Source organism: Siphateles boraxobius, unplaced genomic scaffold (assembly GCF_051911475.1).
Source record: "Siphateles boraxobius isolate OS27281-9 unplaced genomic scaffold, OSU_SipBor_1 25, whole genome shotgun sequence".
NCBI classification, from domain to species: domain Eukaryota; kingdom Metazoa; phylum Chordata; class Actinopteri; order Cypriniformes; family Leuciscidae; genus Siphateles; species Siphateles boraxobius.
In genome coordinates this window covers 31832359-31976537 of record NW_027508866.1, presented here as the reverse complement: position 1 = coordinate 31976537, position 144179 = coordinate 31832359, and the positions used below count along the sequence as shown (strand labels likewise).

Genomic DNA, 144179 nt, shown 5'->3' with positions numbered 1-144179 from the left:
ACACCCTGTTGCTGCCCAGAGTGAAACACGGATGGATCAGTGATGGTTTGGGCTGCAATATCATGGCATTGTGACTGTGTTTGATGGGCACGTCACTGCCAAGGACTAACGAACCAATCTGGAGACCATGTGCACCTAATGCTTCAAACATTGAACTCTGAAGGGGGTAAAGAGTTTTAGCATGATAATGCAAGCAAGACTTGTGACAGAGTGGTTTGATTCATGTGAAAGTGAACTTGAACATCTCTCATGGCTTGCACAGTCCCCAGATCTGAATATTATTGAGCCACTTTGTGGTGTTTTGGTGGAGCAAGTCTGGAAACACGTTCCTCCATCAGCATCACATCGTGACCTGCATGGGCACAGTTCTGCAAGAGGAATGACTCAAAATCCCGCTGGCTACTTTCCAGGACTTTCCCAAGAAGAATTCAACTTCTGTAGTCCACTTGAGGAGGGGAATGAAAACGAGTGAGGGAATCGAACACTGAGTGCACCGGAAGAGCTGCTGCTTCTGCATAGTTTGTGCCTGCCGTTTAATAATCATTTGAAACTTAGCAAACTGGCAGCTCCAGTAGTAATGCAAAGATTTATCTTGAACTCTGTCATGGCAACTATGTATAAACCTTTATTAAACAATGTTATAATCAATTAAATAGGAATTTATACCTGTATGATATTAATCTGTAGCCACATTAGACCAGCGGTTTGGAAACTGGATGGATGGATGATTCAGCTGCGGGCGCCATCCTCTGGTCAGACGCAGAAATTGCAAATAGGGGAGGGGGGGTGGTGTAGAGTAGGGGTCACAAAACTTTTGCGAGTAAATGCAAAGTTTCTCGGGAACATAACAAAAGCAATGAAATATAATTTTTTTCCACTTAGTTGCCCGGACAACAATTTTCGGTTTTCAATTTTTTGTCTAATATTAATGAAAGCAATTTTTAATAGTTTTAGTTTTAGTTAACATAGCACCACTGATTTTAATACACCCAGTTTGAATATGCACAAATGTGTATGACAAACAGATTTGTAATGACATGAGTGTGTGATTAAATGACGACAGGATTTTTGGTAACACTTTACAATACGGGTGCACTAATATGCATTAATTCATACTTAACTAATGCACAGATAATCATGAGTTAATGTATGACTCATGAAGAACTAAACCATTAATTAATTATTACTGCATCAGCAACTAATAAAGCAACTAACCATAATGACATATTACTTAACAATTAGTTAATAGTCATGTGCCTCAACAAGTAAAGTCATAACATAATGATAGATTTGCAAATCATTAGCTAATGATTAATTAAAGCAGACAACTGGAAGTTGAAGTGCATTGCGTTGACTAATTGTGGTAATTAACACATTAATTTACACTATTAGTTAATAAAATATGTTATTAAGGAATTAATACATGATGACACGTTTAATTAATAGCAATTCATTTATTACTTAATCTATTAATCATATAGACTCTTTATTAGTTTCTGATGCAGTAATAATTAATTAATGGTTTAGTTCTTCATGAGTCATACATTAACTAATGATTATCTGTGCATTAGTTAAGTATGAATTTAAGCTTATTAGTGTACCCGTATTGTAAAGTGTTACCGGATTTTTTTTAGTGGGGTACTGTCCCTTTAAGGTGTTGAACTTCAGGCAATAACATTGTCATTTCATTCCTGACATCCTCGGAAACTACGTCAAAATCTTTGCTGCTGTCTTGGAAAGGCATAATAAAAAAACTTTAATCTCTCTTTTTTAATATCCTTCTCTGTCTGTCTCTCTTTGTCATCTTCTGTCTCTTTTTTCCCCTTTGTGTCTGAAAACTGGATTTATTTCCAGCAGTCACTCTCAGTGCAGATTTGTGTGAATGTTTGAGTTCTTTTATCCATGTTGTGATTATAAACAGAGTCCCTGCATAGTTAAAGCGAGGCGATGTAGATCATGCTGTGACCAGCTGCACGAGTCTCTTGTTTCCATAGCACTCATTTACCAGCGGTTCTCTCACTGTGCTGCATGAGCTAGATCACCCAAAAATTAAAATTCTGTCAGTATTTACTCACCCTCATGTTGTTCCAACCCCGCAAGACCTTCGTTCATCTTCGGAACACGAATTAAGATATTTTTGATTAAATCTGAGAGCTGGATCACTCCTCCATAGGCTTCTTGAGGGATTGAACTTGCAGGCCCCGAAAAGTTATTAAAGGCATCGTTAAAATAGTCCAAGTGACTACAGTGGCTCAATCTTAAGTTTATCAAGCGACGAGAATACTTTTTGTGCGCAAAAACAAACAAAAATAACCACTTTATTTCAACTATTCATTACCTTCTCTGTTGGCCTCTAGTCCATAGACATCATATAGATAGACGCCCTATCGACCGCTACTGCCTATTTGCGCGGACGAGCCGTGGGGCCGCCATCTTAAACCGGTCACCCGCTCCGCTCAGTGTAATCTGTTTGGCAGGTGCAATGAGCTGTCAGCGCATTTAATTAATCATATTTTACTGAATACCGAACTGATTTTCACGTGGTTTTTTTTGCTGCAAAGGTCATACACGTAGCTACAATACAGGACACATTGAATATTTTGTTCACAAAATACAACTAATAGTATTGTAATGTTAAATGTTAAATCTTACTTGTGAAAAGTAATCCACGAGTGATGGTCCGCCGATTTGAGCAGGAATATGCTGCACAGTGCTCTGGCATCTACTGCTGCTATGCAACGCAAATAGGAGTATGACCGGTTTAAGATGGCGGCTGCATTTCTTGCGCCACAGCGGCCAATAGGGCATTTAGTCTCTATATGATGTCTATGCTCTAGTCAGTTAACTTAGTGTAATAGCGTAGAGCTACGTCACACGTAGGCTCACTATTGGCCGACGCTGGTCATGTGTGTGATGCGTGTGACGTACAACAACAGAAGCTTACGCTATTACACTAGTGAACTGACTAGAGGCCCACAGAGAAGGAAATGAATAGTTGAAATAAAGTCGTTATTTGTGTTTTTTTGCGCACAAAAAGTATTCTCGTCGCTTGATAAACTTAAGTTTGAGCCACTGTAGTCACTTGGACTATACTCGGCCTGCAAATTCAATCCCTTAAGAAGCCTATGGAGGAGTATGGAGGAGTGATCCAGCTCTCAGATTTCATCAAAATATCTAAATATTCGAAGATGAACGAAGGTCTTACGGGGTTGGACCAACTGAGGGTGAGTAAATACTGACAGAATTTTCATTTTTGGGTGAACTAACCCTTTAATTTCAGTTTGGCAGTTGTGGAGAAGCTACTTTTGAAGTAACGTTAGTTGAGTTAAATACAGTTAAGTAGCCATTTTGAAAAACAAGTCTCTACACTACAAATTACTACCAAACAAGGCTAACTGCATTTTGAAGTTAATAAGGCGATATTTAATAAATCCTTATACACGTAAAATTCAAATAATATATGACTGTACTGTACATAATTCTGTATTCAGAGGATATATCTGACACAAGATTTAAACTATTGCATTGAATTTAGCATACTTTTACATTAAATACAACTAACAGAATTAGAAAATTATTTTGCCTAATTATATTACAAATTTTTCAATATTTGATTAAGATGACACGGACTTAAATGGATCAGTAGCCCACATTTGTTTACATGATGTGTGAATGAACTGATACAGATAATAAACATAAGCATTTAACTAGTTATTTAAAAATGTTTCAGATTTAAGTAATTATTAAGAAGACACCTTGACTTAAAGGGTAAGTTCGGTGTTTTACAATTAAAGCCCTGTTTTAAGATAGTTTCTGATGAAATCGAACGGTTAAGATTAAAATTTGGACACATGCTGCTGTCCCGAGAATTTTAGGTTTCTTTGGTAGCAAGAACTTTTGATAAATTTTTCATTTATTTAAATGAACAGTGAATTATTTGAATCAGTGAACAGAACGAACCGATTCAGATGAACAGATGTATTTAACTCATTATTTCACGAATTTTAAATATTCAAATAATTATAAAGGTGACACAGGGACTTCAAATGAGGTGATGATTTGATCAGTGAATCATTTATTTACATGAGCAGTCATAGGCGCCGATACCGTGGGTGCTCCGGGGCTCGAGCACTCACGGAAAATACCGAGCACCCACCTGTGTGCCAGACTGCCAGTAGGCTACATTCATTTAAAATTAAACATTGCAGTTGGTGCTATGTGAAGCGTCTGTCACACTGTGATTGGTTATGTCGCTGTCAGTCGCCTGCTCCATATCCTATCCACCAATCACAGCGTTTCTCGGATGAAAACGCCTCTGATCGCGGTTACGTGTCAGTTAAACTTTTGATCTCCAATCCTTTCTGTATTTGTGAGAAGTGGCGCTGTCCTGACGTATGGTCCTGAGTTGAAAGATAGTCTACTTTACGGCTTTATTATCAAGTAAATGGGTGTGTGCGTTCGTGTCGGCGGCTGTCCATTTCCTAAAAGGGGTCGCACAGGAGAAACGCAGCCAGCGCCGCGTAATGCCATGTCTTTTAAAAGTCGAACACATTATTCTCTAGGAGTGTAACTTACACACACCGGCGGCGCCCAGCTACGGCTATACTATATGACCTTGTTCAAAATCCTGCCGTGCCACAGAGCGCGATTTACATAGTTTTATATTATATTTACATTTATTTGTCTCAAATCGTCGTTAATGTACTGAATTCAACCTGTGCTGCAATATACATTTATTTTAGATTCATTTACTGAAATCAGCTGCTTGAATGAAAATTGCTGATGTTATCGGATTTTCAGGTGATATTCTCAATTCATTCAGTTAACGGACCCCCGGTTGTACTTAATTGTACAGTACAATCGTAACATAGTAGCCTACAGACATTATCTTAATTCAATAATGTCCTTAAACATAACATTACAATATTGCTGGCCATAAACTGACAAAGTGCGCGTCCGGTGTGCGATAGGCTACCTCGAGTTGTCATAGACGCAGCGCTGCGCTTCTCGTTCGGTTCTGAAATGCAAACATTTTTTGACTAGCCCATGAGCACCCACGGAGTGAGCAGTGTAAATTAACTGACTCAGATGAACAGAGGCATTAAACTAATTTCACGAATTGTCCATATTTGATTAATTATTAAGGAGATCATGATTTAAATGAATCAGTTAATCATTTGATCATCAATTCATTATTTACATTAACAGTGTGAATTAATTGAGTCAGATTAACAGAAGCATTTAACTCATTTCACGAATTGTCAATATTTAACTGATTATTCAGAAGACAGTAATTAAAAGAATCAATGAGTCATTTGATCAAAGAATAATTAATTTACGCTAACAGTGTGTGATGAACTGATTCAGATAAATAGAAGCTGTTAACTAATTATTTCAAAGATTTTCAGTATTTAACTAATTAGATGCAGGGGCTTAAATGAATCAGTGAATCATTTGATCAATGAGTCATTATTTACATGAACAGTTTGTATTAACTGATATACTAAAATGAACCACTTCCCATTGCTACTGAACATCAGAGAGCATGTTTGAATTTTTTCTATTTTAAATTTACAAAAATAGAGCAAATAGGCCAAGATGTGTGTACATCGGGGGTCTGCTAACTGTCACAACTTTAGGCCCCGTTTACACCTGGTATTAAAGGTGCTCTAAGCGATGTCGGGTGACGCCACTTCTTGTTGACGTTTAAAGTATTGTCAAACAAAACAGAGGCTAGCTAGACCCTCCCTCCTCCTCATCCGCGCACTAACCCCCCAAACCCCACCCCCAAACCCTTCTTGTCGGTTATTGGCTGGAACAGTTTGTTATGTTTCGTGGTGCGGGTTAGCCCAGTTTGTTTTTGTTGCTGTTTGTGGAGACTGGGGTGTTTGTAGAGACTGCGTTTTTTTACAGTGTGTTCAGGGGACAGGCAGCTAGCGTATAGTGAGGGGATGTTTGCTGTATGTGACAAAAAAATGTTTGGCCTCAAAAATGTGTGACATCGCTTAGAGCACCTTTAAGATGCGTTTTGGTCGATCGGATCACAAGTAGACGAGGGAGACACATTCCCGTTTACACCTGGTGTTTTAATCCCTCTCTTCTGTCTGCTTTCAACCACTTCTGTCCTGATTTCTTTGAGGGGAGGGTATATGGGTGGGTAAATGTATGGGGGGGGGGGGGGGGGTGCAGATCTTTCGATCTAATGGACAAAATAAGCCAGCATAATTGTATGAACGCAGCCGGAGACAACGGAAAAACACACGGAGAGCATCAGCTTTCATTTCTGCTCTGACAGCCGCAAGACCAGCCGAACGCTGTGAGTGTGTGTTAAATCAGGAATGGTGAAAAAAACAATGTGCTTGGTAAGTTTTTCCTCTTGAAATCTTCAGCCAACAAAATTCAAATTCCTGTCAGGCTTGCGCGCTTCCCATAATGTTTATACGAGATCAGTAGGCGAAGAGAAATGGGGTCTTTTATAGCTGTTTGAACATTCAAATGCGTTTTTGTCTTTCAATTTACTGAAATTTTTTTGACCAATAGTTTTACGAAAATAACCTTGCCTGGATCAACATATTTTGTTGATCTTGGAATAACATTCCTGTCCCAAAATTTAGTCCTTACCCTATCCCTACCCCTAAACCTAACCCCACCCATAACTTTCCCCTAAAATCAGAGAGAAATGATAGGTGAATAACACTGATGTTGAAGCCTAAATTTGACATAAACTGTAAACTTGTCCCTCAAATCTGATTGGTTGATCTGAAAGTTGTTCCAGGATCAACAAAAATGTTGATCCAGGAACATGTGGTACTTGGTGAAATCACGTTCACCCCGTTTCTACCTGTATTAAGCGTCGCCCACTTGTGATCCGATAGACTAAAACGCATATTAATACCAAGTGTAAACAGGGTCTTAGTACGGTCGGGGAAGCTGTAATCTGTGATTGCTCAGTTTAAATGTCTCTCATTTGGGTTTTAGTCCCATGGTCAAGGAAGGGATAAAAGAAGATTATAACAGTTGCCGTGTATTCTATTTCTCGGTTCTCTTTCCTTGGGGCGCTCTATTTGGCTGTCTTCTCTTTCTATAGCTCATCTTTGGACTCTGTTTCTAGACTCGCTGTCTCTCTTCTCTTTTCTAAAGTTTCTCTTCTCTCTCTCTCTCTCTCTCTCTCTCTCTCTCTCTCTCTCTCTCTCTCTCTCAGGATACAGTTTGGGTACTGGTACTGTATGTTTCAACATCTTATACATGTATTTTGTAACTAATTCAAGTGTAACCCGTAACCAAATACTGTTAAGTAATTTCAGTTATAAATGATGTGCCAACTAGTTTTGATTCGGTATTAACTTTAAGTGTTACCTATTGCAATACAATATAGTCACATTATAGCAATACTCTCCCACGTTTTGCTATTCTTATGTGCTTATTTCTGTTGTTTGTATAAGAAGCAGTGGGTGGTAGTAGATAAGAAATGTACAGTTTTACACCATCATGCTGATAACGTTTCTTTATTCATTTGGCAATCCAGTGTCTGAACCACTGTAGGGACACCACCCTTACAAGTTAATTGAGTAACATTGGTACTTTTAGTAAGTCACTCTCCAACTAATCCTTTGCGTTAAATTGTTGTGGCATTTGTCAATGTCATATCTGCCCACGTCAGCATTGCGTATTGCGTATAGCCAAATGTGGTTAGCGAACCGCTGTATGACTCTCTCAAAAGCACCAACCTTGATGTTTGCTGCATTTTATTCATGTATTCAGACAGCACCGCTGGGGTCTCAACTCGGCCTCCTCTCACACCGGAGACGACCCGCTAAGGTTAACACCTGTCCCCGAACCGGTAATCTGCTCCATAATAAACATCTCAGTTAGACTGTGACCTGCATAATATTAAGCAATTATTATTTCACAGCAAGTCTTCGTGATGGCCTAGTGGGATTTTGGCAAGTTTTTCATTGCAAGGCTAGCACCTATCACGGACGTAGCAGGAACGTAAAAGAATAATCTCAGCGCTAATCACTAGTAACACCAACTAATAAGTCCTTAAATAGAAGGTACACAACAGTATGAGTGGGTTAGTGTTTAGAGGTTAGCACTCACATTAAGAAGATCAATAAGAAGCTGCAAATTACGAAAAATGAAAGGCACATAAGGATTGGCTCTCTTGACAGGTCACCAAACTACATGATTTGTTGTTTTATATTTTATGATCCTATTGAAAAGTCCATCAGATGTTATTAAATATTAAATGTCTAATAAATGAATATATACCAAATGGAGAGGTGGTCAGCTCAGCAGCAGCGGTGAATGCTAAAACAGACAAAACATACTACAACACATCTTCACAGATAGATGAGAGAGAGTTCAGCACCTCCATCTTTCTGTTTACACGCTGGCTCTGAAAGAGCGATAATTGTTGAGAGGGAGATGGGTGAGACGCTTTTCCCACCTGCTTCAGACATGTCCTTCTGTACGAAGCTAGAACAAAACCAAGAGAAAAATGCATTTGAGTCTAAAATGAAAGCCGTGCGTGGGAGAGAGTTATTTTGACATTTTGAAACTATTTTACATGCACAAAGGTTCGTTGTGTCAACAATATCCAATAATAACAGGTACATACTTGAGTTTTGAGAGAAATCCTGTAATTTGACTAGTTTTTGGCCTTCTGGCTGTTATATGTACCAGCAAAAGCAATATCTCCTTAAAAGCCCACTGAAGTGCCTTGAAATGCACATCATTATTCAATGTGTTGAGGTAATTTCCACTGAAACAGGAAGACAGGGCGGGACATATCGAACAACTCCACCCCTTTTTTAAATGGCCAATAATGTTTTGTTTATATCACGGCTCGGCCAGAGCCGTTGAGCTCAGTAAAACTGCACTTTTCTCCTAATTTACAAAACCATTTATCCTCCTAATCTCCTCCATATCACTTTAAAATATAGCATTCTGTGCAGAATTCAAATGGATCGGATACGTTTTCTGCTATGCGTCTACTCACGCATATGATCGGCTCTGTGTTATCGTGTCTCTAGACCGGAGCAGACTGTGTGTTCACGTGACACTGACGTGGAACCAGACTTCATTTGTCCCAATGGAAAGCATATTTACACTGTATGAATCGTTCCCTATCCCCTATAAAATGTGCCATTCACCATGTATAAAATAGTAAATGTGTCAACAAATGACTGATTTCAGCCACAGCTATAGCATCTATTTATAATGTACGGGGCGGGACGCTTTAGATTCTAGAGAGCATTTGATTGGACAGAAAATCTGATGAGAAGTTAAAGTGCAGAGTGATTATGTCATCAAAATCATTGATCCTTATTGGCGGAAGTGAGAGACTGAATGTTTAGATGTTCTTAATGCAATTTTTGTTTTTGTTTTAGAGCACACAACATTATAGATAACAAGGCTAACATTTTCATACTAAAAGCCAAAAAACGTCCATTTTATTTCATGGGGACTTTAAGTGTTTTTGGGATAGACTAAAATGTCTTGTCATCCCTGTTTTACGGATCAAAGTACTATAAAAAAAAAAATCTATAGAAATGAGCTATTATTCAATTCCTTTAAAGCCGATAAGCCCGCTTGAGAGTATCACAGTATATATCAAATGAGGGGGAAATCGTTCTCATTTAATTAAAACTCTGTGCTAAACGGGCATCCAGGGAGCATGACTCATGTTATTGTGATCACAAAGCATCGCTTTAACTACTGTGTTGGATAATAACTTTACATCCAGGATATATTGAAGAGGTGCGCTTTAACAATTGGCTACCAGCATTAGCTGTTTAAAGTTGGTCCTGCTTGTATAATGATGTGACTCATCTGGTTTAAAATAACCTGAAACTGATTCATCCAAGAGTTTGAACCCTTGAAACGGTACTTGACAAAGCATAGTTGTCGGATTTTGATGTACAACTCTACTTGAAAGCTGATTTCAATAATTATGCGACCTGGACGAGACATTCAAATAGTTTTTCCAAAGAAACAAAAGGTATGAAATTTCATCAGTGTGGTGCACTGGACATAAATCCAAGACTGTTGCTTTCTCTGTTTGCATTTTTAGTCCAATAAATTCATGTTCCATTTCAATTCGATTGTTTCCACAGTTTCCAGGTTCAGTGTTAATTGAACAGCGTTTACCATTGTGGGATTAAAAGTCTAAGAATCTGTTTAAGATCTGCTGATCCTATATCCTGACATAACATTACATGAATAACTGAGGTAAAGTACATTGTATTTAGCATTTTAAGGTAAAGATGACATCTGATGAATGATTCTGTTAAGTTTCCTGGAAGTGGTGGAAAGTGGACAAGCTCAAAACGTTTTAGACCCCATTTACACCTGCATTTAGTGTCATCCACTTGTGATCCGATCAACCAAAACGCATCTTGAAGTCCCCCTATAGTCAATTTAATCCCTTAAAACTCATCTTTGATCACCAAAATGACACCAAAATTAAACCTTTTTTTTCTTGAAAAAAATTATTCATGCCTTAAATCAACACCAGAGATTATTTTGTACCTTAAAATAATGTTTTCAAAATCATTTCAGGGGTTCACTCGTAACTCGTAACAGGTTGAATGGCACTTCTACTTTCACTTTGCGGCCCTCTATTGGCTATAACCGCACTATGCAAGTTTGCACTACGCACTATGCAAGATCGGGTAGCGGATCTGCAGTTCGAATGAGAAGAATCTACAAACTTGACTTGCTTTACAATAGCCAATAGTTGGACTAAGGCTCTGGGTGGAGCGTACTCGGCAGGTACATATAAATGGAAGATACCTAGCAGCCAAACTTATTATGGTAACTGTATGAAGGTCAAACACTTGTAGGCATGAATCGTAATTTAGAACTTTAGTCGCTCAAAAAGCAAGAAGTAGCAACATAGAAGCTAACGGGACAGTAAGGAGATTTTGCCAACTATTCCAATAATAATGTAGCAATGCAGCCACTAAAACGGTGTCACCGGTCTCTGCAACTTTTTTCTAATAAAATGCTGTGAATGTCTGTGAAAATCTATGCAAATGGCTATTACATGCTAAACTGTTAGGCAATAAGTTTTTATTTTTCATCCTTGTGTAAACCTATGTTGCGATTGCTAGACCGTTTCAAATTTACCGTTTCACACGTTCTAAAAAAAAAATAGCAAACTGTCTGTCACGTGATGGGTTGTAGAAAAGGAGCACGGACTCAAGTGCGAAGAAATGAACTTTTATTAAAGATAGGAAAATAAATAAAGACTACAAACGAAAACTCCCCGTGGGGGAAAACAAGGCAGGTAACAGGATAAACAGGTCTTGCAGGAAACACGAGGGAACATGGACAACGAACCAGCACAGGACTGCAAACACAGGGAGACTAAATAGGGAAGCAAACAAAAGAGAGTAACGAGGAAGGCAGGTGGGGCAAATAAACCAATAATCAGATAACAAGATGGGAGGGACTAGACAATTGACAGGAGAGCACATGGCGCAAGGAAATGCAACATACTCCACCTTGTCTGTGGACATCATTATTTCCAAAGCCTGTGCTGGATAAACAAATAGCGTGCGTGCAACGGTAGGTTGCGGTAGGCTAAATTATTTATGACAGCGGTAATGGACAATTCCGCTTCCAACCTGTAGGGGGACCGAAGAGGAAAGTGCATTGGTGTTGCTTTAAAATTGCTTGAATGTAACTCAGTGTTCTCAAACTCAATTCCTGGAGGGCCACAGCTCTGCACAGTTTAGCTCCAACCAGCTCAAACTCACACCTGCAAGGAAGTTTCTAGCAATCCTGAAGACCTTGATTAGCTGGATCAGGTGTGTTTGATTAGGGTTGGAGCAAAACTGTGCAGAGCTCTGGCCCTCCAGGAATTGAGTTTGAGACTAGACCCTTGCCTCATTTAGTATACGCCGTTCTATGAATATGCAAATTAGCTCCACCTCCACTCGCTCACTCCAGCTCAGAGATCCACTCGTTGACGATCACATGTTGATCTGATTGGTTACAAGGTAGTTTGTGACGTCAGAAACACCAGCAATTTCAAACTGTGTTTTTGAGACTGTCTTTGGTTCACTGCAGTTTTAAGGAGAAAATACCCAGCAATGGTGTTGACTTATGAATTTACACCTGGTTTGTTTTAAAGCATTGTAAAAACACAAGACATATAAAAAACATTTAAATTTGTATGAAACTGATTTTCATACAGGGGGACTTTAATACCAGGTGTAAACATGGCCTTAGTGCCAAATCAAGCTATGATACAAAAAGAAAACACTGATTCAATAAAAGCCTCATGAAATAAAATCATCATTTTGAAGCACATTAAATGCTTTTATCTCCTTTTAAAAAAGTTCCTTTTTTGCAAATTGTACATCATGTTTGCACTTACATACGTTATACTTGAAGCCTCGGGACACATTCATTATAACTTAATGAAAACAAGCGACCATTTTGTTGCACTAAAGGAAGTCAAACAGGTTTGGGACGACATTAGTGAGTAAAATGATGACAAAACTTGTATTTTGACTATTTCTGTAAAACAATCAAGCTTTTAATGTTGTTTATATGCCTATGTGGTGTTTTTAATATGCTTTAAGACAAAGCATGTGCAAATTCATAAGTCAACACCATTGCTGATTATTTTCTCCTTAAAACTGCAGTGAACCAGTGACGTGGTGTTTCTGACGTCACAAACTACCTTGTAACCAATCACGTCAACGAGTGGATCTCTGAGCTGGTGTGAGTAAATGGAGGCGGGACTAATTTGCATATTCATAGAACCACATATGAGGCAAGGGTGTAGAGTTACATTCAAGCTACATTTGAGTTATTTTAAGGCATGAAAACCTTTAAATATTTTGTTTTGGTGATCAAAGATGAGTTTTTAAGGGATAACATTATTGACTACAGGGGGACTTTAAAACAAGCATGCTTGCTTGCTTCTTAGCAGTGGGTCCACTGATATTTATGTAAGTTTGTTACGGCTCGGTCCAAGCGTCTCACTCCTCTCTCAGCATGGCCCGTGTCAGGCTCCGTCACATTAACAGCTAATTAAGATCTGAGTGATTTCCTGTGGGGAGTCTGTTCTACTTATCCATTCCCACATTAATCTTCAGCCTCCCGAGAACACTTCTATCGATTTGCAGTTCCCTGGGAGGCCGTCTCATCTTGGAAGTGATGAACAGGATTAGACTGAAAGGAGCAGTCAGGGGAAGGAGGTGTTAATGCTGATGGAGAGGGAGAGATGGAGGGAGTGTTCAGTCATAGAGCCAATTGCTTGTCTTTGTTTTTTCTTTTAAGTGCTTTGCTCTACTTGATCTTATTGAGTGTACTGGTATGATGGTTTCTAATCTGAAGTAATCGAGTGAATAAAAGTTTGTTGCACAGAGAAACGCAATTCTACTGACAATTAGCTAGATCATAATCATCAGAGATACTCATGTGGACATGCATCTCCCTCAGTATTCAGATGGTGTGATCAATATGAGGTATTCAATTACCAGTTTGGAAAAAATCATTTACATTTTGAATAACCTTGATTTTTTGATTGCTTTCTTAAATATTACATATTCAGATATTGGATATTCCAATCTTTATCTACTGTATATCTCATGAATTCAGGGCTGTGTGTCATTACAAAATTAATGTGAGAGTTAATTTTAGAATTTATTATTTTTAATCAGTCACATGATCCTTCAGAAATCATTCTAATATGCTGATTTTATGCTCAAGAAAAATTTCTTCTTATTATTAATGTTGAAAACAGTGCTGCTTAGTATTTTTTTGTGGAAAATGTGATACATTTTTTAAGGATTCCTTGATGAATAGAAATAATTTTTTGTAACTTTCAGTTTTCATCAATTGAATGCATCCTTGCTAAATAAAAGTATCAAATTCTGTTAAAAAGATTTAATCTTACTGACCCCAAACGTTTGAACGGTAGTGTAAATATCAAAGTACCATGGTATTATCATCTGATCTAATCACAGTACCACTGCAGTATGTTTATGTAAGAGTAGAATAATGTTTCTGTGTGTGTGTGAGTTGTTGCCTAGTAGCAATGCTCATAAGACTTCTGATTCAGGTGGAGTTGGCATTATGGGGAATATGTTGTTGTTTTGACAGTGTTTCATGAAGTGGATGTTTACTCCCATAGGGTAAAAACTTTAAGGCTACGTTTTCATGCTTCTCAGCTCAAAACTATGTATCTCCTCATCTGACAGGCCTGAATGAACTCACTGAGGACTTCAACTTTATCAATATAACATCACGTTCTAGATTAAACTAATTTATTTCATATTGAAACAGGAGGTTGGAGCATGGCTAATGCAAAAGAAATGGGCGAAGAGGGATGTTTTCAATCTAGAAAGCATTTGATTGGACAAAAATTCATACACCCATCCAAACAAGAGTCTCCGTTTCCTTAACAGATAAATTATTTAAAATTTAAGCGCATTTATCTGCTAAAATTTACTTTACACTTTAGCCTCAACGCTAACAAACATTGGCTAAAAGCCACGCTCACAAAACTCCAATTTTAAGTTCATAGCATAAGGTTAAAACTATTTTTCTAAATTTAAAATCTAAATTTTTCTAAAATTATTGGAGTATGTTTGATGAAAACACTATTTCAGTTTTTGGACTTAAAAATGTCACATATAAATCAATGTTACTTGCTGTTCCTTTGTAATTATTTGTGAAATTTACTAGTAATTTGAGTGAAAATTGTTTAATTTTTTTCAGTGTAGTTAACTAAAACTTAAACTTAAAAACTAAAAAAAAAAAACATGTATGTGACTTGAAATAAAATAAATTTTAATTGAAATAAAATATAACAAAACCAAACAATATAACTTAATAAATAAACTTTATAATAAAAACTAATAAAATGGCAAAATCACATGACAAAGTTTCTAAAACTTAAAACAATATTAAAATGAAAACAAAGTAAAAATAAAAACCAACCAAAATATTACTAAAAAACGTCTCGGTTACTGATGTAACCCTCGTTCCCTGAAGGAGGGAACGGGAGACGTGACGTCGACGTGACGACGTTAGGGGATCACTTCAGGAATCTATTCAGGAATCAGGAATTCAGTATCTAAAGAACAAGCCAAGCGTCACGCGCCCCCGCCCCGCAGCGCGGGTATAAAACAGGAAGCGGGCGCACGCACACACTGTTTTTCACCTTCAGGGAACGAGGGTTACATCAGTAACCGAGACGTTCCCTTTCAGTCGCTCACGTTCGACGTGACGTCGACGTGACGACGTTAGGGGATCCCATGGAAAACGCCATCGGTTGCTGCCACATCCAGCGCCCTACGCCAGACTCTCAGACCCCCAACTGCTGGGGCAGAAGATCTGCGTAGAGGGAGTCAACTGCTGTTCTATATACCCATACAGTGAACTCTTATAACACTGGGAAAGCGTACCCTGAACATGGAAGGAAGGGACGCTGCGGAAGCCACATCCTGCCCGAAGGGAGGTAACCTGTGGAGAGTACGAATATGGACTGGCCGGAGGGCAGTGCAACATATGGAATGTCACTGGGGTGGCTCCAACCTAAGAAGGGGGAGGCTACACCAGACAGTGACGGCAGAGCGAGCTCTGCCAAGGGAAAGACACGGGCTCACCGCAGGGAGCTGTTCGTGGAAGAATACTCATATGGGATCGCTGCAGGGAAGGGGTGCGGAGGAACTCACAGGGTTCGCCTGAGTGGGGAACTCGACTGGAGCAAAAAAGCGCACGTATCCGCTCCGTGGAGGGGAATGGCGCAGCAAGCCGACACTAGAGCGGGAACTTCGGTGTTACCGGCTGGTTGAAGCGAGCACACAGGAAGAAACCGGCTCAACACGTAGGCTATAAAACCTAGCGAACGTGTTAGGTGTCGCCCCAGCCCGCAGCTTTACAGATGTCTGTCAGCGAGACGCCGTGTGCCAGCGCCCAAGAAGAAGCGACACCCCTAGTGGAGTGGGCTCCTTTCCCTTCTGCTGGCCTCCGTAACAGACGAAGAGCTGATCTGAGGTCCTGAGGCTTTGCGTTCTGTCCACGTACAGGCGCAGAGCGCGGACGGGACAGAGAAAAGCCAGGGCTGGGTCTGCCTCCTCCAAAGCGCTTGCAGGTTCACCACCTGGTCCCGGAAGGGAGTGGTAGGAACCTTGGGCACGTATCCGGGCCGGAGTCTCAGGATCACGTGAGAGTTATCCGGGCCGAATTCCAGGCACGATTCGTCGACGGAAAATGCATGCAGGTCCCCTACCCTCTTAATAGAGGCCAATGCAACCAGGAGAACTGTACGTGGCCCCCCAGCCGGTGATAGAGGCATCCGTGGAGACCACAGAGTGCCTGGACACTTGTTCTAGGGAAACACCTGCCCGCAGGAACGAAGGGTCCGACCACAAGCTTAGAGTTTGGCGACAGTGCGGGGTCACTGGAACCTGGCACGAGCCGCTCTGCCACGCCCATCTCGGGACTCGATCGTGGAGCCAGTGTTGGAGCGGTCTCATATGAAGCAATCCGAGCGGCGTAACCGCGGCTGCAGATGCCATATGCCCCAGGAGCCTCTGAAATAGTTTCAGTGGTGCCGCTGTCCTGCGTCTGAGCGTGCTTCAACACTGACTGGACGCGGGCCTCGGTGAGGCGAGCTGTCATGTTGATCGAGTCCAACTCCATACCGAGAAAAGAGATCCTCACGGGGCGACAGGGCCAGCCCGAAGGGTAAGACTTTGTACTGATATGCCCGTCCCTCGAACGCAAAGCGAAGAAGAAGTCTGTGTCGAGGGAGAATCGAGACATGAAAGTACGCATCCTTCAGGTCGATCGCTGCAAACCAATCTTAGGGACGGATGCATTTGAAAATGCGTTTCTGCGTAAGCATCTTGAAGGGTAGCCTGTGAAGGAACCGATTCAGGACGCGCAGGTCCAAGATTGGCCGCAACCCACCTCCTTTCTTGGGTACAATGAAGTACGGGCTGTAGAAGCCGGTCTTCATATCGGCTGGAGGGACTGGCTCGACCGCGTCCTTCGCCAGTAGGACTGCAATCTACCCCCTAAGAACAGGGGCACCGTCCGCCTGAACACGGGTGAACAGGATGTCCCTGGAAACAGGGGGGCGCCGGGCGAACTGCCCGGAGTGGGGTCTGAACGTGTGGTGCAAAACGTACCTGCTTCCGTCGGAGGGCAGAGTGAGTGTGCGGAGGCGACACTGCATCCAGAACACAGCCACTGCTGCCCGCTGGCGAAGAAAAAGGGGTTCGGGAGTGACAAGGCATAGCGTCGTCGACTGGCAAGCACACCCTCTTGGGGCCCAGAGGTTTCAGAAATTGCTCTTTCTTTGAAAAGGTGGGAACAAAAAGAAAAGGAAACAAAGGATTCTCCACCCGGCCCTCCACCGGGGGAAGGAGTGGCACGTTCACCATCTCCTGAAGAGCAACTTGATCCACCTCTGGGCCGCCCGTCTCAGGGTCGTTTGCACCGACGCTTGCCTCCTGGATTGGCAGCGGCCTGGACGGGCGGGGTCGGCTTCCTGCGGCTTGCTCCACGCCGAGGCCTGGGTGGTGGCTGCTGCTGGGGCTTAGCGGGAGCGGAGGATGCTGCAGGAGGCCGACCTCGGCGACGAGTAGACGGAGGGGCTGCGGCCGGCGGACGGGTGGGAGCAGCAGCGGTCCGCCGGGGCAGGATGTGTTGAATGGCCTCCGTCTGCTTCTGTGCGGCCGAGAACTGTTGGGCAAAGCTCTCGACCGCGTCGCCGAACAACCCAACCTGGGAGAGAGGGGCATCCAGGAACCGATATTTATCGGTGTCCCTCATGTCCGCCAGGTTGAGCCAAAGGTGGCGCTCCTGGACCACCAAGGTGGACATCGCCTGACCAACTGAACGTGAGGTTTCCTTCGTCGCCCGGAGGGCGAGGTCAGTTGCCACATGGAGCTCCCGGAGGAGCTTACAGGTCTTGGACGGTAGGCGCGGATTACCCGCCAGGAGGAGGCGGACGCCGGACACAACTGCATCGCAACAGCCCGCTCCACTGGGGGGATATCCACATACCCCTTAGCTGGCCAGCCGTCGAGGGTGGCGAGGGGGGAGGAGCCACTAGAACGGCTTCGGGCACTATACGGTGCCTTCCAGGTCCTAGAAAGCTCCTCATAGACCTCCGGAAAGAAAGGTACCGGGGCGGCGCGCTGAGAACCAGCACGGCCCGCCCCGAGGAACCAATCGTCCAACCGAGAAGGTTCGGGACGTGGTGGAGGATTCCACGCAAGCCCAACCCTCTCAGCGGCCCGGGAAAGCATAGCCGCCCATTCTGGATCCGGCTCGGGCAACGCCACACGCCCCCAAGGGGGTAACGCAGCCGAGTCGTCATCTCCAGAGGACTGAAGCTCCCCCTTCGATGCTGCGATCGACATCTAATCGTCAGCTGGCGCCCCAAAGGAAACGACCGGTCGTTCTGGAGAAGGACCGAGGCGTTCGCAAAGGGGCGCCGATGGCAACAGCACATGAGAGGCGTGAGGGGCCCGCGGAGATTGCCTCGACGGGGAAGCCCTCACGGTGATCCTCAGATCACCCTGGCCATGCGCTGAAGTAGGCTTATTCTGTGGGGCAGAATAAGCACTAGATCGGGGCATAGGCGAGGGGACTGCACCTCCCTTGAGGTAAGCGAGTCTCGATCTAAGTGCTGCGATAGTCAAATTCCCGCAATGGGAACATGAACTATCCACAAAAGCTGCCTCAGCGTGTTCAACGCCCAAACACGAGAGGCAACTATTGTGGCCATCTGCTGGCGCCAGGTAACGAAGCCATCCAGAAACGCACAAGCGGAATGACATCTTGAAAAAGACGCAGGGTCCGCTTGTGTTGCTCTTTTAGTAAAAATAAAAAAGGTGGGAAAATTGCTCTCACAGTGCTGAGGCGCCCAGGGGTAGCCACAGTGTGAATACACACACACAGGAACGATACACACAGACACAAACAATAGTGCTGTGAAAACAGCAGTTGAGAGCTGGACTGCTCGCGGCCACCGCTGATCGCACTGTCACACCAACACAGTAGCAGAGAGATCTCCTTTGAAGTCTTCAAAGCGCTGAATTCTTTTAGACAGAAGTCTCACAGAAACTCGGCTACGAAGTGAAAGACAGTGTGTGCGTGCGCCCGCTTCCTGTTTTATACCCGCGCTGCGGGGCGGGGGCGCGTGACGCGTTCACGCATGCCAACGTTCATTGGCTTGTTCTTTAGATACTCGAAGTTGATAGGGCTCCCTGAAGTTATCCCCTAACGTCGTCACGTCGATGTTTACTTAAATATACGTATACTTAAGTATACGAAATAACACTTTCATGGGACATTGACTTTGTCAACCTTGTGTATCAAGCGCTTATATTTAAAAGACAAAACCTCTTTTAAAGCAATTACATCTTTTTATTAATTAAAAAATAAAAATATTTTTTCATAGTGTGTACATGTCATATTCTGGTTTGCAGTCCAGTCATTATTGAAGACACCTGATGTTAACAAGCAGAATCACAAAAGGAGAAAATCTAATTTTAAGCCACCATTATGGTGATCAGTGTTTGCTTTAGATGGGCTCGTGACCCTTAAACTGTTAACATTAGATTTTGTTTGGCTGTCGTTTCTGAATTTTAACTGCCAGATGATCAAAAGAGAAAAGGTGATCCGATGGTGTTAGCTATGTTTTGGCATAATCATCACTTGACCTGCATCACAAAACTCATTTAGAGCCTAATCTCTGACTTAAAATGTATATTGTTGATTACAACATCACAGTGATTCTACAGCACAATATCTAGAATTTTCTAAATAATCCAAAGGATTTCTTAAAAATTGTTCTGATTAAAAAAAATCTTTCTTTTAGGCACACACAGACATCAAGAATCAGTGTATGAATCTCAACAATGGTGACAAACAGAATATTCAATTAGGAAAAGGAAATTACTAAGACATTTTAGATCATAATTTATTGATACCGCAATGCATGAGAGGCTTGAATGAGTTTTGATTGGTGGCACCCAGAATGCACAGCAACATGCTTTATTATTGTCACCATTGTTGAGATTCACAGGCTGATTATTGATGTCAGTGTGTCTAAATAAAATAATTTCTCAAAGTCTTTTGATCAGAACAACTTAAGAAATATTTTTGGATTATATTGAAAATGCTGAAAATCGTTTGCTATAGAATCACAGGTCTGCTGTAATCAACAATGTAAAAACTCTCTAAATTAGTTTTGTGATGCAAGTGAAGTGATGATTATGTCAAAACATAACCAACACCATAGGATAACTTTTATCATCTGACAGTTATAACTCAGATACAACAGCTAAATAAAATCTAATGTTAACAGTTTAAGGGTCACAAGTCCAACTAAATCAAACACTGATCATCATAATGGTGGCTTAAAAAATAGATTTTCTCCTTTGGTGATTCTGCTTGTTAACATCAGGTGTCTTCAATAATGCTCAATCATCACTCAATGAATCACTTAATTAGCTCATTAACTTTAACACTCTTGAGTGTTAATTTAACACTCATATGTTAACACTTTAACACTCTTGAGTTCGGAGCCATATAAACTCCCAGCAGAGTTAATTTAACACTGGAGTTTTTGCTGTGTATTCCCTAAAGTTAATATCAACTAGCAGTTCTCTTATGAGCTGTGTTCACTGTTCAGTGCAAATGACAAACAATCTGTTAACATGGTCTTTAAAAGACCTTTATCTTACTAATGATGAGTTAATTGTAAATACAACCATCTACGAGAGGAAACGAGCTCCTCGCCAGGGCATGTCATCAATATTTACGCTGAACTGTGCTTTACACTCAGTCAAATAAATGAATAATTTGTGAGGGTTTGTTATACTAAACATTATTCTAATCTCAGCGGAGCGAGCGAGCCGCAGCGCCTCTCAGGCCTGGATTCATGCCCAACAAACTGATTAGCATTGCATTCCCCATCCTGCCAGCAGTAATTATTCATTTCAAAGGGAAACAATTGATTTTCAGAACGTGCTTATTAGAAACCTTCATATTTCTTTGTATCAAAAATTCCCCTTGAAATCAAAAATCTAGATTTTTAGTCCATATCTGTTTGCTGGGAGACCATATGCATATTAGTGTACTAAATTGATTTTTAAAGAGGCCATATTATGTCTTGATTTTGTTTTTGGTCAACTAGAATAGGTTTTCATGCTTGAATATTCAAAAAGAACAACATTATTTTCACATATTTTTTATTGTTTTAGCTCTTCTTTTTCCAGTCTGTCAGTATAGAACTCGATATAGCCTACCTTAAGCAAAATCGAAGAACGAAACTGATGTGACATCATTTCGAACAAAATCAGGCCAAAACGAAGTTTGTTTTGTGTTGGTTTCAGAAGTTCGAGACGGCTTGCCAAAGCAAACTTTCTGGAAAAGTTCTCTTTGGGATGCATTTTCCTGAAAGCATCGTTATGGTCCCAAATTCTGTCGTTATCAGCATAAATGGTAAAAATGGTAAATGGACTGCATTTATATAGCGCTTTCACAGACCGAATGGCCACCAAAGCGCTTTACATAGTTGCCTCACATTCACCCATTCATACACACATTCATACACCGACGGCGGTGTCAGCCATGCAAGGCGCCACCCAGCTCGTCGGGAGCAGTTGGGGTTAGGTGTCTTACTCATGGACACCTCGACACTTGGTCAGGTGGAACCGGGGATTGAACCACCAACCTTTCGGTTTGTAGATAACCTACATGAACCACTGAGCCACTGCCGCCCGCCAGCATAGGTCAAATGAGTCGGTGTTTCCCGAAACCATAGTTTCAACGAATGTTCAACTTTTGACCTGTGGTTAGAAGCTTAGTTTCTTGTTTGCATGATATGTCGACTTAATAAATCCTTATCTTGATCAAAATAAGCAAGTTCTATATCTTTTATTTTGAAAATATACAAATGTCATTTACATCTTTTAGTTTGTCAAGAGATTTAAAGTGCCGTTTTTGAAAAGTGCACATGTGCGAAAAAGTGCTCTAGTACAAAAGAACAAGCCTACGATTGAATCTGGAAATAAAGCAAAATACGAGAAAAATTTGAATTTGTACTCAGATACCATGTCTTTAATTTATAGCAAAAAATCAAGCATGAATTCGATCTCAAACGGATTCATTAAAAAAAGTTATTACTCAATAGAGGGTTTGCACCTAGGTCACGATTTGGTTAGATACTCGGATGTAAACAGCAGCCTGAATTGCACTGTTTATGTTCTACTGAACACGTTTTTACACTAATTTATGATGTCTAAACTACGGAAAAAAACACATGGAAGCTGCGAAACCATATAGAGAAGGACTTAGTAAGCAAGAAAGAGCGTGGAATTTTGACGAACTAAAGTTAATATGTGGTAAAGATCCGAACGAGCTAGCTTCTCTGGCCCTTACCGCTATTCTTCCTAATATTTATTATCCCGACATAGGCTACGTTCAGATTTTCAGTACAAAAAAAGCACATGAAATCCGTTTCAAGCTACATCCATATGTGGTTTGAAATCCTATTCAAATCCCATATCAGGAAATCCGCTTCAGTCTGAACGACTTTCAAACGCCACGTAAAACGTAAACGTCAGACGTTGTTATAGGGAACATGCTGAAAGTCGTTGCCGAAACAAGGCATGGTTGCAAAGTGCCGGACAAGCAGAAAATTATTATTTTTTAAACATATTTTGAAACCGGCGCAGATAATAGCACGGAGAAAAAGCTGTGCATACCAGCCTCCTACAGTTCTGCAGCTCAAGATGCAGGAGTCCAGCGCAGCAGCTTCACATTTCCATGTTGTAAAATTTAAATAAGACAACATCTCTATTGCAAATGCAAACCCCTCCACCCCCTGCATGAATACACAAATCGGATCTGAACAGTTGTGATACACAGTGTGGACATCATTTTAGATCAGATTCCAATCGGATACAAAGATAATTGGATTTGGACTGACAGTGTGAATGTAGCCATAGTTAACTACTTTACGTCAACATTTTAGCCATAGTCAACCCTTAATTTACACATGTGGCTGATGCTGTGCCTCTCTCAACCACAAACGCCTTCTTTCATTCGTTTTTTTGCACTCTTCTCTTTAACTTTTGGCTGTCTATAGAACTCTAAATGTTTTTTCCCGGTGCGACCGATTAGTACAGACCAAAACACGACCATTTTTCAGCAGCAATTATCAGCCAAATATGCAAGTCCGTTCAGTTCAGTGGCATTGTTTACGTTCAGTGCCTCCAAAATGGCCGACTTCCGGATTGTAGTGAAAACCCTCTATATGTTTTTCGGGAAACAGTATTGACGAGCTAGTTGATTCCTTCAATTATGCATTGTTCTATGGTAGTGAAGCAGCAAGTTCCATCGTTGTATGGAAAACACACCCCATGGTAAACACCTTTGGCGATGATGAAATAGGTAGGTGTGGCTCTGAGACTCCGCCTTCTTTGATGTGGAAATTTCATTTCCTCTGTTCAGTTCATCATGGTCAGACGTCCGCAAGTAAAAACATGAATTCACAGCAGAGTCACTTAATAGAATATTGTAGAAGTTTGAAAAACACTGACAAAAAAGCTGCTTGATTTAAAGCATCTATTGTATAACATGTTATACAAATAAACGTGACTGTACTGAATTGCAGAGCTGGTGCAAACAGATACACATCGCTATTAACAGATGTTTACTTCACTGCTGTTTTCTTTTTGCATATTAATCTAAACGCCATTCTTAGCAGGATGGGCAGCATCATGGAGGTTTGCTAACTGTTCACTTATTTTGAACTTCTTTTTACCCGTACAAGTTTACGATATCAGGGCCTTAACACTCTCTTTAGTTCCTTTCACTATGAAGTCCTTACTTCTTATAAGCGCAATATGCTCTGATTGGTTAGCCGGACCAGTGTGTTGTGATTTCAGAAATGTCACGCCTCTTACCATAAGTTTCAAGTTTAACGCACTACTAACGCAACTCAACCAGGCCTCAGACCCTTTTTTGCGTTTGCCTTGGTTAGGAATTATTTAAATGAGGAATACTATTATGTGTTCGTTCACTGAAGAAAACTTAAGTCTACAATGGAGGCGTTTCAGGGAGTTCAGAAACAGTGCGCATTGATAGAGAATAACTCCTTTTGGAGTGACTTTGCCGATCTTTTATGCTCAAATATAGCAACATTACACACTAAAGAAAGTGAGAAAGCATAATAGGTCCTCTTTATCAGAGTCTTTAACATGGGGTGTGTGAACTACAAAAGAGTCTGGCTCCTCATAATTCACCCTTATTTCTATGTATGGTCATTTCACAGATTTCCAGTCTCTTTTTGATAACAACAGGAGCCTGTGGAGTCGAGCGATCTTAAGGAGCTTCTTTCAGTTCAGTTGGAGTGTAACATTTGATGAAGCACATATTCATGGACCATTGTGCACGAGGTTCTGTTATAAATCACCTTTTATTTCGAATCATGCGCTGCTTCATTTGTTTTAATTAAGTTGTTTACAATTTGTGTGCCAGAATTTCCTGCTGCATGAATCTGAATGCAAAACAGCTGTTGCCCGTCGTAATGTGACGACATGATAATAATTATTTTGTTGAATTATGCATTAAAACGGTCTGCATTATGGTCATCAAACCCAGTTTTGTGTGAAAACGTATGAACTCTTCTTTGGTCTGAAAAAAAAACATTAGTTCACACTGGAATTGGAAAATCTTAACAGTACAAAGCCAGCATAGTGTGCTACAGGTAATTTATGAATAGAAAATGTGTATAGGCTAGTACAGACCGTATATAGCCTAGCGTAGGCTACTGCAGAAATAGTGAGAGATGAAGATTAGTATGGTATTTTGAACAGTACTTTTGAGTATGATTATAAACCATTTGAATGTATCCACCTTATTGTGCAATGCGTAAGCTATTTTGCTATTTTTCATTAGCTGCTATATATTCTTATGCTAAATAACCAGAAGAATAACAAATGCAGTATGGTAAAAGCATTCACAAACCAGTGTGTTTATGATTCCGAATACGATAATAAATAAAATATAACAAATAGGTCTAACAGTTTGCAATATCACGCCGCACAAAGTCTCAGCTTTCAAATTAAAATTTATTACGAAATTCAAACAATAAATACCGTTTTGGCGCTCTTAAATGTCATGTGACAGATCGCTGTGGCGCACCAGTTCAATCGGGGCGTGGAGTGAACCGGTCATCTCTTCCGCTTTACTGGTAACCCTGTAAGACCCAAATATAGAAAAAAAAGATGTTAGATGTTGTTGTAGGAGGCCTCTGATGCAAATAATGAAGGATTTTTTTTTAAAAGTATGTTTTAGTAAGTTTTTAAGGAAATGTTGTAATATTGCAACGTTGGGCCTATTTGGGAGAAGAATTTCAGCATTTGCACTCACACTGTTAGAACAAATATACAGAACTACTAAGGGCTCATTTGAAGTGTGGATTGCTTACATAGCACCATAACAGTAAATATATGAATAATAATAATAAGAATCACCCAACAGTCATATTTTTATGAATTAGAATTTATTAAAAATAAACATGAAATATAAATATTAAATACAAAACAGATTGAAAACTGTCAAAGAAACAGTGTCCAGTGTTCACTTGCAATGGTAGTCCCAAACACAGTTCCTTTCCTATAAAAAGCAGAGACGGAGATTTCACTTCCTGCAGAGCGTAGGCTATTCGAATATCCTTTTTTTGTAGTGTCTGCAGCGTCCTCTCATTCTGAAATGAAAATAATAGTTGTAAGAGTTAGAGTATGTTCAATAAATAATTTAAATGTAAATGAATCCTATTTATGTGATACATTCCACTGGAGTCTAGGGTTGGGACGGTTACCGCATTACCGCAATTCCGTGGTCACGGGACGTCTACCGCAGGTACCGCAGCTCGTCACCATCTTCACCGCAAAAAAAAACATTAGCCTGCCCATGTGTGCACGGTTTGTCTAATAAAATGGATTCATTGACTCTAATGACATGGATTATGTCTAATTACATGTCTTACGTGGATTCAAGGTCTTCTAAACAAAACTTATCATCAAAAGATAGAGCAGATATCCGACCTTTCGCAAGTTGGGGAGGGCAATGTTCCATGATACATAATAACATTACATTTGTATTAGAGATGCGTGGATGGGCTATTATTTCATCGGAAACCGCATCACAAAACTTATCATCCGTACGCCATCCATCCGCACCAACGTTTTTGGACCAATTTTCAAAACTGCCATCCGCTGATTGTTTTATGATCTATGGACTATGCAAGGCGCTGCTGCCGCGAGGCTAGAAAGTTCTTGGCTGTTCTATTCATACTTTGCAGTCACGTGACTACCATGGATACCTGGCGGGCAACAAACGCTGACAAAATGGCAAATTTCCAATACTAGCCTACAATCAATTATACAGTGTGGCTGTTTTGTTTCCATAGCACATTAACAAAACGTTTAATGACACTAATAACACTAAAAACAATACAATTACTAAATATCAATAATATCACTAAAATGAAGAAACTATCCCGAGCTCTATATCATTTTAGTGATATTATGAATATTTAGTAATTGTATTGTTTTTAGTGTTATTAGTGTCATTAAACGTTTTGTTAATGTGCTATGGAAACAAAATAGCAGTCTTTAGTTCACGAACAGCACAACTCTGCCATCTGTGAAAATCAAAAGCAGCTTAAAAAACTTGTTTAAAAAGAAATATTCTTCTAATTTTTTACTGTCATTAATGTAGGTCCACAAGAGAAATATTAAGCCAGTAAATCAAGATAGTTGCTATACTGTTATATCCATTGTCGTCTCTGAGAGAATGCGGCGTAAATGTAGATGCTGGAAGCTCAGTCCGTTTCTACTTTCACTTTCGGGGAATGAGCGCGTTTACATGCACGTTCTTAACCCGATTATGCTGAATAGTGGTGCATCCAATCGCACAACAACTATCTGGCATGTCATTTACACTTCAAAACACCAACTTTTGTATATTAAAACTGGCGACGTCCTGGCAAGATCCTTGATTAGTTTACTGGGTTTCGTTGCTAGAGAACGACGTTCTTGCCCGCCAGCTAGTGCAATTTTATCATTTTGTTTTGAATTTTGTTAGTAGACATTTCAAGCTTTCTATTTTCTCATGTCTGTGAGGCAAGTAGCCTATTGTCAGGGTGCAGTGCGGGTTGAAGAAGGTCTAAAGCTCCAATTTAGACAGTTTACTTCAAAGTAACACTCACAGGTTCAGACAGGTAGGAAGACAGGCAGGATCACTCACATTTAACACCACTAAACAAGACTAACAACCGACAAGGACTAACTGAACAGAAGGCAACCAAATACAAGTACAAATGAACACTAACGAGGTGAGGACAGGTGACACAGATGATGACGACGAAGAACAGGTGGATAATGAGGGAGTGAGTTCAGGTGTGGAGACAAGGAGGATACTGGGAAGTGTAGTGAAGATGAAGACAGACTGGTGCAGACGAGGACTGTGACATAACGCCCCCCTTCAAAAAGGCGCGACCTCGCGCCGTAGAACATCAACAAGGGTGGGGGATTGGGCGCCCTTGAGGCTGACCAGGGCGTGGCTTAACAGGGGCAGGAAGCCTCCAGGGCGGAGCAGGATGAACAGGCGGCAGTGGCGGAGCAGGACGAGCAGCCGGCCAGGGCGGAGCAGGACGTGCAGGCGGCCAGGGCGGAGCAGGATGCGCAGGCGGCCAGGGCGGAGCAGGACATGCAGGTGGCCAGGGCGGAGCAGGACGTGACGGCGGCCAGGGCAGACCAGGACGTGAAGGCGACCAGGGCGGAGCAGGACGTGAAAGCGGCCAGGGCGGAGCAGGACGTGCAGGCGGCCAGGGCAGTGAAGAGCCCTTGGTCGGCCGTGGCGGTGAAGAGCCCTCGGGCGGCCGTGGCAGTGAGGATCCTTCGGGTGGCCGTGGCAGGGAAGACCCTTCGGGCGGCCGTGGCAGTGAAGACCCTTCGGGCAGCCGTGGCGGAGAATACCCCTCGGACGGCCATGGCGGAGAAGCCACTTTGGGTGGCCATGGCGGAGAGGATTCTTTGGATGACCGTGGGCCCTTGGGCACCCACGGCGAGGGCCTACTATACCGCGGGAATTTCTTGCTTTTCAATGGCAAATCCATACCGTCCCAGTCCTACTGAAGTCACACAATTTTAAAATTAATATACAAACCCCCAGACCTCTTACATCCCCACATTCCAGAACATTAACACCTGTCCCTGAACAATGGACCATGCAACCCCCTATATGTCTGAACATCCACACCTGTCCTTCAATAACCATCCTCCAAAGCATTCCACAAAGAGTGTCTGCCTTGCAACAAGCAGATATTTGGGCAAACAAACAAAGCCCAGATAAAAAATAAAAAAAACAGTTAACTCTTCTGCTAACATACAGGAACAATTTCAAATACTGGTACTGAAAGGACTTAAAACACTGCAACCAGAAATGTGTCATGATTCTGCCCTCTTGCCCTTGATTTTCCCTAGTCGTGAGGCAGGATCATGACAGAATCATGTTTTGTGTGCAAGCACATGGCTTAGTGTTCGGCCATGTGCTTGTGTTGTCTTGTTACGTAACCCCGCCCCCTTGTTATCCTTGTCTTTTCATTATTGTCTAGTCGGCTTCACCTGTCCTCGTCATTAGTGTTCCCCTAATTAATCCCCTTGTGTTTTCTGTCCTGTGCGGTTCATTGTTTCTCATTGTGTCACACTTTGTGAGATTCTACCTGTGAGTATCTTGTCTAAGAAGAACGTCTTGTATAAGTCTTGATCTTGTATTTACTGTTTGTTAATAGTCTAGTTTTTGTCAAGTGTAATCTAGTTTAGTTATCCCTCGTACGTATTGCCTTTGTTTTGCCCCCTCGTGGGTTTTGTTTTCCCCTGTTTTCTGTTATAATAAACGTTGTGTGATTGTCTACCGTCTGCGCTTGGGTTCATCTGCTATCCTCATAACAGAATGAACCGGCCATTACAGAACCCAGCAGACAGTTTGCCTGTTCCTGCAATACTACAACCGACTGGCCCGGAACTATGGTGGCAGTCGGCTATCGCCGACAGTTGGAATGGCAAGCTTTCAATTCCTCCCCAGGTTGAGAGGACTCTGAGGGAGTATGTGCGGGTTGCAGAAGAGAGGAGGTTTTTCTTGCCTGACATCCTCTTTAACCGTTACCTCATCGCTGGCCTCAAGGAACTTCCACCTCTGGACGAACGGGAAAGGCTGGTTCGTCGCCCCTTCCAGGATATGGTGGCTGGTTTGTCACGGAAGGAATCGCGGGCTCCCACCATATCGTCATCATCTGGCATGCTGGCCGTGATCCTGGAGGGTCGCGTCCTCGCCGTGGCTACTATGGGGAACCAGACTCGTCCCAGCTCGACTCCGGAGGCATCATCTGCACCCGTTGAGCTCTGTGGCAAACGAGAGAGACGGCTCTCGTGGGAGTCGACTTCGGAGTCCTCTTCCACTGAGACCACAGTTCCTTCTGTGCTTCCCCAACCGGTCACAAGCCCGGCTACGGCCTCTGCTCCGCGACCCAGGAAGAAGAAGAGGAAGAAGGGAGCCTCTTGTCCTCCGTCTCTGTCTCCCCCTGAGTCTGCGATGACTGTCCCAGAGCCCGCTCCAGCAAGCGCCGTCCCAGAGCCCGCTCCAGCAAGCGCCGTCCCAGAGCCCGCTCCAGCAAGCGCCGTCCCAGAGCCCGCTCCAGCAAGCGCCGTCCCAGAGCCCGCTCCAGCAAGCGCCGTCCCAGAATCTGCTGAGAGAGTTGTGGCCGATCTAGCCGCAAAGGAGGTTCTGCAATCGGTTTCGGCCCGTCAGGAGATGCCCATCATCCTTGCTGCCAAGACCCTGTCTGATTATTTGTCTTGTCTAGCCAAGAATCTTGAAGTCCCTGCCTGTCCTGTCCTGTCTTGTCCCCAATCCCTGTACCTGCCACAGAGAGTGCTACACCTAAACCTGCCACAGAGAGTGCTACACCTAAACCTGCCGCAGAGGGCGCTGCACCCAGGCCTGCTGCTGAGGGTGCTGTTCCAGAGTCAACAACTTTCAACGCCTCTTCTGAATCAGAGGTCATGAGTGTCGGTTCAACCTGGGGAAGCGGTGACTCTGGGTCTGCCTCTGAGAGCTCTGTTCCTGTTCCCGCTCCCTTACCGCCTGTCAATCCCCATGTCTCCGTTCCACTGCCTGCTGCTGCAGTCCCCACTGTCCCCGGACTTCCATTTGTTTCCCCTGTCATGGCTCAACCCCGGAGTGTTTTTCCCTTGTCCCACACCACTCCACCCAAGCCCGCTCGGACCGCTCATCCTAAGCCCACTCCCCGTGGTCCCAGGACCCCTGTGACCCCCACCCACCCTGGACAGTCGCCCAAAGACTTTGTTTTTCCTCCTCCTCCTCTGCCATGTTTGTTGTTTTTATTGTTCCATCCCAACCCTGTTATTGTTTTCTCTTGTATTCCTTTGTTAGTTTTTGTCATGTATTGGTTTGTGTCTTTGTCACAGTCTGTCATGTCCCGTGTTTAATGTCCCCTTGAGGAGCGTCTGGAAGCCGCTCCTTAAGGTGGGGGTTCTGTCATGATTCTGCCCTCTTGCCCTTGATTTTCCCTAGTCGTGATGCAGGATCATGACAGAATCATGTTTTGTGTGCAAGCACATGGCTTAGTGTTCGGCCATGTGCTTGTGTTGTCTTGTTACGTAACCCCGCCCCCTTGTTATCCTTGTCTTGTCATTATTTTCTAGTCGGCTTCACCTGTCCTCGTCATTAGTGTTCCCCTATTTAATCCCCTTGTGTTTGCTGTCCTGTGCGGTTCATTGTTTCTCATTGTGTGTCACACTTTGTGAGATTCTACCCGTGAGTATCTTGTCTAAGAAGAACGTCTTGTATAAGTCTTGATCTTGTATTTGCTGTTTGTTAATAGTCTAGTTTTTGTCAAGTGTAATCTAGTTTAGTTATCCCTCGTACGTATTGCCTTTGTTTTGACCCCTCGTGGGTTTTGTTTTCCCCTGTTTTCTGTTATAATAAACGTTGTGTGATTGTCTACCATCTGCGCTTAGGTTCATCTGCTATCCTTATAACAGAAATGATTTATTCATTTAAAATGATTCAAATCTGATCTAAACTGAAAATGATAACAAATAACACATTCAAGATATTGTGAATCATCAAATTAATTGTATTTCTCCTATATGTGAACATTTGAGAAGTGCAATGCCTCCATGTAATGTGCAAGGTGCAAATGCAATTTTGACTACCATTCTCTCCCAACGTTGTAAAATTACAACAAAGACATAACAAAGACATTTGATGCATGCATTTCACAATAACCAAGTATTTACATGAACTAGACATTCTAACAATCACACAAAAAAATATTTATGGGGTTACTTACTTCAGTGTTGAGATATCCAGTCCAATGAAACAAGGAGATGCGCTTCCAGGAAATTTTGCAGGTTGTATGAGTTCATGACCTTATGGCAAGACCTATATACACATTAACTATCCAAATGCATCGTGAGGCTAAACAATAGGACCGATTGGCTATGTAAATGTGGTCTTTCAATTAAAAACTAAAAGGGATGTTGTAATTTTACAGGGTTAATAGTAAATAAACATGAATGAACATAAGTTGAAAGATACAGTAGCCTACAACTTACCGAAATGAATCATGTCTCATGTAATCGCCCAATCAGTGTTTCAACCGCAGAAAGACGTCAATAATACAGCTTGTATTATTGACAAAATACAAGATCAGAAATTAAGATCAGAATCAAATCACAAGCTTGTGAATTGAAATCGTGAAATTTGTGTCAAGCACTAATAAAAACAGTAACTGTTTCGTTACCAAATGTTTTGACAGTTACACTTAGACTTACACAAATACACTTATTGAAATGCAAGGTGTTTTTTGGGACAGTGGGGAGTTACAATTTGTTAGCATCTAGCTAAATTTATTAGCCTATATTAATGTTTAGGTTCATACAATTAAAATCTCGATTAAAAGCCCTGATTTGATCCTTTTTATTTTACACTCTATTTAGTTAATACGATATGAATGTTTTGTGAAGGGAATAAGTGCACTAAAGTCAGTTTTGTTTTCTCTCAGCAGTTGGTAATAGAAATGAGCCTGTGGTTGCATTTAAATCACCGTTTTCAGTGTCTTTTAATGTTCAAAATGATATAAACACAAGGGCGAAATTACAGCGATTTCAGTCAAATCTGGGAAAATGTCTTAGTTTATGGCTGGCCAGATTTCCTCTTGTCTCTTCAGACTTTATATAGAAGCGCATTATCATTATCAGTGCAATAGCTCCTTCTGGCAACATCTCTGCTTGTCTATTCCACTCTGGGATTCATCCAGAAATCAGTCTAGACGGGATAAACGACAAACAAAGTAGACAGAAAAGCATAATGGAAATAAATCTGATCATTTGTTGCAGCGCAGAATAAACTGCCTGTACTTTGAGAGGGTTTGTAAAGGGCAGATGCTTGTAAACCCACCTGCGTCATGAACTTTTCTCTTTGATTCGAGTAGCTACTTTACTTAGCAGAAATGTACCAGAATGCTAATTTAAGTGTATGGATTAAGCCATTTAATCATTAAATAACAACACAAAGTATCTTTACAGCGACCCACCTGCTGGCCTCATTTATCACATCTTCAGTTTGAATGTAATTTGTGCTAGAAAGTACTGTCTCCAGTGTTTACAGATATCGTTAACACCTTACTGTGCCAGCCTGCTTCAAGACCTCCACCATCACAAGTCTTAATGACTACAAGTCTGTCCCTCTGACATCTGGTAATGAAGTCCTTTAAGAGTTCAAATCCACCACAGACCCTCTCCTGGACCCCCTGCAGTTTGCCTACAGGTCTGTAGATGACTCAGTTAACATGGTCTTCCACTTCATCCCACAGCGCCTGGATTCACCTGGAACCTACGCCAGGATCCTGTTTGTGGATTTCAGCTCTGCTTTTAACACAATCATTCCGGCTCTTCTACTGAGAGTGCCTGATTCTACACGTGGTTCACAGACTTTCAGACTGACATGAGGCCGCACATCATGATACTGGGAAAAAATGTCTCTGACACCCTAACTATAAGTACTGGTTCCCCCCAAGCCGGTGTTCTTTCTCCTTTACTCTTCTCCCTGTACACCAACAGCTGCTCCTCCAGTCACCAGTCCATCAAACTACTGGTGTTTGCGGATGACACCACCTTCATTGGGCTCATCTCTGAGGCCCTGTTTACACCTGGTATTAAGATGCGTTTTTTTGGGCGAAGTAGACAAGGCTAAATACAGCGTTCGGCTGGTCTTGCTGCTGTCAGAGCTGAAACGAAAGCTGATTCTCTCCGTATGTTTTTCCGTCGTCTCCGGGCGCTCTCATGTGTAATTTGCCACAAGCTTATTTTGTCTGTTAGATCGAAAGATCTGAAAAAGTCTACATTTACCAACCCATAGACCCTCCCCTCGAAGAAATAAGGACATGGTTAAAAGCGGACAAAAGAGAATAATTAAAACACCAGGTGTAAACGTGTACGTGTCTCCCTCGTCTACCAAAACGCATCTTAATACCGGGTGTAAACCAGCCCCAGCCGCCCCATCATCCTGTGACTCCCTAGTTGATATCATGGACTCCTTCCTCTTCCTCTGAACATCAACTCTCTGATTTAAAAAGAGCACCAGCGGATGTACTTCATGCAGCAGCTGAAGTTCACCATACCAAAGACAATGATGGTGGACTATACTTCTATCATCAAGTCCATACTCACCTCCTCCATCACCATCCGATACGCTGCTGCCACTGCCAAAGACAAAAGCAGACTGCAGCATGTCATTCGCTCTGCTGAGAAGGTCTTCTGAGAATCTGCCATCTCTTGAGGACCTGTACACTATCAGGACTCTGAAAATCGGGCAGTTAAGACTGTGGCTAACCCTTCTCACCCTGGACAGAAACTCTCTGAGACACTTTCCTCTGGCAGGAGGTTGCGGTCCATCAAGACTATAAAACTACATGCCACAAAAACAGATTCTTTCTATACGTAATTGGCCTCATCAGCAATAGTGCAAGACCCATGTTCTCTTATCTACCTCCATGGACATTAACACATAAAAATAAAAAAAAAACTCATTGTTGTTTCATATGTATAACAGTAATACACTCAACTCAAACACATTAATGAACACATAAAGTGCACTTTCTGCACTAATGTACAGCTAATGTGTCAATTTTTATTCTTCCTGTTTATGTTTACTTTATATTTATACTCCTATTTTTTCCATTTCTTTATAGTTTCTTTATATTTATGCTTCTCTTCCATAACTTTCTTTTTAACTTACAGATGTCTATCTTATTAATATTATTTTATTCCTTGTTTTGTTTTTTACTATTTTTAAACACCAGTACACCAAGACAAATTCCTTATACATGTAAACCCACGGTACTTTGTAATAAAGGTGATACTGATTCTGAAATTCTGAATTAAAATTTTATATGGCAGAAAAGTCATAATTTCGTTTTGTCACAATTATGTCATCAAAAGTGTGTAATCATAACTTATTAATCTCATTATTAGAATGTCACAATTTAAACTTTATCTCAATTTCAACTTTTGTGCCATGATTATGATGATATGAAAATTAATTATGACTAAGAATGTAATTTATGATGTCATAACTTTGACTTTTATGTCATATGTTTAGACTGTCATGGCAAAAAGTCAAAATTATGATGGTGTCATAATTGACTTTTTAATCTCATAATTATGATTTAGTATATTATAATTATGACTGTCACAATTTCGACTTTATTGTGTAATTTTGACTCTCTTAATTCTGGAAAAAAATTCAATATTATGACGTAGTACGTCAATAACGATTTAGTATGTTATAATTTTGACTTTTTAAATTAAGACAGCATTATTTTCAGTTTATGTGGCAGAAATTGCCTTCCATATAAATCAGATCTTTTTAAACTACAAATACCATAAACATTGGGGGGCGACCACAGGGGATGTGTCGAAAAATATGGGTTTCAAATGGCCAATTCTTAAAATATTACCCCAATCCATAGTAAATATGTGGTTAAAGCCTTGGAAAGAACCAATGGCTGTTGTTTCTAACCTTAACCCCATTTGCATTATTAACCCATGTTACAGTAATGCTTCAAACTTGAAATGATAACTGAGAAAATGCTTGTAGTATCAATCAGTTTTGATAGCTTGTAGTAAATTACACATAATTTTTTTTGGGGGGGGGGGGGGGATCACTTTTCACATTCAAAACTTTTGTTAATTCAAAATGTTTTAGTGTTGAATCTTACATCCAACATACATTTATGATGTTATACTGATTTTAAGGGAACTCTCTCAGTTTCAAACAGATTGGTTTTCTTCTCAAAAAAATACCATCAGGCGTCTTCACAAAACCTAATTTGTTCTCAAAATCAATTAACAAATTCGCCAGCTGGACTGAGAACGTCTCAGGTTACTACTGTAACCATAGTTCCCTGAGAAAGGGAACGAGACGATGCGTCACTTGACGCTTTGGGAACGCCCCCAGCGTGCATGCGTCTGAGCATCAATGTCAACTAGTCCAATGGAAAGAATGAGCGTCACGGGCGGGTGACGTCATGACCAGGAAGGGATAAAGGCTCACCCGGTGAAACGCGGCATTAGCTTCAAAAAGTCGAAGCAAGCCGATCACAGGGAAGCAGGAAGTATGGCAGGGTGACGCATCGTCTCGTTCCCTTTCTCAGGGAACTATGGTTACAGTAGTAACCTGAGACGTTCCCTTTCGAGGGAACTCGCGATGCGTCACTTGACGCTTTGGGAACGAGAATACCCAAAACGCCAGAATTCCAAGTACCTGAGTGTCAGTCTGTTGGAACTAAGCACTAAGCACCTGAGAACCTGGGGCATAATCCAGGTCCAAACTGTAAAACCTGACGAATGTGAGCGGTGAGGACCAGCCTGCCGCATCACAAACGTCTTGGAGGGAAACCCCAAATAACAAGGCTTTAGAGGCCGCCATACACCTCGTTGAGTGAGCTCTGACCACCAAGGGACACGGATGGTCAGAGAACTCGTATGCAAGTGAAATAGCCTCGACTATCCACTTGCTAACCGTCTGTTTAGAAGCAGGAAGACCCTTCTTAGGTGATCCAAAGCAAATAAATAACTGGTCGGACTTCCTCATAGAAGATGTCCGATGAACATAAGTATCCAGTGCTCGCACTGGACACAAGAGGTTCAGCCTTTCCTGGTCCGCAGATGTAAAAGGAGGAGGACAGAAAGCCTGCAGCACGATAGGCCTCGGAATCAAGGTCGGCACCTTAGGGACGTATCCCTGTTTTGGATATAAGAATGCCTTGACCATCCCCGGTGCAAACTCAAGGCAAGTGGGGGAAACCGAAAGGGCCTGAAGGTCTCCAACTCTCTTAAGGGACGAAATAGCTAGCAGAAAGATAGTCTTAAGGGTAAGAAATTTCTCTGAAACCGAATCTAAGGGCTCGAATGGAGCCCTAGACAGGCCTTCTAGTACTAATGCCAAATCCCAAGCTGGCACCCTAGTGCGAGTTGCAGGCCTCAGCCTCAATGTGCCACGAAGGAAACGTGTAATCAGGGGGTCTCGACCCAACGATGTACCCCCAACCAGGGCGTGGTAAGCCGCAATGGCCGCCACGTAAACCTTAAGTGTGGAAGGACATAAACCTGACGTAAAGCGCTCCTGCAAGAACTCGAGTACTGTGTTCACAGAACAGTTAACCGGATCCCACTGATGTCGGTGACACCATACAGAAAAAACTTTCCATTTCAGCGCATATAGTTTCCTAGTAGCTGGAGCTCTGGAGCTTAGGATGGTCTCAGCAGCCTCAGCTGAGAGACCACTCTCTATGAGTTGGGCCCCCTCAGAGGCCAAACCCACAGGTTCCAAATCTCTGGTCGAGGGTGAAATATTGTGCCCCCGGCCTGAGACAGAAGGTCTCTCCTGATCGGGATCTCCAAGGGAGGACCGTCTAAGAGATGGATCAGGTCCGCAAACCAGATCCGACTCGGCCAGCGTGGTGCTACAAGCAGTAGGCTTATTCCGTACTGGCGGACTCGTTCCAGAACTCCTGGGAGCAGAGCAACAGGGGGAAATGCGTACAGACGTAGCCTCGGCCACGTCTGCACCATAGCATCCAGCCCCAGGGGGGCTGGGTGAGTAAGGGAGAACCAAAGTGGACAGTGCGTCGTGTGCTGAGACGCAAACAGATCCACCTCTGCTTGGCCGTAAAACTCCCAAATTTTCTCCACCGCCTCGGGGTGGAGTCTCCAGTCCTCTGGCCTCAGCTCCTGCCTCGACAGGATGTCTGCCCCCACATTCTGGTCCCCAGGAATATACACTGCCCTCAGGGAGAGTACCTTCCCCAGAGACCACAGGAGGATCTGGTGCGCCAGTTTGCAGAGCGGACGCGACCGCAGACCCCCCTGACGGTTCAGATAAGAGACCACTGATGTGTTGTCTGTTCGTACAAGCACATGATGGCCCCTCAGGTCTGGGAGAAACTGTCTCAACGCATTGAAGACAGCCATCATCTCCAGGCAATTGATGTGCCACGAAAGATGATGACTTTTCCACAGACCCTGAACCGAGCGGCCTTCCATTACCGCTCCCCAGCCGGTGAGGGAAGCATCTGTCGAGATCGTAACACGATGGCAAAGAGCTCCCAATACCGGACCCTGGGTTAAGAACCAATGTTTCCTCCATATAATTAAGGCACGAAGGCACCGCCGCGTGACCTTGATCATACGAAGTGGGTTTCCCCTCGGGGAGAACCCTCTGGTCCTTAGCCACCACTGTAAAGGTCTCATGTACAGCAGGCCAAAAGGAATCACGTTGGACGCTGCCGCCAAGAGACCCAACAGTCTCTCGAACTGTTTCACAGTGCGTGACTGGCCTAGCTTTAGCTCTTTGGTGGCTGTCAGGATAGCAGCTACACGAACGGGCGTTAGAGTGGCCCGCATCGTCACTGAATCCCATACCACACCAAGGAAAGTGGTTCTCTGTACTGGAGAAAGAACACTCTTCTTGGCGTTGAGCCTCAACCCCAACATCTGCATATGAGCGAGAACGACACCTCGGTGCCGAACCGCCGACTGCTCTGATTCCGCCAGAATCAGCCAGTCGTCGATGTAGTTCAGAATACGTATGCCCTGAAGCCTGAGAGGGGCTAGAGCTGCATCCACGCATTTCGTGAACGTGCGGGGTGATAAAGCTAGACCGAAAGGAAGAACCCGATATTGGTATTCTTTGCCCCCGAAAGAAAACCTTAGGAACTTCCTGTGCTGAGGGAGGATGGAGATATGGAAGTAGGCGTCCTTCAGATCTATCGTGACAAACCAGTCCTCGGATCTGATTTGAGTCGCGATCTGTTTGAGTGTCAGCATCTTGAACTTGAGTTTCTGTACTGAACGATTCAACAGACGAAGATCTAAAATGGGACGCAACCCCCCATCCTTTTTTGGAACAATGAAATAACGGCTGTAAAAACCCGACTCTCTGTCGGGTGAGTACACCTGTTCTATAGCTTCCTTTGCTAACAGGGCCTTTACCTCTTGCTCCATTACCAGAGCCTGCTCGGGATGCACCACTGTGGGCAGCACCCCGTTGTAACGAGGAGGACGAGAACCAAACTGGATTCTGTATCCTTTCTCTACAATCTGCAGGACCCAATGAGAAATATTCGGCAGAAGCTTCCACGCTGCCAGAAAATTTACTAAGGGATCCAGCCTCTCGAGGCTGGTCTCTGGTGTTATCGAGACAGCCAATTCCGGAGCCTGAAACATAATGGCAGGAACTACCTGAACTGGCCGCTCTAAGGCCCCCCTCAGAGGGCGCGAAACCGATGCTGTGCCGCAGCATAGCATCAGCGACTCGCTGGAGACCTCTGCGCCCTGAAGCACCGAGGGTGGCAGGGTTGGCAGAACGGTCTCGTGAGGACCCCGAAATGGAACGGGCACCGTAAAATGAGGTGTACGCCGCTCCACTTCGGTCGGGGCTGTCCTCACAGGCCTGATGCATGAACATCAGGACCTTTTTTTTTTTTTTGAACCGAAGTCTTCTTCGCCTGAAGAACGGTCCTCAGATCCGGCTTCGACTTAGAAGACTTCGGTTGAGAGGGTTGCGTCTGTCTCCAGTCTCTACGTGGAGGTGCACGAGATGCAACACTCTCTTTCTGATGCACACGATATGATGAGCTCGACGGCTGGGGCTGCTCACGCCCAGCAGCCCCAGGGGGCTGGACCCGGCGAGGGATAAACTTTTTAAAAACGTCCGCTTGTTTTTTTGACTCCTGAAATCTCTCGACGACCGCGTGGACTGCGTCGCCGAAGAGACCAGAAGGTTCAAGCGGAGCATCTAATAAAAAAGCTTGATCTTTTTCTTTAATTTCAGACAGATTTAACCATAAATGTCTCTCAGTAGCTACCAAGGCTGCCATAGACCGCCCAATTGCTCTGGCGGTCTCCTTAGTAGCCCTGAGAGAAAGATCGGTAGCCCGACGAAGTTCACGAATATCGTCATGACTGACTCCCTCACTACTATCCAGATCCCCCAGCAGGTCAGCTTGATAAGCCTGGAGCACTGCCATAGTATGCAGACATGCTCCAGCTTGACCTGCTGCCGTATAAGCTTTGCCCACTAACACCGAAGTGGCTTTAAGCGGTCTAGTGGGCAAAGCCGAGGCTTTCAGAGACGATGCGGGACCAGGGGAAAGATAACTGGCTAAATTCTCTTCCGCCTGGGGCATCGCCTCATAACCATACTCTTTCAGCCCTCTTATTCTCGAATAAGTGTTAACATGAGGGCTGAAAAGACGTGATGAGTATGGTTTATTCCACGATTTAGAAATCTCATTGTGCAAATCGGGAAAAAATGGAAGCCCTCGTGGTGGAGATAATGTGGTGGAAGATAAAAAGCGCTCATCTAATTTGCTTTTAGGACGAGCGCCCTTATTCTCAGATGGCCATTCAATATTTAATTTCTCTACAGCCCGCGACATAACATCCACCAGCTCATCATATGCTGGGGAAATAAATTGTGAATCTCTTTCCCCCATGTGTGTGCTTACACTCTCCACACTCATCACATCAACCTCCTCGGAGGAAGAGCAATAAAGTAATGGAGGGCTCTCTCCCCGGGCGAAAGAAACCGCAGAGCGTGCTTCCGACACCGGGGAGAGAGCACTGGATCTCTCGGGTAAGGAAGGAGAAAGAGCCCTCGGACCCGTCTCCAACCCCTCCGAAAGATCCTTTTGCGATCCCCAGGAATGCATTCTCCGCGCCGCCTCAGCAGACGCGGGTCCTAATCCGTGTGGATCGCGAGCCTGCCCACTCACTTTATCAAAGAGTGACAGGCGAGAGCGGAGCATGCGAAGCGGTAACATCTCACAATGCTGGCACTCAGCCCCCTCGAAGGCTGAGACCGCATGCTCCACTCCCAAACAAACGACACAAAGCTCGTGTGTGTCCCCACCCGTTAAATAACGCGGGCAGGGAGAAGCACACTGTTTGTACACTTGTTTAGTTTCCATCCTTTTCCGCAACAGACAACAGTAAATAGACAGAGACAAAATGACACAGATCGCTTGCTGAGACACAGAAGCTAATGCCGCGTTTCACCGGGTGAGCCTTTATCCCTTCCTGGTCATGACGTCACCCGCCCGTGACGCTCATTCTTTCCATTGGACTAGTTGATATTGATGCTCAGACGCATGCACGCTGGGGGCGTTCCCAAAGCGTCAAGTGACGCATCGCGAGTTCCCTCGAAAGGGAACATGTGTTTTTTTTTGTTGAGTATATAAATATCAGTTGTTACACTGTCTCATAATATTAACTTGGATTCAATTTAAATGCTTAGTTTTATGATCAAAGCTCTAGTTTTTATTGAGGGGGGAAAACATAAAATTAATGCAATAAAATGATGATGATGGTCAAATACATTTTCCTCAAAACCCTGATGTAAATGAAATAATGCATTGATAATAAAGTAAATCTAAGTTGCCTCAGTCCAGTAAGTGTTCATCTTGAAATATCATTAACAATTTAAAAGTTAATCTTACATTTCAGAAGGCATGCAGTATATTGTGTATAACAGGTTTTTACAGCAAAGTTTTGTTTATCATGTTGATAATTTAGAGGCCTTATATATTTGTGTATCAAATATGATGCAGTCTTTAGGGTTAAGACTTGTGATTATGTGTTTTCATATGTCCATGCACCAATAGTCGCCCTTGCACCATTATTAAAATGCATATGCTAAACATCCTGTACTTACTTTCCAAAGGGATCTATCTATATAGTGCCCTTGTCTTGAGGTCAACCACGGTTTAACTTGAAATGCATCATGTAGTGCCTGTCATATCTCAACACTCTCATTCACATGCTTAGAATACCTCATCCGGTTTTGTAATTCAGTACATCTTCCTTTCTGAGGAAGCATTTATCAGTCTGACAGTGTGAAGCAACTCACCCAATATGTTTGTGTACAAAATATCAGAAATCGTAAAGGCCATTACCTTTGTATTATTTTACTAATTACAGTTTTGCTTGATTGCAAACACATAACTGATTCAAGTGCATGGCCCAATTTCCCAAACCATTCATTCAGTTCTCGAAACAACGACACGTTTTGAGAAACACTTCTCTTTTTTCAATTTTCACATGTTCCAGTTTTCTGCAATGTCCTCATTTTGCACAGGTTTAACCATGTTCTCATTCAGATAACACAAGTACACAATATAATTAACTCAAGTGTCACACTGTGAACTCATAGCACACATTTATGTGTAGCCTAAACATTAAGTAGCAAAACTGACGACACTATCAGAATCTTAGGATAATATAAATATTGTGTTGTACACCCTAACTCGTAATTGTCAAACTGATTTGTAGCAAGTACTTCTTACATGAGGTATTTTCACTCGGTATTTTTGCAGCACTGAGAGACAACTGCCTGGGGAGGGAAAGAAAATTGTGTCAGAAGACTAAAAAACCGCTTTAGTAATTTCATTTGTAATTGACAGTAGCCTATACTGTATTGCATTACATACCAAGATCATGTTAAATTCTTTGGTATTTAACGTTTTCTTTTAATCCACTGCAAGATCTCTTTACAGAAGAAATTTCTTAAAGCTTATTGTTGAATTTCACTGTATCTACACCCCTCTATACATATTGTATAGCATACTGCAATAGACACTGAGCTGTAAAATGATTCCTGGTTGCCAAAGGGAGGTTTTGTTACATTTTGAACTGATCTCACTAGTGTTCTCTAGGCAGTGGTGAAGCTATTTGTATAGGTTTTGTGTGCCATGAGGCCAATGTTTGATTCTGACTAAAGAGAATAAGCTAAGTGGAAGTTTGAGGTTCGTAAAAAGCTCTTGTGTAGTTTTGTATGGAGATTATGTTTAGAGTGGTGAGAAAATGGTGACTTGTTTCATTAAATGTGTGTTAGCAATCAAGATAAACTGTAAACGAATGAGTGTTATTTTTGAAGAGACCGTCTTTAGTTACTTGCTGACATCTGTTGGACAGAAAAGTGAATTACATGAATGCGTTTCAGTGCTTTTTAGACTGTTCACATTTGTCAATAAATTACTTTGGTATATTCAATATTATGATGCCATGCGATTTATTTATGTCTAAATTATCCTCATTTATTATTGTTATTATTAGCCTCTTAGGGTAATTGGATTTTCTTTAAATTAAAATTAAAATTAAAATTTTAATATTTCTCATTTTGTCATGTTTAACTGTAATTGCAGTGTGTACACTAGTTAAATATATATATATATATATATATATATATATATATATATTTATATTTATATGTGTGTGTGTGTGTGTGTGTGTGTGTGTGTGTGTGTGTGTGTGTGTGTGTGTGTGTGTGTGTGTGTGTGTGTGTGTGTGTGTGTGTGTGTGTGTGTGTGTGTTAAAGAAATCCATACATAGTATCCAGTTGTATTAATCACTTGGGTTTGTTACACGGAAATAAAAGTAGTAATTCTCCGTTGATGCCCAATCAAGTGTAAGGACGGATTTTTTTTTTAACTAAAATTTTTCACTTAAAAAAGTGTCTTTTAGAACTATTAATTACAATGATTTGTATCTGACATACAACTGCTACATCAGAGAATGTCTAATAAGTAGACGGCTTTGGCTACATGGAATGATTTGTTGGCCTGCGAACTGAGAAAGGTTACAGGAACCAGAAGAAAAATGAAAACGGGCCAAGAGATGACGGCCATTTAAGTCCCGGTTTTCGTTTCTGTGGAAAATACTTTCTCCATACACAAGTGACTTGTGCCATCCTCCAGTCCAAAAGGTGGCAGCAATATTCCGTTAACAGTCCCGTATCATCATAGAGGAAGACAGCAGCGACAAAACAACAACAGCGTCTGGCAGCTGTGTAGTTATTGCCTAATGTGCGGTATCAAATTAGCATCAAACATTATAAACTCACTTCGATTTATTTGTCTACCCCCTCGTTGTGTCTTTTAAATATTTAATTGTGGGTGAGATGTTATGACAACCTGATTATATTATAAAAGGAAGTTGTTTACATGTGTTGACTTTCGGAGCTCTTGGTATGTTGTGATTGCGGCTTTAACATGTTAAACCGCTGTCTCCTGCTCACCCAGGATGATCAGATCTAGACCATATAACTGCTGAAGATATCAGAAAACCAGCGGTCAACTCTTCTCTCACATCATGGCCCAGCAGAGAGGAGTCAACAGCCTTCAGTTCAACCAGGACCAGAGTGAGTCTAAAACACATTTCCTCTCAGAATCATTCTGCTATATAATAACGAATGCTGCTAGACTATCTGTCTATCTCTTTTGAGTACATTTAATAAAGGTATTCATTAACATATACGTAGTGATTGACCATTTTTAATTCATGACATCTTAGTGAGCACAGTTGCCAATATAATACCAACATATTTCATGATTGCAAATGTAACCTACATTTTTTAATTAAATGAACACATATGTTTACACAATGTTTAATCATACTTCACATTTTCGAAAACAGAAAAAAGTGCATTCATTATTGACAAGCTAGATTTTTGAAACCGACTAAAGGGGAAATAAAGGCAATAATCTAAAAGAAAAAATAGCAACATATCAGCTAAAATACTTATGATATACTAATGATCTGTACTGTATTCATGTTCTGATTTCCATGTTATTTAGGTTGTTTCTGCTGTGCCATGGAAACAGGTGTCCGTATTTATAATGTGGAACCTTTAATGGAAAAGGGCCATTTAGGTAAAATATTTTTGTTTTTTTCCTTCTTTTTTTAAAACAAAACCTACAGTATGTGTAGAGTTATCTATTAAAGTTAGTTCACCCAAAAATAAAAATATGTCATTAATTACTCACCCTGATCTCGTTCCAAACCCGTACGACTTTCGTTCATCTTCAGAAAACAAATGAAGATCTTTTTTGATGAAACCTTAGAGCTTTCTGTCCCTCCATTTACAGCTACACAACTGACACTTTGAAGCTTCAAAAAGTTCTTAAAGAGATGTGAATAAAAGCTTAAATTTAATTTGTTCATCACATAAAGTGATCGAGCCTCTTCAGAAAATTTTTAACTGAACCGTACAATTCATATGGATTAGTTTTACGAATCTTTATGAACTGAAGCGTCAAAGTGTCATTTGCTTAACTTTAAACGGAGGGACAGAAATTGCTCAGATTTCATCAAAAAGATCATCATTTGTGTTCTGAAGATGAATGAAAGTCTTACGGGTTTTGAACATGATGGTGAGTAATTAATGACAGAATTTTCATTTTTAGGTGAACTATCCCTTTAATTGTCTGAGATTTGATTGTATATAGATCACGAGCAGGTGGGCAGCATTGCCTTGTGTTCAATGCTTCATCGATCAAACCTCTTGGCCGTAGTGGGAGGCGGCGTCAACCCCAAATTCTCTGAAATATCAGGTACACTGAGCACTTTAATACTTGGACTTTCCCTCTTAGATGTTTTTTGAAGCTGGAATAAACAGTTTTCCTCAACATTATCCAATGTTTCATCATATCTTTGGCAGTATTAATATGGGATGATGCTCAGGAAGTGCGAGACCCTAAGGACAAATTAGTTCTTGAGTTCACGTTCACCAAACCGGTCCTCGCTGTGCGCATGAGACATGACAAGTAAAATACACGGCCATCAAGACAATAGTTCTTCATTTTTTCATTTAAAAATGTTGTTAATAACGTTCTATTTCCTGTGCTTGTTTGTGAAGAATCATCATTGTCCTGAAAAACAGGATCTACGTTTATAGTTTCCCCGACAACCCTGTCAAGCTTTTTGAGTTTGACACTCGAGATAACCCAAAAGGTATTGAGAGCATTGTTTGTGAGAGTCTTTACTTGTTTTTGATGTATATATTATATTTAATCACTATATTTTGGGGTTTGTAGGTTTGTGTGACCTTTGCCCTAGTTTGGAAAAGCAGTTGCTGGTTTTCCCTGGACACAAATGTGGCAGTCTACAATTAGTGGTAAGATTTATGTGAAACTTATACAATATCATATTAGAGTGGTAAATATTATATATATATTATACATTATTACAGTTGAAATTCAAATGTTGCATACTAAAGGGATAGTGATGAAAATGAAAATGCTCTCATAATTTATTCATCCCCAATGCATATGACTGTCTTTCTTCAGATAAACACAAACAAAGATTTTTGGGAAATTAATCAATCTCTGTGAGTCCATATAATGCAAGTGAATGGCTGCTCAGTTGACGCTTGAAAAACCACACACATCGATTGTGACGGTAATCCAGTTGATGAATCAATGTCTATCAAACGATAGGCGTGTGTAAAAAATTAAATGACTAATATTTAAAAAAAAAATATATATATATATATATGTATGTATATAGGAATCATTGCTTCCATTGTACTGTCATACGAGCATTCACGAGAGGGAACATTATGAAGCTTGTGTGAGAAATGACAGTCCTCTGTGCTTCCACAAGCGTCAACCGAGCAGCAGCCATTCACTGTCATTATATAGACTCGCAGTTATTAGTTATTTTTCTAAAAATGTTTGTTTGAGTTTATCTGAAGATAGTAAGTCGTATACATTGGGATGGCATGAGGGTTTCATTTTTGGCACAACTATCCCTTTAAAACTTTGTCATTTATTAACACATTAGTAGTGTTATTACCATTATTTAACTTTGTTTATGGCTATTTGACAGGAACTTTCCAACACAAAACCTGGCACATCTTCTGCCCCTTTCACTATCAACGCCCACCAAAGTGAAATCGCCTGCCTGGCACTGAACCAGCTGGGCAGTGTGGTTGCGTCGGCCTCCAGAAAGGGCACGTTGATCCGTCTGTTTGACACTACAACACGAGACAAGCTAGTGGAACTACGAAGAGGAACTGACCCTGCTACACTCTACTGGTAAAGTATTTGAGTTAACTTCCTGGGATACTTTCTAAACAGTATTGAAGGAGTTCACATATATGCTGTTTTTCCTTCACTGTCAGATCAAACTATCTATTTAAAGAAATTAATATAATCAATTTATATCTATCTAAGCTAATTCAATTATAAATAATATTTCATTTATTTATCTAAAAGATTGTACCTTATTGCATATAATATTGTTTTTTTTAAGTAAACCAACTCTTTACTAATAGTATAAATGTATAAATAATTAGTGATTGACTGATATGAATTTTTTTTTAATATAGATATCTAGACCAGTGGTTCCCAAATTTTTTGAAAGCATGGCACCCCTCTGTAGTGTTATTTTTCTGGCCGCGCCGCTCTCACTATGGAACCGGCAGGAATCAAGCGCGTCTCCCCTGGGCCAGGAGTTCTTAGTCGAGCCCGCCACTTATCAGCCAATCAAAAAAAAGAAATGGGCTACACAATAGCCAATCAGAAAATAGCAATATTGTATCTGGGTAAGATTTAACGGAACAACCAATGAAAAAAAGCATATCCTGGAATTGTTCACGTGATTCTGCTACAACATCTTCCGAAAGTTTCGTTCTCCCACAGAGGAAACCACTGGAGCACCAAACATCACTTTGAGCACAGAGTAACTCGTGATCTCCTGTTTTAATGTTACAACAAATTCACAATTTGTTTGACACAAACAATGACAACTTGATTGCTGTTAGAAAATGTTTCCCAGATAATTAGCATCAGTTTTTCATGAGTGTCTGTAACTTAGCTAACAGTTTTACAGCCTGTTCACTGACAACATCTGCTCAGAACAAGTAGTCTAGGCCTAGCCATATTTTCGTTATCACAAGATGACTGACATATTTTCATGAAACAACCCTATTCCCGCGACATTGAGCGCGCACCAGTACAGATTTAAACTTTAAATAGGCTATATTTGAAAAATATCATTGTTGTTTCCCTTAGCCTATTTACATTCGTTTGGACATCCTCATATGTTGGTGTTTTGATATATTTTTAAAATATATTCTATTAAAAGTTAATATATGGTTGGATAGTAATTTTAGGCTGTTTAAGTTGGAAAAAAGCTGAGATTCTGCGGGACACCTAACCAGTTGTCACGGCACCCACTTTGGGAACTACTGATCTAGACAGCAGATTGGCCAATATATTTCAATAATATTTAAGCAGAAGCCTTCAGATCAAAAGGAAACATTATTGGGTTGAGTTTAACTTCATTATTGTATATCATATGAATATATGTGTATTGCTGTTTTTTGTAAAAGAAAAACAACTCCAATTCTGCTTATAATTTAATTTCATTATATTTATTAATCAGATTAATATTTATTGAATTCTCTTGTTTTCCTGTATTCATTTCAGATGACTTTATTTTATTTTATTAATGTCAGATTATTATTTGAGTTCTGTTGTTTTCCAGTATAAATTGCAGACATGACTAATTTTATTATTATTATTATTTTATTTTTTTAATTTATTAATTATTTGATTAATTTAGTTTATATCAAAATTATAAATATTTATTGAATTCTGTTGTTTTCCAGTATTATTTTCAGCCATGATTAAATCGTATTAATTTTGTTTATTAATTATTTGATTAATTTGGTTTATATTAAAATACTACTGAATTTTGTTGTTTTCCAGTATTAATTTCAGCCACGACTCATCCTTTCTGTGTGCGTCAAGCGACAAGGGAACTGTGCACATATTTGCTCTGAAAGACACCAAACTGAACCGTCGCTCTGCGTAAGATTTTCACAGACATTCCTAGTTGAACATGTTTAATAATAAACAATCCATTAATTTCATTGCAGACTAATATTTGACATTTGCAGTGTTTTTTTAGAAATATCCTAGTAGTTGTAGTTAGAGAGTCACTGGCATTCATGGTTGGCTTCTTGTCTTCTGTAGTTTGGCACGTGTAGGAAAGGTGGGTCCAGTCATCGGACAGTATGTGGACAGTCAGTGGTCTCTGGCTAATTTCACGGTGCCGGCTGAGTGCGCTTGCATCTGTGCCTTTGGGAAGAACACCTCCAAAAACGTCAACTCTGTTATTGGTATGTTTTGTTGTTTTTTTTAAAAGACCTTTTATTGAAACATTATCAATCTGTCAGTTTTTCTCATCACATGTATCTCTCTTTTAAAGCCATATGTGTTGATGGGACATTCCACAAGTACGTCTTCTCCCCTGATGGAAACTGCAACCGCGAGGCTTTTGACGTGTATCTCGACATTTGTGATGATGATGATTTCTAAGGCTGAAGATTGAGTTGTATGTAGTCACTTTAACAGTGAACTCTGCTGGTTGAAATCTTCCTGTTGCTTGTTTCTGTGAGTTTATCTTACTGCAATGTATAATCAAATGTATATAAAATCAGTCTGTGTGAATAAATGTCTTGTAAACTTTGATCTTATCACTCCACATGCAGAAGTTTCAAAGTCTGTGATCATTTGTTTGTCCTTCAGAAGTACCCAACCTTTGAACACTTTCGAATGATTTCTCATCATTTTTTTTCCTCTTGGTTTGCTGTTACTCTTGAGGAATAAGGTCACTTACACTTTAAGGAACTTTACTCATGGGTTCAACAATACATCCTTTTGGGACTGAATTTTTAAAAGTGGATTTTAGGCTGTGCTGTTGTTATTTCATAGATGGTGCTTCTAAAATGATAGATCGTAGGTTTTATCAATGATAAAAACAACTTATGCATTTTTATTATGCACTGTTATATGATGACTAATTTTCAGTGCATATACTACAGTTCAAAAGTTTGGGGTAAGATTGTTTAATTTTTTGGAAAGAAGTCTCTTATGCTCAAGGCCTCATATATTTGATCAAAAATACAGTACAATCAGTACAATATTTTTAAATATTACAATTTAAAATTACTTTTTTGTATTTGAATATATTTTCAAATATGATTTATATAATTATATAGATCATCTATCTATGCACAAAAATATTAAAGAGCACAACTGTTGTCAACATTGATGATGATAATAAATGTTTCTTGAAGATAGATATATAGATAGATAGCAGACATAAACTCCACAGAGATGCATAATACACGTCTGCATTTTATTCTCAGTAGTTATGTTCACAGACATACAGACATAAACATGAGTGTAGGGTATTGAGCTGAGTCAAAGGGAGGGAGCGTTTGCTGCTCATTATTACACACGGATGTGCTGAACTGTCCGTGACAACCATCCAAAAACACGCAACACGACCCAAAGAGTGTGTCCAGAGTCATCAGAGTCGGTGGAGGTGTCGTGTTTGCTTGTTTTTGTTGTATGACAGCAGAAGATTGTTGCACCGAAGGTGGGATTTCTCCTCAGAAAGTGAGTTTTTGGCATGCTAGCATGCTAGCCGTCTACGCTAACACAGCAGAAGTGACAAGTGAAAAATATTGAAACTGTCTTTGACTGAAAAGCTCTAACGTTAAAATAATATAATCTAAGATTTAAACGTTTTAATTGAAAAAAAACGTGCTTATTTATATAGATAAAATGTGTTAATATGTTAAATTTACGGGATGTTTACTCGCTTTTATTAGCTCTTCATAGCTTTAGCACAAAACTGAGATGCTAAATTGATTATTGAAAAACATGAATTTACACGGGTTTTGGATTATTTATTTAGGTTAATCTAAATCAGAAATGTCTTTAAACGTCAACACTGAAATTTTAATATTTGACAGGGCATTTGCAGCTGGTTAGCATGGATTGAAAGCTAATATTGACGTTTGCTGCAAGCATCAACATTCTTTTGACACCAAGCTTATTTTTATTTATTGTGAATTTGAAAACATTCCACGGCTTATATTACACGCAGTGTGGGAGATTTGACGAACATGACTGACATCTTGCAACCTTCCCTTTTCAACATGTGTGTGTTTGGCAATCACAGCCATTGCATGTCATGTGCATAACGTTAGACGTTGCATACTGAAAGACTTAATTAAAAATTAAATTGAGTTGTACAGTTTATCTTTTTGTATTATTCAGGCACAGTTTAGTCCACAAGGATGGCTTCTCGTAAAAAGGTGCTCCTGAAGGTGATCATTCTTGGGGATTCTGGGTAAGTGATGGTCTTCTGAAACAATCATGCCTTGACAATGTTATCTAATTAGATTTTGAGACATAAACTTTTAGATTATACAATAATTGCTCTTCTATTTATGTCCAACAGTGTTGGGAAGACCTCTCTGATGAACCAATATGTCAATAAGAAGTTCAGCAATCAGTATAAAGCCACTATCGGTGCAGATTTTCTTACCAAGGAGGTGATGGTGGATGACAGGCTGGTGACAATGCAGGTATGACTCTGTAAATGTAACATTTTTGTTTAGCTCATATATATATATATATATATATATATATATATATATATATATATATATATATATATATATATATTTACACAATTTATTATTAGGGATGAACTGAAATTAAATGAATGAAATATATATATATATATATAGTGATTTAAAGTGCCCCTATTATGGATTTTTGAAAATGACCTTTAATGTAGTGTGTAACATAGCTCTAAGTGAATGAAAACATCCTGCAAAGTTTTAAATATGAAAGTGCACTGTATATAAAGTTATTGTCTTTCAAAAGTAAGAGTCGACTGAGTCAATGAAATGAATAATTTTTCAAACGAGTCATAAGCCGTTTCATTGTGACGTCAAGACGAAACATTAGTTTATTGCCCGCCCACTTATTGTATATTAAGCCTTCCCAATAACTATTCGTGTCTTGGAACAAACACGATGGTATTCCCTCACCCTAATCCTCCTCCTCCTCTTAGGGATTGACTCAGGCATGTTCAATTTCTCTTGTTCGTTGATAGACGCTGGCTTCTTCTTCAGCTCCGAATTCGCGTGCACCGTGCATGAGCGCAAAACCTCACAACACCCACCCCCTGTCAGTGATTGGTTGGAACAAATTTTTTTTGTGCAGATCTCAGAGCCTACATAGGCACGTTTTTTTGACTGCCTGCTTATGGGGCGGGCAGCTAGCGGATCTTTAGGAAAGATTAGATAAATGTGATAATTTATGTTTGGGCCTTTTTTGGGCCTGAAATCGCTGGTACAACCTTTAAAGGGTAACTAAACACTAAAGCAACTTTTTTTAGTTAATAATCTGTAAGAATGGAGCTTCATAAATGCTGTTCATTGATTCGAGTAAATTTTTTGACATTTGGGTATAAAGTGTTTTAATTTTCAAATATATGGTGTAAAAACGTCTGAGTGCTGCCCTCTTCATGGTTAAACGGAAAGCTCCTGCAGTAGGGTTACTCTCTGACATAGAATACTCTCTGACGTCACTCTGTCACGCCCTTGGTGCGAGCTCACCACGCCCTTGGCAGCCCCTGGTATAAAAGCATCTGGTTCCGTCAAAACTACTGTAGCGAGTCAGGAGTTGGAATTACGAGTATTGAAAACAATCAGGATAGATATATATTAGCATCTAGTTAGCATAGCATTTATATAGTTATTTAGATTATTTCGTGTAGCCTAGGTAGTTAATCTCGCCTATCGCTCCAGTGTGCAACCTGCATTTTACGTGGGATTGCTTCTCCAATGCAATGGAGGTGGAAATGGGCTTCTCCACACAGCTCGCGCTGCCAAACGCTGCTCTTCCTGCATGAACTCCACCACCGCAGCGGCGTCATGATGTGAGTGAGCATATATTTTTAATCACAATTTATGTTCCTTCTTATTAGGCTAAAGTTAATCCTCTGGTGTCGACAAACGCACCGGTGCGATTTGCTGATTATTTTTTTCACATAGCAGCAAAATATAATGAACGTAATAGTTATAATAATCCTGGAAAAAATGACCCCAAACTGACTGAATATAAGAATAATCGGATGCCGATCGCGATGCGGGAGTTAAGACCGCAGTTTGAGCTGGTGTCCACAGACAATTCACCCTCCTCCACTCCATTTTAGCTAGTTTGACAGCAGCTGTCACTGCGGGTCTCAGGTGGACCCCAGACTATAATTTTTGCCGAGACTATAATTTTGACATTCTTATGTTTGTTTGGTTTGGTTTCAAAAGATCAAAGAAAATGATTATATGATGATAATTTCCTCATGGCCGTTTCAGATCTGGGACACGGCAGGACAGGAGCGCTTCCAGTCATTGGGTGTGGCTTTTTATCGTGGAGCCGACTGCTGCGTGCTGGTGTACGACGTCACAGCGCCCAACACCTTCAAAACCCTGGACAGCTGGAGGGACGAGTTTCTCATTCAGGCGAGCCCCCGTGACCCGGAGAACTTCCCCTTTGTAGTGCTCGGCAACAAAATCGATTTGGAGAACAGACAGGTCTGTCTCCATTCAATCACATATGACATCAAAATCCACCAGATGATTTCAAAATCATCTAAACATAATTTTCTCGCGTTGTTTTTTTAAAGTTTGGAATAATAATGATTTTTTTAATGGCTTTTGAAAGAAGTTTCCTCTGCTCACCAAAGCTGCCATAATTTGATCAAAAATACAGGAATAAAAAGAAATATTATTACAATTAGAAATAATTGTTTTTATTTGAATATACAGTATTTTAAAAGTTAATTTATTCCTGTGATCAAAGCTGAATTTTCAGCATCATTACTCCAGTCTTCAGTGTCACATGATTCTTCATCAATCATTCGAATATGCTGATTTGCTACTCAGAAAACATTTACTATTAGTATTATCAAAAACAGTTGTGCTGCTTCATATTTTTGGTCAAATAAATGCAGCCTTGGCGTGCATAAGAGACATCTTTCAAAACCATTAAAAAAGCTTAATTCAAAACAAAAATGGGTAGTGTTATTGAAGTATCATTTATATACTATTATGTTTTTTTATTATTATTTTAAATTTGTATTTGTTTTTTCCATTTTCATCCTAAAGTTGTAGTTATTGTTTTTGACCTTTTTATTAGATTTTGCTTTTTTAAACGTCTATATGTATTTTTTTATTAATTTTATTTCAGTCTGTTAATTATTTTAGTACATAAAGTTAAAGCTGGGGTATGTGATTCTCTTTTTTGTCCATTTTTTCAAAATAACTTGAAAACCTATTCCTAACCCACTTACAGCCACTGAGTTAGAAGCACTGAAATTAAAATTAAGCAATTTAATCATCTGTGGAATGGGCAGGACTCGAAAAACTCCAGCCAATCATTTCCAAGACCACCTGGAATCATTGGACAGTAAGTTAGTCAATCAAACAGTCGTACCACACCCCCCTCCCCCCAGCGCGCGTGACCCCCTTCGTGCGCATACTCAAAGTTCGTGACGCATGCGCATGTCGTCAGTAAAGCCGGTTCCATAATTAGTAGTAAATCGTCATTACAATCTCTCGCGCATCTGAGTTTTCGCTCGTGCATGATTGCGCGTCCATGTTCTTCGAATGGGTGGAGTAAGAGCCCGCGTTGGAGGAAAGAAGGTAGGACCAGGTAGGTTTGATTTGTGTATTTTCAAAATCTGCCGGTCGTTTTCCAAACCTCATACCCCACCTTTAAACTAAATGAAAATGAGAAATGTTGTCTTGCTAATTAGCCGAAATAAAATAAATAGTTTGTTTATATTTAATTTCGTTTCAACTAATGAAAAAGTTTTAGTTAACCATAATAGAGTGCACACTCGGATTCCGGAAGTAAAAACCCCATTCATTCTCCTTAGGAAAATTGATATTTAACCATAACTTATAAACCTTTAAAGACCGCTTTACTGTGAGCTATGAGATTGTTAATTGCTAGTATCTGCTTCTGCTGAAGCCTTCAGCCTGAATTATTAAAACTTAGTTTTAAAATAATCTTGTTTAACAGCAGAATTTGTGATGGAAAGCTACATTGCCTATGATGCTGTACTGAAAATTACATCAATCAGTGAGGGTAAAGAAGCTCCGCCCACTCCCATGAAGCACTGCAAATGACGTAATCGAGTCAAACTTAATTTGAATATATGCAAATTTGTCTATAAACTTAAAATATGTTGGAAATACATGAAAAATTTAAATTAGTAGTTTTATACTTAATTTTTAATTTGATTATGCTGTTCGCGATGCTTCATGGCGAATGTAGTTCTTAAAGCCATTAAGTACACCGTCTTGTACCTTTGTATTCTTGTCTGAATTTCAAATACTTTTTGATTTCAAATCAAAGTTTGTAATGATGTGATTCACCTCATATCTGATCGGCTCGATTCATGGTATGTAACGCTTTAACAAAGACTGTTTTGAAATCCCTATGGGAGAACTGAATGGAAATATACTTATGGGACCAACACCGCTCAAAAAGTGGGCTGGCACTGTTGTCATATATCAATTTACTCTATTGATTGACCAATTGACCGTCTTGTGCAGGTGACAACGAAACGAGCCCAGGCGTGGTGTCAGAGCAAAAGCAATATCCCATACTTTGAGACCAGCGCAAAAGAGGCCATCAACGTGGACCAAGCTTTCCAAACGATAGCTCGCAACGCCCTCAAACAGGTACGCACCGTTTGATGTGTCCAATAACAGCAGCTCAACTCTGATACTAACAGCTGTTCTCGTCACAGGAGTCTGAGGTTGAGACGTACGACTTCCCAGACCAGATTAAACTGAGAGATGACAGACCCGTGTCCTCTGGTGACAGCTGCAGCTGCTGAGATGGGACGCAAGGAGACAGGAGGACCAGAGACGCAGGGGAGAGCCAGTGCGGGGCGGACCGATCCCGATAGTGCAAAGCATTCAGAAGAAAAAAAAGTTTCCCAAACTTGTATGTAAGAACTGTTAGGAATTTAAAGAAGCTCCCTGACACAGTATCAGTTTTAATATAACTACATTTAAGGATATTATTTCTATGAGAAAGAGATGATAGTTATTCTATTATTTACAAATATTATTTTTTTTTTGCATTGTTTTTTTTTTCTAGTGTATTCTTTCATCCATGCAGAATATAGTCCTTTAGACTCGTCTCCTGCTTGAATGTCTGTCCGTGCCTTTTTTTGTAGGATGTAGAAGCAGTCACACTTCCTTATAATTCCTTTTTTTTTGCCAAATTCTTTAATGTTAACCTTAATTGATTATCTAACTAAATCTACACTGCGTAAATCTTCAGCACGATTCAAGAGTTTATCAGCTGCCAAGGCCAGAAAGAAAAAAAGTTTTTTGTGCCTAAAGACACTTGCATACACGATACCTTCTTCAGGATAGGAAGGCTGAATAGTTTGGTGCTGGTGTCGAATGAACATTTTGGGGGATCTGGGAGCTCACAAAGTATTAAGTGCAATCATTTTAACCATGCAACTGTTTCTTTCACTTGACTGAAAGCGTTTCCCCAGTTATAGTGTATGAATGTAACAAATTAATGATTAATTCCTGTCTCCTGCAAACATGTCTTGATCTCATGCTGTTTAATTACTTGGTTTACATTTCAATGTTCATACATTTATAACGGGCTCATCTTATTGACCAAATTATGGGTATGAATCATGTAGGTCGATAAATAAACAAAATGTGAATGAAAGCATTAATCATAGTTCTGACCAACCCGTGAATCCATGTGATTTCTTTTTAACGTCTATTTCAATCAACCAGTATTGTAGATGATTATGTTTGAAAACTCCTAGTGATGTCTGCCAATAGAAACCAACATCTGTCCCTCTTTTATAAAACAATGACCTTTCCTTGAACATTTAAAATCATCTCTCAGTATTGTTTTCTTAACAGTGCTCCAATAATAAATCTTTATTCAAGTGACAAAACACCGTTTTGGCTTCTGTTGCATCGTAAAACTTGAACACAAAACATTTTCTTAAGACATTATGATGTGTTGCATCTTTCAGACAGAGCAAAAGCACATCAATTGTGCTTTTTGAGTCCTCGCAGTCCATACTGAACACATGGGAGCAGATGTTTTATCCTCATTACATGGTGCAAAAACAGCATCTGCATCCATATGTCTCATCTTATGCTTGTATTAGTGTCACTGTGAAACAGGAGGTCCAAATGCATCCATGGTTTCCATCACTAGAGACAAGTGGTCCAAAAACGAACTTACAGAAACACGAAGAATACGGGCTTCATCTGCAGTCCATCTCCTATAAAGGCATGAACAAAAATCAGATGTTTCATTTCGTGTAATAGAAATATTCATTGTCAACAACCACAGATACATAGATCTTAATTTAATAACATTATATCACAAATTGATAGGCTGGTGCTTTAAATAAAAAATATTAGGTAACTGGGTCGTTGTGGGAAATGCCGACCTAAATGTAAATTAGGACAACTATTTTGAATGATAGGTTTTTAGGTGATCGTTGATTGGGTATTACTCACACAGACAGTGTTTGTCCTGAAACATCCAGATTTTTACTGATTCCTCCTTTCCTGGGCTCAGGATCAGGAGATAAAGACTGCAGGGCAATAATTGCCTCTCTCTCGGAAGGGAAAGGTACCTTTAAAAAGCTGATATTTTGTAGAGTTAAAGAAATCAGGACCTGGAAATATTTCTTAAGCATGATTAACAGCTCTACTGTGTTATTTGGCTGCTGCTGCACATGGTGTCTGAGTGATCAAACCCCGCCGTCCAGGCAGGTAACAGCTGAATAAGTCGGAATAAATCCTGCGATACAGAAGAAAAGTTTAACAATTAATGTTTTGGATATTTAGAAACAACAATAAAAGGATACAATTCAAGTTTTCTTTCTGAACCGTTTTCACTCATGTAGGTCGCCATGTTGACATGTTTTGTTTGGGGTTAGATTGAAAGCGGCATTTTCGTCAGGTTTTGATTAAATGTAACCTTAATTTCGTAAAATCACATTCGACAAATTTGGATTCACATCACAGTCATATCAACATAAATGTTTAAAAACAAATTATATTTAATATACGTTTTGCTGATTATTGTACTCTTTGTTTAGATTATCAGGTGTAATTCATATTTTTTAAGATGATTTTTATACTTTAAAATCAATATTATCTAGCTATGTCCTACATAAAATTGCCTACATTTGGAAATAGTAGCAAAAATAATACATTAAGTGAAGATAAGTTATTATTTATATAAATGTGTGAAATAGCTACATTTAAATTGTAGTCTTTTGTTAAATTATTGTAATTGATATTAGTATAGCTATTATCATTTTGTACTTACTTCCCCTTGAAATAAACAACAACATAAATGCCATCACCATAAATAAGTAGCTCATTACTGAAAAATCTACATAGCCGAGCTGCAGTCACTCTTCTGAAAACATATTAATAGTAGCATTTGCAATTTTGCCTCAACAGTCCTCAGGTTCATTTGGTTCAAATGAACCAAACCACATTTATTCAGTCAGTAACAGACCTACAGGATCTTCACACTTCCATCACAAATGTTATAGCCTACAGAAATGGTCGTAAGCTGAGGTGGACGCGTCGATGATGCCAAAAACAATGCTGTCTAGGAAGTGTGGGTAGGTAAGGCAGCTCACTAGGTCTTGAGACACAGTCGATTCTCTCGCTGTTGCCTACTCTTGCGCTGGATCTGTTCAGTCCTCCGTGCTTCTTTATTGTAGGTAAGTCAGACACAACGGAACCTCTTTTATTGCATGCTATAGTTAAAGCGTAAATTTTGTCATTTTATGAAAAATCTCAAATCCTAAAAATGAGTGCTAAATATTATTTTCCATGTTTCCTTTTTGTTACGATGACACTGATTTTGTAAACAGTAAAGTGATTTTTATAAGGACCATAATGCTAATAAAAATAAGCCTTTCTAATTTTGTCAACTGTTTTGTTGTTACTATTGTATCTATCTTTATGCTTGAATATGCTTGAAAAAAACTTGATTATGTATATGAAACATATTCATATAACATTGTTATAGTGTAACAGGCTTCATTTAAGTAGGCAACTAATTAAATATTCATTAACAACATTAGAGTTAAGAATAGGGTTTTGTTTAGGGTTAGTTGCATATTTATGCATAATTCACTGTTTACTGCATATTTACTGACCGTATGAATGGGTGAATGTGAGGCGATATGTAAAGCGCTTTGGTGGACCCATGGTTCTGTTGAAAGCACTAGCTATATAAATGCAGTCCATTTACCATATTATAAAGTTTTGGAATTTCATCTCTATATCTTTCTCTGTGTAGTTGTTCATATTTAATTATTTTATTTTGAAATTACTTTTATACAATGGGGTTATTGAAAATCTGGGATTCAAAGACTTATTTAAAACTGAAAATAAACTGAAAGTCTTAGGATTTTGAAAATGTCAAACTAAGAAGTGTAATGGCATTAACTATAGGCCTATAAGAAATATTTAAGACCATATACTAAGAGATTACGAAATGCATGTTAAATTTACACTTGGATTGTTACTTTAATAATATAATTTGTAATAAGGATAACAACTGTATTTAATAAGAAATAACTTACAAATGGACTTATGAACATGCTGTATTTACCACTGTTTTTTTTAGGGTTTTCCATTTCTGTTTAGACTGCAAAAAATAAAGATTTTCTTCTTCAGCATTTTTGTCTTGTTTTCCAGTTCAAATATCTTCTTAATTCAAGATACATTTACCTGAGAAGCAAAATGACTCAATATTTTTAATATCATGTTTTCTGATAAATGTATCTCATTTAAGTGGGTTTATGCTTTAAACAAGGTCAAATGTCTGCCAATGGGTTCAGAAAAATAAACATAGTTAAAAGGGAAAACAAGATTATTTTTCTTACCCTGTTGGCAGATATTTTCTTACCGTTTTAAGCGCGCACGCACACACACACACACACACACACACACACACACACACACACACACACACACACACACACACACACACACACACACACACACACACACACACACACACACACACACACACACACACACACACACACACACACACACACAAACAACAAATCTAAAAACGAGACTTAATATCTTAAGTCATTTTGCTTCTCATGTAAATGTATCTTCATTTAAAAATATATACTGGAAAATAAGACAAAAAATACTTATAAAAACTTTTTTTTTTGCAGAATAGTTTATTCATAACTCTGTCCTCATTATCCCAGCTGCTATAATGCCTTAATTGCTTTCTGGTATCAATAAAGTATCAGAAACATCCATTGCAAACTCAGTAGTTTAGCTTTTTATGGTGTTTGACTGAATTTTGTTTTTGGATTTCATTGCATTTAAAGATGCATTATCCTCCAGCGGTGACAGTCTCCCGGGCTGATGGGAACTCTCCGTGACCTCCAGTTTGCCCTGCAGACCAAGATCGAGGAGCTGCGGCAACGTGACACTCTTATTGATGAGCTAGAGCTGGAGCTGGACACTAAAGATGACCTCATCAGACAGCTACAGGGCGAGCTGGACCGTCTCCGCGCCGCCCCTGTCACACACAACCCATCTGGGGCCACAGAAATCACAGGTGAGCTGGGAATTTTGTGATTAACTATGGAAACATGCTGCATTTTATTTATTGTTGCACTTTATTTTATTTTATTGGTATTGGAGCAGCGTCCCCAGATGAGCCCCAGCGCACTAAACGGCAGGCCATATCAGCCGAACCCACGGCGCTGGATCCAAATCAGCTCACCCACGTCACCCTAACCAACTACAGCAAAAGCGAGGAGTGAGTTAGAGCCTGTACACACCAGAAAAACACCCTGCAGCTTATAAAAGAGGATCTATTATACTTTTTTACATTTTCAACTTTCCTTAGTGTGTAATGTTGCTGTTTGAGCATTAAAAAGGTCTGTGAAGTTACAAAGCACAAAGTCATTATCTCCATTCTCTGTTTCTGAAATCCCTGAAACGCCTCCATTGCAGGTTTTCTCCGGAAACGAGGACGTCACAGTATTGCTCATTTACATAATTCTCGCCCATGGCATACGCTAAAAGGGACAAGGCCTGGTTGACTTGCTTTGTAGTGTGTTGTTGCCAAGTCCAAGAGACCTTTAATTTCCCACCCCAATCTATCGAATTGATAGAGCAAAACTGATGATGCCATTGTTTGCGTTTACCCATTGCAAAAAACAGTACGCCAACATTGTATGTCCAATATACATACAGTACATTAAAAAAAAATGTGGCAAAAACTACCTGAATGACCTATTACTTCTGGCAGGATTCTAGAGTGCATATTCAATGGACACTTTACTATCCCATGAGGCCACGGGAGGGGATTTTGAATGTCTGTAGCGCATTTCCATTACAGATTTGCGATAAAAAAAAAATAAAAAAAAAGCGTTTGCGATATTTTCTAAATGTCGATAAAAAAATGACAGCATTTCCATTAACCGATGTTATACGACTAAATCAATTTTTTTATCTCTCGCAGTAAGTCATTCAAAAATCATGGCAACGGATGTTGGGAAGGTTTATGTGTGTTTCTCCCTCCTGCTTCAAGGTCTTGATAAATTGTGGCATTTCTTTGTTGTTTAGAATCTACTATTCCCGTAATTCTTTTTAATAAAGTTTAATAAAGAACACTCTCTCTTCTCCTGTCCAAAGATACCGCATCATCTTTAAAGAATGATTGACTTTTACGTACGCCAGGTGACCTGAAAAATGCGGAAAAAACCTTTTCCATTGCTGTTTTACAAAATGTTCTTTTTTCGAAATGCTTGAAAAAAAAACTCATGCGTACGTAAAAACTTTTTTGCGATAAATGTGTGTTTTTTGCGGAATCGATGTGTTTCCATTGAGCGTATTTTCAGTTCGCAATTTCAATTTGTTCAATTTGAAGGGTAATGGAAACGCGGCTGTGAAACTGGTAGGTCACGTGACACAGTAACAACATGGCGGATGTAGTGTACGTCCGAATTTCATTCATACTACCCATATTCATAGAACATATACAGTTTAATGATTACAAAGTAAATTCACGCTGCTCCAGCCGACTAATTAGAGCTCATTGCACTTTTTTGAAAGGAGGAGTGTTTCCCGAAAATTTCCAACGCACACTAGCAAACAGCATCGCAAAGTTGAGTGGTTGAAGCCTCTTGGCCTGTGGTTAGAAGCATAGTTTATTTGTTTCAAGATATGTGGACTCAATAAATCCTTATCTTGAGACAATACACAAGCTGACATTCAGTATCTATATCTTTCATTTAGAATGCATACAAATGTCATTTTTTGATCTTTTAGTTTGTCAAGATTTAAAGCACTGTTTTGAAGAGTGCCCATGTGCGTGCGCACGTACGTGCTCTAGTACGCAAGAACAAACCTATGATTGAATATGAAAATAATGCAAAATAACTGATAAAAATTTGAATTAGTCCTCAGATGCCATGTCCCTATATTTATAACAAAATATCTAGCATTAATTCGATCTCAAACAGATTCATTAAAAGAAGTTAGCTATTACTCCACCACCTGCGTGACATTATTAGCCAACGTGGTTGAACAACAAATTTGATACGATACGGTTTCAGGAAAGTTTAGTTGATTTCTTCTACAATGCATCGTACTATGGCAGTGAAGGATGAGTTGCGTCATTGTATGGGAAACGCACCCCTGAGCGTTACTGGCGGACTGGGAAGACAGGTGCTGCAACATTTGAAAAATAATGTATTTTTTGAACATTAAAGCATGAAAGCATATTCTATACCCCAAGAGCATAATATGGCCTCTTTAATATTTTAGCAACAGGTAAACATGTTTGATTCAACCCCATCACCCTGTGCTCATCCCAGGTCTCGGGAGCTGATCCAGAGGGCTCTGCTGGAGAATGATTTCATGAAGCATCTGGAGGCCAGTCAGATCCTCACCATCATGGATTGCATGAATCCCACAGCTCTGTCGCAGGGCAGCTGCGTCATCCAGGAGGGCGACGACGGCTCTACGGTCTATGTCCTGGAAGGTGAGGAGCATCTGCCTCAAAGATAAGATTTTTATTAAGAAATTATCGTATGTGCAATTAAAACTATTCTGAGAAACAGTACATGTAAAACTGTACTAAAAACACTAAGTGTTTTTGTTTTTATGCTTGGCTCTGTGAAGTGGGCAGTTGAAATTGCTGCCTGTTCATCATGTGTTTGTGACAGTGATCCTCTGTGCAAAGAAAACACTTCACATGATGGTTCCTATTATTCCATGGTTTTAAACTGGCAGTTAAAGGAATGGGTCAGGCAAAAAAACAAAAAACAAATTTCTACAACCTCATGTCGTTCAAAACATGTACTTTTTCTTTGGAATATTTAAAGAATTGCATCTCTTTTACACACACCACCTTTCAAAAGTTTGGGGTTGTAAAGATTTAAATCATTTTGAAAGAATTCACTTGTAGTATGGCAAGCCGTTTTAACTTTTATTCATTTCCAGATATGAATTCTTGATATCAACAATTCAATTCTTGATATCTGTAATTCTATTTTCACTACTGAAATGTCACCATAGGCTGCCATTCAAAATTAATTGTTGATATCAACAATTGATTTCTTACTAGTAGAAATATAATTTTTGATATCAATAATTACATTGTTACTATAAGAATGTGAATTCCTGATATCAATAATTCAATTGTCACTAGTTGAAATGTCTATTCTCGATATCAACAATTTAATTGCTACTAGTAAAAATTTTCATTTTTGATATCTGAAAATGTATTTCTGATATCAATATTATATTTCAGATATCTAAAATGGCTTTCTTACTAGTAACAATCACATTCATGATATCAGAAATTAACATTGTCACTAGTGAAAATGGAATTATTGATATCAAAAATTAACATTGTTAGTAGCATTTCAATTGTTGACATCAAGAATAGACATTTCAACTAGTGACAATTGCATTCTTGATATCAAAAATAAAGGTTTTTACTAGTAAGAATTTCTGATATGTGAAATTGGAATTGCAACTAGTAAGAAATCAATTATTGATATCAACAATTGATTTTGAATGGCAGCCTATGGTGACATTTCACTAGTGAAAATACAATTACAGATATCAAGAATTATAGTTTTTACCAGTTCAAATACAATTCTTGATATCTAGAATGAGCAATTTAACTAGTAAAAATGTAATTGTTGATATCAAGAATTAGCATTGTTACTAGTGGAAATGTAATTTCTGATATCAAAAATTGCCATTCTTACTAGTATAAATCTAATTCCTGATATCAATAACTATAATTTTAACTAGTGAAAATTGAATTGTTGATATCAAGAATTCATATCCTGGAAATGAATAAAAGTTAAAACGGCTTGCCATATCCTCCAGAAATCATTCTAATATGCTGATTGATTTGCTGCTCAAGAAACATTTCTTATTATTATAACTGTTGAAAACAGCTGTGTAATATTTTTGTGGAAACCATGATACATTTATTTCCAGAATTCTTTGATGAATAGAAATCTCAAAAGAACACAATTTATTTGAAACAGAACTTCACTTTTCATCAATTTAATGCATCCTTGCTATTTGAAAGTCTTTTAACGGTTCTCCTACACACACTGATCTCGTTCACAGACTCAAGGTTGTTGGTTTTGTTTGTGTGTGTTCTGTGCAGAGGGGTTAGTGGAGGTTACTAAAGGAGGGCAGAAGCTGTGCACCATCGAGCCGGGGAAGGTGTTCGGCGAGCTGGCGATACTCTACAACTGCACGCGCACGGCCACCGTCACGGGTGAGGAGGTTCACCCCGTCTGTGTATTTCAGAATGAAATATTTGTTCCACCGGGTACTGAAGGGCATTGAATGTTTAATCCTTCCTATTTCTTAGACATGTTCTGTCTTTCTTTCGATTCAGTTGAATTTTAATTTGGTTTGCTTTATTAACTACATTTATACTGCTAATATGTTTGCAGCTTGGCGTAGCCTATAATGAAAACAAGTTAAACATAATAAAAAGTAATAAAAGTAATGTAAAATAATAAAAAGTAATAGAGTAAACAACAGAGGAAATGGAGTTAATAAGAATAATTAATAAAAACATTTAAATTAAATTACTTAACTTTTATTTAGTTTAGTTTAATTTAACTTAATTTAGTTTAGTTTAAATATAAGTTGAATTTAAATTAATTTGGAACAGGATGGATCATACAATCACACAACAATTAAAATATAGAAATATTAATAGTAATAAATGTAATATGTAGTAAAATGGCTGGATAGATTAAATAAGTATTATTATATTTTTAAAAAAAAATTAAGAGAAAGTAACAAACAGCCAGTTTACCAAAAAGGAACAAAATGTGTCATAGAATCATACAATAATTAAAATATAGAAATGCTATAGTAATATAAGATATTAAATATAATACATGGTCAAATAACAATAGATCAAGTTGATCAAATAATTATTAATAAGAACAGAATAATTAAATGGAATTATTAAATGAAATTTGGAAGGGAACAGGATGTAACATACAATAATTTAGATATATTAAGAACAAAATTAATAAAATAGAGGAAATAACAATAGCACAAATTGAGTAAATAAGAAATATTACACCCAAAAAAAAAAAAAAAACATTTAGTCATATTGACACTCTTTCTTTGTCTCTCTAATTCTGACAAACACAAAATGTATAAGCCTGAACTATAAGTCCAGGAATCCACAGTTTGTAGTATTGAGTCTGAATTCCTGTTCATCTGTCAGGGCTTTGGGCTATAGACAATCTGCCATGGCTTCTGAGATTGAGTTCAGCCCTATAAACGGCTCTCTCCTGCGGAGTGAACATGGAGGATGTTTGTGTCACACACATGTCAGTGTGTAATTGCTGGGATGTTTGGCCACATGGTTTTTCTAATATACCCTCACCTTATCCTTTGCCCTTTTTATGACACAACTGTTTAGTGTGATGGATTGGGGTGAAATGAGTTCACTCAGGTGGTGTCTGTTTAATCACAATAATAAAAATGCAATTAAAATGGGGCCTTTGGCTGTCCCTGTTCATGCAGAGATCTCTCTGTAACAATCTCACCTGTGAACCCGGACCAGATTTGCGGGATCGGAACAAATAGTACTACAAATTTGCTTCCTTTCTCTATGCTGCCCAAAAAATGTTACAATTTAAGATGGATTTACACTGTGTAACTTTTGGCCCACTTGCGGTTAAAAAACAAAACATGTATTTTTTTTTGTTTTGTTTTTTTGGAAGAACATTGTTTTGGTTGTGCTTCAGGTCTGCGTGACTGTGCAGAAGAATATGAGCCTTCAGAGTAGATAATGCTATAAATGGCATTTATCTGTTCAATAAAATACCTTACTCGTCTGTTGAGCAATAAAAATGTCTTCTCCGCGTCGCTTTTACAACATTCCAAATCCCTCAGTTCTCTCCATCTCTGAAAAGCCAAGCCAATGTTGATTCCTTGTTTTATTACGAGCGCTGCCGCACACTCTTTTTGCCAGCAGACTCTCCTCTGTTCGGGGTTTGTTTTAAAATGGTTGATTTCCAGAAGGATTGAGATTTAGCGTTCCTTTTGTCAACCTCTTTCACTCATCATGACAACTAACCTATGCCACTTCCACATGCGTCAAAGTAGCCAGAGCAACTTTTCAATATTTAAAGATATGACGACATATACACAGGCGAGTGACGTATGTACACAATTTCCCCTGATAGGTCTAAAATATGAGCACTTATAATAGGCTTACCAAAGGGAGTCAGAGTAAGACAAAAAAAACATTTTGGAAGGATTGATGATTTATTGGCTAATTATTTCAATTTTGAACAAAAAAATGTACATAGTGTTCATTTAATTAGATAATAATATTAAGAAAAATGGGTAACGCTTCCTTTTACAGTACGTTAACTTACGTGTACTTACAGAAAGTACTGGGTAATAATGCTTAATTTTACAGTGCGTTAACTGTACTTACAGTGTACTTACCTAAGAAAGTACTGGGTAATATAAGGTAAGTACATGGGTTAAGGTTAGGTTTAGGGGTAGGTTCAGGGTTAGTACCTAGTTATTACCCAATTATTGTAATTACTATAATAAGTACATAGTATGTACATGGGGAACAGGACTGTAAAAGGAAGCGTTACCGAAAAATGTTTCTCAACTTTAGAAATCTTCATGACCAAATCAGTGCATACAATATAATGTGGAGCATATAATGCATACTGCATACATATAGTGCTTAAGATAGAATGTGAAACATTGTTGTATGCACTGATTTGCAACGTTTGAACATTTCAGACAGCATGCTACCCTGTCAGACTTCATAGTTGCATATTGTCACGTCTCTCTTTTGTGTTGATGGCAGATGGTATCTGCTGTTCAGGGTCAGCTAAATGAATAGCTTTACAATTTCTTAAAGCTCTGTGGGTTCATTGTCTGCTCTCACGCTATCAGTCTTTTCTGAGCTTTTTCATTTTTCTTGTCATTTTTGTGAATGTGTTTTTGGGGTCAGAGGTTAGATCCATTTTCAAGGTACATCTGACATCACTAACTGATAATTACTGTAGTACATTAGACAGCGGCAAAATAGAATGATGTGAAGGTCTTCATGAAATGTCAACAGCTTCTTAAAGTCTGAAGGACTTTCTAAATCTAACCTAAGGAGGTCTCTACTTCACTTGCACCAAAGTTGAAAAGCGGTCATTGAAATCTTTTGAATACATGCCAGATTGTGTCATTTAAGTGGTTTATCATGGGAAAAGGGCTGCGTCCGAAAGCTGAAAAATGCTGCCTTGCAGGGAGCATACAGAGCTAGGAAGGCAACAAGGCATGTCCGAATCCAATGATTGTGTCACATCCTGTCTGTTGAGATACCTTCATCCGATCGTTTTTTGAAGGCAGCATAGATGTATCCATCGCTGCCTATGACATCCTACAATCCTGTGCATTCCATTCCGTGACAGTTGAGCTAAAAATTTTAATTTTTGTTCTGTGTGTTTGTGTGTAAATGTAATTTTTTTCACTTTTGATTGTTTTAATCAGTGATTGGCATTGAGTAATCATCTCTTGAATTAAAATGTTTATTTTCCATTTCGAATCCAATGATAATTAAATGATAGCCTTGGATAATTAAAGCCTTGGAAATTTGAAGGAAATGTTAAAAATCTCAGCAGCATTTCTCAAACTGGAAGTGGAAGGTCAGGTTGAAAGCATTGCATGGTGGGATACAGTATTGTGCAGTGTATATTGTTAGACAGCACTTTTTGTCATCCAAGTATCCGTGCATACTGATAATTTCCATACTTTACACAATATACTTATTGCATACTGTAAAAATAGTACAATTAATGGGGTAGTAAGCTATTCTGAACATAGCCATTCACATCATGGAAGAATAGTAACCTTGGAAGATAAAGCAGGGAGGATATTCATTCATACAATTATGCCATCAAATAACCTTTTGTGATATAATGAGGTTTTTGTATTTATCAGGAATTTATTTATTGGTTTTGCAGGTGTTAATAAAATGTCTCTCAATGTCTACAAACATTCTACATGAAATTGTCTTGAGAGTTTATTGGTTTAGAGAGGAATATTAACAGTAGGTGAAAGTGTTTGTGTGGGGTGGGCTGGCAGAATAATTACATTGAGTGGGACGTGAAGAGCTCTCAATGCAGCAGCTGTCAGTCATGTTGAGATGAAGTACAGAACAAAAGTGTTTAGGTGAAGAGAACGTGCTCAAGAGTTATATTTTCACATGTCCTTGTTTATGGATTATGAAGCAGAGAATCACAGCAAATCTGTCTGGTTTTGAATGTTGTCGTCCAGAGATTCCAATGAACATGTTTTGATTATAACATTCCATGATTAAATGGAGTACAATTCTTTTTTATATATATGTATATAAGTGATAATAAAGTAAATTATACTTCTTCTTTTTTTGAGGCTTTTTGACTTTACTTGAAAGGACAGTTTAGGAAAGTAAATGGTCTGGAATTTGGAATCTAGTAGTAGCAATTATTTGCATGTAAAGCCTTTATTAGAAATGAAATACAGGAATAATTTCCTCCTTCCTCATCATTGTCATCTTCTTTCCTCTCAGCCCTGACTGATATCAAACTATGGGCCATAGACCGACAGGGTTTTCAAACCATCATGATGAGAACTGGCCTTCTGAAGCATTCAAACTACATGGAGTTCTTGAGGAGGTAACACAAATTTGCATTAAATCAAATTCAACATTTCAAACCAAAATCAGAGTTTTGACAGCGTTTGAGATTGGTTCTAGTTATACTATCAACTGAATTGTGTTGTCAGCGTGCCCTCCTTCAAGACTCTCACTGAAGATGTGCTGAGTAAATTAGCAGATGTTCTGGAAGAGGTGAGGTGTTTTGATCTCTGCACATTAATTCTGAAAACAATTCCAAATTGATTTGTGTGACCATATTGTTTTGTTCTCCCTCTCTCTTTTCTCTTTAGACTCACTACAGTGATGGTGACTACATCATTCGTCAGGGTGCCACTGGAGACACATTCTTCATCATCAGTGAGGGGCAGGTGAGTAAAGAGCCTTTCTGAGGTTTTCTGCTGGATTGAAGAACAGAACATTTATTATTAATTGTTTGGCTGTTTTGGCCCACAGGTGAGGGTCACCCAGCAGAAATCAGCCAATGAGGAGCCAGTGTTCCTGTCCACACTGTCTAGAGGGGATTGGTTTGGAGAACAGGCTCTCAAAGGGTCAGTGAGGAACTTTAAGGTTTTATGGTTATAATTCTCATTCTAAGATTTAAGAATAACCTTTTGCATTCTTCATTTCTCTTCCCAGGGAAGATGTGCGTACAGCAAATGTAACCGCTGTTGGAGATGTGACATGTCTGGTTGTGGACAGAGAGTGAGCAGCTTGCAGGACAGTCAAAGTCACCATTCAAAAGCAGCATAACATCATAACATCTCAATCATTCAAAATCAATAATATTAAAATCCATATCACAACCATCCAAATCAATCAAATCACAACTATCACAATCATACCTATCACAATCACTGTTGAGACATAACTGTCTCAATCAATATCAAAACCATCACAATCAAAATCATAACCTTCAAACTAACATCACAATCAATATCACAACCATCACAATCAAAATCATAACCTTCAAACTAACATCACAATCAATATCACAACCACCCCCCCACAAAAAAAATCATAACATCACAATCAGTATCTCAATCAAAATAATTACATTTACTCAAAAGTCACAACCATCACAATCAAAATCATAACCATCTAAATTAATATCACAACTATCCCAAACAATCAAATTCATAACAGTCTATATCAATATCATATCATTGAATCAGAATCATAACCATCACAATCAGTATTACACCCTTAATAATCAGTCAAAATCAGAATCTACACAAAGAAACTGTAATGTATCAAAATTATAACTATCAACAATCATCATAATCAGTCAAAATCACAACCTACACAAACAAAATCACAAGCATCCCAATAAATCAAAACTATCTCAATATCTCAATCAGAATCACAATGATCACATTTCCTCAAAATCATAACTATCAGAATTAATATCACAACCATCACAATCGAAATCGTAACCATCAAAACTATCAAGACCATCCCAAACAATCAGAGGTGGAAAGTAACGAATTACATTTACCCGCGTTACGTAATTGAGTCGTTTTTCTGTGTAGGCCTACCTCTACTTTTTTAAGTAGTTTTTAAAATCTGTAATTTTACTTTTACTTAGGTACGTTTTGTTTGAAGTATTGTACTTCGCTACATTTGATATAAAATCCGTTACTGAGTAAAAAATTATAATAGGCTACAAGGGAGAAAAGAAATCACACTCCGGAAACTACTGCATTGATTGAAGGGCGCGAGAACAAACGCGCAAAAAGGGGACGCAGACCCAGCTGAAGCTGAAAGCAAAGCGCCCTTGAATTCTTATGAAGCCAATTATGGCCAGTATGGAAATACTTTGGATGTAAAAAAGTGTGGTTGTCCTCGAGGATAGATATCCAATTTGCAAAAAATGTGGACACAATGGGACTGCAAAAGGAGGATACATAGGACACCATCCCTCCTGCAGATAAAGGCATGTCCTGTCCGGATTATAACGTAAGGCCGAATGATGTACGTGATGCAGAGGGAATTCTGGTATCCGTCATGAAAATGGAATTTACATAACGCAGAAGATGTCACGTAAAACACGCAAAATGATGGATGGATGAATACATGGAAAGTAGAACTGTTCAATAAATCCAATCGCGACATGGTCTGTGAATATTTAAGCGCAAAAATACTGCTGTGTAAATATATAACCTGCTTGTTCTGCGTTTCTGTGAATCTGTGTGAATGAGCTGCTCCGCTTTGTCTACATACTAAAGTACTCGTGGTGTTTTTTCAGCATCTCACAAACAATTTGACTACATGAATACATGAACATTTCCAGAGCTGCTCTGAGAGATCGCCTAATGAGCATTTTCATCATTTTATTTGAGAAAAACCATTGTCAAATAGGCTTACACTTTGAAACAGGTCTTCACTACAACCCGTCAAAATAAAGGTTTGGTTTAACTAGGAGAAATTATGAAAGAAATATATTACTATTGTAGGCATACAATAGAACGTAGCCTACTTCTCAAAATAATAATAAAACAATTTATTTAAACATTACTTAAGGCATATATATTTTTGTCCATGGTTTAATTTAGTAAATCTGTTTTTTGCAGCTCTTCCCCAAAAAATAAAAGAACAAAAGTTTGAATTTCCATTTGATTGCCACCGTTTTTGATAATATATTTGGATTAAATCATAAAAAGAAACATTAATTTTCTGAATAAAATACATTTCATAGGACTATATTATTCTTTAAAAAATTTAAAAATTATTAATGTTAAAAATGAGTTGTTAATCTAATTCATTATCAATTATTGAATTTAATTGATTAGACATGTTCTATTGAAATTTTAATAAACAAAACAAACAAATGGTTTCAAGTTTGTTATAATAAAAGCATTTGTTCAACCCCCCAAAAAACTTTTCTTTAATTTAACTGTCAATTTAACTGATGAAGATAATAATAATAACCATAATTTAATAATACCGTTTATTTAATAATTGATTAATACTGTAAACCGTGATATTTTCTGAGACGTTATCATACTGTAAAAATCTCATACCATTACAACCCTACACGGGAGAGTCCCCCCACCTCACCCCACCCCACCCCACACACACTATTCACTCACCCCCCCACTGTTAAAAAAGTAACTCCGTAACTTTTACTTGAGTAAATTTTAAATGAGCTACTTTTTACTTTTACTTGAGTAGATTTTTAGACCGGTAATTTTACTTGTACTTAAGTAAAATTTCATTGAAGTAGTAGTACTTTTACTTGAGTAGAATGTTTTATTACTCTTTCCACCTCTGCAAACAATAATTATCAGAATCACTATCATCACATTTAATCAGAATCAGAACCAATCACAATCAGTATCACAACACTCATAATTAGTCAAAATCAGAATATACTCAAACAAACCATCCCAATGTATCAAAATCACAAATATCACAATAAATATCTCAATCATCATATTTACTAAAAATCATGACACTACAATCAATGTCACAATCAATGAAAATCATAGCCATAGAAATAATGACCATTGAAATTAATCTCTTAAATTCATAACTATCATAATCAGTATCACAACCATCATCAGTCAAAATCAGAACCTGTGCAATCACAGTATCAGAACAGTTGGTAAACTAATAACATAATTTCTCAATCTTGTCACATGCACTGACAGCTTATGAAACTCTAAATTCGAACAGGTCTTTCAAGCAGCTAATCGGTGGACTGGACAATATGACCAATAAAATGTACGAGAGCGAAGAGTTGAAGGCCAAGTAAGCACACGATGAGCTCCTTCACATTCATTGTTCAGAAATGAGAAGCATTCTGGGTAATGAGAATAACTGATATTTCTCGTAGGTTAGAGGCAGAAGCCGTGTTCTTCTCGAAGATGTCTCTTAGTGACATCAGTGTGATCTGTACGCTGGGGGTGGGTGGATTCAGTCGGGTACAGCTGGTACGATAAGTTTCATATCATGAAAGCAGCAGTTAGATGTTCCTTCAGGAATGATGAGGAGTTTTTGAGAGTAAGTTTATATTGACTCTTTACAGGTGGAGCTGAAGAACGATCACAGTCGCTCCTTTGCCATGAAGGTCCTGAAAAAGCGTCACATCCTGGACACGAGTCAACAGGGTCACATCCTATCTGAGAGACGCATCATGATGGAAGCCCACAGTCCTTTTACTGTCAGGTCATTACAACTCCAGCTGGGTTCCCATGATAACTTAATCACATGATTTGATTGATTTAACTGTTTAGTGTGTAATGCATTACATTTTAATGAGTTATGCAGAATTAAACTCCTGACTACATTTGAAGTATTTTCTCTTTAAGTCTTCTCTTAAAGTATTGATTCATTACTTGATATTTTAATGAAAAGCATGCGATAATAAGCCCATTCTGGTTTTATGCTTCAGACTGTATCGGACATTCAGAGATTCCAAATTCTTGTACATGTTATTGGAAGCGTGTTTGGGTGGAGAGCTGTGGACTCTGCTCAGAGACAGGTATCAAGAACCCCCTCAGTGTTTAGTCATGCTCATCTGAACGGGTTGAGTAACTGACTGGGAGTTCTGGGACTGTTTCAGGGGGATGTTTGATGACAGCACCACCCGCTTCTACACTGGATGTGTGGTGGAAGCTCTCGCTTTTCTCCATTGCCGTGGCATCATCTACAGAGACCTGAAGCCTGAGAACATCATATTGGACCACCGTGGATATGCAAAGCTGGTAAAAAAGCAGTGTTATTTTTGTATTATGTATTTAATATTAGAGTATGTATTTATATTTTGAAATTCCGCTTTGTTTTAATTAACAGAAATGGTTTATAATAGTTTGAGTTTTTGTTAAAGTGCACTATTATGCTATTTTAAAGGTTCCTAGTTTTGTTTGGGATGTCTCCTACAATGTTTACATTAATCCAAGGTCAAAAAACACTTTAATTTTCTCATAACAAATCGCTGCATCAGCTCTTTTCTCACAGTGTCCCAGAGCCTGCTCTGATTGGTCAGATGGTTCAGTCTGTTGTGATTGGTCTACTCTGCTCTGATTGGTCTAGTCGGTTGTGATTGTGACATGTAGTAATATTACACACTACATGAAAGGTAATATAAAATCCCAAAAAGCATAATGTGGGCACTTTAACAATAAAAACACTGAGCCAGATCTGAAGGTTGTAACCAGAAGGTACTATGTTAATTAAATGTTAATTAACTCTGTTAATTAAATTGCTGTACATGTGTTTCTGCTACATTTATTATCCATTTAAAAAAAAAAAAATTTAAATAAAAATGTTTACTTGTTAATGTTAATGTATTTATAAGCACACATAATATTAGTGTACAAAGCTAATTTTAAGCTTATATCCTTAGATTTCTTAGCAGATGAGAAACATAAATTCAGTCAAGTGTTCCTAAATTTACCAAACAGAATATTCAAAAAGCAAAGAATAGTCTTTGTTTTTTAGACAGACTTTGGTTTTGCTAAAAAAGTTGGCTTGGGGACGAAGACGTGGACATTTTGTGGGACTCCAGAGTACGTGGCCCCTGAGATCATCCTAAATAAAGGTCATGACGTGTCGGCCGACTGCTGGTCTCTTGGAATCCTCATCTTTGAGCTGCTGAGTGGAAGGTTGGCGATTTACTAATGACATTATTAACCAGTTTAAAGTTTTCTGTTCCCAGAATCCAAGGAAGTGAAATTCACATTCTGCCTCTACTAATTATTAACATTCAACACCATTTTCCTCTTTCTATCCAAGCCCACCTTTCTCAGGGTCAGATCCTATGAAGACTTATAACATTATTCTACGAGGAATCGATATGGTGGAGTTTCCCAAGAAAATCACCAAGAGTGCTGCGAACTTAATCAAGAGACTGTGCAGGTACAGAGATGGAGTGAGCACGTTTATTCAAAAAGCATGTGTTTAAAAGCCAAGGGAGGTGCCTAACAATACAGCATTTATGGGCACTATATCTAATACTCTCTTTGTGCACTGCTCACTAGAAGCGTTAATGTTAACAGAGACAAAATCTTTTTCTTCTGTCGAAAAATCCATTTAATGCAGCCATGTAAGTTTGACATGTAAGATTGTCAGTAATTTTAGTCAATTTTACACTGACTGAAATGGCATTTATTTTTAGTCTACGAAAATATTTTATTTGATTAGAAAAATTAATACAAATATAAAAAAAATGTATATAAAAAATGTTAAGTTTAGGCTATTAGACTATTAAATTTAATTATTTTGTCTAGAAAAACTGAGCTCCTGAAATAACATTATTCATATAATATTTTGTTTGTATGCATCTTACGGAAAGACAGACACTTACAAATTCTGACTACGTAACTACGGCATGAAACGGAAGTTGCGATATTCTTTTCTTTCCTATTTTATGACGTAGAGTGAAAGCTTCTCGAACACGAATAAAAAATGTAGGGCGGGGTTTGATTTTGTCCATGGGGAATTGATTGGATAGTTGTGGTTTGCTTTCGCTATGATGTCATTTGAGTGACAAGTTGTCCCACCCTCACGTCGAAAACAAGTCATCAGAGAAGAGAGGAGGGCTGCGTGAAAGAAATGGACACAGCGACCCCCTTGATTTCAACAGAGAAAACTGAAGCCCATTAGAAGCACTCACTTCCTGATGGCTGAGCGACTGCGCAGGCTCAAACTGAGCTTGACGACAGTCTGACAGTTGTAAATCTTCTAGCAGCTGTGCCAAGACAAATCTGAATCACCTTAATTCCTCAAACATGTTGTTGAAATATTTTTTCCTGTTGCTTTTTTTTTATTCTCTATGGGCTTCTCCCTTGACTTTATGCCTCTATGTCCCCCCGATTGCCTCATAGACAGTAAAAGATTGCCTGCGAGCTTCTCCTCCTGTCTATATGGTAATTTCTCTACTGTGCGACAGAGACACGCGTGGTTATGGCGCAATCGTTAGCCTATTTTTACAAAAACGGCTTCTACGGGGCTATAAAGTAAGATACAAAGTAATGGAGCCTTTTATACACTGTCCTGTTTCTTTAGAAATAAATAATGGACAAATGAAGTCTTTGGACGCCTCAGATGTAAAGTTATTCGCTGTCAAAGTGACTCCAAAATGAATGGGAGTCAATGGAATGCTAACAGTAGGTGATGGTCTGCTACAATGGCGGCCCCGGGAGGCTTCAGTGGATTACCCCCTTGGTTTAAGTCCCATTTTTTATGTCCTTCCATCGCTAACTTTCCCCAGTACGGCATTGCTTGCGTTGCATGAGTGCCCCCTACTGGCCGAACCCTTGAAATATGTTTAAATGTAACCGCCTTTTTATGTTGTTGACGCGATTAGCACTGCTTACTAGATTTTGAAAAACAGTCTTTAAGTGTGTCATGTTTGCATGTGTGTTTATCCTGACAGGGACAATCCATCCGAAAGACTCGGCAATCAGAAGAACGGCGTGAAAGACATCCAGAAACACAAGTATAGATGACATGCTCTGACATTATCGATACATTTGCACAATACTGCATTTATTTTAAGACTTACTCATGATATTGGGTCAGTGCTGGTTTTGATGTCTCTTGCAGATGGTTTGAGGGGTTTAACTGGGATGGTATTCGTGAAGGAACCTTGACTCCTCCATTTATACCAAATGTAAGAGAGATTCTTCAGCCAATAAAACAAATTAATCATTTCATGGACTAACTTCATCAGCACTAACTTGGAGGGATATCCAAAATACACAGTCAAAATGGATGTCAACACTCAATTTCTTTTTTTATTTGAGTCGACCTAAAAAAAAAAATTCAACTATCCCAGACATAATCCTACTTTGGTCTGAGATTTTACTTGACAGTGTTGCTGCCTGTAGTGAACACATTTCTTTGCTGTATGTTGCTTTTGGTACTTAGAAAATGAGTTTGGGAAAGTAATAAACATATACTGTTTGTTTGCTGCAGGTGGATGGGCCTTTGGACACAAGTAATTTCGACTGTTTCTCTGAGGACACAGATGAGCCGCCACCTGATGAAGAGTCTGGCTGGGACATTGAGTTCTGATTGGATGGACCAAATGTTATGAACGGACACATAAACTGTAGCCAGAATCCAGAATAGAACACCAACAACAGAGCTGTTAGTTCCTGAAAGTCATGGGCGAATAAAACTTTTTCTTCTTTACATTTTATTGTTGTTGTTTTTTTTTCTTCCTATTGCAGAAGAATATATACTTTATATATTTTTTTCTAATGTTACACATTTATATATTCTATTCACAGTTTTAATTATATATACACTCACCTAAAGGATTATTAGAAACACCTGTTTAATTTCTCATTAATGCAATTATCTAATCAACCAATCACACGGCAGTAGCTTCAATGCATTTAGGGGTGTGGTCCTGGTCAAGACAATCTCCTGAACTCCAAACTGAATGTCAGAATGGGAAAGAAAGGTGATTTAAGCAATTTTGAGCGTGGCATGGTTGTTGGTGCCAGACGGGCCGGTCTGAGTATTTCACAATCTGCTCAGTTACTGGGATTTTCACGCACAACCATTTCTAGGGTTTACAAAGAATGGTGTGAAAAAGGAAAAACATCCAGTATGCGGCAGTCCTGTGGGCGAAAATGCCTTGTTGATGCTAGAGGTCAGAGGAGAATGGGCCGACTGATTCAAGCTGATAGAAGAGCAACTTTGACTGAAATAACCACTCATTACAACCGAGGTATGCAGCAAAGCATTTGTGAAGCCACAACACGCACAACCTTGAGGTGGATGGGCTACAACAGCAGAAGACCCCACCGGGTACCACTCATCTCCACTACAAATAGGAAAAAGAGGCTACAATTTGCAAGAGCTCACCAAAATTGGACAGTTGAAGACTGGAAAAATGTTGCCTGGTCTGATGAGTCTTGATTTCTGTTGAGACATTCAGATGGTAGAGTCAGAATTTGGCGTAAACAGAATGAGAACATGGATCCATCATGCCTTGTTACCACTGTACAGGCTGCTGGTGGTGGTGGTGTAATGGTGTGGGGGATGTTTTCTTGGCACACTTTAGGCCCCTTAGTGTGAATTGGGCATCGTTTAAATGCCACGGCCTACCTGAGCATTGTTTCTGACCATGTCCATTCCTTTATGGCCACCATGTACCCATCCTCTGATGGCTACTTCCAGCAGGATAATGCACCATGTCAAAAAGCTCAAATCATTTCAAATTAGTTTCTTGAACATGACAATGAGTTCACTGTACTAAAATGGGCCCCACAGTCACCAGATCTCAACCCAATAGAGCATCTTTAGGATGTGGTGGAACGGGAGCTTCGTGCCCTGGATGTGCATCCCACAAATCTCCATCAACTGCAAGATGCTATCCTATCAATATGCGCCAACATTTCTAAAGAATGCTTTCAGCACCTTGTTGAATCAATGCCACGTAGAATTAAGGCAGTTCTGAAGGCGAAAGGGGGTCAAACACAGTATTAGTATGGTGTTCCTAATAATCCTTTAGGTGAGTGTATATATATATATATACTGTATATTACTGTATAAATAGAATATATTTATGGGGTAAAAAGAGAGAAAGTAAAACATACACAAAACAATAAATAGAAAAGAAAAAGTAATTTAGAAAATGTCTATTCAAAATATTGGAATCTATCAACCATACTCAACTTTACTACGAAAGCAACATCTCTAAGCATTTCCTTTCATTGCAGTTTAGTTTTACAGAACCACTATTGATAGTGTGATATGTATTCAGTATCAAGACAAAATTACATATAAAAGACAGGATTACCACAAGACCTAGATCTCACACAAAAGTCAAAATGAATCATTAAAGGGATCGTGCACTCAGAAACACATTCTGTCATTTACTCGCCCTCATGAGTACTCCAAACCTGTAATTTCTGGAAACCTTGTGACATCTGTGGAAAACAAAAGAGGTATTTATTTATTTATTTTTTTCACGGAAGAAAAAGTCGTACAGGTTTGGAACGACATGAGGATGAGTAAACCATGTCAAGATGTTAACTTTTTCATGAACCTTTATTCACATGAAATTCAAGAAAACTTCTGCCTTTACTAAATGTGTAGCCACTCAATTCAATATCCAAACTACGCTGTAGTGAAAAATATAAGCTTGATGACCGTCTAGTGAGGAACTCACACAGGAAGACTCTGCCAGCAGAATCTCGCCATGACATCTCAGAACAACAGGACTAGGCACAATTACGTGGCAAACTCACAATTTCCACTATAATTTCAGCACTAGAGTCTAGTGATCACCTGACGGTCATGCCTGTTATAATCAGGAGAATATATATATATATGATTCAGGGGATGAATCACAAAGAGTCATTGTAGGTACAATGCTAAAAATTAAGAATATTATTATTGGCTAAAAATGCACAGCGATTTGTACAAACAGGTTTAGTTTTGTTCTTCGTGTGACTGTTCAGTGTTCCCACTATTCTGCTTTGAGGCGAAACAGTTTTAGATAAATGGTTATCAATTGGTGTGTAAGGGGAAAAACAGCTGAGTGTTGGTAATATAGCAAAATATTTGAAATCGTCATATTTGAACATTTTGAAATCTCTTTTGGTCTTGATGTGGAATGTCTGCCCAAACCATTAATGTTATTTTAACTAAAACTTATTCAAATGTTTCTGGTAACTAAAATAAAGCTGAAATAAAACATAAATATCAGTTAACGAACTTATTCCAGTTAGTATATGTGTAATACATATATATATATATATATATATATATATATATATATATAAAACGGTAACATTTTACAATAAAGTCCCATCAGTTAATGCATTAACTAACATTATTATTAATCTTTGTTACATTACAGCTGTTCATTGTTAGTTCAATCTGGTCCATTAAATAATAAATATACGATTTGATTACTAATAACGTATTAGTAAATGTTGAAAGTAACATTAACTAAGATTAATAAATGCTTTAGAAGTATTTTTCATTGTTGTTGAATATTATAACATAGGGCCAAACAATGGTCAACCACACAGTGTTCAATCCAATTGATTTTCATATGATGAACAATTTTTGTACAATGCTGCGTCACCATTTGTTGTCTAATGTAAAATCTGTGTTGTAAAGCAAAATCAATTTGGGAACCACTGATCTAGAATCTAGATCACTAAAATACACCAAGGGTTTCTTCATTGTTTTAGGATGAGATGCCTACCTGTTTTACGTACCAGCAGAATGACTATAGTCACATTTGGTAAACATTTCACATTTAGACCTGTTTGGCGGCCATGCCCTACATGATGCCTGTGCAGGACTTCAAGCACGGTTTGATGAGATGTTGATCTGAAACCAGCTGTGATTTCAACCCTGTGGAAAAAGCAGGACTTGTCCCCCTCGTCTCTTCAGAGGATAGCAGAGGAGGATGAGGACGAAGAGGAAGATGAAGAGGGGTTCGAAGGGGAGGGCGGAAGATTCCACAGCACCCATTTACGCTTGCTCTGTCGCTTCTGCAACAGGTAGTCCTCCTTTTCCCGCTCCTTCCGTGCTCTCTGGTAGTGGTCGTCCTCCTTCAGGTACCAGACCGGAGGCCAGCGGTGCTTCTCGAAGTATTCTTGGTTCTCTGAAAATGCATCCAAAGCAAAAACATGTTAAAAACTGAATTCTAGACAGGTTAAAAAAAAAAAGACAAACTTTTCATGTTCTACCTGCTGATTTGGCCCTCATGTCCCTGGGGAACTTGCGGCACACGTTGTTGTAGTTGGTGCAGATGTGGTGAAGGCACCAATCGGTGAGCTGGTAGGCACAGTGGAACTGAAATCACATGACAAAACGTAAATTGAGTGTTCTTTAAAGGAATAATTCACCCAAAAATCATAATTTAGTCGCCATTATGTTTTTTCAAACACATATGACTGTGGGTTGGTACGATTTTTATTTAATTTCTCTTCCTGGTTTTCTTGTGTCCCGTTGCCAAAAAATTAGTGCCATGAAGCACTAATGGGATTTGAAAGCTACAGTACTGGGAACAGCTATCGTATGGCTTCAGAAGACGTGAAATATAACCTTATCGATGTCTTAACGACTTTTCATGGTGTTTCTTTTGGTCCTGTGAACAATATGCTAAATATCTCCATTTGTGTTACACGGAAGAGTTTGTAATGACATTAGGGTGAGTTATCTAATTTTTCACTGTCAGTCAAACAGTTTACCAATGAAACTCAAGCTCTGTTAATTGCATTTTATAAATCATACTGTTTAGTTTCAGACTCAAATACAGGAACACATTTTACTGACAGAGAGTGCCTGAGACACAAAAGTGAAGAAATGTTTCGCATTCCTAAGAGTCTTCAGTAAATCAAGTGACTCAGCTTGACCACTCAGGCATGACAGAATGAACCATGTGAACATTACAGGAATGCAGCAAAAAATGTGTCTGACTTCACATCAAATCCTAGAGCAAGCCACGGGCTACTGTACTGTTTGCAGGAAACCCATTATTTTCTTAGTCATGCAGATTCTTTCTTAGTTTACTTGTAACATAATCGCAGGCAAGGACGACAGAGTCTCTGCTCTTGTTGCACAACATCTCGGTTAATCAATAAAGGAAATGCTAACTTGAAAACTTCACTTAAATAACCTAGGCACTAAATCTTAAAGGTAAAGTAGGCAATTTTCGGAAAGGCTAACAATAGCAAGCTAGCTTTGAAAGCATAAGATGCCACCCTCCGTTCATAGCATTTCCAAACCCACGCCTCCTCAAACACATGAACGCGTACAGCAGAGACAAACAGAAACGTCACGATAGATGGCGTTAAACTACCTCATGCATATAACATTACAATAATAATGAACATAACTTACAGAGCACTGACCTGTACCACCTGACTTCTGGAGGTTCATTTAGCCGTTGATAGTGTTGCCATTGAAACGCATAAATTCGAGTCACAAACCGCTCCGAGTATAATGTCACAGGTTTCCATCTCTTCCAAATTACATTAGTTATGGCGTGAACGCAGCATAAGCTCATTGTTTTGGTTCAGGAGGAACTGTAAAAGGCGACAGCTGTTTTGGTTGTGGCGCTCGGTGACTGACGTCTGTCTAACTCTGCATAGCATGTAAACACGCTGATAACGGGTGATGTCTGCGCAAGCAGGTGCGCGGAGGTATGGAAATACATACGTTGACAGGCAGGTAGGACATCGGACCCAATGCAATGATAGGACGAACATTTTATGGTCCTACGCCTTCCAAAGACAATATATAGTATACATATAAATACATTTAGACCGCCTAACTTAGTGATTGCGATCAGGATGTGAAGAGACTTTCAACCAGCATTAAAAAAAAATTCTAGACCAAATCACCTAGTCTACCTTTAAACTTTACCTGAGCCATCTCCAGATATACCAGCACATCTCCGTCAATGTCCGTGCCCATGGCGGCAGACTCCTTCAGAACAGTCACAGTATGGAGCTCTGCAGCAAAACACAATTAATACACAATTACATAATTAATTCACCCTGTATGACTTTTTTCTTCACTGAAACAAAAGGAGAAGTTTAGCACAATGTTCATGCTGCTCTTTCAATGCATGAAAAGTTCATTTAAAAGGGATGCCAACATATAAACATGATATTTACACTACCGTATAAAACTTTGGGGACAGACTCTATAAACTCTATAATCCTTGTTAGTTCTTATGTACATTATTGACATGATAATCAGTCGTCAGACCTGTGAGGGCGACCAGGTGAGGCAAGCAGAGGCGATTGGCCAAGATAATGAGCTCCATGGCGTCCAGGTCAGGTCTGGAGCAGAAGCGACCCGTGTAGAGATACTCCAGCACAGCCTGCATACAACTACGGGTCGTATTTGGGAACAACACCTATGAAACCACAACACGTCTTTGAAGACAACATTAACTTCTACACAAATGTCAATGTAACACTGTTTGAAATCTTCTCTCAGAGGACACAGGAAAAAGTGAACAAAATATACAATTTCGCAATTTATTTATCTCTTTTCCACAGTGATGTTTATAAATGTTGTGCATGAATGGGTCACTTCTGTAAAATGCAGCATTTACCTCTTTAGTGCCGCTCTCAACAAAAGGCCCACCAAACATGGCTGCCATCCAATCGCAGCTAGAGATGAGCAGGGGTTTGTGGGCTTGAACGGTACCATCATCCAGTTTAAACACCACATCTGGGATACAAAGAAAGAAATATTTGATGCAGCAAAAACAGACAGCATTAGGATCTTACGATAGGGCAGCATGGTGAACTGTAATCGCGATATGGCTTAGTGCAATTATCAAATCGCAAAGGCTGTGATTTAATTAAATAAATATATGCGCAGCAGGTTTCAGATTGAAGTGTGGCACTGTGTTCTTTTACACATGCGCAGCTCATGATCCACCAATTGTTTCGCAAAATGATTCACTGTTTCGAAGCACTCGAAACGCCACACACTGGTGAAAACCTGCAGGTCAGAATGGCTTAAACGCAACGAAAACTCCAACCAACATGCATAAAACATCTGTTACAAACCAATATGTTGTTGAAAGTGTAATATATTAAATGCAATTAATAAATCATCTAATACCATTACATTATGTGTTATTTTATTAAATTGTAGGGCTTGTTTAGTTTGTTTTATGGAGAGCTTGGTTAATCAGACTATTAACAACAACCGAAGGCTTTAAGATGGCACAATATTGCAGAATAAGTCCCGGATTCTAAATAAAAGAGCCAATCATTAAAAGTCCTTGTGTCACCTGCTACAGAAATTGTCAATGTTGTGAGATGCGCGCTTATGACAAAACATGATTTCATTGGTGGTTTCATTTAAAATATGAAAAACGACATAGACACTAGTTCATTGGTTCACAGAGACCTAGTGGCGAACCACTGAAATTCCGAAACAGTATTGACATAACGCATCCTCATTTACTAAAGTTATGTGACTTTGGCAGCCTGAAAACGTTGGTTCGAAACAAATAATTTACAAATGTTTTGAAGCTTCACAAAGCAGTGTTTAGAAAGCGCCCATCACTATTTTACAGAGAAATTTTACAATAGTTACTAAAAAATAAACTAATTAAATGCAATTCAATTAAATCCCCAAATTGTGCCCTACATGAGATAAAAACAACTTTAACCTGAGAAAGTTCCTTTAGCCAAGCATTCCTTCATCCGATTGGTCCGTCGCACATGGAAAGCCTTTGTGATCTCCTGGTTCATGAAGGCCTCGTCGTTGAGGATGTTGGCGACCATCATGCGCAAGTCAAACACTTCCAGCAGCTCGGCGATGTGGGCGATGTGCATCAGGTCCTTCTCGTGCTCGTCCAACTGTCCAGTGTATAGGTAATGCATGACCACTCGAAACGGCCCGAGCAACACCGACGGGTCCATGTGCACCACCGTCATTGGCCGGGAGATGAACGTGACGGGGTCCTGGACCGTTTCTCTCCTGATGCCGACGAAAGCCCGACCCAAAGACGACAGAAGTCGCCCCCCGCGCCCACCCTCCAGGATCCCATCAGAGTCTGCACCGGTCAGGGTCCCGTCACTGATGCAGGCCCTGAGGTTGACCCTGCTTTCTTCATCGCTGCTCTCACACATGTCAAAGCTGGCGGCCCGTGTAGGGAGCTCCCGACCGGGAGGTTGCTTGCCGTCAGCCTCTGCCTTCACATCCTGGAGAAAAAGGTCGTAGAATTTCGAAGAGGCCGTGGCGAGGTAGACTTTATGAGCGAAGACTCGCTGGTGCTCTTGGAGGACCAGAACCACATCAGCACACAGCGGCTCCTCCAGCAGCCGGGCCGGGTGCTCCTCAGTGGTGGAAGGAGGTGGCTTGATGACTATTGCGGGCGGAGGAGGCTTTGGAGGCAGAAAAGGTGCCTGCAAAAGAGGCCGTTGGACATCCCTCAAGTGAGACTTCCAGAACTGCAGGTGGCGCCGTGAGATGAGAGCAGCGCGAATGGCATTATCAAACACGTCCTTAACTCCAAACTGAGCCACGACGCTGGTCTCGAAGTACGGCACACCCAGTTCTTTGGCCACCTCGCGACCTTTCTCAGGAGGAAGAATCTCAGTTGCTTTGATGGGTCTGTAAAGTTGGTTGATGGAGAATTGTCAACAAAAAGGATGTACTACAATATCTTTAACGTGAATGCTACATACTGTATTTGTTACATTCTTGCATTAATTAAAAACGCCCTCAATACATGATGTTCAATTTAGTCTATTTAATAGTCTGAAATAAAGCAAGCCAAAGATGAATAGACGGACCGAGACTAATTTCTTGCTATTCCTAATCAGAAACAGGTGACATTAATATAGAAACATTTATACTTATTAGTATTTTTATACTCATAATTTAGAGAAGTGATAATTTATAATATAAAGACATGTATAATTACTAGAATTTTTTATATTTATAATATAGATAACATTATTTTTTTTTAAGTTAGAGAAGCATGTGGTATTTGAAATATAGAGATATTTATAATCTTTTTTTTTATTAATCTTCTGCAGTAAATTAATTTTTTTAAATACAGATTTTGTTTTTTGAAATAAATTCATATTAATACTCTTATTCAGCAGAGATGGATTAAATTGATCAAAAGTGACAGTAAAGCCATTTGTAATGTTACAAAATATTTCAAAATATTCATTTTCAAATAAATGCTGTTTTTTTTTACTTTATATTCGTCCAATAATCCTAAAAACAATTATCATGGTTTCCATAAAAATATTAAGCAACACAACTGTTTTCAACATAGATAGTAATAAGAAATGTTTCTTGCGTACTAAATCAGCATATTAGAATGATTTCTGAAGGATCATTTGACACTGAAGACTGGAGTTGTGCTAAAAATTCAGCTTTGATCACAGGAATAAATTGCATTTAACAATATATTCAAATAGAAAACAGTTACTTTAAATTGTAATAATACTTCTCAATATTACGATTTTTACTGTATTCTTGATCAAATAAGTGGAGCTTTGGTGAGGAGAAGACTTTTTTTTTAGATCATTTAAAAAATCTTACAGACCAAAAGCTTTTAAATGGTAACATATCGATTTTAACTATAGATATATATATTTTGAGAAAGACTATCAATTTTAAATTAGCAGAATGAGCACAAAAACTCCCAAATTCTGATTTCAAGAGGTCTTTAAATCACAGATTGAAAATTTTGAACAAAAATTCACCTGGCAAGAGGCCTCCGTCCCCTATTAACAGCATCCAGGTCAGCGTAACGCAGGTCTAACTGGCAGCCCACCAGGATGACTGGGGTCCGAGGGCAGAAGTGCTTGATCTCTGGGTACCACATGGTCTTCACGTGAAAGAGAGAATTGGGGTTGGCAATGGAGAAGCACAGGACCACCACATCTGACCTGGTGTACAAACACAAGATAAAACATTTAAGATGTCCTCAAAAGAATCTTTCAGATGTTGTTTCATTTCCAACAAAACGGTCCACAAACACACCTGCCGTAAGCAAAGCGACGGTCTTTGTGGTGGTCTCCGAAAGTGTCCCATAATCGAAGAGACACGCTTACATCATCCACTACATCTCTGGAGCGCTCCAGAACCTTCAAAAACAGGCACAAGAATTGGAATTATGGGTTTTAATACTCATCTTATGCTTTTGAAGTGTCATGAGTGGAAAGATAAAAGTCCAGACCTCTTGACAGACTCTATACTGGTCAATAGCCCAGACGGTGGGCACATGCGTGGCGAGTAGCTGGTACTGCGTGAGAGTGGCGTTACATGCTCGGGCACAGATCATCCGCGTTTTGCCCACAGCATTGTCCCCCACCACCACACATTTAATGGTCTCGACATTAGGCCTCTCATAGTCCATGTCAGTATCTGTAAACTGGGACCTAAAAGCAATGGATAAACACAAAGCTTTGTGACATAACAATAATAATAGGTTATAGGGCAGTATCCATATTTTTCCATCCATAATTGTTTTAGCTCATTTTCAACTAGTCTGTAAGGCAGATGTTTGTGAAATGTAAGGAATATGTATACATCATTCACATATTAGATGCTACTTTCCAAATAGACTAAGGCCTAAATTCAATCTGTTCATCATAAAGCAATCGAGTCTCTTCAGAAAATTTGGACTACTAAACCGCTCAATACATATGGATTAGTTCCCTTTCAGTCGATAACGTCAGATGTAGTCGACGGTCGACTGAATGGGGATCTCGCTAGAGAGCCTATCCTCTTTGAGTACTATTGAACGAGCCAATGTAATTGGCGTGCATGATTCGCATCACACATTCCGCCCCCGCGGCGCGGGTATAAATACGGAAGTGGATGCACGCACTAGTTGCCTTTCGCTTCGGAGCCGATCGTTTGATGTCTCTGAGAGTGCTGTTGTCTACAACGAGCGAGTGTGTCGGTGTTCTTCAGGAAGACTCTCCCAGTGCTGGTGTTCTACAGCGCGAGTGCAGCAGTGATCGCGAGCTTTGAGCTCTCAACTGCTGTTTTAACAGCAACAAATTTCTAAATGTTTGTGTGTGTTGATGGCTGGTTAGAGGGCGGAAAAGTGAGTGCTTCACTGTTTCAGTTCTCTGTTCAGTGTTGCCGCGGTCATTCCCCTGTGTGCTCCGGCACTGGTGACGGTTCTATTTTCTGAAAGAGCAACACGGGTGCGTTTGCGTCTTTTTCAAGATGTCATTCCGCCCGTGCGTTTCTGGGTGCGGTCGTTCCCTGTCTCTCTCTGATGGTCACAACTGTTGTGTCACGTGTTTGGGTTACAGCACGCTGAGACAGCTTTTGTGGACAGCTCATGTTTTCACTGTGGGAACATGACTGTCGCAGTGTTGAGGGCGAGACTCGCCTTCGTTAAACGCGGAGAGCGAGTCCCCATTACCATGCCCCACCCTGCACGGGTGCTGTGTGGGATGGGTGACCGGAGGGTAGTGTTGGATGTCCTGCCCGGTAACCATTCCCTGCGGGCTCCTCACTCCTCCCTTCCACTGCAACCACTGGAGCCTCCTGTGTTGTCTGCTGATCCATCTGTAATGGGTGGGCCAGTGGTTTCACTCGGGGCTCCCCTGGAGGACAGGACGTCGATTGCAGCATTGGAGGGTGAGCTGACTTATAGAGATGATGACTCGGCTGCATTGTCTCCCTCCGGGAATTCAATGTTGCCCGAGCCGGATCCAGAATTATCAGCTATGCTGAAACGGGCAGCCGAGGCTGCCGGGCTCGAGTGGAACCTCCACCGTGTCCCGTTCAGTCTCGGTTGGAATCTGGAGTTTGGTGTCTTGGGGCGGGCCGCGCTGGTTCTCAGCTCGCCGCCCCAGTGCCTTTCTTTCCCGAAATGCATGGAGAGCTTATCAGGTGGTGAACAGCATTTTTCTCTGCCAGAAACTGCCTGAATAGCTTTTCCCCCTCATTACTCTTGATGGAGGAACGGTGAAGGGTTGCGAAGGGTCCCTCCATTGGAGCGGTCTGTCGACACAGGTGCACCTGTGCCCGGCGGCCGCTGCCTTTTGGGGGGATCCTCGTCTCCTCCCTAAGGCCTGTGAGTTTCGTCCGTTCCAACGGGCAGAGCTTACAAAGCCTGTGGGCAAGCCGCTTCCTCTTGCATGCCATGGCGTTGCTGCAGGCTAGGGCACCCAATGCATGCACGAGGGTAATCCAGACCGTGCCCTCATAGGTGAGCACCGCAATGCATCCGACCTCACCCTCCGGGGCATGAGTGTCATAGCGTGCGTGATCGGTCTGGCGATGTCCAACGTGGTGGTTCGGTAGCGCCTTCGTTGGCTCAGCCTGGTTGGTATGGCGGATGCGGACAAGGTTCGGTTCCTGGTCTCCCCAATTTCCCAGGTTGGGCTGGTCGGCGACGCAGTGGAGAACTGCATCCAACAGTTCTCTGCCGCTCAAGCGCAGACGGAGGTCATCCGGCACATCCTGCCCCGGTGGCCAGCTGCTGCCTCCACCCGCCGCCGGTGGCAGCTCCTACGCCTGCTCGTCGCCGTGGGTGTTCCCCGGCCGCCGCTCCTGCTGGGCCTCCGCAGCAGCCTCCACCCAGGCCTCAGCATGGAGCCGGCCGCAGTAGAGACGCCAAGCCCGCTCCAGGCGCTGCCAAGCCAGGTGGCAAGCGACAGCGAAAGCATTCCAGAGCGGGCCGCCCAGGAATGGATGAGATGCTCTTGGAGTGGCACGATCACTCCCTCCCCCCGGGTGAGGGCCGGGTGGAGCCTTTTGTTTGTGTGTGTGTCTGTTCCACCGCTGGCTCCCTAAAAAAAAAGAAAAAAAAGAAAAGCGGAGCAAGCGGTACCCACACTTCAAAGAGAGAGCAATTTCATCTGTTCCTGGGTCCCAAGAGGGCCAGTCTGGCGGGTGTGACCCTGTATAGCCTTACACCCCTCAGCTCCCCCTTGGTCGCCAGCAGGCAGCTTGGTGCGTTCGAGGACCCGGTCATCCGGTCATCCTGAAAATTCAGTGATATTCATCACACCGAGTGTTGAGCAGTGCTCCTGACTTGTGCATGCTTATCTTATCCTGCTGGCGAAGGATTTGATATAGCCGCTCCTCCAGCCGGTACGAAGGCCAGTTGTAAACTCGTTCTTCGTGCTACTAGGTGGTGTTGTGACCATCTTGGCCCAAGATCGGTCTGCAGCTCCGACCTGAAAGACATGTGCTTCAGATCTCTACCTTCCGCACCGCAGGCCATCCTGTGTGTTGTGTGTAAGGGTGGAGTATCAGTACAGTGTCCTTCCCCTCGAGTGCTCCAGAGCCCGTTGGGTCTTCAGGTCAACTGGAAGAGAGTAATCTCGCCCACGGGCTGAGTATCTCTTTTTCAGTTTTGGAGATGGGCTCGGTCTAACACGTCTCTCCAATGAGAATGTGTTCAGCTGGTGTTTGAAGTGAGAAAGGGTCCCCCTGATAGAACTTTCAGAGGCTCCTGGGGTATATGGTAGTTGCGGCCTTTGGCTTCCTCCATATGTGACTGCTTCAGCGCTAGCTTCATGATCGAGTCCCGAGGTGATCGTGGCAGAGCAGCTCACCCTGTGTGACTATAGTTCATCCCGGTCTGCTGCCAAACCCTCTTCAACAGAGGGGCCATGTACAAAGGGCGTGTTTTTAACGGGGGCCGGGGCGACCCTCGACTACACGGGCATTCGTGCCTCGAGTTGTTAGACATTGCGACCGTTGCGCAAGCTTCCCTTGCATGTCACAACTCACCCTTCACCTCCTCCTTGGAGTCAGAAGCTTCTGAGGACGCTTTGTTCCACTCTTCCCGCTCTACTCAATCGTGCCGCCATCGAGCCTCACGACAGTTATAGCCAGGGCAAGTGGAGACTCCATCCCCTGGGTCCAGCTGGGTCATGACCATTCCGGGTGCGCTCAGTTGCCCCTCCGGTTTCGTCTTCCTGCCAGTGTTTGTATAAACCGAGCGGACTACCCTTGGACAAACACTGGCTCTCAGCTGGCCCAGGGGCCTGCAGAAATGCGTTTAACCCCAGTGAGCCTTCTAAAAGAGACTGCGACTCATGGTCGCCTTGCGCCTTCTCAAGTCAGTGAATTCATCACACTTCATGTTGAGCAGAAATGCTCCTGTAGCTCAGTGAGTTCATCACACTGAGGTGTTGAGCAGAAATGCTCCTGTAGCTCAGTGAATTCATCACACGCAGTGCTGAGCAGAAATGCTCCTGTTGCTCAGTGAAGTTCTTCGCACTCAAGTGTTGAGCGCAAATGCTCCTGAAGCTCAGTGAGTTTATCACACTCAGGTGTTGAGCAGGAATGCTCCTGAAGCTCAGTGAACTTATCACACTCAAGTGCTGAGCAGAAAATGCTCCTGAAGCCCAGTGATCTTTACATGTTGTGTTGAGCAATGCTCCTGTCTTTTTGCGCCCGTCGCTTGCACCTACGTGCCAAGTCAGGAGAGGAACAGGTCTTCATTGTTGCCCCTTATTGGCCCAACTAGACCTGGTTCCCATCGACAGCCTTCCTGACTTCCCCTGAAAACTCTTTCAGGGACGGGGCACGATGGCACACGCGTTTTTCCCCCGGAGATTCCGGGCGGTCTTACATCTGAACGCGGAGGTTCAGGTGGCTATCACAGGCATGTGATAGTTACCATCACTTCTGCAAGCACCCCCTAGAAATGGGTAGCGTGCTTACGCCTTTAGAAGTGGAACCTATTCGTTGAGTGCGTCTTCTCTCCAGAGGAGATCCTGAAAGCTTTTCGATCACTTCAGTGCTCTCTTTCCTGCAAAATGGGTTGGAGTAGGCTGTTTTCCTTCACCCTCAAAATGATGTTGCCTCGGTGTTTAAACGACGCTCTTCGTGTTGCAGAAGGGTGCAGAAGCACGTTCTGATCGTCAGGTTCCTGAGGAGCAAGGTCTTGTAAATCCTTGCGTCCCTCTTTATCCTCTTGGGCCTTGTCACTGGTGCGATGCAATGCAGAGACCGCCCCTGAGCCACTGCAGGCAGTGAGTTAAAAATTCTGTTGTATCAGTTCTCCTGCTCGCGTGGTCTCTACTAGAGGGTAGGGACCTGCTCGCTTTCGGTCAACGTATTGTGCCTGGAGTCTGGGCCGGCTAACTCTCACAAGCTGAGACCCCGGCTCGATTGTGCCCAAAGTTCTTACCTCTCCCGTAATAGGAGCAGGTGGTGAGCCTGCAAGCGCTGCCCTGGAGGAGGCAGATCCAGCCCTGGCTTCTCTGTCCGTTCGCTTGGACGTCTACAGAACGCAAGCCATAGACCTCAAACCAGCTCTACAAATATCTGTTGGAATTCAGCAGAGAGGGAAGGCTGTTTCCATGCAAAGTCGCACTAGTGCTTGCCTTCCTTTCGGTAAAAATCCGAGATGCAACATGTCCACTTAGGTGTTGAGCTCCTCTATGATGAGTGTAAAGCTCTCCGCCTGGGCTTTGACGATATGCTTTGCTAAAACAGATTCTAGAGTTGGGGGCTGGACGACACCTAGTTGAACCGCTGCTTCCCGTGGGCTCCCTTCTCATGAAGCCAGTTTCACCGTGAGCCCGGTTCAAGTGTCGGCTTGCTGCGCCATTCCCCTCCTATGGACTGGATACGTGCGCCTTTCTACTCCAGTTGAGTTCCCTTAAAATTGAACCCGGTTGAGTTCCTCCACACCCCTCCGACGTCGGACGTGCGGAACGTCTGGTGTTAGGCCTACCACTCGTAAGCAGTGTGGAACCTGTGTTAGGCTGGGTCCATATGTTGCGGTCCCTACGGCGACCCCATATGTGTATTCTTCCACGATACGGCTCCCTGCGGTGAGCCCGTGTCTTCCCTCGGCAGAGTCTCTCTGCCGTCACTGTCCGGTGTGTCTCCCCCCGTCTTAGGCTGGAGCCACCCCAGTGACATTCCATATGTTAGACTGCCCGGTTTCCGCCCAGTTCATATGTGTATTTTCCACGTTACCTCCCTCTGGGTTGGATATGGCTTCCGCAGTGTCCCTTCCTTCCAATGTACGGGGAACGCTTTCCCAGTGGTCCTGTAGGAAAAGCAGTGACTTCCCTGGCCTAAGCCCTGTCCTACCCCGCCTTAAATTTGCGGGGGCATCAGGAGGCTTTGGTTTAGGCACTGGAAGGTGGCAGCGTTAGTGGCGTATTCAAAGGTTATCCCCATTCAGTCGGCCTACGTCTGACGTTATCGACTGAAAGGGAACGTCCTGGTTGCGTATGCAACCCACCATTCCCTGAAGGAGGGAACGGAGGACGTAGTCCCCTTGCCACTACCGCTGGACCACCGCTGACCCCTGGTTACTCTCGGCTCCTCAGCGAAAAGCAACTAGTGCGTGCATCCACTTCCGTATTTATACCCGCGCCGCGGGGGCGGAGTGTGTGATGCGAATCACGCACGCCAATTACATTGGCTCGTTCAATAGTACTCGAAGAGGATAGGCTCTCTAGCGAGATCCCCATTCAGTCGACCATCGACTACGTCCTCCGTTCCCTCCTTCAGGGAACGGTGGGTTGCATACGCAACCAGGACGTTTTCCGATCTCTTTATGAACTTTTTGAAGCATCAAAGTGTCAGTTGCGTAGCCATCAGAGGAGGGAGTGAAAGCTCTCAGATTTCATAAAAAAGATCTTAATTTGTGTTCCGAAGATGAACGAAAGTCTTACAGGTTTGGAACGACATGAGGGCGAGTAATTAATGACTGAATTTTTATTTTTGGGTGAACTATCCCTTTAATGGGTGGGCTAGCGTGTATGAGTGGTAGAGATGGTCAAGGCAGAGAAAGTGTAATTAAAATTCTGGAAAAGGCAAGAAATTAAGCCAGGACTGTTAAATAGACTATGTGGTCTGTACACTGTTTTCAGAACTGGTGTGCCAAGGAAGATCTGGCTATTGATTTTAAAACAAACCAAAATTGACATAGACCAGCAGGCTCTCCGTCAGTTTTATGCCGCTGTGAAAAAAAGGGTTTCAGCAGTTATGTCGGCCTATGTGCGGGGCTTAACCGGTATGATCCACCGATCAACCGATCCTGGTGTCTTTTGAAGATCCAGAGTTTATCACTAGCAACAATGTTTTCATCATTGGAGTAGTGAAAAATCTTCGTCAAGAAGCACGTGACAAAACATCCATACTGCGTTAACGGAGGCAGACTTTCAGAAAATCGAGCAAACTTTGGAGAATTTGATGTTTCCCCATTCAAAGAGATAGGAGCTGCACATGACTAAAATAGCTGCCCGTGAGGCGTTTTAAAGATTGCCGCCGAGTGAAAAGACTTGCCTTAAAAGGACTTTGACATGGGACATAGAGCTAAAGAGGGCAACCGCCAACTAAAGCCCAAGAGCCATTCCACCGAAAGGGTGACATTTCTGTCCTCAGGACATAAAATGTATAAAATTGCATGAAATTTAACTCTAAAAGACATTTTATTATTAAGCAAAATATCCTGCACATAAAGCTAACTACAAATTTAAAATGTATAATTAAAAACATTAATAAAAACTACATAGAACACTAAAAAATAGCATTTTCTGCATGTACCCACTCTCTATCTCTAAAATTTACCATGAAATATGATTAAAATCCTTCAGAAATCTTAATTTGTTTGCATTGTTGTGTGACTTTATATCCAATCTATGCTTTAAAATGTTTTTTTTTCATGATAAAAAAATATTTTATCTAATATTTTAGATAAAATACAAATTTTAGTCGTGTCCCCGGATTTTCACTCAGTCCTGTTATCCTAACACATCCTCCCTCCTCTGAAAAATTTGGAATATTCCACAAGACACATTTTCAACAGGAAGTTGCATCATCTGGATCTTCTGAAGGCAATGGGAAGACCATAAGTAAGTCCTCTCATTTTAATTTCTGTATATTTGATGAAATTGTAACTATGACTGAGAAGGTAAATCTCAACATACTGTCCTGTTACCTAAATTATTTCTTAGATTTTATTTGTTTATTTTAAAAATATTAACTTTTGGTAAGTCACTAGAAATTGCTCAGTGTCCTCATGCTGTTAGCATGTATTCTATGTGACCATATGGCATGTATTTGATAACTTTTTGCTTAAAAAGTCAATCCTGTTACTTTCAGTCCTGTTGCTTATATGAATAAATAACAGGAGTGAGTTAAAGTAACAGGAGTGAGTAGAGTCCTCTGTTTTGTTGATTTAATACTGTAAATATTAGTTCATATAATACTATTCACCTGAATTATGAGTTTTAAGGTTGCAATTACTTATATTGTAGACATTAGCATTAGTTTTATAATGTGAACACCATACTTCCAGGCAGGGGCGCTGCTAAGGATTTTGGGCCCCATGAAAAGAATCTTGACAGGGCCCCCAACACAGCTGGGACTTTTTTTCATATTAATGTACATAAAATCATGCGAACGAACACTAGAACGAACAAGCCGTCATTTTGACCGTTATGAAATTTGTCTAAATAAATCACAAAGCCTTGCTGCTCCCTGACTTTTCCTAAAACTACATGAATTTTCATTAAAACTAGTTTAAATATTTATTGTGTGAGTAAAAACAGAAATATAATCATTTCTAACTATAACGTCCACAGGCAGTCATTTTGCGCTGTTTAAATTGAGTTTTGCCGATGGTCTGGATCAGATAATGTGAAAGTATTATGTGAAGATGGTTGGCAGAGATCATGCTGTATTTGACAATATAGGAGACATTGTAGTAATACAACTCCAAATCATCTTCAAGAGATGCACTGAAACCTCACAAACAGCTGATAGTAGTTTGTAGCTGGCAGAGGACTTTTTATCAGAGTTCATGAAGTTAGACTGCTTGCAAGACATGTGCAACAGCGTGGACCGCAGCAGGGTGCTGAAAGTGGGCGGAGCCTCGTACAAAAATGCCGACACCGGCTGCATGTGAGGCAAAGCCGTGCACGGTGCACCCGCTGCACCCTGCTCTATCGAAACTTGCTAACTTGTCTAAAAATGCTACCGTAGAGACCTGGGGCCTCATGTACAAAGCGTGCGTACGCACAGAAAAGTGCCGTAAGCTACGATCATTGTCACGGGCGGTCCACTAACAATTTAGGCCTACTTACAAACCCACCTTTCATGTGAAATATTGGGTAACATACTGTCGACCCTTTGCCTCTTTCACTTATCTTATTTTTTTCTCTTTCCGTTTTTGACTTCCAGATTTTTGAGGCATTTTCACTTCCTCTTCCGTCAAGTTGATATTCTGCCGGCGCTACAAGTGAAGTCAAGCTGTTTGTGTTGCCTGGATACAATTTGGGCGGACTGAAACATTTTATGATAATTTCATAGAAATTTCTTTCGAGAGGGGCCCACGGACATTTGTGTTTCCTAAACAAATAAACAATTTTGACACCAGGAAACAGCAAATAGAATAATTTAAAGTTAATAATTTTTACTATCAAATATATTTTTTTAGCACCACAATTTTATTGGGGGCTTCTCTGGGCCCCCTCTTAATCATGGGCCCCGAGAATCGTCATCGTTTACCCCCCCTTTACAGCGCCCCTGCTTCCAGGAAGCCAGTCCACCACGAGGTAACTTAAACGTCGTGTCTTTGTCTTTCTTATATTTTGTAGAAAATGGAGAAAACCCATACTATGCAGGTGCCAGAAACACCCACCTATGGCATATTGCAATGGAAGGAGCGAAACACACCCCGCAACCCTCTCTTTTCCCCCTTTTATGTGTTAATTTCCCTCTTTCTCCCTCCATCTCTCTTCTTCTCTCTCTCCTTCTTTCTCTTTCCACCTCCTTCTCTGTGAAGTACTTCTAGCACATAGTACATCACTTCAACACAGAAATCTTATGCACACACAGTCATGTAGACTCTCTCCAATACACACACATATGGACGCTCATTCCTGTTACCAAGTGTTCATTCCTGTTACAATGTGTTCATTCCTGTTACTATTTTTTTTCTAAAAAAATAAAGTTAAACCAGTGTTTTTATCAGTTTTGTTTGGTCCATCATTTATACAATAGTTTAATAAATTAAATTATTAAAACAATTATAAACTTGAGGGTTCGGTCTTCTTTAAAATGAAAAAAATGGCTTTGTGTTTTTTATTAAAATACACCTTGCCTTAATATATAGTGATTTTTTTTCACAAATATCAATTATTTGAACATATAACCAACAGTTTCTTTAAAATAAACACTTTCTTGAGGGGAAAACAAAGGAATTAATTGACATGTTTTTAAACATGCTTTTTAAATGGCACATGAGTTCCGGTAACAGGACTGAGAAAATATGTGTCCATCTTCTGCTTAACCCTTGTGCATCAATTAAAAAAAGTTACTCATAGGTACATAGAGGACAAAAATGTCCGTATCCAAAAACTGTCATAAAAATATTATAGATTTATATTTTTTTCCACTTTCACTGACATCAATTTTTTAACCAGCATCAGCTCTAATCATAATGACCAAACATTCATTAATTTTCAGAATTTTAACCCTTAAAATGTGGGTTTGTTTACATAATGCCACTGTTGTTTTTTTATGAAAAAAAGAAAAATAGTAATTATTTTCAATTTACTAAATGCTAAGCAGAATTTTTTTTCTTTGATTATTACAGCCTTGGATATGTCAATCATTAAAAACAACATTAATTTTGATGCATTAATATTTTTTATGCAGTATCAGATTTAAAAAAAAGCTACCACTCAGGCCCATAAAGGACAAAAATGTCCATGTCAAAAAAGTGTCATAAAAATATTATAGATTAATATTTTTTTACACTTTCACTGACTTAGATTTTTTACTAGCATCAGTTCTAATCATAATTACCAAACAGTCATTAATTTTCAGAATTTTAACCCTTTTAACGTCGGTTTCTTTACATAATGCCACTGTTGATGTTTATAAAAATTAGAATAATAATAATAATTTTCTATATACTAAATTCTAAGCAGGATTTTTTTTCTTTAAATATTACAGCCTTGGATATGTCAATAATTAACAACAATATTAATTTTGATGCAATCATATTTTTTATGCAGTATCAGATAAAAAACAAAACTACCACTCAGGCCCATAAAGGACAAAAATGTCCATGTCAAAAAAGTGTCATAAAAATATTATAGATTAATATTTTTTTACACTTTCACTGGCTTAGATTTTTTACTAGCATCAGTTCTAATCATAATTACCAAACAGTCATTAATTTTCAGAATGTTAACCCTTTTAACGTCGGTTTCTTTACATAATGCCACTGTTGATGTTTATAAAAATTAGAATAATAATAATAATTTTCTATATACTAAATTCTAAGCAGGATTTTTTTTCTTTAAATATTACAGCCTTGGATATGTCAATAATTAACAACAATATTAATTTTGATGCAATCATATTTTTTATGCAGTATCAGATAAAAAACAAAACTACCACTCAGGCCCATAAAGGACAAAAATGTCCATGTCAAAAAAGTGTCATAAAAATATTATAGATTAATATTTTTTTACACTTTCACTGGCTTAGATTTTTTACTAGCATCAGTTCTAATCATAATTACCAAACAGTCATTAATTTTCAGAATTTTAACCCTTTTAACGTCGGTTTCTTTACATAATGCCACTGTTGAAGTTTATAAAAATTAGAATAATAATAATAATTTTTTATATACTAAATTCTAAGCAGGATTTTTTTTCTTTAAATATTACAGCCTTGGATATGTCAATAATTAACAACAATATTAATTTTGATGCAATCATATTTTTTATGCAGTATCAGATAAAAAACAAAACTACCACTCAGGCCCATAAAGGACAAAAATGTCCATGTCAAAAAAGTGTCATAAAAATATTATAGATTAATATTTTTTTACACTTTCACTGGCTTAGATTTTTTACTAGCATCAGTTCTAATCATAATTACCAAACAGTCATTAATTTTCAGAATTTTAACCCCTTTAAACGTCGGTTTCTTTACATAATGCCACTGTTGAAGTTTATAAAAATTAGAATAATAATAATAATTTTTTATATACTAAATTCTAAGCAGGATTTTTTTTCTTTAAATATTACAGCCTTGGATATGTCAATAATTAACAACAATTTTAATTTTGATGCAATCATATTTTTTATGCAGTATCAGATAAAAAACAAAACTACCACTCAGGCCCATAAAGGACAAAAATGTCCATGTCAAAAAAGTGTCATAAAAATATTATAGATTAATATTTTTTTACACTTTCACTGGCTTAGATTTTTTACTAGCATCAGTTCTAATCATAATTACCAAACAGTCATTAATTTTCAGAATTTTAACCCTTTAAACGTCGGCTTCTTTACATAATGCCACTGTTGATGTTTATAAAAATTAGAATAATAATAATAATTTTCTATATACTAAATTCTAAGCAGGATTTTTTTTCTTTAAATATTACAGCCTTGGATATGTCAATAATTAACAACAATATTAATTTTGATGCAATCATATTTTTTATGCAGTATCAGATAAAAAACAAAACTACCACTCAGGCCCATAAAGGACAAAAATTTCCATGTCAAAAAAGTGTCATAAAAATATTATAGATAAATATTTTTTTTCCACTTTCACTGACTTAGATTTTTTACTAGCATCAGTTCTAATCATAATTACCAAACAGTCATTAATTTTCAGAATTTTAACCCTTTAAACGCTGGTTTCTTTACATAATGCCACTTGTTTTTTTTATAAAAATTATAATAATAATAAAAATATTCCATATACTAAATGCTAAGCAGATTTTTTTTTCTTTAAATATTACAACCTTGGATATGTTATAGGTTTGGCTGCGAGAGCACTTGTGTTAACGAAAATCTTCCAGACAAAACAATCACCATTTTCTGTGAAAACAAAAACAATGTGTTGTGGAGCTTCTAAACTTCTACATCAAAGTCAAGCTCACCTTTTATCTTTGTAAAAAAACAATAACAAATGAAAAGGTGCAAGCAAGTAATAAGAAATGTGTTTGAATGAAAAAAATCCTCAAAGCTCAGTAACTTTTTGACCTTTTCAGTTTTCACATGGCAGGATCTGTGACTCTGCCAAGGGTATGACTCATTTACATGTGGTGGGATTTGTGATTTCCAGTACAATATAATTTCTTTCTTTCAAACTGAAAGAAAGAAAACCCACACACACACCTAAAACTTTCAGTACACACATACAAACCACACTCTGACATCCATACCAACACACCCACACAATTATAGCTTCATAATTTATCTAATTGGCTCTATAATATGCATAAGCCGAAAACAGCAGAAAACAGCAATAAAGTGATCATTTGCTTTATATGCCAAACCTGAAAAAATGGCACAATCTGATAAAAAATAGTAAAAATGTAAATTTTGAAGCCTTGCCAACAGAATGAAAGCCTGTTAAGAAAGATTGCATCATTTTATAGTTGAATGGCACTGGGATTAAAAATCGCAGTTTTAATGGGTTTCAATGGGGACATTTTTGTCCAAAAGGCGCTGAGTGGGAGTATTTTTTGTACCTAGTGCAAAATAGATTTTTTAAAGGAAATGAAGGTGAAATATTAAAATTCCAATAAAAATACACACCTGCAGCAAATTTCATGCAGTTAGCATTAACACAGACAAAGTTATCAAAAAAACAAAACTGAAAAGGACAAAAATGTCCATAAGGATGCACAAGGGTACCTTGTAAAAAAAAAAAAAAAAAGTTGGCTGAGATTGACCAATACACATTTTGAATAGTTAAATATGTGTAGTATTAGATTCAGTGTTGAAAAAAGATTTAAAAAAATCAAGTTTAATTTGGAGAGTTACAACAAGCAAATGTCACCCATTCGGTGGAATGGCTCACAAAACATTTCATCCACCAAAACGGTTTGAGCAGTCTAAATCCACTGTCCTCTCGCCTCACTGGCGAAATACCACCCAATCTACATTTAATCTCCATTCAATACGGACAAACATTCAAACAGCACATTAAAATCGTAATTTTCACAACAGGGTTTTTTTTTAGAAAAATTGTCAAAAACGAACAATTTTACCAACAACTTATTACTCTTATAGAATTTTTGTAGACATTTCTCGAAAGTTATGAAAGGATTAAAACTAACGCTTGTAAGTAGCGGCGAAATATCCATTTTAGCGATAATTTCACAAAAACAATTTAATGCACCCAAGGCGTCACTATTGACCAATCAGAATCAAGCATTCCAGAGCCGTAAAAAACATGGTTCGAAGCTCTCAGATTCGGCTGCACAAATTCGCCTACGATGCCGAGCAAAGCTGTCTAGGTAGGCAGCTCAATAGATTGAAACCATACGTTGAAACACAGCCTCCACACTGAACTTATTATGTAATACTCCTCATGTCCTTATCAAAAAAGCAATTAATGTAGCCTACACAATCGCATGCATTTATGAACACACGAGACCTTACCGAAGTGAACTGAAGGGATGCATCGGGTTGGCAGTCGTTTGTGATCTTAGAGAAGGTGATAAAATGCCCGTTGTATGCGGCGTGCACCTGAAACGAACCGGGCATACACTTCATTTTCCCGGCGGAGAAGCAAAAGATACAGAATTAGGCTATGTCACCGTAGTTTACCGTATCCAAACCTAAGCTAACCCCTGTTACCACCAAACGCCCCATTTCTTAAGATCATTTTTTTAAAATCCACCGACTGAATGATCAGAAAAGCGCGACGGCTGTAGGCTTTTGATTCGTGACATTCCCGGTGGTTCCTTGGTTTCTCTTCCGCATGTAGGCTATGCAGCGCCATCTGACGCACCACACTAACGGTGTTGAGAATGGGGTGACACTGGCAGAAATGAAACAGTCGTAAAGACAACAACAAATAGTTCACACATATTGTTACCTCAAACTTCATAACTACCAACCTGCTGCCATCTCCTGATAGTTATCTTAAAATATCTGCATTTCCCACTATCCTCACCTCAATAGTGTGCGCTGTTCTATATCCGACACTCGCTGCAAACTAGCCTACTCTCGTTAATAATGAGACTGAATATTAATAAACCTGCAGTGTATGGCAAGCCAACTTTTAATCTTTCCCAGAATACTGTTGTTGTTTTTTACTAGTTATAAATATTACATAGGCTATCAAAAATACAATTCTTACTAGTAAAAAACATATTTTTTTTATTATCAATAATTTCTTGGTAAATAGTGCAAATGTCTGTTCTTGAAATTAACAATTGAATTAAAAATGTTTATTTTTGATATCAATAATTCGATTGTCCTTAGTGACGATGTTAATTTCTGATATCATGAATGATTGTTACTAGTAAGAAAGCCATTTTAGATATCTGACATTACTCTTCTAATTATTGATATCAGAAATACATGTTCAGATATCAGAAATAACAAATGTAACATGTTGAAATATACAGATATCAAGAAATAACATTTCAACTAGTGAAAAATGTGCGTTTGTAGCTTTGTGTTGATCATTAAAGCCATCAATGAAGTCCAGAAGTCTGAGTAAAATTATTTAAATTTATATTAATACACGATTTTTTATTATAATATCAGCATTTGTATTAATAATTTATACGGTTCTTATTTGCTAAGCCTGTTATCCCTTTTTTATATGAGGACAGCATGTGATTCAAGTGATGATGATCCATGTTCTCCAACAAAGCTCCTGCTTTTATGGAAGAAAGAACGTTCACATGCTCATTGTCACTTATTTTCTTAATAGTAACAATAGTAAACGTTTTTTTTTTTTTCAACACTTTATTTTAAGGTGTCCGTTTTACAGTGTATTTGTACATTTAATCAATGAGTAATAAGGGTTAGGGTGTGTTTTAGGGTTAGTTGCATATAATTATGCACAATTTATAGTCATTACTAACATGTAACGTGTAAGAATGACACTGTAAAATAAAGTGTTACTCCATTTTTACTCTTCAAAATCTACAACTTTCAGATTATTTCCAGGTTTAAATGGGAGAAAAAATATCCCAGATTTCCAATATCATCTCAGACTTTTGGAGTCCACTTTTTTAGATGAAGATTCTTCCTCATTTTATGGGAAAGAAAAGGTTGAATGGTGATGAATTTTCATGCAGGTTGAATTTACTGAAGGTGTGTTATACAGACATTTACATGTTCTGCTTAACACCAACTTCAAGTAGTACCTGCTAAAGGCGTTTATGGCACAATCATCAAATTCAGCTTTTTTTCTTCTTCAATGTCATGTAGCCTGAGATTCACCGGATTATTGGAAAATTAAAGGCTGTGTTTGTGTGTGTGTTTGTTCCACTCAATCATGCTATTTAGTAAAGATGCTGGTGTGAGTTTTCCTGCCCTACTTCAGTAACAAACTGCAGGCATTTGTGTGAACAAAGGTAATAAAAACCAAAATAGCTGCGTCTCCAGCCCCCCTCTAAGAAACCAGTGAGTGCTTTGATCATTATCAGTAATTAACCCTTTAGGGGAGGAAATTTCTTTAGGCTAATGAAGTTCATCATGGAAAACACATCACTTCCTAACCTTTGCAAGATCCACTGATTAGACACTTACAAACGCTTCTGCTTCAGATCCTGTGGGAACGGATGTTTAGTCAACCACATGACCAGTTCTGACAAGCTACATTTGTCTGTCTGATGAAGCTTGGTACCTTTAACACATTTACCTGTGCCAGGTGCCAAAAAACTCCCTGAACCCTCTTTGAGGACAACAGCAAAGAGCATCAAATAAGAGAGATGTGCATACAGAAAATCACAGTGAAATTAAATCCAAACCAAACACTGTAGAAGTGTTTTCTACAAAGAAGCCATTGAGCGTGACTTGCTTGAAAGGGATTTCATTGGGAATATCATAATATTGTTACAGAACACAGTGTAAATCATCATGATGCTCCAGATGAGAATGTGAAGCAAACATCATTTAGAATCATAAGAAATCTGAGGTTTTTTTTATGATAGTTTGTGTTTAATGAATTAGATATGCTAAGGTGCAATTTTTAGAAATCGAATAAATAAAAAAAATTTAAGTCGGAATTAAATGTAAGTGCCCTATTGTGACGTATATCGGAGTGAAGCGGCTTTCGAACAAGAAAAAATGTATAGGGCAGAACTTGATTTTGTCCATAGGGAATTGATTGGACGCCATTGCATGGTTGTCATTTCCTATTGGTCGATCTCATGCGAGTGACACACCAGTAAACATGCCTTCAGAGAAAAGTAGAGGGCGAAAAACAGTACGTGACAAAATAAGTATGTCCAAATTCACAGTATTCATAAAAGAGTACACAAAAAGTACCCGGATGGCCTACCACTTCTGGGTAGATTCTGAAGAGTGCATACGATGGACACTTTACTATCATGAGGCCAACCACGGTAAAGATTTTGTGACACAACTGACGCTGGTAGATCACATGATGACAAAATGGCGAATGTAGTATGTCCAAATTACATTCATACTACACACACTCATACTAGAATGTACTTTTTTTAGCTGTCGTGAAATAATTACTTTTTCAAAGAAAAGTACCCAGGAGAGTATGCAATTTCAGACACAGCCCATATGTTGCAAGACAGAGGGCAAGTTATTTTGATTAAAGATTGTGATGGCACATTCATTAAAAATAATAATAATAATGTGCACAGATAAATCATTCATAATAAATACTGCTAAACTACATAAAATACGAATTGTCTATGATGATTTTATGGTGACTTCAAATATCTGAAAGAATTTAAATGTCTAACTGGAGATAAAATCATAGCAGGTGGGTCTGCATTAATATCAGCCCATGAATATTTACAAAGAGATGGAAAGTTTGAGCTTTCGAATCCTGCGTTCTGATTGGTAATGGTGGGGATTTATGAGCCGTCAAGCTCAGCTGAAGATCTGTATAAAGCTGAGGCTGTCATCAACCTGAAACACAAACCCACAGAATCAGCAAACGTCTCTTGTTATCCCTTGCTTTTGGTTCTAGGTGCAGACATGCTTCTGAAAAGCGGATTTCTTTTGCTCCTCGTTTTGGTTACATCTGCGTTTGAAACAGGTCAGGAACCTGCACAACCAAGACGAGCACGATTCTCATCCAACAGCCCTAGTAAGTATTATTTTCTTTATTGAATATAGTATACTTTGTTTTTGTTTTAAGAGTAGCCTATGCATGGGCAAATGTTCAAATCCTCAGTGGTTATAAGGTTGAAGGTTGTAGGTTAAATTCCAGAAGAACTTCCCAGCACGTTCTTTTTTTAAGGTTTGTTTTTGGTTAGCAAGAAAAGTTTTCTTAATGGATTGTAGACCATTATTCTAACTGTTCCCCTAACATTGTAAGTTATTTTTAGGTTATTTAAAAATAACCAGACCTGCACCATTCTTTTATGGTTGCAAAAAATAAAACCTGTAAAGAAGATTCCTACGCTAGGACGTTATTATTTGATTCTCAAAAAAAGAGAAACAAACGGGAATCCAATAGCCTACTAACGTTAGGGGGAACATTCTGTGTTTGCTGGGTTTCACCTTTGAGCAAAATATATTACACCTTCAGGACTGCCTCTGTAGCAAGAAGGTCTACTTTTACACTGCTCTGAATAAAATGGTTTCTCAAAAAAAGTATTTTCCTTCCTCCTCCAGCTGAGGTTGCCCGGTGCCTGAACGGAGCTCTACAGGTCGGCTGCTCCACCTTCGCATGTCTGGAAAATTCGACCTGCGACACTGACGGCATGCACGAGATCTGTAACGTCTTCCTCCACACTGCTGCTGTGTTCAACACAGAGGTACAAAACGTCATTAATCAGAACCATTTATTTACTCCTCTAAGTAAAGTCCCATTCACACCATGAATGATTACTTTATTTGCGTTCAGACCAGCAGACAATATAGTTCTGGTTATTCTACCCGCGTGCTTCTCTGCCGCTTTAAATGCTCGTGCTCGTTACAGCAGGATGGATTCTGATTGGCTGTCAATTTTTGTATCGTTCATCAGCTGGATACAATTCTGAAAGTGATTGCAATTATATCGTTTCTCGGTGCCATTATCGTTAGGCTATAGCTGTGGTGTGAACTCTGCTACTGAGAACAATTTTTAAAACTAGCCTATCTTACCGTTATCTTTATCGTCCTTAGTGTGTGAACGAGCCTTAACATTGCAGTTCCCCCGTTTGCTTTTATAGCAATATAAGTCATTTTCGATTCCCCCACCCAGGGTAAGACGTTTGTGAAAGAGAGCATCAAGTGCATCGCCAACGGCATCACCTCTAAGGTCTTCCAGACCATCAAACGCTGTTCCACCTTCCAGAAGATGATTGCTGAAGTGCAGGAGGAATGTTATAAGAAGCTTGAGATCTGCGAAGTAGCCCGATCCAACCCTGAGGCCATTGGTGACGTGGTCCAAGTGCCCAGCCACTTCCCGAACAGGTAATATAGCGTGTGAACTTGTTTTGGAGTGAGTGATGATTGGTCTACCGGACTTAAAGTGATAAAACACACACAAAAATAATATGTTATGTTGTTTCAAACCTGTATGATTTTCTTCTGTTGAACAGCAAAGATATTTTGAAGAATATTGGTAACCAGACAGTAGATGGCATCCATTGACTTCCATAGTTTTTTTTTCCTCTATATGGAAGTCAATGGCTACTGTCAACTGTCTGGTTACCAACATTCTTCGAAATATTTTCTTTTTAGTTCAAAAAAAGAAACTCATACAGGTTTGGAACAACATAAGGTTGAGTAAATGATGATGTAGGCTAATTTTCATTTTCTTTAAGTGAACTAACCCTTTAAAGGGATTGGACACGCAAAAATTCTAATTTAGCTTACATTTTCGACCACTGTCAGCCCAAATCAGATTACTTGTGTATCCGATTGGAATATTATCTGATCATTTACTCACTCTCATGTTTTTCACTTGCGTGATGCCAAATTCACATGTCTTCGATGAAACAAAAAAGTGTTGTTTTTTTCTTACAAAAAAAAAAATCCATACAAGGCAGTTCATAGCGATAGATAGATTTTTTTCTGTTTACATTTTTTACTTTATTTTCATTTTTGCTTTACAAAGCCTACAATATTGCCTAATCGACAACTCGCACAACAAAATAAACAGTGAAAAAAGAAATAATGATTATGAGCCAAATTAATGATAAATTATAATAAGGTGTTCAAAATAAAGTTCCAATATAATTTACAACACAATACAATATACAGTGCATTTTCAAGTTAAAATGAAATTAAAAATGCCATTTTGTACTATACTGTTTATAAGTCTTCTGAAGACATATGAAAATTTTGTGTGAGGAACAGACCTTGTTGTTGGACCTTTTGGAGCTTGATCAACATTGGTCACTAGGAACTGTTAAAGAGCTATACTTCGATGAAATATTATTTTATAAAATGAGCTTACTCGACTGTACACACTAATCCCTCATACTTTTGTGCCGCAGGTACTACAGCACGCTTCTGCAGAGCTTAATGGAGTGTGAGGACGACACCGTGGAGGTGGTGCGAGCCGGGCTGGTGTCCAGACTGGGACCTGACATGGCCACGCTTTTCCAGCTGCTTCAGAACAAGCCCTGCACATCCGAACCTGCTGCCGCCGGGCCTTCTGGGATGGAGGGCCACACCGGCTTCCGCTGGCCCCCCATGTTCAAGATCCAGCCCAACCTGCACAACAGGGACCCCACTCACCTCTTCGCCAGGAAACGCTCAGTCGAAGGAAGCTCTTAGAGTCGCACACAGCTCTCCATTTGATGTAAGCGGAAGATGGTTATTAGTGATTAGTGCATTAAAACAGTAGTTTTATAATGGGACACAATGGAAATCTCTGCTTAGTTCACAATAACTAACAACTACTTGATTTTTTTAACTGCATTACATTGAATATACATGCCAATGTCATGTTTTAGACTCTTAATATTGAATTCATTTGTGGTTAATGGCCTTATGCAAGAGAAGCTAAATTACGATGCACAGGATATTATCATGAAAAAGGAAACCTGTCACATTGAACAACTTGTAGTGGCAGGGCAGAAATATTTATTGGTGTACTCTGAAAATAATTTATATTTATTTTTCCTACCAAATGTAATTTATATAGTTTATTATTGTTGTGATCCGAGTCTGAAAAAAGTCTGTATTCTTTAAGTGATAGAGAAACCTACATATTTCTGGATATGTTTCAGATATGTTTCCTATGCTGGCCATGGGAATATTATACGTGATTAAGAAGGGCATTCTTTGTTCATGTTGGTGATATTGTGTAGTTGAATGTGCTTGGATAGAAATAAAATTTTAAAACTGCCTGATATACTAAATAGTTTCATCCTTCATTCTTTCATTGCTTACGTTCTGACATTTGTCCATTGATGTGGCCAATAGCATCCATAGAAATCATGTTCCAAATTCCAATAGAATCTAACCGAAAGGTTTGTAAATATTTCTTAAAGGAATTACAAAACCATATTAGATACAATCAGGGACACGTGTCCAATAAGAAAATGCTAAGTGTATCAAAGAAATTCATTCTTACATATACAAATTTGTCTGTGACAGGGCCTGACATTTTAGGGGTGAAATGCGTATAAAAATGTATTTTATTCAATCATAAAAACATGCTGAGATGGCATGCTATGTGTTTCTCATAGTTTAACATGTCCTCTATATGACTCAATGTTCAGATTTAAGAATAAAATATTTTTCCCCCAAGATTTTTTATTAGTGGAAATGTACAGTTTCTGGTAGAACGTCCCATGAACACAACAAACTGCAATGTTTCTGTATTCACAAGGGGGCGCTGCTTTCAAACACATTACGTTACAATTTTTACCAGACAAAACTATTTTTTAGCAGGTTAAGAAGTTGATACCCCACGATCACACATTTCACCTCACAATGAGCTGAAAGCTAAGTGTATTTACATATTAGTTTGTATATTTTTGCATTTACAGTAGGAAAACTAATATTATATTATAACGCTGCTCAATTATCAAGTTGTAGTTAAATATTATTTAATAGTCCTACTGTGTTTAGGATAGGCCTAACGTTACCTATAATGCTAGCTATTAAATTAGCCTACAATTACTTTTTAACGTGGTTTAAGAAAGATTAATTTCTCAACAGAGGACAAAAGTGTCCAGAAACATCAAATCCAACTGGACATAACTGGAAAAAATTAATTTGGTTAAACTAAGCCCATTTCCACCACATAAGAAAAAAGTATAATTTTTTGGTTAATCATAATTAAGACATACAAAGTCAGAATTATGACACACAAAGTCAGAATTATGACATACTAAGTCCTATTTATGAGACAAAAAGTCAGAATCATGACCAAGTCGAATGTCAATGGTCAGGTATGAGATAAAATTATGATAGTCTTCTAAATGATGACAAAAAGTCAAATTTCCTGTCATAAGTGGGACCTTTCATGTCATAATTTCATGTCATAGTTATGACTTAATATCTTAATGTAGACTATCCCTCGGTTTCACAGATGAGGCTTAAACTAGTCCCAGACTAAAAATGCATGTTTGAGCAATTTTAACTGAAAGCAACTTACATTGATGTATCTTAAAATGTCAGTGCCATTGTTCTGTCTCAAGATGCACACCAGTAATGCTTTTTTCTAAGGTATAAGCTATATGAAGGCCTAATCCTGGCTCAATCTAAGCCCTGTCTGTGAAACAAGGCCTATATGCTATAATTATGACTTTTTATGATTTACCAAAGCATACTTTTTTTTCTTATATGGTGGAAATTGGCTTTCATAGTGTGGAGTGGATGAAAACACAATCCATTTATCTTGCCCTAAAACCTTTGTGTTCAAATGAATTACATCATTGACAAGAGATTATTGTAACCACACACTTTTCTAAAACAAAAATCCAGTTTCCGAACTTCCCAGAATCATTGCCTAAGACAGAAGTGGTGTGGTACTGTTGCCGAACAAATAAACATCTAATCAAGTGATCTAGAAAGCAAAGTTTGCTCTTGGGTGTTTTGCGGGCAAAAGGAACATAGGGGGAACAACTGGTATAAACAGACAAGACGATACTGTTATTATCCTATAAAGTTACATCACAAAGCCTTTTTAAATTTAGTCCTTCCTGCATAAATGATGATGGGGAAAGAGCAAAAAGACGGATAAAGTTACACGTGTGAGAGTGTTTATGACATATTGAAAAAGAATAAAGTCTCTTTTAAAGCTATAAAATTTGAACACCCTCTCATTCTGAGGTCATCTCTTACGCCTCGGACATGAACACTCAATAAAATGTGATTTATTATTCCATGCACATTGTATCATAGTCTAAATAGTTCAGTAAGCTCTTATTTTCTTACATGAATATACATTGATTTTTATTACTGCTGTCTGCTCTAATAGCTACAAATGCATTTTCATCTGTACTTTGTAAACTGCAAATAATCTGCCATGAGCATTTATAAACTGCCCGTGTTTGCTAGGTCTATCTTCATGTATCCTTTCTTCCGTTGCCTAACGTCTTGGATGAGCAATCGCTCTCCTCTCTTTAGATCTGCATTTCCTGCCTCAAAATGTGTCAGCACATCAGCACTATCATAAACACACACAGACACACACACACACACACACACACACACACACACACACGTCATGACACCTTGGCACCGAACCCAAGAGAGCTTAGAGAAATAAACAGAATGAATGACGGTGTCATCACCGGCACCTGAAGGCAGCGACGTATCAGACAGCTCTCAAAACACCGAGTGTGTGCAGGGAATGTAGAAAGGTGTATTATCTCTAAAAAAAAGCACACACTGAGAGTTCAAGCATCATTATTAGCTAATTCTGACCTAATGATTAACACAACTTCCATTTTAATGCAGACTTTAAAACATAATTCAAATGTTGTAGAACGAAACGTGAAAGTCTCTTTAAGTAATGCAAACTACAGAACTTATTGTACTTAAAAAATCTAAAACCGCTATTGTAAAAACCAATAAGATATTCCTGAGGGAACCCATGTGGTTTCAAAAAAAATATGATTCTCTTCGGATTTAGGACTACAAACTGAACAGATATATATCACACAAGCACAACACACTTAAGTGGCATTAGATATGCCATGCTAAGCCTTTGGCCTCCAGCTTGGTAACATAACACCTTTATTGAGCCCAAATAATTACATTTGTTTGCTCAAATGTTGGTCTAGAGGACGTTGGTTGTAACGACAGCGCTGTCACTAGAAGAGCACTCGATTCGTTTATCCAAGACTTTCCTGGACCATCTGTCAGAGGTGATAATGGCTGATGGTTAATTGCACCTCATGGCCCATTAGCTGCTCATAAAGGCAGGTGTGGAGTTCATAGATAGCTTTTACAGGGGTGCAATGGCACAAACAGACTGGCAGATGTGACTCGTAATGGCTCCTATTTCAGGCATTAATACAATTATGACCCTTTCCTGCCCAAAGCAACACGATTACTGAGAGTGAAAAGACCAAGATGCAAAAAGGGTTCTGATGGATCAAACTAATTAAACACGCCTATCTATCTATCTATCTATCTATCTATCTATCTATCTATCTATCTATCTATCCACCCATGTCTATCTATCCATCCATCCCCATCTATTTATCTATCTCTGTTAGTCTATCTATCCATTCATGTCTGTCTATCCATCCATCCATATCTATCTATCTGTCTGTCTGTCCATCCATCTATCTGTTTGGCTATTTATTCATTCATGTCTTTCTATCCATCCATCTCTATCTATCTATCTATCTATCCATTCATGTCTTTCTATCCATCCATCCACCCACATCTGTCTATCCATCCATCCCTATCTATCTATCCATCCATCCGTGTATTTTTAGATGATAGAAACATCTGAATGATTGAATATTGAACTTGGAGTGTCTATAGATTGTGATTGGATTCAGTCTGAAACACCGCTTTACATTCATAAAAGATCTAAAGACTCGCCAAAGTGCTTCATCTGTCTTGTTTCCCCGCTGTGAATGTTTTTCCTCCTGATATACAGCCTGATGCTGCTGTGTTTGCTCGTGGTGTTGGCGTGGTTAATCAATGAGGTGCCGGCGAAGGGGAAAAACGCTTTCTTCTCACCGTTAATCATTTACTTAGCTCTCGCTCATGCTTTCAGCACGAGTGGATGGTTCGTATTGAAGTCAGCAACTTCTTAAGCACATCTGACCTCCAGACAACCTCTGGATCGGCTTGCGAGAAGATATGTTGGTTGGCACGTCATTTATTTCCTACGTGCATTGGCTTTATAAACAAATGTGAGCTTCAGATCATTTTATTTTATATATAACATTTTTTTTTATTTATATCCCCCCAGGAAAGGCAATTTCAGTCAGCTTATTGACAGCCTGAATATAAGTGCATGGCCACTGCCTCAAAATTCACATCAGGACATACATAATTACACAAGCATCAAAACTCTATACGAGAACTCATTTACACCATTCCTCACAAGTAGTTGCCAATCCTGTCATATAAACCCTGGCGTTTGAGAGTCTAGCTTAAAATAATGTACACATGCTATGCTTTGAAACTGGTGCAAACAGATTGTCAACCACCATGCTGACACTAAATAGACATACATATTCCAGCTGTTTCATATTAATAGTTACTTAACATTCATTCCCATTACTGGAATTTAGCGTTGCAGGACACCAAACAAACAGTAATCGCACCTTAAGACCATAACAGCAAGCAATGAGTAACAGATTTCATTTGTAGCTTATTTCAACATATAGAAACTCCCATAAATCTGTGTGACACCATCTTCTAACTAGGCACAACATTAAATTTATAACCATAAGTTAATTTTTCCACATAGAATTTCTTCAGACAACCACAGCCAGTCGGAACATATTTGACGTTTAAAGATTAAGTGTGTAATTTCTTCACGACTAGCATTGGCAAATGGCAAAAATTACTATCAAATAACTATTTTCAAACAGGTTTCCCAAACATTCACTTCATCTGCCATTGGTCAAACAAACAGATAGTCCCACAACTCAAGCTTTTGGTCAATATAGCCAATCTCATGTCGAGCTGGTCGGATAACATTTTTCAGGGAACCTGAACTTACAAACATTGTTGTTCTTATCATATTAAGTTGAGTCACAAAGGACACACTTCTGTTAAATTATTATACTATGTGTAGCATGATTTTGGAACAATGAGATTTCATTGTGGGCGGGGCTATCCAGAGCCACACTGCAGAAATAGAAACAAAATGTTGCTCGTCAAGGTTGCAGCTGGTTAAGACATGGTGTTGGGGATCAGGTTTCTTGAACAAAAAAAGTTATAAACAAGCTCATACAAAAATAATAATTATTATAGTAGTAATATAAAACAATAGTGTTTATATAATTTCATATTTATACAATTTAACCGCATTTACACAGCCAGCATACTCTAATGGGTAACACTTGCAATTACTTTTCCAAACCATTGACTTTGTTGGCGATGACAAGCATTCTTTCCATATGCGATGCTTTTTGAACATCTTATTTGTGAGGATCGATCCCTCTGAAGGACAAAACGTTGGGGAGTTCCCCACACAAGCCTCTCTGTTTTGATCAGTCTTGATTTTGAGAGTTGGCTGGTATGAAACGTTTCCTCCTGCTTGCGTTTCTTTGCTAGAACGGCCCAGGCTGAACTCCTCAGTCTCTGAGCCTGCAGAGTTTATGAGTCAAAGGAAGCAGAGAAATATAGAGATCCTCAGTGAAAAGAGAGGTCCAGATGTTCTCTACTATCAGCGTTTTTTGAAGGACCGAACAGTTTGTTGTGGGGGAACTATTGGGGGGATCCATGGTTCTTCAGGTTCAGACTCTCTTAAGAAGACAGAGTCCGGCTCGGAGGAGCAGGTGGAACTTCGTTCATTCAGGATGACCTGAGAGTACATGGGCTCCAGGGGCACACAGAGGTCCAGATAATCCTGAAGGGAAACACATACGTTAATAAGTAATTCCCATAATGCACTGGAATGAGAACAGTGAACATTGTCATCCAAGTTTGCGGAGTAGGATGCTTCCATTTTGAGCCAAAGCCTTAACAGAGTTGCCCACGATGCGCATTTCAAAACAGTTACTTGTGAGGATTCATTTAGAGTAGGATGCTGACTTTAAAAAAAGTAGCTACCTACACAGTCTGCTGGCCTTACCTGATTGGACATCATGGACAGGGTGCGATCAAGGTCTTCTACCAGCTGTTTAAAAGTGGGCCTATGCGTGGGAACAGCATGCCAGCAGTCTTTCATCATCAGGTATCTGAAAAAAAAAAAAATCTTATTAAATGTTATTGTGCACAGTGCATTAGTGCATTTCATTCTAAAGAAAAATTTTTGAATTACTGCTAAAGTAACCAATATTAAAAATATAAACTTGTACAAAAATGTTTTTGAAAGATTTATTCATTCAAATAATACATTTTAAATATAAAATTACTAAATAATTGTATTAATAATAATAATAATAATAAGTGATCAGCTTCACTTAATATTTATTTATTTTAACAATAATACATTTGTGTTTATTTTATTAATATTGATACTAAAATAAATATTAAAATAAATAAATTAAACAGTCTACTTCCCTCAATAATGTGTCATTATGGAAGTTAAATGTCTTGTGAATTAGTTTTTAATACAAGTTTTAAAAAGTTTCTATTTAATTGAATTCAGAAGCATTTTTAGTTGTGCATTAAAATATCTGATCGAGCCATTTTATTAAAAAAGAAAAGTTTTCATTTCTACAAAGGTAACCAAGAGTGGAAAAAATATAATTATCATTATAAAAGCAAACAAACAAATAAATTATAATTTTTTTCACTCAAAAATGTGTCACTACGAAAGGTTACATTTTTTGTTAATGCCATTTCTAAAGATTCCATTTAATCAAATTAAAAAGGCATCTTTTAGGCCGTGTCCACCAAAGCGTTTTTAGCCAGCTGAAAACGGCAGCGCTCTTCTGAAAACGCCTAGTGTGAGCGCTAGAGAGCGTTTCAGCGACGCAGCGTCTTTTTCAGTTAAGACGGTATAAGTTTCTGATACGGAATATCCACGGAAATTTTACTAGTATCGGATTTTGAAAATAGTTTGGTTCTGAATACATGTCGTATTTGTAAAGTATATAAAGTAAAGTATTTGCTCAGGTTCTTGTTTTCAATGATTTTGTTCCACTGTTTGCTGCTTGTCGTTTGTTGCTGTTGTACAAGCAGGAAGTGGTGGTTGGTGTGGTATTTGTCCCGCCACTCCTCCACTGTGATTGGACGGCTGGGTAAAAAGTGACAGTGATGAGCACTGTGTTTTACCCAAAGTTGAACATTCTTCAACTCTCAGTGACCGGTAAAAAACCGCAGAGTGTTCAGTGTTAAAGAGACGCCTTGTCACGCTGCAGCCGTTTGAAAAAAAAAAAAACCCATTGAAAACAACTGGAAAAATACGCTAGCATCGGGGGGAAAAAAATCCTTTGGTGGACACATGGCCTTAATCACTAATTAAAATATGTGAAAGTGCCGTACAGCTCCTGAGTGCAGGCTGAGGGTCTGTCCATGCGATGGCCTTCTCGCAGTAGCTTGAAGAGCTCTTCTACAGGGACTCCGGGATACGGCGAGCCCCCCAGAGTGAAGATCTCCCACAGAATGACCCCAAAAGACCACCTACAAACCCGAGAGCACTTCATCAGTACCAAGACATAACCAAGAAACAGAACTTTTATAAAGTGAAAGCATTGATGCGAGGATGGAATGGAAAACAAATTAGCCATCTTACACGTCACTTTGATGTGTGTAAATCCTGTCAAACAAAGCCTCAGGTGCCATCCATTTGACAGGCAGCCGGCCCTGAAGAAGAAATAAAGATGTTCATTTGTCATAAATTGAATATCTGGACTATAAATATGACTGTTTGAAGACCTGACTGCTTACATTTGTAGTCTTCTTGTAGTAATCTATGTGATGAACGTCCCGGGCAAGACCAAAGTCTGCTATCTTCATTACATTATCCTCTGTTACAAGTACATTGCGTGCTGCCAAGTCTCTATGGATACACTGTTGAGGAGTGCACAAAGACCAAAATATTTATTTTAGCCTATCCTTTAAAGGAATTATGAATCCAAAGTGTTGTATGATTCTTTTTTTAGTAAAAAAAGAATAAATAATGTGACAACAATACCTTTTTGGATGCCAGGTACTCCATGCCACGAGCCACCTGGTAGGCACAGGAGACCAAGTCTTTAATAGACATGCTCTCGACAGAAACCTGGTCAGGATTGTAACAGTATTCCATGCCAAGCGGTCGGCGGGCACGCAGGTATTCCCGCAGGTTCCCTTTAGAGGCGTATTCCACAATGACATAAAGAGGGCCTGGAGGACAGACATATAAAACAAACATTTCCAGATGTTCCAGCATCTTCAAATGCCACATGATTGTAAGAATCCTCAGATGGGCTCTTACCATCCTGGGTACAAGCTCCGAGCAGGTTGATGATGTTCTTGTGTTTTCCAATCATCTTCATCATCTCCATCTCTGAGATGAGGTCCGACAGGTCCTTCTCAGTGGCGTCAGCTAATAAAAACATGCAACATGTTGATGAGGTCTGGTTCTACACAAGTAAACATAAATAATGTGGTTTGGTATTTTGTGGATTTTAGTCCATATCTGTTGGCTCTACACTCCCAAAAGTAATTTTCTTAATCAGTATTTTTGTCTGATTTTCCAGGAAATAAATAACTAAAGGCCCGTTCACACCAAGGATAACTGTAATAATGATAAAGATATAGTTTTAAAGATTGTCCAAAAAAGTCCACACAACAACGATAACTGCACAGAAAAACGATTTTTTTTTTCAGAACGATTTATTCCCCCAGCTGATGAACGATAAAAGCATTGACAGCCAATCAGAATCCATCCTGCTTTAAAGAGCTTATGATTTTTAAACTGCCAGATGATAAATTGCAGCGTGCTTATAATAAATAGAATGATGTTCTTTGTTGATCTGGACGCTAATATGGTTATTTTTATAGTTATTGTTATTGGTGTAAATGAGCCTTAAACCTTAAAATAAAGAGAACATTGTATTTTTATATTATTAAACATGATTATTAGTATTAAAATAAATAAATAAATTTGATTATTTTAGAAAAATATTATTCTGGATATATAAAATAAATAATTAATAAAAATTAAAAGAAATAAAAAACAATTTGCAAATTGTGTATGAACAATTAACTTAATTCAAGATGTATTTCAAATCGAGTAAGAGATGTATACAAATGTAAATTTACACAATTTTACTCAAAGTAAATTTACCTTGTTTTAAGAATTTTTACAGAAAAACACAACAAAACACTTTTTTTTGCAGAGCAATATACTCTGGTCCCTTCTTCAATGTAAATGTAAGAGTTTTTTGTAACTATCAAAAATCAGTCAGATCCCTTAGAATCTTCATCAAACCATTTCATGGTGTCTTTAAGGCTGTTAATTTGCAAAACCACATTACATTTCAGCATCTTCACAGCGACTTTAGTTATTCTGTTGGGCTTGTCCTTGTCCACTCCAATGGCTTCACCCATCACCACCAGACCAAAGCAGCCCTCTCCCAGAGGTTTCCCAAGTACTAGCCTATAACAAACATACAGATGAACAAAATTGCAAAATGATTTCTAAGTTGACCTTTGTACACAGAAAATTAAGTGAGAGAAGTTCAACTTTCAAATGAGCAGTAGTCGTACCTCTCTCGGGGCACCTCCCAGCACGGGTCCTGGGGCAGCTCGTACTCAGAGACCCCTGACAGCATGGGGGTCCCGCTGGAGGAGAGTCGTGAAGGTCGGACCAACATCACACCAGAGTTCAGAGACGAACTGGATTCCACCGACACCTGTAGGCCGAGGAAGCAGAACAGGTGTTTTTAAAGGCCTTAAGATGGACACATGGGTCTTTCTTTAAGATACCAGTACGTCAAAGCCCTTATCTGTTACCTGTCTGCGGAGAGGAATGCTTTTGGCCAGCTTATGGACGGCCAGCTGACTGTTGAAGTCGCTCTTCTTGGAGGAGCTGCGGACTTTGACGATGGTGGCGATTCCTACCATGAGGAAGATGAGGAAGAATCCCACACAGTAGATCAACACCTCCAGGTAGGACTGATTGGGAACTGCAGAGGGAGCGATGGGTGCTTATGGGGCAAACACAACGCTATGGTCAGTAAACAAAACTAGATTCATACCTATTCTGAAGAATGAGAATGTTGCTATGGGATTATATATATATATATATATAATAGTGATGGTTGGCATAGAAAACAGCATTAATAAGGTTGAATCCACTTATACAGTTTCAACTGACATCAAAACACCTCAGTTACTGTCTACAGCATTAAACAGTGCTTTGGACGGATACACACTGGTAGATGCTGGTGACAGGCACACACGCACACGTATCCACACACACACACACACACACACACACCGAGCTCTGTTTTATTTCAACCAGTGCATTTGACACTATTGGCACCGAGAAGAGAGCACAAGCTCCCTTTGTTGCCACATAATGGCTCCTTTGTGGAGTAGTATTTCGCCCCACATTCTCCACCGGCATGAGGCTGCAGTCGTTCCATGCACAAGTATGAAATGGAAACATCCTGGCCAAATTGTCCTGGGAGGCCAAAGAGACACATAACTACAACTGATGGGAAGTTATTAAATTAGAGCATCATATATATAGATTTGAGATGTTCTGCAATATTATGCAAAGGTTGAAATAAAACAAAGTCTCCAGAAGATAAGGAACCTAATTTTTGTGGTGCTTGATCATTAACAACTTCATATATTTTAATGATGCACACACCTAGTCACAATTAACTCAGATTATAGTCAATAAAATGATAAAGCGGTTCCAAAATTATACTGTTACCCATATAGCATTTTAAGGCATGATAATCATGCTCCTTACACAATGGTGGTTAAAAGATTATGCTGCCTTATAAGATGACTGATTTTTGACGAATTCTAAGGCTGCATCACATGCATTCTTTCCAAAGAATGCAATCCCATTATGCATTGCGACTAGCTTGGTCAAAATAAATAATCCCAGATGGTGCACAAGTAGAGGAAAATGTTATAAATATGTTGATATTTCAATCAGTGCTAAAAAAGTATGAATAAAAATAGTTCAATTGACTATTTAAGCCAATATTCTTTTGGTGCTATGTATTTTAATGCCTATTAGAGCACAGGTTCTAAACCGGTCAACCTCGGCAAACTTCCAAAGTGTTGTTCAAGTTTAAATTATTAAAATAAGACAAAACAAGCATTAAAATAAGCCCAAACAACAATGAGAATAAAAGATATTTCTTATTTTAATTCACCGCCTCAAAAACTTTTATTCCCTTCGAAGAACCAGGGTTCCCACGGTATTGATACCCAATTTTAAAAGTGTGATTACTAGACCTGGAAAAGTCATGTCAATTAAAAAAGTGTTGGGCTTTAATTAATAAAACTGCGTAAGATTTTTATAATGAATATACTTTTTTTTGTCATCTCAAGCTCTAAAATTGCTATTTCTAGTGGAAGTGATTGCAAATTTGTGGGGCGCAAGAAGTCATAGTCTATATTGAGTTTTCCAAATATGCTACTTATGATGAGGTTCAATCACAGTTAGGATGCTGCCCTTAGAACACCAAGATAGCTTGCTAGATATTCTCATATCATAGTCTGCCTACTCACAGAATGAACATAACTGATTTAATCGGAGTAAAGGTGACTTGGTGTGCACTAACCGCTCATTAAAACAACAAAGATAGCAGGACAGAGTGAGAAAACGAGGAATTTAGAGGATGAAAAGAATAAGAGGTGAAACAGTGCCATAACTGGTGTCATTTTGCCAGGTCAATGGGAAGTAAAACCTACTGAGGGAACCTTAGTAAGATAATACTTCTATAGGGGAAGATGTCACTAAAATCCAAATGTTTGGTCTACTCGTCATGCTGGTGCCATGCATGGGTGGTTTTGCACCTGTGGACGGCCACACACGTTCCCATAAAACACCTCGCCCTTTGTCAGCGGTGCAAAAGATACACCGGCTAAAGTGACAGCTGAGTTAATGCTCTTTGACTTAAATGTGGTTCACCTGAAACTGGCAATTGACACAAACAAATGGGCACTGTTGGGAGTGATGGACGAGAAGGAAAGGTCTTGAGAGGACAGGAAAGAGTCGCCGGATACCTTTGACAACGGTCAACCATGCTGAATGATGGGAGATCCCGATAGAATTGCCCGCCAAGCAAGTATACACCCCAGCATCCTCAAAGGACACATTCCTCAACTGGAGCACCTCCATCTCCTTGTCGGTGGTGTTGAGGCCAGCCGTCTGGAAGAGAACGAGAAAAGCAGACCCAAGGCCCAAGACGTGAGGGGAAAGGAGGAGGAAGCGGGACCACATTGAGCTTGGGGAGTTGTTGTTTTTGGTTGTTTTAAAAAACAGTTAGACGCTCCCAAAGCTCAGAAAGCCACCTGAAACCTTTCCATCACCTGTAGAGAGACCAAATATCACTGCCCAGCACCATCACCACCAGTCTACCTCCACCTACATCAGGCAAGCCACATGGAGAGTCTCTCCAGTAAGACCCAATTCATAGCGAAGGAATTATTGCCATTGTTTGGGTCAACTGGAAGTTTCCATGGCATTATTGAATAGGAAAACCCAAAGCATAAGAGAGACCGAAAGCAAAAACCTCTACAGAGTTAATTTCAGACTAGCCTGTGATCAAGTTACCTTGTCTAAGGACAGTTAACCAGGCTGACTGATTGGCTTCTCCTATATAATTGGACACTTTGCATATATACTCTCCGCCCTCTTCTTCTGTGATATTGTAGAGTGTCAGCACCTGGGTGTCCGAGCTATTGACCCCCGAGTGCTGGAGACAACAAGAGACCAAATTCATGACATCCAGTCCCAATCCACCACATCCTATTATGTGTGGATCACTTATACGAAACCGCTGCATACAAGTCGGACTTGAGCAAATTGCCTGCATTTCATTGTAAAACCTTTACCTTTAGGACGCGTACGTAAGGGAGTCCATCAGGTCCCAGTTGGCTTCCGTTCACTAATATGTGTTTGAGCCACTGGATGTGAGGCTGGGGATCGCTGAAAACCTTGCATACAAACTCTACGTCACTGCCAACCACAGCCGTTCGGTTTGCAGGGAGACCAGCATACAGGATGGGCCTGTGAGGTGATCGCTCTGCAATATAAACAAGGGGGTTTTGTAAGGCTTGAATTTATTTGCAATATTTATTCTTGAACTGCCACTGGTCGAGACTGAGACGTGACTGACCCACTACATCCAGCTGATAGGTGTGATTGATGCTTCCGTATTCATTCTCCACCAGGCATGTGTAGTTGCCCTTGTCTGAGGGCACCACAGACTCCATGATTATGGTCCACATGTGTTCCCGCAGCTGAGAATGGAAGGAAATAAATATTCTTTAAAATAGATTTATTTTGAATATATACACTGCCCATACAAAAGTCAGTCACCGTTTGGATTCAATTGGAAAATGCTAAGAGTCAATGATTGGATAATTGCATGTTAAATGTTTCGTAACAGTTCTTCTAACCCGAATTGATGGAGTGTGTAGCTTTTCATTTCTTAAAGCAGCACTATGTAGTTTTTCCACCTTCATAATATATTTCCAAGACCCTTGAGATGGTACATCAACTTACAATAGGTTGAATGACACATCTGTCATAGCCTGACAGTGTCTGTATCGCTTTTACTGCCACTATGTAACTGTAAAGACGGTGAGAGTGCGTGCGCGCGACCGGCTCTCTCTCTCTCTCTATCCTCGTTCTTCCAGTAAATTGCACCCTGTCACAAGCGCAGCAGTCAGTCATCGATAAAGTGTTTATAAATTTATAAATAAATCAGGGAGTCAGGGACCCGACTAACCGCGCGAAATGTAAAAGGCTGAATAACATGGCCTGGCCATGTTAGGGAATCTATCTGGTCCTCCATTTATCTTCATGAATCAAGTGATGCTAGTAGAGTAGCAAATTATCAATCTGGTAGCTAGTAACGTTAAACACTAACATGCTAGTTTACGATGGTTATAAAAAAATAATCTTTCAGGATAACTATCCTAATGTCTGCAGGCTGGTAGTCATGTTTGTTTATTTATTTTTCTGGTGAAAGTGTCTTGCCTCAGGCTATAATGCAAATCGATTTTCAAATTTGCAGATTCATCTATGGTAGCTTGATATTATAATATTGACGATATATGGCTATTACCTACCACACAAACATTGAATTGAATTAGCATATCCGTTATGTAAAACAGTAGCCAATAGGCTACTATAATGACGCTGTCTTGTAAACGTGAGGTACGCGATCTTTTGACGTTTGAAAAAAATATTAAAACCCATGAAATTATATTCATATGACATGCTGAAATATATGCCACTGTAATGCCACCTGAAATGCCACCTGTATGTTCACACGCAACGCTGGCAGTCTGCCAAAGACGTGAGAACTCGCGAGAACTCAAGATGGTATCGGCATGTCAACAAATGCACGTGTATCCCCTGGTGTAACCATGACAGATTTTACGATGGTAGTAGAAAACAATACTGTTTCCCAACTGTAGGGGGACCCTGAGAGCAAAAACGACGTAGTGCTGCTTTAAACAATGCAGGAAGACACATTATGGCCATATTCCAGGATGACAATGTCAAGATTCATCAGGCTCAAATTGTGAAAGAATGGTTGTGAGGATCATGAAGAATCATTTTCACACATGAATACAAGATCTTGACCAAAAATTGATGCACCTCTTGATGGAAATAAATGCTTTGATGTTATTTCAGTCAAGACGTTTTGTATTGTCAATGCAAGAGTCCAACTCTCTGTAAAGTCTCCTCCAGCACATCCCAAAGACTCTCAATGAATTTAAGTCTGGACTCATAGGTGCCATTGCCAATTCATATGTGAAAATGATTCTTCATGCTCACTCAAAACTATTCTTTCACAATTTGAGCCTGATGAATCTTGACATTGTCATCCTGGAATATGGTCATTGATGAGTCTCAATGAAAAGCTACACACTCCATCAATTAGGGTTAGAGGAACTGTTGCCAAACATAAATTATAACATGATCCAATCCACTTTTTTTTTGGCCAGGCAGTGTTTATATATATTTGTGTGTTTTAGTGATAAATCAGGGTTTGAATCAGTTCATTGAAACAGATTGATTTTGAAATGGATCATGATTTTGAAACTAATTCACAGAAATGAATAAAACTTACAAATGGACATTTTTGCTTAAAGAAACGGTATTTCGCCCCTTCAGTATACTTAGTTGGAAATGGCTGATGTAACAATCTTGAATCTCGAAATTGGCAGCAAAATACACAAATATTTTGTGCATATTCAGTATATCACAAAGCCCAAATCACTACGGCTATCTACTCGTAACCAGACCTCTCATGTTGCCTCCACGTTTAAATCAGGGTGTGTGTATTCAGGTGTCGGGTTCAGGGTGTCGAGATTCAGGCTGTGCTTTTGGCCTATTGTGAGCTGAGGTTTCAGCTTTCCTTCTCTCGGCTCAGGTGCAAGTAAATGAGGGTTGTATGTCCTACATAACAGTGATATCACAACAGAAGTCAGCTACTTATGTCTTCTCATGTGCAAACGTACCTTGTAGCCCCCGATGCGCTGGTCTCTTTTGAACTCTTTTCCATTCTTGAGCCAGCGTAGTTTCGGAGTTGGGTTTCCCTCGGCCTGACATCGGAATTTCACCGTTCTGCTGGCCGGAACGGCATGAAGCTTTTTTTCCATCTTTTCAGGCTGAGCCCAGTGAGGTGCCATCGCTAGAGAGAAAATATGGTATTTAACAAAACAACAAACATTTCATAATTTGATTTTCTTCCTGAAAAAGAGACTCATGCTTACGTAAGAGCTCCTGGCTACTTGACGGCTTGTTCTCTTCTGACGATGACTCATCGTCGTCCTCATCCTCGGAAGACGCTACTGCGTGACCTGTGACAAAGTCGACAGGATGTGTGTCAGAGAATAAATTCATACAGCCGTCCATAAATGTCAGAATGTAGCCATTTCACCACGCGCAATTTCAGACGTCACATATTCAGCAAAAAACATACAGATTTATTTATTTCTCTGTCTCTCAACTAGAATCCTGGCCAGGGATCAAAGAATAACAGCAGATTAAGAAAGGAGATGTTTGCAATGCTTTAAATTTTTTTATTTACAATGCTGTGCCACATTTTGTAGTCTTGCTTGATCAGGTTAGTGAACGGAATAAACGCATCCGCCCTTCACAGAGCGCCGGACAGTGAGAGCGCATGAGTCACTGCAGGCTCCGCTCCAGATCCATGCCCACGCTCGAATCTCTCACACACACACACACACACACACACACACACACACACACACACACACACACACACACACACACACACACACACACACACACACACACACACACACACACACACACACACACACACACACACAAAACACTCTCTAGGGAGCTGTCTAACAAATTCACCAATGAACGCCGGACACATTCCACAGCTGAACAGGGAGAAAAGACCTCACAAAGCTTCAGTTGCTCATCTATGACAACAATACGAACTCAAAAAGCAAATTAAATGAAAGTGACTTTTCACTTGTTTTCTTGTTCATTTGCTTAGAAAAGTAACAGAACTACTTTCTTCTACAAGCCACATCATTTCAGATATCATTCATGTCCATAGCACAAATGGTGAGGGACAAGTCAGGGGTTTAAAAAAAAAATACATCATTAGCCATACCCAAAAAAAGGAACAAAAGGTGTCATTTGCAGAGAAATTTGTTTCCCGATCTCCAGCTGGCCCCCGTTCACCCACATGTGGTCTCCATTCAGCAATGCAGCGTGGTCTCTCGTCCAGATGACCCCGAAGCCTACAATCGGGGTCTCGTTTTGAGCCAAGCATCAAACGCTCCCCAGGGAACAATGTGTACAGCTCCATTTTCACCTCTATTCGGACTAGTGGTGGAACAGAAGACCAGCATGGAATGTTTGGCAAAGTGGGAACTGGATCAAAAAGTGCATTACAGTATTTCAGAAAGTGTGAGACAAGAGACAACGCTGGTCCAAAGGAAACTGAAGAACCACTAAACTTAAAAAAGGGCCATGACTAACAAAAAGAGGCATGAGTTTGTAAAGCACTATGGAGAAAGAAAAAACATAAGGACTGCTTTTAAAAAAAAAACCCTAATGAAATTAGTTTAAAGAAACTGATGTCACAGAGTCAAAAAAGATGAAAAAGTTATGCAAGTCAGATATCCAGAAATAACAATCAAGACCACATCTGGGGAATATTTTAACCTAAAATTTAAAGAAAATAAATTATTATATTTTGAGTAAAGGAAATTAAGCCTTTAGCATTAAGATGTTTTTTTTTTGCATCATGACATTTTTATGACTATTTAGCACATTTCAATTAAGCAAATTCCAGTTATGCCAAAATAACAATAGCTTTATTTTGACTGATATCATGATTTACAACAAGAATGTAAAGTAAAGATGCTATTTATTGTTCTGCATTTAATCATGCGGTTTTATAATTAAAAATAAAGATAATCATTAAAAATAAATAAAATTGAAACGAATGACAGTCAGTTTTACAAAACAGTTAAATATCTGAAAATTAAGAGAATACTTTGATTTGAAAATTAAGCACATTTGCCCAAGAAAAAAACTGGCAATACAAAATATCGAATTAGTCTTAAATATTATTTTCTTAAATAAACTTATATAATTAATCGTAATATAATTATCATAAAATATAATTCTTTCTTTTTATTTTGTTTTTGATGTGCAATGGGGCCCAGGGTCTTTATTATGAGATTCACCCATTAATTCAATATTGCACTCTGCTCAAACACTTTGACTCAAAAACACAATCCTGTCAGGAAGAAGTTCTGAGGTTAAAAACGAAACAGTTTAAAGATTAACCTCCTGTGACCCACTACACTTATTAGGACTGAGTTTCAGTACATGCAAACAAAAGCCAAAAACCAAAACCCTGACGCCAGAGCATACGGCAGTTCCCATTCAAAGAGACCCCCCACCAACCTTAAGTCACCTTAATTGTCAAACAAACTAATCCTTCCCTTTTGTCCTCCACAATGTTTCCTGACAATGCGAGCGGATCCGTAAGAGATGGAAGGGGGAAAGAGAGTCAGTTTGGAGATACAGAGAAGAGCCTGTAACAGCAGGTTCCTCGGCTAGTTGTCATGGAGATCTCACTTGAGCCAACTGGAGGCATTTCCTGGATCACAGGCCCCTTAATCCCAGCAAGGAATCGGGGCGAGGGGGGGGGGGTGGGATCAACTTTCGCTTCAGGCCAATTTAACACAAAAAAAAGCATGCCGAGGAGGTAAAGTAGAGGCTGGGGGAGATGCTTGACTTGAAATAAGGACTGATGTCTTATATACTTCCATTCACTTTATTTTCTATCATTCCAATCACTTACTAGAGTTGAAACAGGACACATACCTTAAACCTCACATTTACAAGAAAAACTGCAAGAGTTAAAATGGTTGACAACTCCCAGCATGCCTTTTGATGCCTAAACGTCTGGCTGTTACTATTGTTGCAATTAATCCAGCAAAGATATTTTTCTGAGTCTACCATTCATAAATACTTTATAGTCATAGGCTTCATAGACCGGTTTGACTTCAAGTGCCAACAAAAAAAATTCATAAAAATATCATTGTAACCATGAACATTTATAGGCCAAGAGTGTTGTTTTTAAATTACTCTTGAATTTCAATGATTTCATCAAGTGAACTGGTATTTAATGTAGTCTGGGTAGTACTGTTTTAGTTGCTATGTATGATTTTTATTAACTAATATTGTTTTTTTCCCCTCTGATCTCCACAACCATTTAAGAACAGACCCATTTTGGGGGGTTTAAAAACAAGGCAAACACAATAGCCTTTTAAAATGGCTAATGTAGTGAATGTTAAGGAAGAATATCTTACAAAGCTATTGAACAAGCTTCACCTTAAAGGGGCTTTTTGCACATAAAACAGTGAATAACAATTTGGTCCTCATCATGCGGGAATTCAAACCATTCCTCTGTTCAAATTGGAAGCAGTCAATAACAGGAGGAGCACACCACCTATATGGCCGAATGGGGAAACTGTCAAATTAGAAGCACATTTTGTTTACGGAAGAAATTCCACAAGAAAGAAAGAATCATGATTTGTCCCTGTCTGAAAGACCCCAAAACACAAACATGATTTCATCGCAAGCTTTACCAACGCACATGTGTGTTCTCAGATTTAGACCGCTCCGAACTGGCTTCTTGGAGAACCGAAGAGAATGTGTGTTTTTTTCCAGAGGGAGGCGGGGGCCTGACCCATTTGTCTTGGTCAGTCAGTACAGGCTGAAGTGAACAACATCTGTCATCACCTCATTATTCATGCAACGACATCTTTAAAAGCCCAAAAGTCGTTTCATTTCAGATCATTACAACCCTTTTAATGAAGCAAAGCTTCATTAAAACAATCCTCGAATCCTTATAGCTGTCCTGTCTCTCCGCATCAGTCAGGATTGCTGCTAAGCTCTGGACTTGGCTGGGAATCAATAGAGGAAGTCCTAGTCTGGATGGATTGCTGCTGGGATTTCCTGCCTGGCTAGTAATACTGCTGGGCACAGAGTTACTACAACAAGTCAATTCAGGCAAGAAGGGAAACAGACAGTTCGATCAGGCTCACAATCAATGGACCAAGAGTTTATGCAGCAACAGGATATTTGCGATGGCTGTTTTCACATGCAGATGAGCTCTGCGGCCAACAACTTAGTACAACATATTAGTGTGTTAAGCAACTGTGAATGGAAACTGTCGATTTGTATGCAAACATGCATCAATAAGTATGTAGACAATTGAGGCTGTTGGTGTCAGGCCGTCACGTCAACGTCAATTCTGACCGTTCCCCTTACTTACACTAAAAGGTTAAAGCAAATTATCAAACCACTTCATTTCACAATTACCAGGATGATTGATGTATTAAAATTCAGACAGATATGCTGCTAATAATATGGCTGATAATAGACATATAACCTTTTTTTAAATTTTAACATCTCAATGTATACTAAAAAAAATAAAAAGTAAATTCAGGCATCAACATAATGCACAGTGTGAAAATGGATATTAAATTTGAGATTTGCTAAAGATAACATTTAAAAATGTTACTAAATTATTTGACTCATTGGATAAACTTTAAGTGAGCATTGGGCCCTGTGTACACCTAGTATTAATATGTGTTTTGGTCGATTGGATCACAAGTGTGTGACGCTAAACACGGGGGTAAATGGGTTCTAAAATATTTTTAGCTTGTCCACTTTCGACCAATTCCAGAGGTAGTCGAAAACGCATTCAACCGGATTTCTTTCGTAGTGTAAACGCTCATGTGGTCCAGACATTCGAACAGCTGCAAAAGACACCTACTCTCCGCCAACTGACTTAATGCGTAACCATTATGATTAAAAATGATTTAAACTTTGTCGGCTGGAGACCCAAGTTTGGTTTGAAAAAAAGAAAAGCGTACCAAGCACTATGTTCTCTCAACATTCCTGATATCTAACACACATTCACAGCGTTTGCCGTGATCTTGTTGCTGTCAGAGCAGAAATGAAAGCTAATGCTCCCCGTATGTTTTTCTGTTTTCTCCGGCCGTGTTAATATGTAAATTGTGTGAGCTTATTCCATCCATTAAATCGAAAGATAAAAAAAAAACATGGATTTACCCACCCATAGACCCTTCACTCAAAGTAATCAGGACAGAAGTGGATGAAAGTGTACAAAAGAGACATATTAAAACATCAGGTTCAAACTGCATCTTAATACCAGGTGTAAACAGGGCCTTAGATGACAGTATAAATGTAAAAAGCTTTTAGCAAGTTAAGCATTCTTTGCAATGCTGCGCATTCTACCATGATCCATCTGAACCTCTAAGGTTTCAAGAAAGAGTGAAAGACCCCAAAGCTCCATGGACGCATAAAGGAAAAGCATGTGTAGTCCTAGAGCACACCAGACCCTAATGAGTTCCAGCTCCACTAGTTAACTCCACATCAAAAAACAGAGCCGTGACCAGAACTTTGCTGCTACATGAGGTGGAGCCTATTGTAAGAGCTGATTCATAAATGTGTGTCCATCCTTTAATCACACAAGTAAAAAATATGCTGCTTTCATCCGTTTGTTTGATTTTGCGCCACCTTCGATTAAGCACATCCTGGAAGTGAACACTAAAAAAGGAAAAACTTACCTTGTTCGGTTACTGCGGGACGTGAGTGGGCCAAGGGGAGGTGAGCTAGAACAACCCACAGGAGAAGCAAATGCCATGACTTCATCATCCTGAGAGAAGTCATGCCACGGCAGCTGGGCGAAGAGGGTGGGCCGAAACAGCTCATTCACACAGCTGTGGGCAGCACTGGGACATCAACACCAGCAGCATAGAGCTACCTGCCAAAAAATTGAAAGAGAATGTGTACAGGAAATGGTCTAATATGGTATGCATGAATGCAAATAAGGAAAAAACAAACTTTTCATTGGAATGATCTGTCTTTAAAAAAAAAAAATCCATTAAATAACTATGCTAGGGTGCTAGAGAGTTCTGGTTGGTTAGGATGGTTACTATACATCTAAAAATAAAGGTTCTTTATTGGCATCTATGACTCCATGAAAGATCTTTAACATCCATGGAACCCTTCCACTGCACAAAAGGTTCTTTATAGTGGAAAAGGGGTTCTATGACAGAACAGTTCTCGTAAGAACCGTTTACTGAAAGGTTCTTTAAGGAACCCAAAATGGTCTCTTGATAGGATTAGATTTGGAAAGTTGGAATGATCTTTAGGAGTTGAGTGCATATGTACACCACAATGTAAATACCACTGGGAAACTTTACTTTTGGGGACATGTTCATTAAATAAGAGTAGCAATCAAATTTGTAATGGTAAATGCTGACTGCTTATTTAAGTTTGAATGACTTTTGTGCATCATTAAAATTGCTACAAAGTTCACTAGAAAATACTATTAATCTAGCAGACTGTGGCAACAGTCTTGCAAAATAAAACCGCATGTCCCATAATTCACTGTAGCAGCACGAGCATGCTAAAATATCTAATATGCAGGCTTTACTCTAAATTTTGTGTATAGATCCATTTTATTCTGACCAAAATCACTTGAACACATATCACATCACAATTATGATTTGCCAACTCTTAAGTGAGAACCATCCAGAAGGACTAAATAAAGCAGTCTTTGTAAGCATTAGAGACTTCTTTCAAAAACAAAAAAAATCTTACCGACCCCTAACTTTTGAACACTATTGTAAATTTCCACTTATAACTATATCAAAGAGCCACAAAACATTAGCCAACTACACTCACACTCTGCTTACAAAGACCAGACCCCTCTCATTTACTGAAATAATACATCACCTGGCCATAAAGTCCATCTGGCAGTCATTAATTTGACTTCTAAGGCTCCTTCATTGCTATTAAATATTACGTTTGATTAGCATTGACAACTGTTTATGCATCAATTGACCACACTAGCAGAAAAATAATTAAAAACGATTATCCTTATTTCAATGCAACAAGCATCCTTTGACATAAAATGTGAATTTAGATGTAAGGAAAAGCTGCAAGCCCACGTAAGTCTGTAACTTTAAGACAAGAGAACATCACAAATCCAAAACTAATTTAAACATGGTTTTCCCATATAAGTATGACGAAAACAGAGGCCCCAAACCCCTCGACCCCTCACCCAACAGCAGCTGCCCCCCTGAGTAGGTGTAGAGAGGCCATCCCGGTGGTGTGAAACACATCTGTTAATGCTATGCCCCCCTAAGACTGGCCACTTGACACTTGGCTTTCCTTGGGATCCCAGTCACGCCTCCATCCCTGCCAAACGTTTCCCAACAAAAGACCCGTAATCTGCCGGTTGTTTTTGTATCCCCTCCTCCAATAATCGCACTGCAAACCATTTGCTCTCGCACCTTCAACTCTACCCACAATCTGATACAAAACAACTTGGTGCCATATGTTCTGCTCTCATTACTATACGAGTGTGGGGAATTAGAGTATTAGTGAATGCAAACAAAGACAAAGTTGTTTCAACTGATAGATTTGCAGCGTGGCGGCATTAGCACCTTCGTTGCATGGTTCACCCTTGCGCAAATGCGTTTAAAATACTCGACTGTGATCCGTTTTCATCTGGAGTTAAAGTACAGCAACATCCCATTGTGTTAATTGTGATCACCCAATTAGAATGAGAAACGAGGGATGTCCGTCCATTACTGAGAGCTGTCGTACGGTCTTCATGCCAAAGTAATTCAGCTAAAGTGTGACCTCTTGGCTAGATGAAGAGATGGTCGCTCTGCGGTGGGTGGCGACACTGAATGAAAAATCCTAAATGCTAGTGTGCAGCAGGTTTATGATAATGCCATTAACGCAGTTCATTTACCTCACAGGCGCTGTCCATAACCATGTCAAAGTAGTAAAATTTAAGAATCTCTTAAACTGATGAGAATGTGGAGTTTTTTGTGGTACTTTTCACACATGAAACTGCGGCACACTGGCGAGATTTAAAGAAATGTTATTGGATAAGCTATAAAAATGTTTTGCAACAACAGTCACGGAACCGTATAAAAAATGTGTGAAGTTTTAGAGGGATAATAGCTAACACGTTACATAGTTCTACCAGCAGTCTGAAGGATTTTGCAATCACGCTTCATTGCTTGTGCTTTTTCATACTTGATGTACAGGTAACAAGCCATTTCCAATATTATCTCCACAAAAAAAAAGAAAGAATTAGCTCTACCACTCTCTAATGTATGGAAACTTGCCACGTAACACATAAAAAAAGGTCATTGTGACTTTATCTTCCAATTCTGACATTTTCTTTCTTGCAATTGTGAGTTTCTCTCACAATTATGACTTTTATTCTCAGAATTACGTTTATATCCCAATTCTGAGTTTATATGTAAACTTGCAATTGGTAGAAAGTCAGAATTTCGGGATATAAACTAAATTGCGAGAAAAAAAATGTCAGAATTGCCAGTTTATAGCTCACAATTCTAAGAAAATAGTCAAATATGAATGGAAGCTTCTTTTTTCTCGTAAATGCAAGTTTGTATCTCAATTCTGACTTTATCACGTGCAATTGCGAGAAAAAAGAAGCTTCCATACTTATAAAACAAAAAAAACTAAATTTTAAAAACATAATAAAAAGAATGGATGCACATTACAGATTAGCAAATAAATTTATATTTTAAATGTATACACTGCAAATAAAACAGATAATAAAATTATAAATACGCTAAAATGATAAATAGTTTTAATTCTTTTCATATTTGGCCCTAAAAAACCTTGGAGTAACTTGTTATACTTGATACTATTCTCTTATGGAAGCTTCTTTTGATCAGAGCATCTTCTAAATGGATAAATGCAAATGAAGAAACTTCTACTCAACTATCACTATCAAAAGTGGAAAACAGCATTGAAACCAGCAGACCTTTCAGAGCTGTCCACAGTAATGCAAGAGAAGCATTTGAAAAGCCCATTGTGATAATTAAAGGTTGGGGTTTGCTCTGTTCCCTACCCCCCTGAGAGTCCAGCCCGGACCCTTAATTACTATGCTGCTGCATCCATGCATGACATTCCTCGACTCTGTGTTTGTTTTGGGAGATAGTCATGCAATCCACCCCAGGACCCCACCAACCCGGAGCAACCCCCTGCTCTCTACCGCCTGGGTATAGTTATCAGGCTTTACACCTGTAATTGTATAGATTAGGGAAGGAAATCCAAGTGAATTATTTTCCCATTTCCCTTCCTATCCACACCTTCGTTGCCTGATGCAAACCAAAAACTCCCCCAAAAAATTTAAATAATATTAGTGTGCTCTGCAGTGAAGTTTCATAACATTAATGTGAGGGAATCATGGCGTATTTAAAACTCTGAATATAAAGCTTCAGGTGCATGCAGTGAATATGTGATATTGATAAGATTACCACGAGGAAACCAGTCACAGCGGGTGACTCAGAAGCCTTCTGACCAGGTGCATGCATGGATGCAGCTTGTCTTTCAGCGCATCCAATATTACACATTCAATTTGGATGGACTCCAGTTGACACAGTCGACTGTGAGATTCGGCTGTAACTCAGCACGAGTGCCACAATAAGTCAAGATGGGCTCCTACGGGAGGGGGGTTGCGGTTTTGAAAATATCAGTTTAATTTATGAATCTATCATCTCTGAAATTAATGCCTGTGAAATGAAGTAGTCATCTTCAGAGATGCTGTCACATGTTAGAGAACCAATTCAATGATTCACTCTTGATCAGAAAGTGGCCCTAAAGTTAAGCTAGCATAACATATGGGACTGACTCAATATTAATGGGTTCTTGAATAAAATGTTTTGACTTACTCAATTAATATCTTACCCCCTCAAGTCAACAACAGAAGTGAGCAAGGGAACATCAGCTCAGTTGTGACACAAACCCCCTGATTTATCATTAACACAGAAACAGATCACCCTGGAAAAGTTTGTTTCCTCAAGGAACACAATGCATCCATAACAAACACTGGACAGACAATACCACCTAGGGTTTTACAGCTCAAAATAGGTCACTTTTCATATTCATTGAAATGCAAATTAAGGGGACACAATGTAGCATTCTTATTCTACTCCTGCTGTGAGCACCTATTCAAGGTTTTTCTCTTCATGAATGTGCAAATACAATGGAAATGAGAATGATTTACTTAAAAAAATTCAATATATGTAGGCTATATGAGGTTACTTATATATAATATATAGGCTATAAGAATACTTCTAAATATTCTAAATATACTAAATATTCAACCCTCTATATACAATTTGCAAAACACGTCTTTTAAAAAAAAGAATTTTCTTTAAAATATGCAGATATAAAGGCGTCTTAAGATAAAGATCAAGTTTTTCTGTAGTCCTTTTTCTATTGCTAGGGCTTGCAAACAAACCATGTTCTCTTTCATTTACATCAATACAAATTAACATTAGGCTCCAAGCATCAGACCTACACGCAAGATGTTGAGGTTCTTCCCAGAGTAAAAAACACTCACCTCTGGATGTTAATTCTGAACACTGGGTTGTGCTGAAGTGGACTTCTTCTTGGAGTTATTTTGGTTTGTAATTCATTACTCCACGACAAGCGATCTCCGAAGAAAATGCCCCACGCTGAAGTGAATCAAAACAAGCCAGCCAGCCAGATTTCTCTCGTGCAGCGCGTCTGTTTTTGCAAAAGTAGCGAGGGGGGAAAAGAGTCACGTTTTCTAGCTAACGCAAACAAATGGTTTTGGTCCAGGTGCGTAGATGGACCGTAAGAAAACTTCCACGTCTTTGCTGTTTGGGAAGTTTTTCATTCATAAACTCGCACGAGTGTCTCGCGGCATACGAAAATCTACGAGTCAAAAACGAAGTAAACTGCTGCAAACGTTCGTGTTTGTCTTGCACTTTCTCTGTCCACAGCCGCGCTTCTTCCTCTCGAAAGGAATATGAAGGAGTTTTTTCTTCTTCGTACCTCCCACTTCCAGGATTTGAGGATTCAAGAATTCCACTGCCCCTTCACACCGACCCCTCCCTCCCTTCACCTCTAAAACTCAATGCAGATACTGCTGCTTGATATACCAACTCAATTCTGCTTCCTATATTTACTAAATAATAGATATAGCCTATGGATGGATAGATGGATGGGTGGATGGATAGAAAGATAGATAGATAGATAGATAGATAGATAGATAGATAGATAGATAGATAGATAGATAGAATGATAGATACACTGTTAAATGTTTCTGTTAATTTACACCCAAATTTCAACATGATTAACCTGTTATTTTTAATAACTGCGCCTTACTGTTAATTTTAGGAAATATATGTTAAATAACACCTAATATTTGTTATTTAACACCTCATTGTTAAATAACACCTCATTTTTGTTATTTAACAGCAAAATCGAAAATTCAAGCAATGTCGGATATAAGGTTAGCCTACGATGGTCAACTTTCATGCTTATTATAAAAAAGTTATTATTTATAAGTGGCGAAGTTAGCAATTGCATTTCGTTTTTTTAGGTTGCTAAACAACGGCTGATTCAATCAGTAGCCTAGTCGACGGTGCAATCCAACAACCTAAATATAGTACATGCATTTACTGAATGAATTAGACAAATTAAACACCTGCTTTCTCTACTGCAAATATTATCAAGAATAATCTTGCATAGCCTATTCCACAGACACAGAGAGAAATAAGAAAGTTCGCGGTGTTTTCTGTGCATGCGCAAATGTGTTTGTTATCGTGGGTATAATAGCCTTTTGTTACCCTATTAATACCCTACACCCGGATTTTACGCGAGACGGCCTATAGGCTACATTTATTAGTTGAGGAACTGCGCTCCCTGTGTCTGTCTGTCTGTGTGTGTGTGTTCTGAACACGGTGTAAATATCCGCTGCACGCCTGCACGCCTGCACGCTGGCAGGCGGTACTTTATTATGTCTATTGGCGCCACTATTTGAAATGACAGGTTCATACAGTATTTTTTGAATTCTGGGAAGGAGCGTAGAAGAAGGCATTTGAACCTGCAACGAACACGAAGATCCATGTCGGAAGATCGCGGTGGCTGGTTACATCGAACAAAATCACAATAATCCGGTGAGATTAAAGAGTTTCTTGAAATTCATGCATAGTTTTAGCATCTATCAGTGATATTGATGTACTGTAACGTTATAGGCCTACTAAACGCCACGGACTTCGACCACATGAAGTAATTTAGCTAGCTGCTAATGAGCCACGGTGATTCAAGCTAGCAACATTTCAATAGTTTTCCCATTAATTTTAGAAACAATGCGCTTATTGTAATGTCCATTTATGTATACGATCTAAATCTATAACATAAACAGTAGGACGCTAGGCCTATAGCATTCCCGTGGTCAAGTTGTGTGGCATTCTTGCCATGTGCACGTCTGGTTAAAGCAGATTAATCCTGAAAATCAAACGGTTAACATAAATCTATTTACTGATAGCTGTTTATTAGGGGTGGAACGGTTCATGTAACGTTATTCGTATTGAACAGCGAATCGGTATGGGCGTCACGGTCCGGTGCATGAATTAACACGGAGAATACACGGTATAAAAATAAATAAAACTCGCGTGCAAATTAATGTAATGCGGAACCACTGTTAGCGGGTCCTTTAGGGACACCTAATCTGTTGCCCTGCTAGGTTTGTTTACTTTCCTCCGCAGCGCAAGCCTCCGTGACCGCGCGCGCGCCTTCCCAAATGGACGAGGCATTTATACTTCGCACTCGCCGGTGTACTATTCTTTGAAACGACAGTGTGCGACTCGGTGTAATTGTCCTCTAAACCATCAGGAATCAGCGGTGAGAAGTAAGGTACACTCGTGAATGTTTATTTTAGTACTTTAGTAACTTACTCTACTAACACTTTAGGATACCCAAACCACACTACTAAAGAATCGTGTAAAGCAGTAAACCAGATTATTCCTTGTGACATTAGAAAAAAAATGGATATGAGAACGTAACCTACAACTAAATTAACGTTATCTTACATATTTTCTAAACATTTTTGTTTAGTTTTGTGAACCTTTTTATAAAACATGGGCATTTATTTTTATTTAAAGGGCTTATGTCTGCTATTGTTGGCCCATTTTGTTAATGTAAGCAACTAATTTAGACGCAAGAACTGGATGTAAAAAATAATAAAATAAAAATAATTTGCATTTGCAACTGCATTTTTGTTTTGCTTTTCCCTCCATTGTACCGAACTCCTACCGAACCGTGATGTCTGAACCGAGGTATGAACCGAACCATGACTTCTGTGTACCGTTCCAACCCAACTGTTTATGATACTAGATAACGTTAGTTGGTCTAAGACTGTATTTAGCTGCTCGTCTTTGATGGATTAAAGCTGTTTGGGCTACCAGACATGCTGGTGTGACTATTTATTTTATGTGCAGGTTTTAGGCTATCAATGAGGTAAATCCAGCAAAAACAGCTATAGGCCTACTGATCGGGCTAGTACAGTATAGCTATGTGAAGTGAACAGCTATTCTCTTTTAATTGCATTTGTATAGTGCACCCTATTTTTTTTTTGTGTGTGTGTGCTGTTTTGATTATCATTGAGTTGTAAATCAATGTTTACATTTGTTTTCTTGTTTTTTTTATTACAGATGCAGGGGGTACCATCCCTGATCACACTGCTGTTCAAGATGATATCCCAGGATTTACTCCTCTGACCATCTATCTCTCGCTCACTTTGCCTCTATCTCTATCTATTCCTCTATCTTTACCTATCTCTTTCACTATCTCTCTCTTTCTTTTTACATACCCTGTATCTATCTCTGTTTTATCACTCTGCCTATCAATCTATCCCTATATCTTCCTCTATTTATACCTCTATCTCTCCCCCATTCCCTCTATCTCCCTCCATCTCTCTCTGTCTCTCCCTCTATATCTGTATCTATCTCACTTTATCTATCTATCCATCATTATCTCTCTCTGTATCTTTCTCTATCTCTCTATCTATATCCCCCCTCTCTCTTTATCTGTCTCTTCCTGTCTCTCCATCTTTCTTTCTTTCTATCTATCTATCTATCTATCTATCTATCTATCTATCTATCTATCTATCTATCTATCTATATATATATATATATATATATATATATATATATATATATATATATATCTAACTCAGTGGTAGTCTTATGACATTAATATTGTGTTTAATTTGTTCTATGTCCTAGGGATATGCCACTGCAGCTGACCTTGAGAGTTCACTCTCTATACCTGCAACTCCTCATCTGATACTTCTTGGTAAGTTGGTTTTAGATAATACAGTTGGCTTTAGTGTTGTATGTAGTGAATTCAATGGTATCAAACTAAACTGTAATGAAAATTAAAACTAAAACAGAAATTTGACAGTTAAAACATTTCTGGGTTCAGGAGAAACGGGAAGCCGTTTCCAGCGCTGGATGCTCAGCCTTGAGGGCCAAATCATTTGCGAAGGGAAGGGATCACGTCCACCTTTGTGACAGGACTGGAATCCTTTTTTCACCCTGTTTTTACATCTTTGACTTACAGTATCAAGAGGAGGCAGCCTGCACGCTTCAATTCATCCAGAGGTAAGATATTGTCTGTTAACACCTGCATTTTTTTCTGGCCTAGCTGTGGCTCAAGCATGGTTTCAACAGGTCTGGTTGAAGGGATTTAGCAATTAACTTTGATTTAGAAAGTTTTAGTGCAACTAACAATATTCACAGAGGGAAGAAGATAGTGCATGTTGAGGATAGTTCATGTACATTTGTTGACTTTGTTGTTGCTGTTAGTCTGTGACTAGATTTTTAACCAGTGTATAATTTTTCAGATGCTTTGTGGGTATAAACCCAGAAAAAGCGACACAGGCTGCAAAGAGGAAAAAAAGAAGAACTGTCAATTCACACGTCCCAGCCTCTTGCGCAAGCTCATGGACTTTCAGTGGGATTTCATTTGAAAATGGTGAGTAAGATGTATACGTTACACATACCGATATGTTCAAACAGCAATGACTCAGGAAATTCATTCTAATGTTCATTCTTAACTCTTCAATTCTTTGCCATTCTTTTTTGTTCTTTCAATGAATTGTATTCATCACCCTTTCTATTATTTTATGTTATTCTGTCTGTTTTGTGCTATGTTTCTAAAATTAGCTTTTTTTTGGTCAAGCCATGTGATATAATTTTGGATTAAAAATGTGAAATTATGGAACTCATCTCTCTCTCTCTTTCTCTCATATACAGACCCAAGACTTTGCAAAGGATCCTCGTGTGCTTTGGAAAATGGTTAGTGGTCTAAGCAGTGCAGTGTTTTTATTGTTTATGCTCTTTATTGATGAAGAGTTCCATTAAGTGTTAAGTATTGGTATGAATGTATTCATATGTTGAATTTTAGTGGTTTAGGTAACTAAGTGTTGATGTTCAGTATTTTGTTATAATGAACAATGTATTTGGGTTTAAGAATGTTTTTGAATATTTCTTTGATTGGTCTGATCCATGTGTGCCTACATTTGTAAGTATTTACATTTCAGTGTGTGTATTACAATAAAAAAAAGTTAATTTCAACACGGAACTATTCGTTTTTTTTCACTTAAGTGTTGTCTGATGGATTATGCCTATTCTTGTATTAACTCAAGCTAGAATATGTCTATAACAATCAGTGGTACACGTTATGCTAAAAATAATTATTAATATTTAATGGAAACAAAATAAACAGTGATTTAACAGGAAAATAATGGTAACACTGCTGCCAGTTGTTTCCTGTTTTTTCTGCGATTCACAGTAAATTCCTGTTGAAAAACATTACGGGGAGTGCACTGTAAAAAAACATTAACATGAATTAACTGTTAAAATAACAGGAAAATAATGGTAACCCTGCTGCCAGTAATTTCCAGTTATTTAACAGGGAAATAATTAACAGTGTAGATAGATAGATAGATAGATAGATAGATAGATAGATAGATAGATAGATAGATAGATAGATAGATAGATAGACAGACAATGAGTTAGTCATTGAATAAGTCTCAGCTCCTAATTAGATTCTTTGGAGCAGTTAAACACAGATGTGGTCAACAGCAGCACTTAACGTCAGATAGGGCTGAAAATATGAACTGCAAAAACAAACAAAGACTCCATTTGCTGTTAAAGTCAATAATTACCCAGTCAATTGTATTCATCAGTGTCCCGTGAAGTCCATAATTTGATAATGGACATTGATACATTGTTTCTTGCATACAAGTACTGTCTCTAAGCAACAGTTCTGTAAAATATCGGCCAAATGAAAAGAATCACTTACATTTTTACTTAAGTGAAAATGATTTCCATCTAGATTCCTTTGTGTGTGTGTTTGCGTTTTATCACAGCCTCTCAGCATCATGGTGGTAAAGTTTGCACAAGTAAGAACTCTTACATTTTTTGTCTGAAAATGTAAAAAATTATACCTTAATTTTTACTAAACATTAGTGTGACTTGTGAATTTAAGATTTGGTCACACAAAATTTCTGATCCCAAAGAAGAAAAACAGAAAATCAGCTCAACTTTTAAAAGATTTAAGTGGGTTTGATTAATTACCTTTTTACCGTGACACCGTTGTATTTTTCAAACAGCTCCCCATAAGGCTCTTTACATCAACATTCAAGTCCATTTGCTCACTTCCTTTTAGAGTGAATGTATCTCCATCTGCTGAAATAATCCAACTCTCTCAATACACACACCACATCGCAAGAGCCACCTGCTTTATTTATGAACGTCTGATGTGGTAAAAGGACAACGTGGATCATAGAAAAACCACCTAGTTCGGTTCTAGGTCCCACAGCATTAACATCTGGAGATCCATTTACAGGGTTTTCCAAAGCAGCATGTATGTGTGTGTGCTGTGTTTTAGAAGGCTGAACTCAAGAAACACTTTCTGGTTACAATTTCATGTTTTGTGTTCAATGTGTATAGGGAAAAAAAGTATTCATTTGACTCATCTCAGTGAAGTGTCATCGATACATATAATGGGGTGTGATATTTAATGTTGGTTACCATTGATTTCGAGAATTGAGAGAAATGTCCATAAATCGGTCTATATTCAGAGATTTAAAAAAATATTCCAAAAGGTTTGGGTGTGGTTTTAGTACTTCAACAAAGCAAAATAAACAAATAAATAAATCTAGTGAAATTGTTTCCCCCTAGACCAATATATGACTGCATGTACTTAAAGGGATAGTTCACGCAAAAATAAACAATCTGTCCTCATTTGCTCACCCTCATGTTGTTCCAAACCTGTATAAATTTCTTTGTTCTGCTGAACACAAATTAAGATATTTTGAAGAATGTTAATAACCAAAGAGTTGTGGGGCACCATATTCCATATTCAAAAAAAAAAAAAAAAAAACTATCCCTTTAACTGCAGGAAATATTGATCATTGTCGACATTCCAATGGCTAAAATATTAATTTTGTTTTATAAAATAAAAATGCAATATTCAGATTTTGAAAATAACATAAAATGGTTTGTTTGATTTGTTTCAATCAATAACCAGAGTAACACTTCCATTTAGTGTGGACACAGTCCTGCATTACATTATAAGCACTCAAGAGGAAAGACATTTACTGCTGTAACTGGAACGGTCAAACATTGGTTAAATCACAAAAAATGAGGTCACATTTCCACAGTATCACTGTAACTGGCAGCAGAATCAATTCAGGACAATTGGTGATGCAAGAACTGCATTTTAGCTGTTCTGCTCCCATAACACATTGATTTATGCCATCATTGAGAGGGTTTTGGAATCATTTTGGGGGTGATTGATAAAGATATATTATATTAATTGACAGTATTCATCAACCTAACAGATATCAACAATAAATGTCAGTCAGTCTTTGAATGTGTCACAAACCATACTAATGAGTATCGCAACACAAGTGATATTTTAAACTTTTTTTCCTTAACTATGAATAGTACACCGGACTAAATGAGAAGGTCATCTTTCTCAAAATGACGCTGGAGGCAGATGCTACCATTTTGTCAGAAGTATTGATTTCCTCTGCTTATTTTCTTCTCATTTATCAGGGAGTGGCTGGACTTGTATCTTGTATCTAAAACTTGTATCTGACCTTTCAAAAAGTGGTGAAGCTGCAAATCTGTGCCAAAGACAATAGGCAAACTAGGTTTGAATTATATAGACTAGACCTTATGTAACCACGCCCCTTTTCAGCGCTGCGCTCATTGTGTTCTGTTTGTATTTCCGCAGCATGAAAGTAAGATCTTATGGATTTATGAATGCTGATCCAAAAACTTTACAGTGCTCCTGATAACTTTCATTAATTCTACAATAAGTATATCCACTTCACAACATATAGCACCGTAAAAATATACAGAGCTACCACAAAACAGAAGTTCAAACACAAAATTCTACAGTTGGTTGCGCTTGTTTCTCTGGTGCACAAGGTCTAAACCGCGTAATCTACACTCTTAAGAAAAGGTTCTATATAGAACCTTAAAGTCCCCCTGTGGTTTAAATCAAATTTTAAATGTTGTTTATATGACTATGTGATGTTTTTAATAAGCATTAAGAGAAACCATGTGTAAATTCATAAGTCAACACCATTGCTGAGTACTTTCTCCTTAAAACTGCAGTGAATCAGACAGTCTCAAAAACGCGGTTTGAAATCGCTGGTGTTTCTGACGTCACAAATTAACTTGTACCAATCAGATCAACATGTGATCGCAACGAGTGGATCTCTGAGCTGGTGTGAGTAAATGGAGGCGGGGCTAATTTGCATGTTCCACATACTAAATGAGGCAAGGGTGTAGGGTTACATTCAAGCTATTCTAAGGCATGAAGAAATTTTTTTCAAGGAAAAAAACTTTTAAATATGTCATTTTGGTGTTTTAAGGGAAAAAGTATTGACTTTAAAGGGTTCTGTCAGGTGCATTATATATAGAACTTTTCAAGGGTTCCATCGATCATTATAGAGCTAGTTTTAATAAATTCATTTCTAATCTTAATTAAATTTTCTGAATTAAGCAGCTTGTATAGATATTGAAATAACCCGTTAAACATGAAAGTATTATGCAAATATTTAAGATCTCCTTAGAACCTTTTTGACATAAAGGGTTCTTTAAAATTGAATCAAGAACCCTGGGGTTCTATATAAAACTCCATTGAATTCATTGGCTGTTTGTGATGTTTTTATATTTTATTAAATATTATAAAAACACACTTTTTAAATTTGGAATAATATGCACAGATGAACTGTGGAAGCTTGTTTCTGACATGGAATAAAAAGGAAAAGCTAATAAGCAAGCTTTTAAAAATATATATAACTCACAATTCTGAGGAAAAAAATTTAGAATTGTGATATATAAATACGCAATTGCAAGTAATAAGTTCAGTACTCTTGAGATATAAACTCGCAATCACCTTTTTTATTTTATTTCATGGCGGAAACAAGCTTCCAAAGTGTGATGCACAGGAATGTTTAATTAAAAAGTAAATAGGGTCAAGTAAATATTTTGATTTTTAAACATTTATTTAGCTTTTGGCTCTTTAGACACATTCCTCTCACTAGATTCCAGCATTTTAATTCAACCACTGTTACTCTTTAAAACAGGCCGTCTGTGTCTGTACTCACACCGCATCCAGACAGGAACACTTTCAGTAAACACTCCAAAAGTTTTAAATGTGGCAGTTTTACTGGGCATCCCCTGGAATGACCTTGGGAGCTCGGCTTTAGGCATCAGAATCAGAATCAGAATCAGAAAGAGCTTTATTGCCAAGTGTGCTTGCACACACAAGGAATTTGTTTTGGTGCTGAGGCTTCCAGTGGACTATACAAATACAACAAGAAACATGAAACATAATACTACAAATTATAAGAATAAAGAATAAAAATAAAAATATATGAGAATAAAAAGTATCACAGTTAGGTTTAGTCAGAAATAGACATTTCCAGATTTACAGATTATGAATATAGTAGTGCTGTCAAACGATTAAAATATTTAATCGCGATTAATCGCATTAATGCCATAGTTAACTCGCGATTAATCGCACATTTTTATCTATTCTAAATGTCCCTTGATTTCTATTTGTCTCATTATTTTTTCTAATTTTAATGCTCTTATCAACATGGAAAAGTGGATCAGCAGTAAGTTTGTTCTTAGCTGTGGTATCCATGTGCTTCTGTCTGAAGTCATCCATTGTAGAGCTTAGATCGGGCCCAAAAAATCAAGCCCGACCCGAGCCCGTGCGCATTGTGTCCGAGCCCGGCCCGACACATAAACTGTAATTATGAGCCCAAGCCCGATTTAAACCCGTCCATTTTTTTCATACGTGGGTCGTTATAACTGACGTTCTCAACTATTTTCTATGTTACTTTCTCCCGCCCGCAACATTTTTGTCCCGCTCCCGCCCGCAAATAGACTCTTTTTTTGTAGGCTACCTCAAAATACTTTCGCCTACGTATCGCCACCATACACATCAGCATAAATGCTCCTGATAAATTATTTGTTATTAAAGCATTAACACACAAACCACTGTTATAACATAAAAGCAAGCAGGCTACTGAGTGCATGGTTTGGCATGACTGAATGCGCGCAAAGTGCGCTCCCTTAATAATTCCTAAAAAGCTGACATCAGTTCATCGCAATCTCACACATCTGTTATTATCAGTGAAGCTGACTGCACAATGCATCTTTCATAATATATACACTTTGTTTGTTATAATTATTTGCCAGCTTACAGAATTCAGCACTGAACAAAAAGTTTTTTTTGAGTGGTGAGGGGAGTCTATTTTAAATGCTTCTTCATATGTCTGTGATTGGCTACATCCCTCAACGCTGCAAACATGTTATAAAAAGAAACTCTGGCCTGTAAATCGTTTCTATTTTGTTTTAGTTGTTCTTGTTGCTTTTCTGCAACATGAATAAAAATGTATTAGTTTTTATGTTTTATTCATAGATATTTCTAGTTTGCGGGAGTCCCGCGAATCGTTTTATTCTCCCGTATCCGCACACAGAGTGAGTGCATTACCGCTCGAGCCCGCCCTCGCACTCGGCCATCAAATCTAGTCCCGCGCCGCACTCTATTGCGTTGAGAGTGCACGTCTCTAGATCGGCGTCTCGCGCTCGCGCCATCCACTCAAAACGTACCGTTAGCCTACTACTCTTTGGCCGGCGCGCAAACCCAAACAAGTACGTGCGGCGTGCCTGTTGTTTTGTTTTCGGTCTAGCTATCCGGTGTGATGTTGTTTGCTAGGCCAAAAAGAGCGTTAATCTCGCGATAAAAAAATTGACGCCGTTAAAATGTGTTTGCGTTAACGCCGTTAATAACGCGTTTAACGCACAGCACTAGAATATAGGCATGCTCAATAAGGAAAAATATTATATTGACCCCTAAAAGTGGAAGTATAATTTAACACACATTAGATTATATAATAACATTTGTTCCAAACTAACATCCAAGAGTTTGGTTATTGCTTCAATGTGCAGCAGCATTTATGTGGTGACACTGTCCTGTTTTAAAGTCACCATGAAATCAGAAT

The 144179-nt window shown here is 39.2% G+C and overlaps 7 protein-coding genes and 1 long non-coding RNA gene across 16 annotated transcripts; 5 read left to right on the top strand and 3 right to left on the bottom strand.

The window, feature by feature from the left end:
- Window positions 1-43435: 43435 nt before the first annotated feature.
- Window positions 43436-48980, top strand: wdr45 (WD repeat domain 45). Of its 2 annotated transcripts, none has more exons than XM_077243534.1 (11): window positions 43436-43599; window positions 43730-43848; window positions 44285-44359; window positions 44936-45040; window positions 45148-45253; window positions 45346-45440; window positions 45524-45603; window positions 46317-46525; window positions 48203-48304; window positions 48470-48615; window positions 48705-48980. In XM_077243534.1, exons 2-11 carry the CDS (start codon window positions 43800-43802, stop codon window positions 48812-48814), a joined length of 1077 nt encoding a protein of 358 aa, XP_077099649.1. In that variant the 5' UTR covers window positions 43436-43599; window positions 43730-43799; the 3' UTR covers window positions 48815-48980. The 2 variants fall into 2 exon arrangements, with proteins under 2 accessions (XP_077099649.1, XP_077099650.1); XM_077243535.1 differs by having other exon boundaries at window positions 43447-43513.
- Window positions 48981-49678: 698 nt separating this feature from the next.
- Window positions 49679-56306, top strand: LOC143750460 (ras-related protein rab7). Of its 2 annotated transcripts, none has more exons than XM_077243531.1 (6): window positions 49679-49900; window positions 50567-50639; window positions 50751-50877; window positions 52675-52893; window positions 54922-55050; window positions 55119-56306. In XM_077243531.1, the coding sequence occupies exons 2-6, from the start codon at window positions 50587-50589 to the stop codon at window positions 55206-55208; spliced, it is 618 nt and encodes a 205-aa protein (XP_077099646.1). In that variant the 5' UTR covers window positions 49679-49900; window positions 50567-50586; the 3' UTR covers window positions 55209-56306. The 2 variants fall into 2 exon arrangements, with proteins under 2 accessions (XP_077099646.1, XP_077099647.1); XM_077243532.1 differs by having other exon boundaries at window positions 49700-49880.
- On the bottom strand, window positions 56275-57328 carry lage3 (L antigen family member 3). The gene is made up of 3 exons (XM_077243533.1): window positions 57237-57328; window positions 56884-57012; window positions 56275-56642 (listed from the first exon to the last, which is right to left on the bottom strand). The coding sequence occupies exons 1-3, from the start codon at window positions 57281-57283 to the stop codon at window positions 56528-56530; spliced, it is 291 nt and encodes a 96-aa protein (XP_077099648.1). The 5' UTR covers window positions 57284-57328; the 3' UTR covers window positions 56275-56527.
- On the top strand, window positions 57006-76735 carry LOC143750458 (cGMP-dependent protein kinase 1-like). 5 transcript variants are annotated; one of them, XM_077243527.1, is made up of 20 exons: window positions 57006-58109; window positions 59751-59983; window positions 60073-60187; window positions 62253-62419; window positions 64070-64183; window positions 68510-68615; window positions 68725-68788; window positions 68887-68964; window positions 69050-69144; window positions 69233-69298; window positions 72272-72346; window positions 72432-72528; window positions 72624-72763; window positions 72990-73079; window positions 73161-73302; window positions 74039-74202; window positions 74333-74455; window positions 75975-76037; window positions 76145-76211; window positions 76517-76735. In XM_077243527.1, exons 2-20 carry the CDS (start codon window positions 59788-59790, stop codon window positions 76613-76615), a joined length of 2061 nt encoding a protein of 686 aa, XP_077099642.1. In that variant the 5' UTR covers window positions 57006-58109; window positions 59751-59787; the 3' UTR covers window positions 76616-76735. The 5 variants fall into 5 exon arrangements, with proteins under 5 accessions (XP_077099642.1, XP_077099643.1, XP_077099641.1 ...); XM_077243528.1 differs by having other exon boundaries at window positions 58029-58109; window positions 60070-60187; window positions 72432-72501; XM_077243526.1 differs by having other exon boundaries at window positions 58029-58109; window positions 60070-60187.
- Window positions 76736-79537: 2802 nt separating this feature from the next.
- rhobtb2b (Rho related BTB domain containing 2b) lies at window positions 79538-100577 on the bottom strand. Its single transcript, XM_077243525.1, has 10 exons — window positions 100441-100577; window positions 86250-86451; window positions 86054-86157; window positions 85774-85959; window positions 83718-84664; window positions 82644-82762; window positions 82292-82442; window positions 81944-82032; window positions 80263-80368; window positions 79538-80177 (listed from the first exon to the last, which is right to left on the bottom strand). The coding sequence occupies exons 1-10, from the start codon at window positions 100461-100463 to the stop codon at window positions 79960-79962; spliced, it is 2145 nt and encodes a 714-aa protein (XP_077099640.1). The 5' UTR covers window positions 100464-100577; the 3' UTR covers window positions 79538-79959.
- Window positions 100578-103889: 3312 nt separating this feature from the next.
- On the top strand, window positions 103890-106816 carry stc1l (stanniocalcin 1, like). Its single transcript, XM_077243524.1, has 4 exons — window positions 103890-104089; window positions 104620-104762; window positions 105191-105402; window positions 106431-106816. Exons 1-4 carry the CDS (start codon window positions 103978-103980, stop codon window positions 106711-106713), a joined length of 750 nt encoding a protein of 249 aa, XP_077099639.1. The 5' UTR covers window positions 103890-103977; the 3' UTR covers window positions 106714-106816.
- A 4465-nt stretch (window positions 106817-111281) lies between these two features.
- On the bottom strand, window positions 111282-133623 carry fgfr1b (fibroblast growth factor receptor 1b). Of its 3 annotated transcripts, none has more exons than XM_077243522.1 (17): window positions 133170-133623; window positions 128335-128531; window positions 122947-123033; window positions 122692-122864; window positions 120333-120456; window positions 120049-120239; window positions 119218-119362; window positions 116977-117170; window positions 116731-116876; window positions 116499-116620; window positions 115454-115564; window positions 115172-115362; window positions 114925-115047; window positions 114770-114840; window positions 114520-114657; window positions 113162-113267; window positions 111282-112936 (listed from the first exon to the last, which is right to left on the bottom strand). In XM_077243522.1, exons 2-17 carry the CDS (start codon window positions 128477-128479, stop codon window positions 112754-112756), a joined length of 2250 nt encoding a protein of 749 aa, XP_077099637.1. In that variant the 5' UTR covers window positions 128480-128531; window positions 133170-133623; the 3' UTR covers window positions 111282-112753. The 3 variants fall into 3 exon arrangements, with proteins under 3 accessions (XP_077099637.1, XP_077099638.1, XP_077099636.1); XM_077243523.1 differs by lacking the exon at window positions 119218-119362 and adding an exon at window positions 119768-119909 and having other exon boundaries at window positions 133170-133603; XM_077243521.1 differs by lacking the exon at window positions 133170-133623 and having other exon boundaries at window positions 128335-128550.
- Window positions 133624-136810: 3187 nt separating this feature from the next.
- On the top strand, window positions 136811-137957 carry LOC143749598 (uncharacterized). Its single transcript, XR_013207045.1, has 4 exons — window positions 136811-136933; window positions 137063-137241; window positions 137484-137614; window positions 137896-137957. It is a non-coding gene; the product is annotated as an uncharacterized LOC143749598 (long non-coding RNA).
- The last annotated feature ends 6222 nt before the right edge of the window (window positions 137958-144179 follow it).

Excerpts from the sequence above, each read along its gene's own strand:
- fgfr1b (XM_077243522.1), bottom strand. The coding sequence starts at position 128,479 with ATGAGCTGTTTCGGCCCACCCTCTTCGCCCAGCTGCCGTGGCATGACT. Across the intron at positions 120,457-122,691 it reads AGCGCATCGGGGGCTACAAG|CTGCGGGAACACATGTGGAC; the intron begins GTACGTTTGCAC and ends TTCCATTCTCAG. Across the intron at positions 114,841-114,924 it reads ACTACAAGAAGACTACAAAT|GGCCGGCTGCCTGTCAAATG; the intron begins GTAAGCAGTCAG and ends TTTCTTCTTCAG.
- rhobtb2b (XM_077243525.1), bottom strand. The coding sequence starts at position 100,463 with ATGCATCCCTTCAGTTCACTTCG. Across the intron at positions 86,452-100,440 it reads CATCCCTTCAGTTCACTTCG|GTCCCAGTTTACAGATACTG; the intron begins GTAAGGTCTCGT and ends CATTGCTTTTAG. Across the intron at positions 80,369-81,943 it reads TATATCTGGAGATGGCTCAG|TTCCACTGTGCCTACCAGCT; the intron begins GTAAAGTTTAAA and ends ATGTGATTTCAG.
- stc1l (XM_077243524.1), top strand. The coding sequence starts at position 103,978 with ATGCTTCTGAAAAGCGGATTTCTTTTGCTCCTCGTTTTGGTTACATCT. Across the intron at positions 104,090-104,619 it reads ATTCTCATCCAACAGCCCTA|CTGAGGTTGCCCGGTGCCTG; the intron begins GTAAGTATTATT and ends TTCCTCCTCCAG. Across the intron at positions 105,403-106,430 it reads CCCAGCCACTTCCCGAACAG|GTACTACAGCACGCTTCTGC; the intron begins GTAATATAGCGT and ends TTTGTGCCGCAG.
- wdr45 (XM_077243534.1), top strand. The coding sequence starts at position 43,800 with ATGGCCCAGCAGAGAGGAGTCAACAGCCTTCAGTTCAACCAGGACCAG. Across the intron at positions 46,526-48,202 it reads GACCCTGCTACACTCTACTG|TATTAATTTCAGCCACGACT; the intron begins GTAAAGTATTTG and ends GTTGTTTTCCAG. Across the intron at positions 48,305-48,469 it reads AAACTGAACCGTCGCTCTGC|TTTGGCACGTGTAGGAAAGG; the intron begins GTAAGATTTTCA and ends TGTCTTCTGTAG.
- lage3 (XM_077243533.1), bottom strand. The coding sequence starts at position 57,283 with ATGGCGACCTACATGAGTGAAAACGGTTCAGAAAGAAAACTTGAATT. Across the intron at positions 57,013-57,236 it reads TCAGAAAGAAAACTTGAATT|CTTTTTAAAGGTACCTTTCC; the intron begins GTATCCTTTTAT and ends ACAAAATATCAG. Across the intron at positions 56,643-56,883 it reads TCAGGACAAACACTGTCTGT|GAGATGGACTGCAGATGAAG; the intron begins GTGAGTAATACC and ends ATGCCTTTATAG.
- LOC143750458 (XM_077243526.1), top strand. The coding sequence starts at position 59,788 with ATGGGAACTCTCCGTGACCTCCAGTTTGCCCTGCAGACCAAGATCGAG. Across the intron at positions 59,984-60,069 it reads TGGGGCCACAGAAATCACAG|CAGCGTCCCCAGATGAGCCC; the intron begins GTGAGCTGGGAA and ends TTGGTATTGGAG. Across the intron at positions 68,616-68,724 it reads TACATGGAGTTCTTGAGGAG|CGTGCCCTCCTTCAAGACTC; the intron begins GTAACACAAATT and ends TTGTGTTGTCAG.
- LOC143750460 (XM_077243531.1), top strand. The coding sequence starts at position 50,587 with ATGGCTTCTCGTAAAAAGGTGCTCCTGAAGGTGATCATTCTTGGGGAT. Across the intron at positions 50,878-52,674 it reads ACAGGCTGGTGACAATGCAG|ATCTGGGACACGGCAGGACA; the intron begins GTATGACTCTGT and ends TGGCCGTTTCAG. Across the intron at positions 55,051-55,118 it reads CTCGCAACGCCCTCAAACAG|GAGTCTGAGGTTGAGACGTA; the intron begins GTACGCACCGTT and ends TTCTCGTCACAG.